The sequence below is a fragment of the Harmonia axyridis genome, chromosome 5 (genome assembly GCF_914767665.1).
Source record: "Harmonia axyridis chromosome 5, icHarAxyr1.1, whole genome shotgun sequence".
Classification (NCBI taxonomy): domain Eukaryota; kingdom Metazoa; phylum Arthropoda; class Insecta; order Coleoptera; family Coccinellidae; genus Harmonia; species Harmonia axyridis.
The window spans coordinates 20,044,168-20,166,063 of NC_059505.1; the positions used below are offsets into that span (position 1 = coordinate 20,044,168).

Below are 121,896 nucleotides of genomic sequence, written 5' to 3' on the forward strand. Positions count from 1 at the left end.
TATATTGGTGGCTGATATGTCCTCATCGTTCTCGATAAGGTCAATTAATTCATGAAGAAGTAATCCAGTGCCTGATCTTCCACGAGTATACCTGTCGAAATCATTCAGTAAGAAATGTAAATATTGCAGAAACCGTTGTCACGTGTTCCCGTTGGCCACTTTAGTTGCCATCAAACTTTGCCCGTATGGCAAAAGCAAAATATTGCATGAAAATATTACTGTGAAGAAGAAATATACTGCTGAATTCATATTGAATAAAACTGGTACAAAAATACAAATGTGCATGCATTATTGAAATAGAATACTTACAATCTCTCATCGACGGCCATTATGGTGAATGAAAAAGTTCAAGAGCTCTGAATAAATCGTTATACACTAACTCACTGTTTGACAATATCTGACTGACGTTTGTGCTATTCGAGACAGGACATATCACATGACCGGAATTTACCAATGGAACTTCAATATCTATGCGCGTGCGCATAGAATGTAGTCGAATGCGCCGTGGCAACTTAAGTTGCCACGGGGCTGTAATGGGTTAATGGCAGAGTCGGCATCAAAGTTTATGGAATGCTGATGTTGGTGGTCTAAAGGAACACGCGAAAGTAATTCATGGCTATTGCTACACCACTTACGAAGCTCAAACCCACCACATTCCAACAATGATCAACTCATCCACCAAAACTTTGGCCTGTTCGAGATCATCACAGCCAGTGACAATATCGTCCACGTAAATATCTCTGAGCAGGATTTTGGAAGCATTTGGGAAAGAGGCTCCTTCGTCCTCAGCTAGTTGAGACAAAGTTCTAAGAGCAAGAAAAGGAGCAGGCGCAACTCCGTAGGTGACAGTGTTTAATCGATATGCACCGATAGGCTCTGACGGAGAAAACCTCCAAAGAATTCTTTGGTAATCACGATGTGAGGGCTGAATCAAGATTTGACGATACATCTGTTTTATATCGGCAGTGAAAACGAAAGTGTGGACACGAAAATTCAACAGAATTACAAAAATATCCTTCTGTAATTTAGGACCAATCAAGAGAGCATCATTCAAGGACAATTTACCTGGAAGGTGAGCTGATGCGTCGAACACTACTCGTAACTTAGTCGACGCACTATCAGGCTTGATGATACAATGATGAGGGATATAGAAATTATTTTCAGTTTCGACATCGGTGATTACTGACGACATATGATTACTACTCAAATAATCTTTCATAAAATGACAATACTCCTGGTAAACTTCTGGAGTTCTTATAAGTCTACGTTCGAGCGACAGAAAACGACGCAGAGCTAAAGAATATGTATCCCCAAAACAAACGCATTTGCCACTTTCAAATGGCAATGCAACCGTGTATCGTCCCGAAGCATCTCTCGAATGACCTTCAACAAAGAGTTGTTCACAACGTTGATCCTCTGGTGAAGAGGATGTTGTTGTTGGCACCTCTTCGAGTTCCCAGAACCTCTTTAATGTGGAATTCAATGAAGAATCACATAAAGACAAATGAAATGAATTCAAAATAAATCAAATAATTTGACAACTTTGTGTCTAATCCTTCACAATAATATATCTGTATGATATATTGTGAAGGATTAGACACAAAGTTGTCAAATTATTTGATTTATATTAAATATCCTTCATCAAGAAGACTCATTAAACTTTTATAATGAAATGAATTCATTGAGCGACTAGGAGACTGAATTTGTCCCATGAAAACCCAACCGAAAACAGTTTCTAGGGCTGTAGGTTCCGAACCGTTGCCTTTGATTCGACCGTCTTTGAGTACAAGTGGGAAAATATCTGCACCAAGAAGAATGTCCACAGAATGTGGAGTAGAAAATTCAGGATCTGCAAATTTTTTGTTGGAGATGCACTCCAATTGGAAAATTGGACTAAAGAGGTCGGCATTTGTGTACAAATTTTTGGGAGAACTACAGCGTCAAAGGTGAAAGATGGATTGATCTGACCTGTAGGGCGAATAGAGCAGACAGTGCTACCAGAAGCAGTAGATGAACTTTCCCCTATGCCAGTAATTGAATGTGCAGTCTTTGAAATTTGCAATCCTAACTTATTAACACAAGATTGGGATATGATATTAATTTGAGAACCGGCGTCTAATAAAACTCGAACTTTCTGAAAGTTACCCCAAGCGTCTTGGATGTCTACTTGAGCAGTAGCCAATAAAACTGTGGAGTTGGCAGGCAAAAGATTCACTGAGTTGGAATGCGAAAAATAAGAGGTTTGACTCTGCGATTGGCATGATTCGTTCTGAGGTACATCGTCTGATGGACTGCGCATGTGCAATAAAGAATGATGTTTTTTATTACAGGTTCGACATGTTGATTTCGAGGAACAGTTATTTAATTGATGCCCAGAATGAAGGCAATTGATGCACCAATTCTTATCTTTGACAATTTTGAAACGATCTGAGGCAGTTTTTCCCAAAAACGAAAGACAGTTGTAAATATTATGAGATGACTTGCAATAATTACAGCTAATGCCTTTTTTATCTGAATTATTTTTCGACTGAACTAAAAGAGCGGAATTTCGTTTACTTGAAGTATTATTGAATTTTGAAGTTCGAGAATCAGAAAACTGTTGAGATTTTGAAGGAACAGAAAGAGCCACTGATTCTAGAGCTACACATTGATTAGTTAAGAAAGTTTGCAAATTGATAAATGAAGGAATGTCTGTTGAGCATTCCTGTAATTCGAATCGTTTAATGGTGGCTGTGTCTAATTTTTGAATGAGCAGATGAAATAAAACAAAGTCCCACTGATCAGTAGGCAGACCTAAGTTTTTCAACACAGCTAAATTTCCCGAAAATACCTCCAGAATCCGTCTAAGTCCGGATGCCGACTCACTGTGAAGTTTTGAAATATTATAAATTTCATTCCAACATGTATTAGCTAAGAGGCGTCTATTTTGATATCTATCAGTTAGAGTTTGAAAGGCGTTTTCATAATTTTGAGCGGTCAAAGGAAAACCTTTGAGCAAATTAAGAGCTTGAGAAGAAAGTGAACTTAATAGATATTGAAATTTTTCGATTTGACTCAAATTAGAATTCTCGTGAACTAAGCTTTTGAATAAGTCATAAAACGTTGGCCATTCCTTATAATTACCATCAAAAATAGGTAAAACGATTTTAGGAAGTTTAACACTTGGCGATTTTGATATACGATTGGTCTCAGGTATAACGACAGGAAACAAATTCACGTAGATCGTTTTGATTGTGAAATAATTATCGGTAAACGCAGCTCTAACTGATTTTTCGGCGTTGTAATCTGGTTCGTCTGAATTTGCTAAAAGTACTATGATAGCACTGTGCAGAGTTTGAAATTCGCTGTGAATTTCTTCCAGATTTTCGTATCTTAAACGAAATCGTACGTGAAGACTTTGATCAGTTACCGCAGCCTGAGCTAAAACCAAAATTTCCTCGATGTCATCAATGAGAATTTGACGTCGTGCTTTATTCTGTTTCACTTTAGAATTCATTGTGAGTGGAATGAGCTGTTCTACGATTCAAAGTATACTGCAGTTATAATGTTAGGTCGAAATTTTAATTTGAAAAGTTTTTCAAATTGAACGAAAATGAAAATATCAATAACAAAGTATGGACACTATAGATCGATAAATGTTCAAACAAGAACAATACCTGACAGAAAGAGCGAGAATATAGAAATAGAGAAACGAAATAATCGAAAGTAAACAATCATGAAATTGTTTACGAAAAGTCAGGTTATTGTTATTGTTCGACAATGAGAGGTTATCCACTGAAAATACGTCGTCTGTGGTTGAGAAGACGCTGAATGTCAACACACTGCGCTTATCAGTTTTTTATGAGCAGAACAATATGGAAATGAAATGAATTAAATTCAGAGTTTCCCAATCAAAAGAATTTAGAAATAAGGTTCAAATATTCGGCTCGATTGGACCAATATGGCACGACAAGGGCCTTAATATGAAAAAAGTAGCGAAGGACCGAAAATTGAAATTCGTGGAGAAATTATTTCTGCCTACCTTGGTAAAGGAAAGTCCATGAAATGTCCTTGGCTGATAGATCTTCGCCGTCGAACGGGTGGTAGACGGAACACTCAATCTCGCACAACCGAAGAAACGGTATTGTTCTTGAAAATAGAGTCGACTCGAAAATGTTTATGGAAAGAAAATATTGCGTTTAACACAACGAAAGAGCGAGTGGAAATCTGTATGAAATGTCCATATGCACGGACGGGTCTTGAATGAATCCTCGCGTATCTGGCATCTATCAAATCTCCAGCATATGTTTTCCCGCGGTACATTTAAATGAATGATATTCTCTGAATTAGGAAAACAATGAATTTATCAATAATAAAAGGAAAACAAAGAAAATAAGATGAGTTGACTAATTGCAGTAACACTTAAGGTGTCTCTTTTCTATTGAACCACTACAGCGAGAAACTGACAGTGGTTTGCGGTATATTATTGATGCATTAAATAAAAATTTGAGTGCTTTGAAGTCTTTGGGAGAACCTACTGATCAGTGGGATACTATCATAATTTATTTTGCATCTTCAAGGTTAGACACCGTAACCTCCAGAAAATAGGAGGAGTTTAGAAGTGATATAGACTCAGTTACTTTAGAAGAATTTTATTAATTTCTTCGTCAGAGATCTGTTGTCTTGGAAACTATGAATGCTTGTAAATCTCAGTTATAATAATGTATTATAGTGGATATATATACTATTTTTAATAAGTATATATTACGATGAACAGCATTTGAAGCAATGACAAAACATTTTTTTTATTTATTTGACATTCAATACAAAACAACTGACATTAGATTAAAACCTACTAGAAATGAACGGATTTCTAACACCCTCACTTAATCTAATGGCAAAAATGAATCAGAATATTATTATATCATTATGGAAATAAACTTCATTTTATTAGTTTCAATCCTAATTCATGAACACAAAATGAATGTTTTGGCTTGAATAGGGATTTAGTCAAGATATCTGCTGGCATTTCTTCTGTCTGTAGATAATGAACAGAAATTTCATTATCCTTGGAAAGTTCTCTCCCATAATGATATCTGATAGATATATGCTTCGTGCAGTTGTGGAATACTGGATTGTAAACTAACTTGTTTGCTCCTTGATTATCATTGTAGATATTAATGGTCTCACACTCTTGATACAACTCTGTTAACAATCCCTTGAGATATACTGCTTCCTTTGCTCCCTCACACAAAGCCATATATTCAGCTTCTGTAGTACTTAGTGCAACACTTTTTTGCTTTCTGGACTGCCAACTAATAGCTGCGTTGGCGAAAATCATTACCGAACCGGTGTACGATCGACGATCCTCAATACATCCACCCCAATCGGCATCGACAAATCCTTGAATTGATTTTCCCGTCTTTTGAAAACATAGGCAGTAGTCCATAGTTCCTTTAAGATACCTCAAAACTCTTTTTGCTGCACTCCAGTGCTCCTTTTTGTGACAATTATTGAATTGAGTCAAAAAACTTGTAGCAAATGATATATCAGGGCGAGTGCAAACTGATAGATACATCAAAGCACCAATCAACTCTTGGTATGGATACAGGGTATCATTTTCATCAGCCTTTTCCAATTTCAAATTTGCTTCCAGTGGAGTACTTATCGGTTTTGAGTCTTCCATTCCAAATCTCTTCAAAATTTGTTCTATGTACTTCTTTTGGTCAAGACAAATATTTGTTTTTGTTCGCGTGATCTTCATTCCCAAGCATTCTTTTATTTCACCAAGATCCTTCATCTTGAAGTTGCTTCCAATTTTTTCTTTCAACTTTTGAGTCTTGCTCTTGTCTTCCGAAAAAATATAAAAATCGTCTACATGAAGAGCAATTATAACTGTTTTGCCTTCATCATTCTTTATATAAACAAAGGAATCATAGAAGCATCTCTTGAAACCAATACTCAGCAAAAGATCATTAATTTTATCATTCCAAGATCTAGCTGATTGTTTCAAACCATAAATAGCTTTCTTAAGTTTACATACTTTATTAGCCTTTTTCGCCTCAATGAATCCAGGAGGTTGCTCCATATATATTTCTTCCTGCAAACTTCCATTTAAAAATGCAGTAGTGATGTCAATGTGATCAATCTTCCAATTATTTTCTACAGCTAGCCCGAACAATAGTCTTATAGTTGAAAGTCTAACCACTGGTGCAAATGTTTCTTCATAGTCTTCTCCCCATTTTTGAGAAAATCCTTTTGCTACCAGTCTAGCTTTATGACGCTGTGTTTTGCCATTTGCAGATTTCATCAACTTGAAAATCCACTTACATTTCACCACATTTTTTCCTTCAGGACGATCAACAAGCTTCCATGTCCCATTATCAGCTAAAGCCGTCAGTTCCTCCTCTATTGCTTGCTCCCACAGTATTTTATCAGACCTTGAAAGAGCATCTGCAATATCGACAGGATCGAAAGGGTTATTTTCCGCAAAAAATGAATATTCCATATCATCATATCTTTTTGGTCTTCTTTCTCTCTCTGGATACCGTCTTTCTTTTTGTGATTCAACACTGATTTTATTCTGATGAATTTCCCTCTCATTGCTAAAATTTTCTTCAGATATGCATTCATCATTCCTTATGTTATTAAGGTTTCCTTCCACAATTCTATCCTCATTTAGATTTGAAAGAATCTGAATTTCCCTCGTTTCACATTCTTCACTCAAAATACTATTTTGTTGAGTATCTTGAAAATGTATTCTTTCTGACTCAATGAAAACTACATCGCGTGCTTTAATAATTTTCTTAGGATTTTTTATGTCAAGCAACCGATAATCTTTTGAATTTTCACAGTATCCTACCATCATATATTGACATGATTTAGGATCCATCTTCTTTCTAAGATGTTTTTTCACATGAACTTGAGCTCTGCAGCCGAATATCCTCAAGTGAGATAAATCTATATTTCGATTTGACCAAACTCCCTCAGGAACCGCATTTTTTACTGCTGCAGTTGGAGATCTATTCTTCAAGTAAATTGCAGTGTTCATAGCTTCGGCCCAATATTTCTTGGAGAGATTAGCATCAAACAGCATGCATCTAGTTTTTTCAATCAATGTCCTGTTTGTTCGTTCAGCCACCCCATTTTGTTGTGGGTGTATACGGAATTGTTGTTTGATGTATGATGCCATGAGTTTTTAAAAATTTCTTAAAATCGGAATTAATATACTCAGTTCCATTATCACTGCGAATGCACTTAATCTTTTTATGGGTCTGGTTTTCTACTAAGCTTTTGAAAATTTTAAATTTGGATAAAACTTCATTTTTATGCTTCAGCATGTACCCAAAAACCTTTCTGCTAAAATCATCTACGAAAATCAGGCAATATCTAGCACCACCCCAGGATGAAACTTCCATAGGTCCTGATATATCTGTGTGGATAAGCTCTAATAAATCACGAGCTCTTTTAGATTTCTTTGTAGGAAATTTCTGTACCGTCTGTTTCCCTTCAAGACATTTAATACATACATTGTCTTTTTCTTCTACATAATTTACTCCTGTAACCAAACCTTCTTTGAGCATTTTCATTCCTCTCCAATTCAGATGACCTAAACGTTTATGCCATCTCTCATGATCTGAAGTTACTGCTGATAGTGCCCTCACTGAATCAATATATTGATCAGCAACGTATAATCCATTTTTCAAACTGGCAGTAAACTCAACAGTTCCTGTTACATCACAATCGGATTCATCGAAAATTTTACAGCCCACCTTATCAAATAAAACTTTCCTGCCTTTTTCGGTAATTTTACTAACCGATAAAAGATTTGTAGAAAGATTTGGTACATACAATACATTGGAAATATTTTTCGTAGCCTTTTCTCCATATTAATCAAAGTCCATGGTTACGTTTCCTTTTCCATTAGATTGAATTCGATCATTATTTGCAATGAAAATATAATTTTTTGATTCCTCAATGGAGTCAGACATCCATTCTTGATTCATCGACATATGAGATGTAGCACCTGAATCAATTACCCAATCTGAAGTTGAATTCTTTGTCATCATTGCAGTTACTAACAATGTGCTATTAGTAGTTTTCCTTTCTTTTCTGGAATTGTTTTCCACCTTTGTATCACACCTTGCTTTAGGGCAATCCGGCTTTTTATGTCCCTCTTCTCCACAAGAATAACATTTGATTTTGAATTTCTTTGTGATTTTCCTTTGGACATTTCTGGAATGTAAAGCTGCTCCTCCTATATCTCTTTCTTCTTGAGATGATTTTCTCTTCCTCTATTAGCTTTGTTTTTACTTCATCTGATGAGAGCTTTAAATTGTTATATGTTAGAGCCATAACTAAAGGTTCATATTCCGAACTTAGTCCGTTCAGCATAACAAAAGCAACAAAATCGTCTTCAATGGTAACACCAATATCAGCAAGTTTGTACACTGTTGACATTATATCCCCAATATATTCTTCCATTGAATTGAAGTCAGTATGTTTCGTTCTGAACAGATGTCTTTGCAAATCAAACTTTCTGTTCATATCTTTTGATTCGAAAGCTTTCTGCAGATTGTCCCATGCTTCTTTGGATGTGGTAGCCTTACATATATGTACGTAACAAGTAGGTTTCACACATAAACCTATTTTCGCTAAAGCCTTATTATCAAGGTCTTTGTTTAAGGTATTTGTATTGTTCATTGGTCCATTGGTAACTATTTCCCATAAACCTTCTAGCATCAGACTCATTTTCATGGCAAATTTCCATGATGCGTAGTTGCTATGTCCCTCTAATTTGTCTATATTTGGAACATACGAAGAGACTACTGGAGCAGTAGTGAATGTCGGAAAAGAACTTGTATTCTCCACAGGTTGTGTCATTATATAGAATTGTTTGCACAAAATTCAAAAAATTCCAAAACAACATCTTCAAATACTGTTAAACATCGGCCCTGGGCCCATAACCAGTTATAATAATGTATTATAGTGGATATATATATATATATATATATATATACTATTTTTAATAAGTATATATTACGATGAACAGCGTTTGAAGCAATGACAAAACATTTTTTTTATTTATTTGACATTCAATACAAAACAACTGACATTAGATTAAAACCTACTAGAAATGAACGGATTTCTAACATCTTTTAAGAACAATGACAAACGCCATAGCTTACCAAAAATTAATAACAAGTCTTTCATTGCATCCTCACATGATCTCTCACCGACTAAAGGGTATCTTATATGTAAACTAGAACATAAAATTCACGAGTGCTCTAAATTTAAATCATTGCCCATAGAAGAGCGAATCGCTAAAATTTCTTCATTAAAACTATGCAGTAACTGTCTTCGAGGCGGCCACCAATCCTATCAATGTAAGTTAGGCGATTGTAGAATATGTCATCGAAGACATCATACATTGTTACATAAACAATTACCTTTACAACAATCAATACAACATATAAAAAATGAACAGTCTACAGTTAATACTAATAACAATAATTTAAATACATATACAAGTGAAAATTCGAACTTTTCGAATCCTGCAGTCGAGTCCACGGTAGCAAGCCCATCTGGCACTTTTATTGCTATGTCTGCTGTTTCCACCAATCAAGCTCTTCTTTCCACGGCGTTGGTCAAGGTAACAAACAATGACAAAACATTTATTCTCAGGGCTTTGCTAGACTGCGGCAGTCAATCATGTTTTATGAGCCATAAGGCTCAACAAAATTCAGGTATCTACAAAATAAAAAATATCATCAATATATTTCCGGTTTGGGAAATATGCTACTAAATGTAAATGAACATTGTCACATAAATATACAGTCGCTTCACAACAACTTTAATATGAACATAAATTGCTTCATTCTACCTAAAATTACTGATAATGTACCCCATTGTACATTGCGTATTGAGAATCTGGGAGTTCCTAGCTCTTTGCAACTAGCCGATCCAGGGTTTTATCAGCCTTCTCTAATAGATTTGCTGTTGGGTGCTTAAGCCAAATAGGCTAAACCTGGGACATCAAGATCCTATATTACAAGAAACCTACCTGGGTTGGATAGTAGCTGGCCCCATGGGGGGGAATATTCACGACAGAGACAAAAATACGAAAATATATTGCCACTTCTCAAAGGACATAAGTAAACAATTAGCAAGATTTTGGGAAATGGAGGAAATTCCTACAGATAATAAAAATTACAAAAACAACTACTGCGAGAACCTATTCAATCAAACTACTCATCGTGAAGATGATGGTAGATTTTGTGTTCGAATACCACTAAAGGAGAGCTCATCAGTTCTAGGTGACTCATATATAATTGCCGAAAAAAGGTTTATACAATTGGAAGAAAAATTTAAGCGCAAACCTGCTTTCAAAGACGAGTATCGTAAATTTATTAGAGAATATGAACAATTGGGACACATGACTGAAATTCCAAAACCTATATGTGGTTACTACCTTCCACATCATGCAGTATTGAAGGAAACTAGTGAAAAAACAAAACTACGAGTTGTTTTTGATGCTTCTGCAAAAACCTCTACAGGTATATCGTTGAACGATATACAATATATCGGACCAGTGGTACAAGACGACTTGTTCTCGATTTTATTGAGGTATAGATGTAGGATCCGGTTTATTGTTCCCTGTAAATAATTGAGATGGTCAACCGGATGCGTGGAGCCCTATTAGTCTCTTCAAGTGCCAAGGGCATGACAAATTCAATGAATTTACAGGGAACGAATGGTTATTGTACATAATGCACAAAGGATGTCTTATTCTTTCGGGGTGTCGAAGAATGTCATATGTCGATTGTAAAACTTAAGAGTTATGGGGTTGGGAAAAGTTTCAGAACAAGACGATTAGGCCAGATGTGTTTCACATGTTTTTTCTCAGGTTCTAGTTCTTCTAGAATATTCGGTGTCCAGGAATCCGCGAAGATCTTTGGGGGCGGTACGACAAAAGATTTCATTGGACTAGGGGATGGTACCTTCCCCTAAAGGTGTGGCCAAAACGAAAAGAAGGGATATTCGAGACAGGGTGGTTCCAATCGACAGAGAGCACAGAAGATTAAGCCGAAGACGGGAACAGGGAAGATTCAACCGAAGACGGGTACAGACGGTACAGTTTAACTCAAATCAAAGACGAGACAAGTTCGGTCGGTCAACTTAAGATAAGACGAAAAGACGGTTCGCGGACTAGATTAAGACGAGTCGCGAACAAGTTAAAGACGAGACGACCGAAAACTTGAAGTACGACGAAGACGTTTCGAGTAATCAATTAAACGAGAGTTAAAGACGAAATTCAGTACCGTATACCGTATAGTAGTGAGAAACTTGTTATTAGGACGTTATTGGGATCTTCTCAATACTGAGTTTTCACTGTATAATTGTGGCTTTGTAAATAGATGTGAATAATTCAAAAGAGTTTCATTATTACAAATCCAACAAAGTCACGGAGAAAAGACGAAAGGCCAGGTAATCGAATCATACCTCTAGACGATCGATTAACCAAGCCTACATTTTGGGGGCTCAACCGGGATCGAAGTTGATTTTCAAGGAGAAAATCAACCGGGATCTGTGAAGTATTTGCTGAAAGAAAATCGTCAGGGATTGAAGAGGATTTTCAAGGAGAAAATCAACCGGGATTAAAGTGAAAAGCCTACATTAAGGAGAAAATCGTCCAGGACCTGAGAGGAATTTTCGAATATTCGACGTAGACGAGAATATTCTACAAAAAGAAGGAAGATCAACCGAGAGACGAGGAGAAGACCATCTACGAAAAGTGTCAAAAGTGTGTGAAGTGATAAAAGGTCATTTTGTGTAACAGTGTGAATAAAGGATTACGTTCAACAAGACGAGGAATTGTACAAGGTAGAAATTTTTCTTTTAAGACGAGGCTAGGAAAAATTCATAAGCTGTTGGTTCTGTAATTCCATTTGACTTAATTTGATTATTCACTGTTTTTTGACTTTTATTCACTTGAGAATCTTTTCCTGTATCTGTTTTTCTCTTGTATATTTTAATCAGGATTGAAGACGAATATTTTGTTCTCCGATTCTCAAATCTGACGATTTATTTTCTGTAGATTTAGTGTGTTGATTTTGTTCTTATTTCCATTCATTTTTGTGTGTGTCCATTTTAATTTGTGTGACTGTTGCTTTTATTAGTGAGCGGTTACTGAATTTCTGTCAACGGGTAAAGTAAGACGATTCAATTTAATTTCATTCCGTTTCGACGTATATACCTAAATTGAAAATGTACTCGTTCGGCGAAATAAAACGTATTGAAGACGGTATTTCAAAAGCCAAAATTCCGGCTATAAGAGCGCTGCACATAGCTTGTTTCGGGACCGAAGGTGACAAATACAAAAGACGTAGGACAATACGAAACTTTGACGGATTTGATTGGGACGAAGACGATAACGAACATCAAGACAAAATCAAAGACGTTGAACAAAAATTGACGGAGACTGAATTATTAGCGGTATGCCAAATATTGAATTTGCCGTACGAGGGTTCTACGGAAGAAATCGCCAAAAGGGTGTGCGATTTCTTGTGTGGTCCCCTTTTAGAGAAAGACGACGACGAAGACGATGACGACGATGACGATGATTTAGTTAGCTCTGTTTCTGTATCGGTGTCGAAAATGAAGCTCGAAGAGGAAAACCGTAATTGTCGAAGTAGTTTCTCTTTGACGTTTAGGGACGTAGAAGATTCCATTCGACAATTCACGGGGGCCGATAATTATCCGGTCGGGAGATGGATAGAGGATTTTGAAGAAATGGCTGCGATGACGGGTTGGTCAGATCTTCAAAAATCTCTGTCGGGTTTAGCGAGATTGTTCATTCAATCTCAAAAGGGGATAAAGACGTGGGCATCATTAAAAGAACGGCTGTGCGAGGAATTTGAAGTCCGTGTAAGTTCGGCGCAAATTCATAAACTCCTGGATAGCAGGAGAAAGAAATCTAGTGAGAGTGTACAAGAGTACATTCTCGCTATGAGAGAGATCGGTAGTAGAGCCAATATTGAAGAAGAAGCGGTAATACAATATATTATAGACGGTATTGCGGACACTTCCGCGAATAAAATAATATTGTATGGCTCGAAAAATTTTGGTGATTTCAAACAGAAAGCTAAGATATATGAGGAGATCACCAAAAGGGGGGATTCTCACTTCCAAAGAAAGGATGTGATATCAACCGGTTATGTCAAGCGAAACGAGACTAATGAGAAACATTTGATCAGAGACAGGAAAAACGGTACGCAGGCAAGCAGCGAATCTTGCTTTAGTTGCGGTAAAAGAGGGCATAAGTCGAGGGAATGTCCAGATAAAAGCAAACAAAATGCTTCCGATGCAATAAACATGGACATCTGGCCACGAGTTGTAGGGAAAAGGTTGAAACCACAAAAGTGGCCGTGGTAGAATAGGTTCCTAAGAATGCAATCAAGCTTGTTTTTGGGGCAATGGCGGTTGATGCTCTCTTTGATACCGGCAGCGATATCAGTATTATTCGCGACGATATTTATGATTTGTATCTGCATCACTTACCTTTAGATAACGACGTCATGGTAATCAAGGGTTTAGGCCATTTCAAAGTGAAGACGATGGGTTCTTTGCAATTAGTCGTAGAAATCGATGGACAGTTGTTCAACCTAAAATTTCATATCATCCCCAAAGGATCACTGGGATTCCAAGCGATTCTCGGTAGTAATATCTTTAAACAGGCTACTGTTCAAATAGGGGAAGATGGGATTATTGTGAAATCAAAGAGAAAAGCTGACGTGGATAGTTGGTTGATGAATATCGCCATCGAAGACGACGAAGATCGAATTGACGTAGAACACATCGAAAATGCACTTGTGAAAAATGAAGTCCGTGAACTAATCCGGAATTATACACCGAATAGGACGGAGGATGTAGATATCAAAATGAAAATCATACTTAGAAACGACGAACCCGTCTACCAAAGGGCTAGACGGCTGTCAGAGCCTCAGCGCCTAGAAGTCGACAAACAAATAGCGGAATGGTTAAAAAAGGGTATTGTAAGGGAAAGTTGATCGGATTTCGCGAGTCCTATCGTTTTGGTTAGTAAGAAGGACGGAACCAAAAGATTGTGTTGTGACTATCGAAAACTAAATGAGAACATCGTTAAGGACCGGTTCCCCTTACCCCTAATCGAGGACGTAATGGATCGTTTAGAGGGAGCTGAGTATTTCACAACGATCCACTTAAAAAATGGTTTTTTTCATGTAGATGTTGAAGAAGAAAGCGTTAAGTATACAGCGTTCATAACCCCAACTGGTCAATACGAATTTCTAAAATGTCCTTTCGGGTTATGTAACAGTTCAGCCGTATTTCAGCGATATATTAGCTATATTTTCAGGCCACTTATAAGAGAAAACGTAGTAATTCATTACATGGATGATCTCATTATACCCAGCGGAGGAGAGATAGAGGGATTAGAAAAACTTAAGAAAGTATTAGAGGTCGCGGCGGAATATGGTCTAGAAATAAAGAGAAAGAAATGCCAAGTTCTAAAAAAACGAGTTCAGTTCTTGGGATACATCGTAGAAAACGGGAAAATACAGCCTTCAGAAGAGAAAACGAAAGCGATAAGGCAATTTCCGGAACCAAGAACTATTAAGCAGGTTCAGTCGTTTCTTGGACTAACGGGTTATTTCCGAAAATTCATAGAATCGTATTCCCTCATCGCTATGGCATTGAGTGACTTGCTTAAAGGGGATAGGAAGTTCGAGTTTGGAAATAAGGAAAAGGTAGCCTTTCAGAAGCTGAAGGAACTCCTAACGGATTATCCGGTTCTACATATTTTCCAGAGAGGAGTGAATACCGAGGTAAATACAGATGCCAGCATGCATGGCTATGGTGCGTGCCTGATGCAGGTGTCTAACCTGGATGGAAAGTTACATCCAGTCTATTACCTAAGTAAAAAGACGACGCCAGCCGAGGAAAAATATACATCGTATGAACTCGAGGTACTTGCTATTATAACGGCCGTGAAAAAGTTTAGGGTATATTTGCTAGGATCGCCGTTTAAAATAATAACAGACTGTTCAGCTTTTCAAAAGACGTTAGAGAAAAAGGAATTGTCAACGCGCGTAGCAAGGTGGGCGTTACTGCTCGAGGAGTACGAGTACGAGGTGGTACACCGAAAAGGTACCAGTATGAGACATGTCGATGCTCTCAGCCGAAATCCCGCCGTAATGACGATACTCGAGGAAAATGGCTGTCTTGAAAAAATCAAACTTGCTCAAGAGAAAGACGAGAAAGTGGAGGTTATCAAAGAACTGTTGAAGACTAAGGGGCAGTATGACGGGTATATGATGAAGCACCAGCTTCTTTACAAATACGATCAGGGAAGGGAGTTGCTCGTAGTGCCAACGTCCATGCAATCTGATGTCATCAGAAGAGTGCACGAAGATGGTCACTTTGGAACGAAGAAAACGGAAGAGATAGTAAAGCGGGAATTTTTCATTCCGAAGTTGAAGGATAAGACGCAAAAAGTAATCACGCACTGTGTGAGGTGCATTTTAGTTAATAGGAAAGAGGGTAAACAAGAGGGCATGCTTCACCCTATACCAAAGTTGGCGGGACCACTACACACCTATCATGTAGATCACTTGGGACCCATTCCATCTACCAGCAAAAACTATAAACACCTTTTCGTTGTAGTGGACGAATTTACCAAGTTCACTTGGTTGTATCCTGTGCAGTCGACTTCTTCCAAAGAGACCATAAATTGTTTAGTGAAACAACAGAAAATATTCGGGAACCCTAAGCGAATCATTTCTGATAAAGGTGCAGCTTTCACCTAGTCAGAATTTAAGGAATACTGCGATGAGGAAAAAATAAACCCTGTCACGATCAAGACTGATGTACCCAGAGGCAATGGGCAGGTGGAAAGGGTGAATAGGACCATAATATCGGTTTTCGCCAAACTCAGCATCGCGGATCTGACTAAATGGTTCAAATTTACCGAGAGGGTACAAAGAGCGCTGAACTCCACGTATCAAAGGAGTGTTGATTGCACACCATTCGAATTATTGACAGGGGTAAAAATGCGAAAAAAAGAAGACTTGCTAGTGGTTGAAGCAATTGAGGAGGAAATAAGAAAAGAGTTCCAAGATGATAGGGAGGAAATGAGAAGAAACAGCAAAAACAGATACTCAAGGTGCAAGAAGAAAACAAACGCAAATACGATCTAAGGAGAAAGAAAGCCGAGACGTATAAAATAGGAGACCTTGTAGCAATTAAGCGAACGCAATTCGGTGCGGGCCTGAAATTTAATCGGAAGTTTCTAGGCCCATATGAGGTATCCCGATCGAAGGGAAAGGAGAGGTACGAAGTGACAAAAGTCGGGGTTCATGAAGGTCCTATGAGGACATCTACATGTGCGGAATTCATGAAACCGTGGATACCTCACGAAGACGAGGACGATGATGAGTTCGGGTCGAACTCTAATTTTTAGGGGGGTCGAATGTAGGATCCGGTTTATTGTTCCCTGTAAATAATTGAGATGGTCAACCGGATGCGTGGAGCCCTATTAGTCTCTTCAAGTGCCAAGGGCATGACAAATTCAATGAATTTACAGGGAACGAATGGTTATTGTACATAATGCACAAAGGATGTCTTATTCTTTCGGGGTGTCGAAGAATGTCATATGTCGATTGTAAAACTTAAGAGTTATGGGGTTGGGAAAAGTTTCAGAACAAGACGATTAGGCCAGATGAGTTTCACATATTTTTTCTCAGGTTCTAGTTCTTCTAGAATATTCGGTTTCCAGGAATCCGCGAAGATCTTTGGGGGCGGTACGACAAAAGATTTCATTGGACTAGGGGATGGTACCTTCCCCTAAAGGTGTGGACAAAACGAAAAGAAGGGATATTCGAGACGGGAACAGGGAAGATTAAACCGAAGACGGGTACAGACGGTACAGTTTAACTCAAATCAAAGACGAGACAAGATCGGTCGGTCAACTTAAGATGAGACGAAAAGACGGTTCGCGGACTAGATTAAGACGAGTCGCGAACAAGTTAAAGACGAGACGACCGAAAACTTGAAGTACGACGAAGACGTTTCGAGTAATCAATTAAACGAGAGTTAAAGACGAAATTCAGTACCGTATACCGTATAGTAGTGAGAAACTTGTTATTAGGACGTTATTGGGATCTTCTCAATACTGAGTTTTTACTGTATAATTGTGGCTTTGTAAATAGATGTGAATAATTCAAAAGAGTTTCATTATTACAAATCCAACAAAGTCACGGAGAAAAGACGAAAGGCCTGGTAATCGAATCATACCTCTAGACGATCGATTAACCAAGCCTACATAGACAACACAGGTTTGTAGTGTCAGCTGATGTGGAAAAAATGTACCGTCAGATCCTCGTTGAGCCCGAGCAACGAATACTACAATTAATTTTGTGGCGCGATGATCCGACTCAGACAATTAGGATATTTCGTCTGAATAGTGTAACCTATGGTACTGCATCAGCACCATTTTTGAGTACGAGATGTCTTTACCAACTTGGATTGGATTGTAGTGATAAAGTAGTCTCAAAATCGATAAAGGACGATTTCTACATCGATGACTTACTTTCTGGGACTGATGACCCAACTGAGTTGATCCATATAGTTCAACCAGTCACTGACATTTTAAAATCGGCTGGTCTTCCGTTACGAAGGTGGCGTACAAATTGTCCATCTATTTTTTAATTCGAATCAAATACCTCTACACCTAAGGGCTTAGATGTTTCTTCACCAACCGGTGTCTTGGGATTGAAATGGGATCCATTAAATGATATTCTGCAATTTTCAGTTGAAAACATTAACTTAAACAAAATTGTAACTAAACGTACTATTTTGTCCAATTCTGCTAAACATCCATTGGGTTTGATAAGCCCTTGTACTATCGTGCCAAAGATAATACTACAAAAATTATGGCTATCCAAGCTAAGATGGGACGACCCAGTAGATGCTAAATTAGAATCAGAGTGGCAGCTATTTACCTCAGGTCGATAGATAGCTCAGGCAACATTTTCGTCAAACTAGTCTGCGCCAAAACCAGAGTCGCTCCAGTGAAACCTACGACAATACCACGCCTTGAGCTGTGCGGGACATTACTGTCAGCACGACTGAGCTCAAAGGTTGCTAAAGCACTCCGTTGTGATATAACTTCTTCCTTTCATTGGACTGATTCAACGGTTGTTTTAGGTTGGTTGTCATCTGAAGCTTGTGACTTGCAACCCTTTGTCGCCAATCGTGTCATTGAGGTACAAGAATTGACTGCATCTGGCACTTGGAGGCATGTGCCAGGCGATAAAAATCCAGCGGATATGGCCTCTAGAGGTGTGAATCCTAGGCGTATGCAGTCAGCTACACTTTGGTGGGAAGGTCCATCATTTTTATTTGAGGATCCTTGTGAATGGCCTCAAACAATGAACAAAAATTTCTTCGATTTACCCGAGAAGAAAACTAAAGCTAAATGTTCACATACTACGACTACACTAAATTCTACTATTCATGTTAACTCTCTGATAAAGAAATGATTCTAGGGGGCTTTGGCGGACTGTGAATGAAATATTGACTAAAGATGAACCTTCACCAATAAAATTGATAACGACAAAGAATAATGAACAGATCAATGAGAGTGTCGAAATAGCTAACGAATTTAATGAATACTTTGTATCGGTGGGTGGAAGGCTGGCTGAGGATATTGATAGAAATTCAGATTACCAAGAAAGAAGAAGTTTGTGTGACCACTCAATTTTCCTATATCCTGCAACTGAAAGTGAATTGATAGAAATAATATCACAACTTAAAAATAAAAAAGCCCCTGGCATCGATAACATCAAAGCAGAAACCCTCAAACTTATTTCCAACTATATATCGAAACCACTCAATTACATAGTTAATAAATCGCTGGAAAAGGGGTATTTCCCCTCAGCATTTAAAACGGCTATGGTGATACCTATCCATAAAAGTGGAATGAAGACTGATGTCTCAAATTATAGGCCTATCGCCTTGATAACATGTCTGGCCAAAATATTGGAGAAGGTTATACAAAGGAGGTTGAATAAATTCCTGCAAAAGTACAATCTGATGTCAGAATCGCAGTATGGATTTAGAGAGAACATGTCGACTCAGGACCCGATAAGGATTTTGACGCAACATATATATCGATGCTTGGATGGGTCCAAGCCGTCGATTGGTGTTTTTATAGATCTGAGAAAGGCCTTTGATACCGTAGACCACGCTATATTATTGAAAACTCTAGAGGATGTGGGGATAAGAGGTATAGCACAAGATCTTTTCAAAAGCTATCTACTAAATAGGCGGCAAAGAGTGAAAATTGGTGACGGTGTGAGTGATGAAAAAACTATTGAATGTGGTGTACCTCAGGGAACGGTCCTAGGACCAATACTGTTTAATATTTACCTCAATAATCTCTTTTTATTAAATACCCACTCAAAAGTTATTAGTTTTGCCGATGATACAGTCATATTCTGCGAAGACGACGACTGGTTCCATTTAAAAAATAAGCTAGAGAACGACCTAAGCAAAATAAAGGAGTGGTTTGACTATAGATTGCTATCAATAAATTTTGAGAAAACCTCCTATTTACCATTCAGTAGTTATGATATATCCCTGCCAGATTATGACATAGAAATATCCGGAAATGCCGTCATCAAGCCTGTAAAAAAAGTAAAATACCTCGGCATTATTCTAGACAACCACTTAAGATGGGACCAACAAGTATTACATCTTGTAAAAAAGCTACGATGTATTCTGTACGGGTTCAAGACAGTGATCAGTATATTAAATAATGAACAGAAAATAATTTTGTACAAAAGTTTGGTAGAGTCTCACTTGAATTACGGCATAATTGGTTGGGGAGGAGTCTCTAAAACGCATCTGCGTTCCCTTGAGGTAATTCAAAGACGTTTTTTGAGGTGTATTCTGCAGAGGAGATACGACTATCCTAGCAACCTGCTATACTCGGAGACTAAAATATTTGACCCAAGACAACTATTCTTCATAAGTGTTGCTACAGTTCAATACAAGTACAAAAATGAATTAATCACCTACGATCACAACTATAAGACCCGCCATAAAGAAAGTATTGTGATACCAGTCATGCACAAGTCGGTCGGCCAAAGGAACTATAATTATTTGGGTCCCAAACTTTTTAGCAGTCTACCAGAAGAACTAAAATGTGAGCTCAACCTTAGAAAATACAAGAATAAACTTAAATGTTATGTTCGACATGCTTCCCGTTCTGAAATGCACGAGATGATCGAGAACTGAAAGTGACTTGTTGTCACAAATGGGTTAAACAGTAGTTTTGTGTTTTGTCGTCTTTTGTCTGCTTCGGCATATTTGTTTTTATCATGTGACAATTGTATGCTCGATCTATTTTAATGCTTTTATATTTATATTTTTTTACTTTTGAAATTTTTGTTCATGTGGATCCTTTTGGATTTTTATATATTTGATCACACTATATGCTATATATTCTTACACACAAGCAGACGTGCTCTGCTTCGTAAGTATGCTCATTTATTCACCATTCCAAAAATGTAATTAATTCTAAATGTATACTTTAATTGAATAAATGATATTATTATTATTATTATTATTATAAACTTCGATAAATGTTCAAGACTTTCAACTTTACAGAGGTCTATAGCTTACGTTTTACGTTTAATCTCAAATTCGCGCAATAAAGTTGATAAACGTTCAAGTTCATTGTCTACTGTTGAAATAAGTTCTTCACTTCAATTGTTGATAAAACTGCACCAGAGGGATTGCTTCTCAAATGAAATAAGAATTCTAAATAATAAGCAGAACTTACCCTCTAATTCTCGTATGTTGTCGCTCAGTCCGTTCCTTGATGAGAATGGCATTCTTCGTGTTGGTGGCCGCATACAAAGGTCGAAGGTTAGCTATGAAAGAAAACATGCTTTATTAGACATAAATCATAACTTCACAAAATTGCTATTTTCCTATCATCACTGTAACGTTACAATTGCCCATGAGACTCTAAGGACTAATTTCTAGGGGTGGTTTGGCTTATTTGGCAACAAAACTCCTACCCAGGTTTTTACAAATTTAATAAAATCAAAATATACAATGATCGATCCTTTTCACTCCAAACAAATAATAAAATAGAAACTTAACTTAAAACGATTTTAAATGAGCCAGTCTGCCACCAGGATGGAACCTCTTCTGTATATTATCTTCAGCCTTCTGAACACCAATTCTTATCAGGAAGCTATAGTACTCCAGTCCTCATTCAACGAAGTTGGTGTGATAATGCCAGGTATTTCGCAGGAATTCTTTCAGATTCAGAGAGCAAGGTGGTCTAACATACGTACTATCCTAAATTCTGTATCTCAAGGAAGTAGTTCTTGATATCTATCAATCCCAAGAAAGGTTTTCTTTGTTTCAATCCCACAGGAGGTTTCTTCGTTCTAATCCCACGGGAGGTTTTCTTCGTTCTAATCCCACGGGAGGTTTTCTTCGTTCTAATCCCACGGGAGGTGCGAGAATCCCGACACAATTCTCGCCGATAAATAAGATTCCGAGTCTCAAATTAAACTAATAATGACTGAAATCTAAATCTACCACTAAATCTACTTATTCTTGCTGGAGTCTCAATCATCATTGAAAATCCTTCAGAAAATTCTCTCCAGGAACGCGCATCTGCGATCCCACCGATAGTACCCGATTTGATACGATTAATTGACAAATTACCGCGTCTTCAAAAATTCCAGTAGCGTAACATGGAATGAAGCGTGCAAAATCGTTGCACACACCTCTCACCAGGAAAAAGAAAAAAAAAAATTTTTTTTTTTTCTTTATGTATGAATATCTCAAAAACAAAAATACTCGATGGCATCAGATCAAGCACAGCACGTCAAAAGAAAACATACTCCGACTTGTCAACTGGAGCAAATGATAAAAGTTATAATTAGTGTGATATATTACAAGGGAGAATTCCGCAAACGTACCATGTCTTACCCAAAACCTATCGAATGTAACCAATTTGAAATATGAAATGCCAAATATTATGACCAATTGCTGAAGGCAAGTTGAAAAAATATATATCGAACAAATAGTCAACCAAATTTAGAAACGACCTGAGCACTAAGGAAAAAGGAAATGAGGGAAAAAGTGAAACAGACTTCAGTTGCCTAAGGCTTCTCTCTAAAAAACGAAAGAGAGATGAGTGTAAAGGAGCTCAATGAGAACTTCTTTACACCCTAAATATTTAAATTACTCAGAGTTGAGTGAAAAGGTGAAACAGAAGTCGGTTGCTGAAGGCCTCTCTCTAAAAAACGAAAGAGGGATGAGGATACTTCACACTGATGTGAAATACCATCATCCTACCGATTCTGGAAAGTCATGCCCAAACGACCTATCGTCAAAAATCTCAATATTAATTTCAGCCACTGCTACTAGGAAGTAAACAGTGCTGCAGTTATATAAATGAAAACTAAAAAAACCGTCTCAACTAAACAAAAGTGAATGAATTTAAAAGGTGCCGTCGCACAACAAGAAAAATCTTCCTGGCACCCGAGACGAAGGTGGACCAGAAGGGGGGGGGCATGGAAGATTTTTAGTTTGAGTCCAAAATTTTCAAAAATGACTCCATCATTCTATGTTTCTTGCATAGAACGATGTCAAATCCGATAATGAAACTAAATTGAGGTAAATCCAAAATTAGTAAATATAACGTCAAATCCGGTAATGAAACTGAATTGAGGTAAATCCAAAATTAGCAAATATAACGTCAAATCCGGTAATGAAAAGGTAAGGTAAAATCGATATTTATCGACCACGAAAAAATGCGATAACATTCGACAAAGTAGGTAAAAGATAATTAACGCCGTCTGTGAAAAATCAGCCATAAATGGCTCAAAATAGTCAAATAATGTGTACAAAGATGTTCTGAACTGACGTGTATATGAATCAACTGAGCTCAAGGATTCACTTCCCTACCTCCCTCTCCATTGAAGTGATATAACTGAAAGTTCACAGCAACGTTATGTTGGGCGCCAGCAAGTATATAACTTGCAACGATAACGATAAGATAAAATGGAAATTGAAGGAAAAATGAGGAAACGGGATATTGCAACAGTACACAGAAAATAAGAAAAAAAAACTGAATCTTTACAGACCCAAAATAATAAATTACTCCAAAGTATGCTCTCAGTTACGCCAAAATTAATTTGCTCTGCATATCTAAAAGACACTTCAGTCAGATTAACAACAACTTTAAAGGTAAATATAAGTAGTATCCATACTACAACGATAAGATAAATAGTAGCCACCACTAACTAATAGTAGTGCTACAACGATAAGCGATAAAAGTAGCTATGCTACAAAGATACGATAATAGTAGCCACGCTACAAAAATACGATAATAGTAGCCACGCTACAAAGATACGAAAATAGTAGCTATGCTACAACGATAAGATAATAATTGTCAAAAAATAAATGAAATAAATAAATAATGAATCTAAAAAGAAAAATATATAATCTGTGCATCTGGAGCAAATTAAGGAAGTAAAGGTTAAAGGCAAAAAGGAATTATTCATCATCGTCATCAGTTTTGTCAAAATCGGTAGAAACATAACCACGGGTCAGATCTAGTTTTATGTATTTGACATGGGAATTGCCAAGGTCAGTCCCGTTCAAGAAATCTGGATTATTCATTTTATCAGACAAAATAAACAAGAAAAACAATTATATGTAAATATACAGCTACGAAAAAATATATCACGACACGTGTGGTCAATCCGATACCAACGAAGAATATCAAAGACGAGACAAAAGAAAGAGAAAAAGTTAAACAAAGATAAATTATTACTTTAGAACTGAAAAGGTCGAAATGATAGGAGCAGTTGCCAAAATTTTCGGGCCCCACGTTGGGCGCCAAAATGTGTAACGTTACAATTGCCCATGAGACTCTAAGGACTAATTTCTAGGGGTGGTTTGGCTTATTTGGCAACAAAACTCCTACCCAGGTTTTTACAAATTTAATAAAATCAAAATATACAATGATCGATCCTTTTCACTCCAAACAAATAATAAAATAGAAACTTAACTTAAAACGATTTTAAATGAGCCAGTCTGCCACCAGGATGGAACCTCTTCTGTATATTATCTTCAGCCTTCTGAACACCAATTCTTATCAGGAAGCTATAGTACTCCAGTCCTCATTCAACGAAGTTGGTGTGATAATGCCAGGTATTTCGCAGGAATTCTTTCAGATTCAGAGAGCAAGGTGGTCTAACATACGTACTATCCTAAATTCTGTATCTCAAGGAAGTAGTTCTTGATATCTATCAATCCCAAGAAAGGTTTTCTTTGTTTCAATCCCACAGGAGGTTTCTTCGTTCTAATCCCACGGGAGGTTTTCTTCGTTCTAATCCCACGGGAGGTTTTCTTCGTTCTAATCCCACGGGAGGTGCGAGAATCCCGACACAATTCTCGCCGATAAATAAGATTCCGAGTCTCAAATTAAACTAATAATGACTGAAATCTAAATCTACCACTAAATCTACTTATTCTTGCTGGAGTCTCAATCATCATTGAAAATCCTTCAGAAAATTCTCTCCAGGAACGCGCATCTGCGATCCCACCGATAGTACCCGATTTGATACGATTAATTGACAAATTACCGCGTCTTCAAAAATTCCAGTAGCGTAACATGGAATGAAGCGTGCAAAATCGTTGCATCACATAAAACTTTTGCATTGTGGACCTCAGCTTTTGTTGAGTGATATAAGAAATGAATTTTGGCCTTTAAGAGGTAGAATCTTAGCAAGAAGCACTATAAATAATTGCAAGGTATGTAGAATATATATATATTTTTTTTTAATAATTCACACAGTGTAAACTGTGGGTTGTTTCCTCAGAACATGCCCGGGCGTAAAGCCAAGAGCATTTCTGCCTTCCCTACGTCAATGGGGGTATATAACCTGTTCACTGTTCCCAAGATGACAGCTTTTTGCATCCATGTAATGGTGCCTTCCGGTAGTTTCAGTTCTCGCAGATGTTTGACCGTATTTTTGTGGACTAATCCGTTCGTACTTATTATTAGGGGTTTTATGTCCACCCTGTTCAGCTTCCATATATCTCTCATCTGCCGGGACAGTGCCTCGTACTTATTGATTTTTTTCTCCATACGACTTTTTCAAGTTGCAATCCAGAGGCACCACGAAGTCCAGTATTACGACGGTATTTTCCATTTTATTCCACACCACTATATCCGGTCGATTATGTTCCAGTCCTATATCTGTTATGACCGTCATATCCCAGTATAATTTGAAGTTTTCATTCTCCATTAGAGTTTGTGGTGAGTATAGGTGATGTGGTGTGAAATGTGGAAGAAGTTGGAATTGAAGACCCAGCAGCTGGTGTACCACCTTGCCCATGTTATTGTGTCGGGCTAAATATTTAGTGGCCGCAATCGTCGAACAAGCCGAAGAGATGTGCTGCACCGTTTCCTCAGCAATGCTGCATAACCTGCACTTGGTATTCTCTACAGGAAGTTTCATTATGTACTTGCTATAGTTACGGGTTGGCACCACCTGGTCCTGTATAGCGAAGAGTGTTCCCTCTGTCTGCGGATAGAGGTATCCCAGTGTGAGGTAAGTATTGGATTGTGCCAGGTCCACTTCTGGCTGGTGTAGGCTAGCATTAAACCTCCCGTGGAGAGCTTTGGCCCGCCAGCTCAGTTCTAACCTCTCTATCCGATTTTCTGTTTCAGGCTCCCCGGCTCCTTCCTCTCGGTCCAAGATGTGGATGTCCCTTTGCGTGGCTACCCATCGGTGTACAGGTAAGTGCGCTCCACGAAAATATGCCCTTATGTGTGTTTCTTCTTGCAGGCAAGCCTGTTCGATGCTGGTTAAACCTCGACCTCCCTGTTTCCGTGGTAAGTATAGCCTTTCAGTAGCTGAGTTGGGGTGAAGCATACCGTGCTCTGTCAATGTTGTTCGAATACCTCTGTCCATTTGTTGTAGATCTGTTTTGGACCAGGTTAGCACTCCTGCAGTATAGGTGAAGGAAGGTATGGCCCAGATATTAAGTGCTTCGATTTTGTTTTTGGCTCAGAGTTGTGTTTTAAGGATCTTCCGCACTCTTCTCATCAGCTCATTTTTCGCTCCCTCTTTGTTTTCTCTTTGTTTTATCTCATAAGTCTGCTGTATGCCAAGATATTTGTATCTTTCCCCAAAACTCAGCTCTGCTATCTCCCTTCCATCAGATATTCTGATGTTACCTCCTTCCACCATTTTTCCTCGCTTGACCTCAATCACGGCACACTTCTGCAGCCCGAACGACATACCGATGTCTTCACTAAATTTCCTGACGAGCTCCAGCTCGCCCTCCAATTGTTTGCGCCCTCTGGCATATAGCTTTAGATCGTCCATGTAAAATAAGTGGCTGAGGTTGGTGATGTCATTGATGGAATAGCCATATGCGGATCTATTAAGGATCCTACTGAGAATGTTCACGGCCAGACAGAACCAACGCAAGCTTAGGCTATCCCCCTGAAAAATTCCTCTCCTTAGAATATATATATATATATATATATATATATATATATATATATATATATATATATATATATATATATATATATATATATATATAGCTTGGCACAGAATAAAGAGTTCGTCTTTTTATTTATTCCTCCAAACATTGAGTCGATAAACCCTTATCTCATTGATCTATATATATATATATATATATATATATATATATATATATATATATATATATATATATATATATATATATATATATATATATATATATATATATATAGATCAATGAGATAAGGGTTTATCGACTCAATGTTTGGAGGAATAAATAAAAAGACGAACTCTTTATTCTGTGCCAAGCTATGTCAGAAAGCATGGAATTCAAAGGAAATACCACAAGATTGGAAAATGGCGATGATAGTACCAGCCTACAAGAATGGGGATAGAAAGAAAGGTGATAACTATAGAGGTATAAACTTGCTAAGTACAGCTTTCAAAGTATACGAAGCGATATTGGAGAGTAGACTAAGAATAAGCACAGAGGACACTCTAGATAAAGCTCAGAGTGGGTTTATGAGAGGGGGAAGTGTACAAGACCACATTTTCACTCTGAAACAGATCATTCATAAGATGAAAAGAAGTGGAAGAAAGGCTTATTTTGTATTTATAGATCTGGTGAAGGCTTTTGACAGAGTTAGTAGATCTAAAATGTGGGATATATTGAAAACAAGAGGGGTAAATAAAAATTTGGTGGAGTCTATTAAAAGTGTTTATTGTGAAAGCTTGAACTGTGTTATTGTCAGAAATATGAAGTCGGAATTATTTGAGACAAAGGAGGGACTGAGGCAGGGTGGAGTGCTGAGTCCGACATTGTTTATAGTGTTTTTGGATGAGATAATCAGAGAGGCAAAGGAAAGAACACAGAAGCTTACAATTGGTTTTAAGAACTTAAGAAGAGTTGTAATATCATAATGTGCCTTTGCGGATGACATCGTATTGATGGCGGGAACAAGGAGGAGTATACAGGAAAATTTGGATATATGGAATGGAATACTGAGAAAATATGAGATGGAAATAAATAGAAGAAAGACAAAAGTGATGGAAGTGAACGATGAACGGGAGGATGATTGGAGATTGGAAATTGAGGGAGAGGAAGTTGAAAAGGTGGAATGTTTCAGATATTTAGGAGTGAACATAGAAAATACGGGAAGCCAAGAAAGGGAGATTAACGAGAGAATTGAAAAAGCCGGCAGATTATACCACGCAATTAATAAGAAATTCCTAAGAAGAACTGAAGTCGAAGAGAAAACTAAAATGTGTGTTTAAGTCGATATTCAGACCTGTTCTGTCGTACGGATGTGAAACTTGGAACACAACAAAGAGAATGAGGAGTAAACTACAGGCAGTGAAAGGGGTTACAAGGATGGACAGAAGGAGAAATGAGGACATAAGAGGTGAATTGGGGATAAAATCATTGGAAAGGTTTGTGGGTGAGAGGCAGTTGGGATGGTGGGGACACTTACATCGTATGGAGGAGGAGAGACCAATCAAACAAATATGGGAGGCAAAAGTCGAGAAAAAGGCAAAAAGGGGAAGACCGCAACAAACATGGGAGGATGTGGTAGAAGAGGAAATAAAAAAGAGAGGGAAAAGCGTCAGGGAAGCTGAGATGATGACATCAAATAGGACAGAATGGAAGAAATTTATTGAGTCAAATTAGAATTATTCTTAAGTTATTGTTAAGTTAGAAAATGTAGATAATGAAACCCATACACCGAAAGGTAACAAATGGGATACAGATTATATATATATATATATATATATATATATATATATATATATATATATATATATATATATATATATATATATATATATATATATATATATATATATATATATATATATATATATATATATATATGCAGGGGGGCATAATGCCTTCGGGGAATGACGACCCCGCATACCCGAGTCACCCGGATATTCAGGCCAGCAACCCGAAGATCTGAAGAAATTAGTGCTCCTATTACTAGAAGTCGAAATCAGGGCGGTAGGGGACAGCGGGCTGGTCCTTTTCGGAGCCGTCCGGAGGAAGAGCCTGATGGGGGAAGCTGTGGTGCAAGCGGCGCAGCCCCCCGAGATGGCACCGTAAGCCAGGATCGCGTACCACGGAATGAGGATAGAAACCCCAGTTTGGAGGAGATAGTGTCTCGTCCCACAGGAGTTTCAAATACGCGAGAATGCGATGGACGGAGGAAGATAATGTCCTCATATTACGCGTTCACTACATAGCAACAGATATGCAGCAGAGAACTGGAAGGAGATATAGGGAACTGTTGACTGAAGTGTGGAATGACATCAATCCACGAAGACAATCTTATGCTAACCTTCTTGCCAACAGAGTGAGATGGCTCCTGGAAAAAGAGAAATTTTCGACAACTGAACTCAACTCAATAAAACAAAGCTACTTACCACGAATTGATTCAGAGATTAGGGTTGAAGATGAAGAGGTTCCCCTAGAGAGCAGAACTATCATTCGAATGAGCATCCTACCATCAAGGATAGAGCGCATCTTCAACAAAAACCTCCACAACTACACCGGGATTTCTCCACAATATAGACCTAAGATTCCAAGGATGTACGGATCTAAAAGAATGCTGGAATGTATTCGGAGGGTGGACAGGTTGATGGAGAGATATTTAGATGTAAACATCACACTTAGGGGGATAGTGGACTGCGTTTATGCTGGAGCGGTTACAGTCGCAGAAGAACTCGGAATGAAGATCGGTGAAATATACTCAGAGCTGCGTCAGGAATCTACACCACCATGGAAGTTGAGGCTGGAAAAGAAAGTTAAGAATATTAGAAAAAAAATCGGTATATTGCATAGTTACCTCAATACAGAGTCGCATACCAAGAAGATCCTTGAGGGCATACGGCAAATCGCATCAGAATCTCGCATTAGAACCAGCAGATCAAATGAACAACTCAAAGAAAAACTGATGGCAGTATGTGATAGGCTGAAACAAAAAGTTAAAGCTTTGGGTAACCGTATCAAGCGCTACAACGAGAGAGTCAAAAGGTATAAAAACAACCACCTATACTACAAAAACCAGAGTAAATTCTTTCGCAATCTTGAGGCCACAGAAACTGCAAAGGGAGTGTATCCAGATGAAAAAGATATGCATAAAGCATGGAGCGAAATATGGGAACGTAAGAAGATGCACGATGACAGAGCCTTCTGGATAAAGGATGCTGAGAAGGAGAAGAACACCTACAGCATGGATAATATAGAGATTACGAAGGAGGATATTAAATCAGTCCTGAAGAAGGCTAACAACTGGGCTGCTCCAGGAGCTGACAAACTGCAAAACTATTGGTGGAAGAACTTCACATCAACACACCAACGGCTGGTTGTTTTGTTCCAGGGAGCACTCTCTGACCCTTCCACCATACCAGAATTTTTCACCCTGGGGCTCACATACATGCTACCGAAGGGGAACATCACTCCGGACCCAAAACAGTACAGACCGATAACATGCCTGCCAACTGTCTACAAAATCTTGACAGGAATACTTACCAAACACCTGTGGAAACATGTTAACAAGTTCAATATACTAGCGAGTGAACAGAATGGATGCCGAATAGACGCACAAGGATGTAAGGAACTGCTCACTATTGACTACCTTATAACGAAGCAGGCAAAGAAGAAACTGAGGAACTTATCAATTGCCTGGATAGACTATAAAAAGGCATTTGATTCGGTACCGCACTCCTGGCTCTTGAAAGTCCTGAGACTGTATGGTGTATCTGAGCAGTTTGTTGGACTCTTAGAACACATGATGACAACCTGGAGGACGAAATTAGTATTCGGTACAAAGACAACATCCGAAATAAAGATCTTGACAGGTATTTTCCAAGGCGACAAGCTAAGCGCACTGTGGTTTTGTTTGGCTTTGAACTTCTTAAGCAAATTACTGAACAACAACAGCTACGGATACATCATTGATAATGGAGCGAACATAAAAATTACTCACCAACTGTATGTAGATGATCTTAAACTGTATGCCACAAATGAAGAACAATTGAGAAGGCTACTAAGAACTGTAACCGCCTTCTCGCAAACAATTGGTATGGAGATGGGTCTTGATAAATGTGCTGTGGTGCATGTTAAAAGGGGAAAGTTAACACATGGGGTGTCCAGGACGAATTAGCGATTCAACGGTTGGGACCAGAAGAATCATATAGATACCTAGGATTGCAACAAGCACTGGAAATCAGAACAGCCGATGAAAAAATATCATTCAAAAAGAAGTTCTTTGACAGAGTGAAGAAGGTCCTGCGAAGTAAATTAAACGCGAAAGCTTTGTTCACGGCTATAAATACATGGGCAGTTCCCAGTATTGCCTACTCTTTCGGAGTGATAAGATGGTCGAACACTGACCTGAAGGCCATTGACAAACAGGTTCGCGTACTTCTCTCTAAACACGGCATGCATCACCCCCACGCATCAGTGATTAGGTTGTACATGTCTAGACACCGCGGGGGCAGAGGATTACAAAATATTGAGATGGTTCACAACAAGGCGATCATAGACTTGAGAAGGTACTTCCATTCTCAGAACTCACCTTTTTTCCAAGCAATCTGCCGAGAGGACCAGAACATCACGGCTCTCAACCTGGCATGCCAAATAAACCAACCCCAAATAATAACGGACGATGAGCTATTGGAGGAGTGGCACAGTAAACCTCTTCATGGCAGGTATCCAGAAGCGCTGAAAGACAAAAGAGTGAACCAACAATTGTCTCTTACTTACCTGAAATCAGGATATCTGTTCCCGGAAACCGAAGGAAGAATAACTGCCATTCAGGATCAGGTTGTACCAACCAGAGCCTACCTGAAACATATCGCAAAAAAGAACTTACCTACGGACAGATGCAGGAAGTGTTCACAACATCTTGAAACCATCCAACATATAACTTCCTCGTGCTCCATTCTGGCTCCCAAGGAATACACCGCTCGACATAATGCTATGGCAAAAGTATTTCATCAGGCAATTGCCATTAAAGCTGGCCTCATACTTACCTTCAAAAAAGCCTATGAATACTTACCGAAGGCTGTACTTGAAAATGACCAGTTCAAGTTATACTGGGACAATCTGATCGTAACAGATAGATCGATACAACATAACAGACCAGACAAAGTGCTTTTTGATAAAGAAGAGGGTAAAGTTACCATCATAGATGTTACTGTTCCGGCCGATGATAACATCAGTAAGGCATACACTGAGAAGCTCACAAAATACCATGATTTGGCTTTTGAAATGAAGGAAATGTATAGATTGAACACAGTTCTTATTCTCCCACTGATCATTACCACCAACGGATTGGTGGAAAGTCACCTTCCAGACAATATAAAACTCCTTGATCTAGACCTTGAGTTGATCAGCACAGCTCAGAACGAGGTAATACTGTGGACAACAAGGATTGTCAGGATGGTTTTGACAACAACCTAGGAGAGCCTTGGCTATATACAGGGTGTTTCCTAAACATGCGGCAAAAATTCAGGGGGTTGTTCCTTGGACTATTTTGAGCATGTTTTGTCCTTGGATGATTTTTGAAAAACCTCTTTGTTTCGAAGATACAGGGCGAACAACATTTTTCATATTTTTAAAATTAATAATAGTTTAAATAAAAATGCGTACCGCACGGTGTTTACTAAGTAGGTACAATTTATTTTTAAATTTGTTTAACAACATTCCAATTACTAAAAACGGCCAGTTATTTCCTATGGGGCCATCTAAAATCATTAGTTTATACCACTCCAGTAGAAAATGTGGAAGACTTGCGAAATCGGATCATTGCTGGGTGTAACTTAATAAGAAATGATCCTGGTGTTTTTGAAAGGGTTCGGCAGTCAATGAGGAGAAGATTGGATGCTTGTATGCTGGCTAGAGGTGGTCATTTTAAACAGTTTTTGTAGGTTGAGTTGAATTTTCATGTAATTTTTCATAATAAAATGTTATTATCTGAAATTTTGTTTCCCCCATATCTTCGAAACAAATAGGTTTTTCAAAAATCATCAAGGGACAAAATATTCTTAGAATAGTCCAAGGAATAACCCCCTGAATTTTTGCCGCATGTTTAGGAAACACCCTGTATATATATATATATATATATATATATATATATATATATATATATATATATATATTCTATCTATTATATATATATATATATATATATATATATATATATATATATATATATATATATATATATATATATATATATATATATATATATATATATATATATATATATATATATATATATATATATATATATATATATATATATATATATATATATATATATATATATATATATATATATATATATATATATATATATATATATATATATATATATATACAGGGTGTTTCCTAAACATGCGGCAAAAATTCAGGGGGTTATTCCTTGGACTATTCTAAGAATATTTTGTTTTGATGATTTTTGAAAAACCTATTTGTTTCGAAGATATGGGGGAAACAAAATTTCAGATAATAACATTTTATTATGAAAAATTACATGAAAATTCAACTCAACCTACAAAAACTGTTGAAAATGACCACCTCTAGCCAGCATACAAGCATCCAATCTTCTCCTCATTGACTGCCGAACCCTTTCAAAAACACCAGGATCATTTCTTATTAAGTTACACCCAGCAATGATCCGATTTCGCAAGTCTTCCACATTTTCTACTGGAGTGGTATAAACTAATGATTTTAGATGGCCCCATAGGAAATAACTGGCCGTTTTTAGTAATTGGAATGTTGTTAAACAAATTTAAAAATAAATTGTACCTACTTAGTAAACACCGTGCGGTACGCATTTTTATTTAAACTATTATTAATTTTAAAAATATGAAAAATGTTGTTCGCCCTGTATCTTCGAAACAAAGAGGTTTTTCAAAAATCATCCAAGGACAAAACATGCTCAAAATAGTCCAAGGAACAACCCCCTGAATTTTTGCCGCATGTTTAGGAAACACCCTGTATATAGCCAAGGCTCTCCTAGGTTGTTGTCAAAACCATCCTGACAATCCTTGTTGTCCACAGTATTACCTCGTTCTGAGCTGTGCTGATCAACTCAAGGTCTAGATCAAGGAGTTTTATATTGTCTGGAAGGTGACTTTCCACCAATCCGTTGGTGGTAATGATCAGTGGGAGAATAAGAACTGTGTTCAATCTATACATTTCCTTCATTTCAAAAGCCAAATCATGGTATTTTGTGAGCTTCTCAGTGTATGCCTTACTGATGTTATCATCGGCCGGAACAGTAACATCTATGATGGTAACTTTACCCTCTTCTTTATCAAAAAGCACTTTGTCTGGTCTGTTATGTTGTATCGATCTATCTGTTACGATCAGATTGTCCCAGTATAACTTGAACTGGTCATTTTCAAGTACAGCCTTCGGTAAGTATTCATAGGCTTTTTTGAAGGTAAGTATGAGGCCAGCTTTAATGGCAATTGCCTGATGAAATACTTTTGCCATAGCATTATGTCGAGCGGTGTATTCCTTGGGAGCCAGAATGGAGCACGAGGAAGTTATATGTTGGATGGTTTCAAGATGTTGTGAACACTTCCTGTATCTGTCCGTAGGTAAGTTCTTTTTTGCGATATGTTTCAGGTAGGCTCTGGTTGGTACAACCTGATCCTGAATGGCAGTTATTCTTCCTTCGGTTTCCGGGAACAGATATCCTGATTTCAGGTAAGTAAGAGACAATTGTTGGTTCACTCTTTTGTCTTTCAGCGCTTCTGGATACCTGCCATGAAGAGGTTTACTGTGCCACTCCTCCAATAGCTCATCGTCCGTTATTATTTGGGGTTGGTTTATTTGGCATGCCAGGTTGAGAGCCGTGATGTTCTGGTCCTCTCGGCAGATTGCTTGGAAAAAAGAGTGAGTTCTGAGAATGGAAGTACCTTCTCAAGTCTATGATCGCCTTGTTGTGAACCATCTCAATATTTTGTAATCCTCTGCCCCCGCGGTGTCTAGACATGTACAACCTAATCACTGATGCGTGGGGATGATGCATGCCGTGTTTAGAGAGAAGTACGCGAACCTGTTTGTCAATGGCCTTCAGGTCAGTGTTCGACCATCTTATCACTCCGAAAGAGTAGGCAATACTGGGAACTGCCCATGTATTTATAGCCGTGAACAAAGCTTTCGCGTTTAATTTACTTCGCAGGACCTTCTTCACTCTGTCAAAGAACTTCTTTTTGAATGATATTTTTTCATCGGCTGTTCTGATTTCCAGTGCTTGTTGCAATCCTAGGTATCTATATGATTCTTCTGGTCCCAACCGTTGAATCGCTAATTCGTTCTGGACAAGCATTTCACCCCCATGTGTTAACTTTCCCCTTTTAACATGCACCACAGCACATTTATCAAGACCCATCTCCATACCAATTGTTTGCGAGAAGGCGGTTACAGTTCTTAGTAGCCTTCTCAATTGTTCTTCATTTGTGGCATACAGTTTAAGATCATCTACATACAGTTGGTGAGTAATTTTTATGTTCGCTCCATTATCAATGATGTATCCGTAGCTGTTGTTGTTCAGTAATTTGCTTAAGAAGTTCAAAGCCAAACAAAACCACAGTGCGCTTAGCTTGTCGCCTTGGAAAATACCTGTCAAGATCTTTATTTCGGATGTTGTCTTTGTACCGAATACTAATTTCGTCCTCCAGGTTGTCATCATGTGTTCTAAGAGTCCAACAAACTGCTCAGATACACCATACAGTCTCAGGACTTTCAAGAGCCAGGAGTGCGGTACCGAATCAAATGCCTTTTTATAGTCTATCCAGGCAATTGATAAGTTCCTCAGTTTCTTCTTTGCCTGCTTCGTTATAAGGTAGTCAATAGTGAGCAGTTCCTTACATCCTTGTGCGTCTATTCGGCATCCATTCTGTTCACTCGCTAGTATATTGAACTTGTTAACATGTTTCCACAGGTGTTTGGTAAGTATTCCTGTCAAGATTTTGTAGACAGTTGGCAGGCATGTTATCGGTCTGTACTGTTTTGGGTCCGGAGTGATGTTCCCCTTCGGTAGCATGTATGTGAGCCCCAGGGTGAAAAATTCTGGTATGGTGGAAGGGTCAGAGAGTGCTCCCTGGAACAAAACAACCAGCCGTTGGTGTGTTGATGTGAAGTTCTTCCACCAATAGTTTTGCAGTTTGTCAGCTCCTGGAGCAGCCCAGTTGTTAGCCTTCTTCAGGACTGATTTAATATCCTCCTTCGTAATCTCTATATTATCCATGCTGTAGGTGTTCTTCTCCTTCTCAGCATCCTTTATCCAGAAGGCTCTGTCATCGTGCATCTTCTTACGTTCCCATATTTCGCTCCATGCTTTATGCATATCTTTTTCATCTGGATACACTCCCTTTGCAGTTTCTGTGGCCTCAAGATTGCGAAAGAATTTACTCTGGTTTTTGTAGTATAGGTGGTTGTTTTTATACCTTTTGACTCTCTCGTTGTAGCGCTTGATACGGTTACCCAAAGCTTTAACTTTTTGTTTCAGCCTATCACATACTGCCATCAGTTTTTCTTTGAGTTGTTCATTTGATCTGCTGGTTCTAATGCGAGATTCTGATGCGATTTGCCGTATGCCCTCAAGGATCTTCTTGGTATGCGACTCTGTATTGAGGTAACTATGCAATATACCGATTTTTTTTCTAATATTCTTAACTTTCTTTTCCAGCCTCAACTTCCATGGTGGTGTAGATTCCTGACGCAGCTCTGAGTATATTTCACCGATCTTCATTCCGAGTTCTTCTGCGACTGTAACCGCTCCAGCATAAACGCAGTCCACTATCCCCCTAAGTGTGATGTTTACATCTAAATATCTCTCCATCAACCTGTCCACCCTCCGAATACATTCCAGCATTCTTTTAGATCCGTACATCCTTGGAATCTTAGGTCTATATTGTGGAGAAATCCCGGTGTAGTTGTGGAGGTTTTTGTTGAAGATGCGCTCTATCCTTGATGGTAGGATGCTCATTCGAATGATAGTTCTGCTCTCTAGGGGAACCTCTTCATCTTCAACCCTAATCTCTGAATCAATTCGTGGTAAGTAGCTTTGTTTTATTGAGTTGAGTTCAGTTGTCGAAAATTTCTCTTTTTCCAGGAGCCATCTCACTCTGTTGGCAAGAAGGTTAGCATAAGATTGTCTTCGTGGATTGATGTCATTCCACACTTCAGTCAACAGTTCCCTATATCTCCTTCCAGTTCTCTGCTGCATATCTGTTGCTATGTAGTGAACGCGTAATATGAGGACATTATCTTCCTCCGTCCATCGCATTCTCGCGTATTTGAAACTCCTGTGGGACGAGACACTATCTCCTCCAAACTGGGGTTTCTATCCTCATTCCGTGGTACGCGATCCTGGCTTACGGTGCCATCTCGGGGGGCTGCGCCGCTTGCACCACAGCTTCCCCCATCAGGCTCTTCCTCCGGACGGCTCCGAAAAGGACCAGCCCGCTGTCCCCTACCGCCCTGATTTCGACTTCTAGTAATAGGAGCACTAATTTCTTCAGATCTTCGGGTTGCTGGCCTGAATATCCGGGTGACTCGGGTATGCGGGGTCGTCATTCCCCGAAGGCATTATGCCCCCCTGCATATATATATATATATATAATGGATAAGAATGTTGGGATGTTTTCTTATCCATTAGATATATTGCGATCAATAATTTTCTTACGAATTATATATATATATATATATATATATATATATATATATATATATATATATATATATATATATATATAATCTGTATCCCATTTTTTACCTTTCGGTGTATGGGTTTCATTATCTACATTTTCTAACTTAACAATAACTTAAGAATAATTCTAATTTGACTCAATAAATTTCTTCCATTCTATCCTATTTGATGTCATCATCTCAGCTTCCCTGACGCTTTTCCCTCTCTTTTTTATTTCCTCTTCTACCACATCCTCCCATGTTTGTTGCGGTCTTCCCCTTTTTGCCTTTTTCTCGACTTTTGCCTCCCATATTTGTTTGATTGGTCTCTCCTCCTCCATACGATGTAAGTGTCCCCACCATCCCAACTGCCTCTCACCCACAAACCTTTCCAATGATTTTATCCCCAATTCACCTCTTATGTCCTCATTTCTCCTTCTGTCCATCCTTGTAACCCCTTTCACTGCCTGTAGTTTACTCCTCATTCTCTTTGTTGTGTTCCAAGTTTCACATCCGTACGACAGAACAGGTCTGAATATCGACTTAAACACACATTTTAGTTTTCTCTTCGACTTCAGTTCTTCTTAGGAATTTCTTATTAATTGCGTGGTATAATCTGCCGGCTTTTTCAATTCTCTCGTTAATCTCCCTTTCTTGGCTTCCCGTATTTTCTATGTTCACTCCTAAATATCTGAAACATTCCACCTTTTCAACTTCCTCTCCCTCAATTTCCAATCTCCAATCATCCTCCCGTTCATCGTTCACTTCCATCACTTTTGTCTTTCTTCTATTTATTTCCATCTCATATTTTCTCAGTATTCCATTCCATATATCCAAATTTTCCTGTATACTCCTCCTTGTTCCCGCCATCAATACGATGTCATCCGCAAAGGCACATTATGATATTACAACTCTTCTTAAGTTCTTAAAACCAATTGTAAGCTTCTGTGTTCTTTCCTTTGCCTCTCTGATTATCTCATCCAAAAACACTATAAACAATGTCGGACTCAGCACTCCACCCTGCCTCAGTCCCTCCTTTGTCTCAAATAATTCCGACTTCATATTTCTGACAATAACACAGTTCAAGCTTTCACAATAAACACTTTTAATAGACTCCACCAAATTTTTATTTACCCCTCTTGTTTTCAATATATCCCACATTTTAGATCTACTAACTCTGTCAAAAGCCTTCACCAGATCTATAAATACAAAATAAGCCTTTCTTCCACTTCTTTTCATCTTATGAATGATCTGTTTCAGAGTGAAAATGTGGTCTTGTACACTTCTCCCTCTCATAAACCCACTCTGAGCTTTATCTAGAGTGTCCTCTGTGCTTATTCTTAGTCTACTCTCCAATATCGCTTCGTATACTTTGAAAGCTGTACTTAGCAAGTTTATACCTCTATAGTTATCACCTTTCTTTCTATCCCCATTCTTGTAGGCTGGTACTATCATCGCCATTTTCCAATCTTGTGGTATTTCCTTTGAATTCCATGCTTTCTGACATATTTCCCTGAATACATTTATACCCTTTTCTCCCATGTTCTTCATCATTTCCGGTGTAATTCTATCGTATCCCGCAGCTTTTCCATTCTTGACTCTTCTGAGAGCTACCTTAACCTCTTCAATGCTTATCAAGTCTTCCCCGTCGTCCTCCCATCGCTTATCTGTTTTTTGTGTATCTTCTTTTTTGACTTCATTTCCCTTCAGTAATTCAATGAAGTGTTCCTTCCATCTCTCCATTATTTCCTTCTCTCCCACAAGCAATCTGTTTCTTTTACACTTGATCGATGTATTGTCAACCTTCTCCCCCTTCCTCATATTTTTCATGACTCTGTAAAAAAGCTTTCTATTTTCCGTGTAATTTTTCTCCATTCTCTCTCCAAAATCTCTCCAACTTTTCTCCTTTTCTTCCAATGTTACTTGCTTAACTCTCTTCCTTTGTTCCTTATATTTCCGATAATTACATGCATTTCTATCCTTCAGATATTCCTTCCATAATATTTTCTTCATTTTAATTTGTCTCTTCAAGTTGTCACTCCACCAGGCTGTGCCCTTTCTGTTTCTCCCAATTTTAACACTACCACACACTCTTTTTGCTGATTCCATCAGTATATTCTTGAACCTTCCCCATACTTCCTCCACTCCCTCCTCAACTCCTATTTCCACCGTAGTCATATTCTCTTCTACATCTTTCCTGTATTCTTCTGCTACACTCATTTCTCTCAGTTTATAACTTTTATATTTTCATATCCTTCATTAAGTTGCCTATGTTCGACCTTCTCTTTTACTTCACCCATTATCTTTGCTACAAGCATATAATGGTCACTTCCTATTTCCGCTCCCCTGTGCACTCTTACATCTGCGATGTCCCTTCTATTATCTCTTTCTACTAAGAAGTAATCTATTATTGATCTATCGTCAACGTTATGTCCATGCCTTGTGTACCTATGTACATCTTTATGCTCAAAGAATGTATTCGAAACTATCATATTATTCATCCTGCAGTACTCTATAAGTCTTTCTCCGTTGTTTGTTTTCTTTGTTTCTCCAGGCTAAATGTTTAAACCCACTAATGAGCAACTTACCTGCTCTAGAGTCATCCCAAGTTCTCCATTTCAGGTTAGCGGTGTCGAATTTGGCGGTCCATTTTACATCACTGACCGAAAGGGTCGCGGTTGCAAAATAACAAAATGTTATACAAATAACATAAATAAACAGACACAAGTCTGTTTATATGTTTTGCCACTAAGGCCTTACACTTAGAGGTAGCAAGCGACCTTACCTCTGATGTTTTCATTCTATGCTTGCGACGGTTTATATCTCGAAGAGGAAAGCCTCTTCAATTGTTATGTGATAATGGCACAAATTTTGTCGGCGCGGACAACGAAATCGCGAGATTCTTAAAAACAAACAACGAAGAAATCTCAGGTTTTGCAGCGAATGAGGGCATTAATTTCAAGTTTTCACCAGCCTACTCCCCTCACTTCGGTGGGCTTTGGGAAGCGGGCATAAAATCCGCCAAATACCATATCACTAGAATATTAGGAGACAAACATTTAACATTTGAAGAACTAACAACTTTATTTAGGCAAATTGAAGCAATCCTTTCCACTTTCTTCTGATCCTGCAGACCTTAATCCTTTAACTCCAGCACATTTCCTCATAGGCAGGCCACTCACTTCATTGCCAGCAGAAAATCTATTACAATCAAATCCTAACAGGCTCAGCAGATTTCAGAACCTCGAAAGCATGCGTCAACATTTTTGGCAGCGTTAGAAGAATGAATATCTCAGTGAATTGCAGCAAAGGTCCAAATGGCGCATCAAGCAAGAAGGGCTTAAGGAAGGCGACCTGGTTGTCATCAAGGAAGCCAACGTTCCTCCTTTGAAATGGCGTATAGCCCGAGTATCCAAATTATTTCCCGAATCGGATGGAGTTTCAAGAGTGGCTGAGCTGTACACATCTAAGGATATCATCCGAAGAGCTGTGCACAATCTTTGCTCCCTGCCGGTCCCACCAACAGCGGAAGTTCCTCGAAATCCTAGGGGATTCGAGGGGGGGGGGAAGATGTTTAGTTATGACACCCTATATGCGGTTTGCACACTGCAAGTGACCGCCTTTATAAGACAGACAAATGTGAGATGACTGCTGTGCGGAAGAGTAGATAAATTGTATTCAATTGCGCTGTACGAGATCGATTGTAACACATGAGATTAAGCCAAGAGAATAAATATTATAATTACGAAATAAATATTTCAAAACCAAGTATATTTCAATTATTAGTATATCCAACGGCGCAAACACATAGCAAATGTCTCCCATCTAAAACTTATTGTAGCGTTGATCATACTTTGAGAGAAATGGCAACCTGAATTTGGACCGAATTCCTGAATAAATTCGTTTTATTATTATTATTAGTTCAAATTATGTTACGTTTATCAAATCTCATTCTACTTATTTCAGAAGTATAAAAAAACGGATACCTAATTCCTCTACAAAAATGAAAAGATATAAAAGAAAAATGGTCTGATCTAGTAGAAAGTATATTTCCAAGGAGGAATCACTTCTAAGATCTCCATTCGTTTTATGAAGACAAAAATGTTTCAATGGAAGTTCAAGAAGGAAAAAAGGAATTTTCATGTCAAATTGATCCAAGTGATTTGGAAGATGATATCTTTTTATTTTCATCAGTAATTTAATGGACTATGGTGCCAAGGGAATGTGTGATGTGATAACTTACTGCCATAGGATAAATAAATGATATGTAAAATCAATGCAGTATTTGATAATAATAATAATTTATTTGCACACAAGAAATTCATAAAAACATACGCCATCAAAAGTTTACATGGCTTATTGTTAATCAAAAAATCTTAAACTATAAATGAGTTGTATTAATAGTACATAAATATGTATGTAGTTATAGTTACAAATTATCAAATAATATTTACAAAAATGATTCCTAAATAAATCACTCAACCTGTATATTGTATGATCCAATAGCAAATCCTTTATTCTCTTACTAATAACAACTGGACTCAAATTTTTCAATAGTCTGGAAGTTATAACATGTATAACTTCAGACATGTATGATTCGGAACTTTTCTTATTCTGGATGGTCTTATTACAGCATAATTAATGCTTGGAAAAATATCTTTCTAATTGAAAAATTTAAACTTTCATGCTACACAATGTGTAAAGCATATTTTTAAAATAAATTATTTCAAGTTTTAAGAATTATTTTTTGTGAATTCTTCATCAAATGGCTCACTAACAGTTTTGAACGTCTTATCACCAGATGAGGACACTATAGAGTCGCAATTTTTCAAATTCATAATTGCCATACTTAATCAGACTCTAGCATAATGTTTATTCATTCTTTCAAATTAGCTGGCTTTTCCTCTTCTCAAATATTGGCAATGGTGCTCAGTATTTTCAGCAGAAATAATTCGACCTGAAATTATAAACAATTATAAAAATAATCTCTATAACTTACTAGAAACTTACCAATAAATAGACATTTGATTTCCAATAATTTCACTGACTCCCCATTCTTGAAAATAACACCATTCAGAAAAGCAACAAGCCTCGGGTCCAACTGAAAAACTTCAAGTCCTTTTCCTGAATATGGTATTTTTTTCTCTGAAACTTTCGTATGATAATAAACTATTAGCTGACACAAATATAGATATAGTACCATAAATACACTGATCTGGCTTTATATTCCCAATTGATTCCATGCTGGGTATATTTATTGCCGAACAGGACATTTATAAAATACTTCTGGCACACTGATGTCCCAGTCGATACCCTTGAAGGAGTAAATTTCTTCTGCTTCATCCATTACATAATTTCGATATAATAAGGTGGAAAATTCACTGAAGTCTGTCTCATTTATTTAGAAGTAATGAAACCAGTCCACTTCATATATTGTAAACATGGTCAGCTTTTTTAAAAGCTTGGCCTTTTTCTTCATATCCCTAGCTTATATCGCTCTTCTGAATAAACTGAACATGCACAACGCTTTATATAATTACACGAAAAAATTATCTGTCCCCAAAGTCTTACTAATGATATTGTCCAAAGTCACCACCAGATATCTCATTCCAAAAATATACACACTGCCTATTCATTTGTTATCTGCATTCCATACCCATAATTTTATTTAAAATCCAATTATAGAAGTATAACAAGTTAGGTATTGAAATTTTTCAATACAAACTACGACGAAATGTTAATTTTTATAAACAAACCAGCATTAAGCGCGTTCGGTTATTACCTCGGACCGCTCGGACTTGTCTGAACCGTTCGTTTATTACATCCAGATTGAGGGGAACACACATCTGGAGCAAAGATCCTTAATCTTTGATCTGGAGCGTTCGACAAAGATATCTGAGCAATCGGATGTAAATCTTTTTCGTCGGACGTTTTCGACCGAGCAAAGGGATTTTATCCACAGAGTTTCCTATATTTACATTTTACCTGTGCTGCAAGCTCTCTAGTCACCAGTTTCGTTTAAAATTGTTTTTAAGAGCGTTAGATAGATTTAGTTTATACTTGTTTTATATTTTTTTTATTATTATTAATATATCATTAAAATGTCGTTGGGTGCTAATAATATCATTAAGAATGCAGAAAAATCAAATCAAAATATAAGATATTCCAGAATTAGGATAGTACCTAGAGTACCTTTGAAGGTAGAAAGTGGAATGTCGTCGAGCAACACCTCAGGTATATCATTTTTTTAAATCTGTTTAAATGAGTTAATTCATGTATATTACAGTGCAATTTACAGTGTTAGGATCATTGAAATCAGGCGACAAGTTCGTTCCTATAGACGAAACGTATATGTATAGACATATACAGGGTGGCCATTTGAAAACGAAACAGACGAGATTACAGACGAAATAAAGTTTTTCGATAGAAATGCTCGGACAGGTCGATTTCTGTTTCGAGGGGGACAACTTAAGATGTAGGTTACGGACGCATAGCGCTTCAACCCTTGCTGCTACAACCCCCATCCCCAATTTTTGAATAGGGAAGATGGGGTGAGTGATACCTCAATTTAAAGGTATTTTTATACTGATTTCAGCACAGTAATTGTTTTTTCATTTTATGCATTAGTTCTCGAAATATTCATGCGTCAGTTAGTTAGGAAGGAAGCCACAGTCATGATTGTTTTGAAGCTCAAAATGTCGATTTTTCACAAAACACTACAAGTGCCATGAAAACACCACTTCATTTTCAAATACTTAGTTAAGAATATTTCGAGAACTAATGCATAAAATGAAAAAACAATTACTGTGCTGAAATCAGTATAAAAATACCTTTCAAATGAGGTATCACTCACCCCATCTTCCCTATTCAAAATTTGGGGGTGAGGGTTGTAGTAGCAAGGGTTGAAGCGCTATGCGTCCGTAACCTACATCTTAAGTTGTCCCCCTCGAAACAGAAATCGACCTGTCCGAGCATTTCTATCGAAAAACTTTATTTCGTCTGTAATCTCGTCTGTTTCGTTTTCAAATGGCCACCCTGTATATTTTCAAGGGCAAGTTAATTTAGTCGATTGAAGATGATTAGTTTGTGTGGAGAGATTATTGTAAATTAACAATTAACACTTTGTTAAATGTATAAAAATTTATAAAGAACAACATAAACACTTAAAAATCGGTATATTAGGTATTAGATTGTAATCCCTTTCGGAACAAAATTGTATTGAACAGTGATTGCAATTTTATAATGTTATGTGTACTTTATTAGTTTTTATACATTTAACCAAGTGAACTGTTACTTTTCAATAGTCTCTGTACTCAAACTAATCATCCTTTTCGACTTAGTGAACTTGCCGTGATAAACTCTAAATATAAGTATAGATGTTACGTTGGCTTAGACTGAATTCAATGGTGCTAACCAAAGATGTTTCACTGTAGTTAAAACCTCTTTGGTGCTTACCTTGTTCTGTAAGCATTTACCTTTCTAATAAACATTTATTTCCAAATTCATTAGAAAATATATCAATTGGGACTTCTCAAGTGGTCCTGCATCCAACCTCTGTCAGATTGACACCAGAAATTAATAATAGCTGCTCACCATCATTTACAGGTAAGAGGTTCTAAAAGTAAACTTATGAATAAAAGTTTTAGCAAGAGCAATCTCCGTTTTGAAATTTGATGCTGATTAAAAAAAAAATTTGGTTTCTTATTGAGTTTTTTGTTTCAGATAATACTAAGCTGTGGAGTGATATGAGCACAAAACAGCTTATTGATTTATGCAAGAAATATGACAAAGAATTTTCGACAGGAATAAAAAAAATTGTTTGGGACAAAATCTCAAAAGAAATGTCTACAATGTTTGGCTGGCAATTTACCTCACAACAATGTGATACAAAATGGAAGGGTCTTAAAAACACCTACAAAACAGTTAGAAGACATAACGAGCAATCAGGTAATGCCCATAAGTACTGGAAACATTATGATGCAATGAATGATATTCTCTTCAGTAAACCAGAGATAAATGCAGTTGCCACCTGCTCCAGTGCTAATGGGCTCGTTATAAGACCCATAAGTAGAGAAGACAATTTTAGTAGTATGTTTCTTTTCCTTACGTTTTTTTTATTTGTAATTTATAAAAAAATACTTTTTACTATCCAATAGATACTTCTATATAATTACCGGTAATTTTGATATTTTCAGATGATTCCATAAATGAGGACAAAGATACCATTGAAGCTCCTCAGATATATTCGTACTCATTTATGAGGAAATGCAAATGCATAGATAATGCAATGGAACGGAGACACAAGGACAAAATGGCAAGGCAGGATAGATTCTTAGACCTGTTTGAACGTTTGACAAAGGCAATCGAAAAAGGCAGCGGACAAAGTGAAAGTTCTGGTATCTAATATATTTTCAGATTATGTTTAGTTTTTTTATTTTTTTATATTTAGTTTTACTTGTTTAGATTTAGTTTTATATGTTTATATTAAGTTTTTTGTATATATTTAGTTTTACTTGTTTAGATTTAGTTTTATATGTTCATATTAAGTTTTTTGTACATATTTAGTTTTATATGTTTCATTTGTTCATGTTTAGTTTTATTTGTTTCATTTGTTCATGTTTATTTTTTTTGTTTCATTTGTTCATGTTTTGTTTGTTAAGGTAATGTGATAAAAGTAACGATTGTGATAAAAATTATATTTATTTATATAGCTTAAAGAATATATTGAAATAACTAATAACAATTGTCTTCATTAGAAAAAACAACAGTAACCATTCACAAATAGGCAACATTTAACTTAAAGCTATTCTTACATATAACTTACGTCATTGGCCCAAATTTATTTATTTATATCAATAATCAACAATAAGTTGTTATCACAGATATTATTTCCTTGATGATGAACAACTTTTATTAATCTATTTGCAATTCACTCATAATTCGCAATCTTTTGGCAATAGCTGGCTGATTTTGCCTTGTGTTCACAAAGATTAATTCATTTTCTTCATTTTGATCTCTCTCCTCTTCCACTTCCTGATTGACGTCTATTAAATCATCAATTCCATCACCATTGAGTACACAAATATTGTGCAAAAGACAGGCAGAAAAAACAAGCAAACAAATTAAGTCCATCCCTACTGTTTCTAGAAATAAATGATGGTGAATATTATTTATTTACAAACAAACTATTTCATGTATTAATATATAATAATTAAAAACATTATCAAAAATGAAAAAAAAAACAGTGGATATATCAAAGCACTTTGAAATCTTTTAAATTGAAACATGAAAACGATCTATCTCCAGTCTCCACCGAACCTGCAGCAATGCTTTTTTGAGAATATTGTTCATTGAGCAGTTGGATCTGACAAGTTTTATATTGAATTGTTCTCAAGTTATGTAGATTCCTTTGAGGAATATTCAATTATGTTGGTGTTATCATACCTTCAAATCCATTGATCTCTTTAAAGGCTTCCATAATAACATGAGCTCTTTGTCTGGATGGCCAGCTTATAATGTTATGTATTGAATTAATTTTTGAGAATTTTTTACATATGTAAAATAATTTGTCATTATTTTCTATGTTTATGTGTTTTGTTTTATTGATATTCTATGGTCGAAGATTATGGTTATGCATGTTAGGTTATACCATAGACATAGACCTAATATCCATGGACGTCGCGTTAGAGAGAGAAGTCGGGAGAACGAATAAGATGGAACATCGGAGGGCAGTCTGTCAACTCTCTTGATTTATTGCCCTAGAGAAAGAGAACAATATACATCTCTTTCAACTCGAAGAGTTGAACGTATTCCAAATTTGAATTTCGATAATCATGGATGAATGAATGTTCTCTTTTATCTAATGAAAATTTTCTGTAGCATAATCCTTTTCGAAATAAAAATATTATTCCGAATTTGCTTCTATTTAGTCTCATGAAAAATATTGAGAATTTTTCTACCTGAAGTAAAAGAAATATTACCGATTCAAAAGATGATTGAATCGAATATTACTTATCTTCACCTATAGCCAATAAGAGCATTGCTGATTCCTATAAGCAATTATTTATATGTTATATTTCCTTGAGATATTAACAACTCCAACTCATTGTTACATTAAATCCTGTTCTGTCCCCACAATGTCAGAAAGAAGTATGGTCTAAAATTTCTCAATTTTCCTGATTCACATGGTAGAAGTTCATCCAAATATATGCCATATTTTATTCCATCATTGAATTAGGCAAATCGAAATGATAAATATAAAAAAGTATGTAAATTTCATTCTATTCAGTTCATAAAACGTATATAGTATATAACATTACTAGCAAGGTAAGAGGGTTTTTACTGGCGAACGGAGGATATAATTGACGAGCCGCAGGCGAGTCAGTTACCTCCTTGAGCCAGTAAAACCCGTTACCTTGCGTGTATTGTTTTATATTTTATTTGTTTCTCATTTGTAAAAAGGTTAGATAAATTCCAAAAAAATCTCAATAATTTGTCTCAAATGTCGTAAGCTATCATAGACATATATTTATATAAGTCTATGTAAGCTATGGAAGCGTTGTCATGAACATGTCTGTTTATTTTTCTTTACATTTGTTTTGGCGAAAGCGAGAATGAATGTATCAAAAGAAATTATTGAGGCAGCCAGTAGTGTAGCTTCAAGTTCATTACCTGCAAAATCAGCTTCAAGGTACGAGCGAGAATACGACGACTTCAAAAAGTGGCAAAACAAAAATAGTGTGATTGGGGTAACTGAAGATGTTTTGTTGGTCTACTTGAATCAACTATCAGCTAGATTCAGCCCTAATACTTTATGGGCAAAATGGTCTATGCTGAAAAGCTGCTTGGAAATGAAAGAAAATGCCCCTGTTCGCAGGTTTGTTTTCCTTAAAAAATTCATTGAAAAATATGACGTTTAGTTGTCATTTGCAGATTTCAAAAGATAATAGCGTTTCTGAAACGAAAAAATGAGCGTTATACGGCAAAAAAGGCCAAGGTATGTTGTCGATGTGACGAAATTCTCTCCTTAAACATGAATGATGTAGAAGATATGGAAAAATACGTTATATGACGATAAAACAAAATTTTCTAATGTAAATAATACTACTAACTTGTAAAAATTTTGCAAGTTAACTGTCAGTTTTACAAGTTAGTGACTTGATAAAATAAACTTTCTTGATTAATATTGTGTTTTTGGAAACTGACGTTTACAAATGAGAAACAAATAAAATAAATATCATGTCTTTATATCTTTCAATCAGATGATTTTGACATTTGACCATCTCAGAGTAATAAATCACCTATTTTATTGCTTTTAGGTTCTTCACATATTGCCCTCAGTAGCATCTCTGTTCGAATCAAGAGAAATCATATATTCTTCTCTCTCTAGGTCTTTCTCCTCTACGAGCTTCTGAAAAATCACGTGACACTCGGTCCATGGATATTAGGTCTATGGGTTATACTGAAGTTCTTTTATGATTGTGTTGTACAGCTGATAAGATATTATTTAGAAGAGATTATCGGCTTGTTGTTTCGATTCTTTTAGGTAATTATTACTGTTTTATTTATGTATATTTTTATGAAATCAATAAATATTCTTTTAGAGCATCGATCCGAGCCTTTATTTAATAGAAAGAAGATTATAAATCGAAACAATCGTCACGATGGAAACACCTGTGCAGGTTAAACTTCACCTCGTGTTGAGAACAGAACCAGATGGGAAAACGATGAAAATTAGAATATTATCGATAGCGGAGATAAACGATCCTATAACTTATGCATTTCCGTATGAGTATCAAGAAATAGAGCAACATCCAGAACTTGGCAAACTGCAAACAGTGAAAAGAAAGTGTTCATCTCTGAAGAAAAGAAATCAATTCAGAAATATAAAGATTTCTTTGCCTCCTGGCATAGTACCTTTGTATATGGATAGTGACCGTAATTTTATATTCAGTGATTACACACTGGAAGAGGTACAAATGGATAAAAGTGAAGAACTAGGGAATGAGTCTATGAGCGAATTCAAACAATTTATTACCGGCTTGCAGCAGAAGACAATTGATTCAGGTTCTATGACTAGATCTTTTGTTTTAGAAGTTTTCAAGGGAAAGTCACAGAATGCAGAATATTGGATGCGGAACTTTGAAAGTGAATGTGATCGCCATGGGATTTTGTCAGACGAAAAGAAGATAGAAGCACTCCGCTTATTTCTAGCAGAAAATGGAGAAGAGTGGTTTTCAGCAGCCCATGTGAAATTATCCTCAGTTGGAACCTGGTTATCTTACCGTGAGTCATTTTTACAAACCTTTTCAGACGAAGGTTGGATTAACGTCAGAATGGCATTTGGTTATAAATTTTTAGGGGGTTCCTTGTTAGAATACGCATTAAGGAAGGAAAAACTTCTTTTAGAAGTTGATCCAGAAATGTCTATTAAGACTAGGATTTATTTGATAGTAGTAGGATTACCCATATACGTTCAAGACAGAATTGATAAAGGGGAAATAAATTCCACAGAGAACTTAATGAGTCACTTAAGGAAATTAGAGTCATTAGTTAATAAAAAAAACCAAAAAGCCACTGTTAAAACTGTTACTTCAAATCCAATAGTTAGTAGTGTAGAAAAAAACCTTGTTTTATATGTGAACGATTAGGGAAACCGGGACGATATCATCCAACTGAACTTTGTCGTAACAAAATAAGACATAATCAAATTAAATTGGTAAATAACTTGGAAATGGAAGAAAGGCTCAATTTAGCTATTCCTGAACAAAAAAACTAAACCTCACACTGCTGATAAAACTGAATGTACTAGTAGAACATAAGAAAACTGTTTCAGCCATTTATGATACAGGTTCTAATATTACTCTCATAAATTTTTAAAAATTGTTGATGAAATTAATCAACCGACTAATAAAAGTATAATAAAAGTATTTTCAGAACTATCAGTGGTGTACAATTAATTAATAGTACCGTGAATATAAAATCAAAAATTGGTAACATAGAGGATACTATCCAAGCTTTTGTAGTAGATAATAAGAATTTTTGTTATGATATATTGTTAGGGTTAGATTCCATAAAGAAATTCAGACTTATACAGGGAGAAAATTTGGAAATATTCCAAAAAACTGAAAAACAGATGAAGAGAATTCAAAAGATTTCGATTGTATGGTAAATTTCAATGAAAATGTAGATGTTTCAAAATTTTTGGCAAATCTAGATCATTTAGAGGAGGAAAAGCAAATATTAATTCTTGAATTGATGAAAAAATATGACTCCATTTTCGCAAGAAATAAATATGATATCGGCAGAGTTCAGAATCATGAAGCGCAAATAAAATTATTAGAAAATAAATATATATCTAAAAAACCTTACAGGTGCTCCGGCCCAGATCAGTTAGAAATTGAACATCAGATAGCTGAATTGTTGAAAGCAGATTTGATTGAAGAATCTAGTTCGCCATTTGCGGCTCCAGTAACTTTAGCGTTTAAGAGAGAAGACGGGAAAAAGACACGTCTATGTGTAGATTTTAGAGAACTAAATAAGCTAGTAGTACCTGAGGCTCAACCATTTCCTCTTAGAGCCCGTTCACATGACGAGCGGTTTCCGCGCGGTTTGAAACCGCGCGTTTACAAGTACATGAATTTTCTTCGAAGCGTACACATGCCTCCGCGCGGTTTTATGGACCGCGCGTAGAGCGCGGTTCTAGAGCTTGCCCGTAGTAACCGCGCGTTGGCGCGCGGTTTGAGATCATAGGTTTCTAATGTAACCGTTCAGATGACCGCGCGGGCACGAGCTGATAGATGCCAGAGACGTATTTACGTATTTTCCTTCGATCCGTTCGGTCAGAAATATTTCAAAATGGAACCGGACGCTCCTAAATTATTCATAGATGAAATTGAGAATTTTACTGTAATATGCGACATAACAAGTAGTGTTTATTCGGATAAAAACTCAAGGAGACGGGCTTGGGAAGAACTCGTCATCATATCCTGTGAAGGAGATGCTAATGAAGAAAAAAAATTTATTATGTGACCATATAAAAATGATAATAGCTCTTTATTTAGAAATCATGAGATACACGTAGAACAAATACAAATGAAGAGAAATAGTATCAAAATAACATTCACCTACCACTTAACAGCAGAAATCGACTATACTAAGTATATGGTTCTAATTATAATTATTCAACAATAAACTAAAAATTATATTCTTAAATGGTTTATAATTATTTATTTCTTTGATTTCATTAGGCAGTCTATTGAAAAACTTTAAACAACTGTATTCTAGCTGCTATTTGTCTTGAATTTAGTTTACTTTTTTTTTTCTGTCGAGCCACGTGTCCTGCCCACTGCCACTTCAATTCTGCAACACGCGCTATAATATCTACGACTCTAGTTCTTTGTCGGATTTCTTCATTCCTTTTTCTGTCTCTGAGACTGACATTGAGCATAGTTCTTTCCATCGCTCTCTGCATCACCCTCAGCTGGTTTGCGGTCTTCTTAGTTATTGCCATAGTTTCCAGGCCATATGTCGCTACCGGTAATATGCAGGCATCGAAAACTTTCCTTTTAAGGTTTATGGGATGTCGTTATTCCTGAATATATATTTCATCTTTCCAAAAGTCATCCAAGTTAGCCTGATTCTTCTTTTTATCTCTGCTGTTTGATTTTCTTTGCCGATTCTTATTGAGTGTCTTGAATATTAAATATTCTTCTACATTTTCAAATTGTGTGCCGTCAATGTTTATGTGTTCTGTGGTGTTGTTGATAAGTTTGGTCTTCGAAACATTAATTTTCAAACCTACTTTTTCCAGAGCATCACTAAGTTGTTTTAACATCTCGCTCAATTCCTGCATGTTGCTACTTATTATGACGATGTCATCGGCAAAACGAAGATGATTTAAGTAGGATCAGTTTTAATTGATGAATAATAGAAACTATTTGATCTATAATTACCTATCAAAACTCAAAAAAGTTTAATTTTCACCTAAATCTGATACTGAACCCAGATTCAAACCAAAATGTAGAATTCAAACTGAATACGGGCCGTTACGGCAACGCGCGGTCACCGCTTGGCAACCGCGTTCCATGTGAACGGTATCCAATTATCAACCACTCATTCAACCGCGCGTAGACCGCTTGTCATGTGAACGTGCTCTTATAGATGATATAATTCTAAAAACAAGAAACTGTCATTGGTTCACAGCATTAGATATTAACTCCGCATTCTGGTCAATTCCTGTCAGAGAGAAAGATAGGAGTAAGACTGCTTTTGTCACTCAACAAGGACATTGGCAGTGGAAGTGTTTACCTTTTGGGCTAAAAATTTCTCCTGCCATTTTCCAACGTATTTTAAACAATATCGTACGAAAAAATAATTTAAATTCATTTTGTATAAATTATATAGATGATATTTTGATTTTCTCCGAAACATTTGAGGAACATTTGATTCATTTAGGAAAGCTATTACAAGCAATTAATGATGAAGGCTTTCGACTTAAACTTTTAAAATGCGATTTTGCTAAAAACTCGATCAAATATTTGGGTCATTTAATCAAGAACAACCAGGTAATGCCTATGAAAGATAATTTAGTCTCTATTCGAGAATTTCCAATACCTAAAACGAAAAAAAACGTACGCCCATTTTTAGGAAAAATTAATTTTTACCATAAATATATAAAGAATAGTGCTAGAATATTAGAGCCTCTCCATAGTTTGTTGAGAAAGGATTCGGTTTTTATATGGAACGATCATTGCGAAAAAGCCTTTCAAGAAATAAAAAATTATTTATGTTCTGCGCCAATCTTAACAATTTTCGATAAAAATTTACCCATATTTATTTACACAGATGCTAGTATAGAAGGAATTGGTGCGGTATTGAAACAAAGACAAGAAAATGGGGAAATTCTGCCAGTGGCTTATTTCTCGAAAAAGTTGAATATAAGTCAAAAAAGAAAAAAACGCCATCTATTTAGAATATCTGGCAATAAAAGAGGCTATTCGATACTGGCAATATTGGCTGATTGGTTCCAAATTTACGGTTTTCTCGGATCATAAACCTCTTGAAAACTTGAATATTAGATCACGCACTGATGAGGAGTTAGGGGATATGGTATACTATCTGTCGCAATACGATTTTGATATTAAATATTCTCCGGGATCGGAAAACTTGGAAGCAGATTGTCTTTCTAGAAATGCGGTACTTAGCTCTTCTGATGAATTTGATGAGATTTTAAAGGTTGTCAATATGATTGAGAAAAAAGATATTGAGAAAGATCAAAAAAATATTGAAGATGTCATAAAGATAGAAAAAAAAATTATAAAAAGAAAAGATATATTTTATAAACAATTAAGAGGAGTAGAAAGAATTTTTGTATCTGAGGAATTAGGAAAGTTATTAGTAGATAAAATTCACAGATTCTATGGTCATATTGGAGGTCACCAAATAGCTTTGAAAATTCGCCCATTTTATTATTTTAAGAATATGGATCAAATAATTAAGAATTATTGCAGAATTTGTGATACTTGTTTGAGAAATAAATCTCGAAGGGAACAGAAATATGGAGTCTTATCTCAGTTAGGACCTGCTACAAAACCTTTTCAGATTGTATCCTAAGACACAATAGGAGGTTTTGGTGGTAGAAGGTCTACAAAGAAATATTTACATTTATTGGTAGATCATTTCACTAGATTTGCTTTCATACACACTTCAAAAAATCAGACTAGCTTGGATTTTATTCGTTTGTTGGAAAAAGTGTCAGATCATAAAATTGATTTATTGCTTACCGATCAATACAGTGGTATTAATTCAACTGAATTCAAGAATTATCTCACGCAGAGGCATATTGAAATCGTGTTCACAGCAGTTAATTGTCCTTTCTCTAATGGTTTGAACGAAAGATTAAATCAAACCCTGGTAAATCGCATTCGATTTAAAATTAACGAGGAAAGCAAAAGGAGAGCCTGGTCAACCATTGCTAGAGAATGTGTAGATGAATATAATAAAACTGTACATACAGTGAACAAATTTTTTCCTGAGTATTTGTTATTTGGAATAGATAGTCCCATAATACCTGAAGAGTTACGAGAAGAAAAAAACTTAGAAACTGATAGATCCATAGCTTCACAGAATTCTAATAAATACCATAAGAAAAACAAATTAAGAATCGACAAAAATAGGAAAGTGGCTAACTTCAAAGAGGGAGATTTTGTGTATATTGAAAATAGCAATAAACTAAATAGGAAAAAGTTGGATGAGATTCGTTGTGGTCCCTATCGTATTAAAAAAATAATCTCTGATTCTATTGTGGAAATAAATTGTGATCATAAAAAACAAGAATCAAATTTGTACCATGTCACCAAATTATTACCATGTAGCAATGATGTTTTTTCTTGAACAATTTAATTTTCAAATTGTTACTTCAGGGGGGGAGATGTAAAATAATTTGTCATTATTTTCTATGTTTATGTGTTTTGTTTTATTGATATTCTATGGTCGAAGATTATGGTTATGCATGTTAGGTTATACTGAAGTTCTTTTATGATTGTGTTGTACAGCTGATAAGATATTATTTAGAAGAGAGAATCGGCTTGTTGTTTCGATTCTTTTAGGTAATTATTACTGTTTTATTTATGTATATTTTTATGAAATCAATAAATATTCTTTTAGAGCATCGATCCGAGCCTTTATTTAATAGAAAGAAGATTATACATATTCTGTACAGAACATCCCAGCATGATGACTTGGTTATTCCAAAACGATCAGCAAGAGATCTCAATGTATAATAAAGCAGTAAATATAAGATAATTCACATTACAAATTATTGTTACCGAAAACTCTCCAAATTAGATAAACACCATATGGCTATCATGGCTTGTTTTTCTAAAGTAATTTCTGGATGTTCACCAGCACCAAATCTATTAACTGAAACTCCATGTAATTTGGTGAGTAAATCTTCAAATGTGGTTGGATATATTCTGAAGTGTTGTTTGAATTGGTGATTTTCAAATCTGGGTACCGTTTCTTCAGCAAACCCTTCTATTTTTTCTCTATCTATATTCTAAGAAAATATCCGTCCGCTCTCGGATGCTATTGCCGAACGCCCTTATTTTAGACAGATAAAATCCAATAATCCATAGACAAAGGTAAACTCTGTGGATAAAATTGTTTTGCTAGGTCGAAAACGTCCGACAAAAAAGATTGACATCTGATTGCTCAGATATCTTTGCCGAACGCTCCAGATGTGTATTCCCCTCAATCTGGGTGTAATAAACGAACGGTTCAGACAAGTCCGAGCGGTCCGAGGTAATAACCGAACGCGCTTCTTGATTATTTGTAAAATCTGTGGTCAAGTGACTAAAAAATCTGTCCGCTCTCGGATGCTATTGCCGAACGCGCTATTGTTCTTTTCACAAAACACATTCAGAAATTCTTCGATATCAGCTCCGTTAGCTCCGTCATCGTTCGGCAAATCAAGAACGCACCTATTGCTCCGTGGTCACGTGACCTATCAACCGTTTATATTTAGTATTCTGTGGTTTACACCGCACGCTCCGCACCGTTGGGCATATACCGAACTAAGATGTCTAAAATTCAAGTGTATCAACTGATTAGCTTTTGTTTTGCCAGTTTTGAGAATATTAGATTTGTTTTGTTTAGTCAACTGTAGGTAGCGCTATTAACGAATTGTGACCTTAGAACATTAATATCTATCTATATTCTAAGATTGTGACAGATTCTTGTTATTTATATTAATTATATATATATATATATATATATATATATATATATATATATATATATATATATATAGATATATATATATATATATATATATATATATATAGATATATATATATATATATATATATATATATATAGATATATATATATATATATATATAGATATATATATATATATATATATATATATAGAGAGAAATCACTAGACAGGCAAAAAAGAAGAACAAGAACATAGCCCTGGCCTGGATTGATTACCAGAAAGCCTTTGACTCTGTCCCACACTCATGGCTGATCGAAGTACTGGAAATATACAAAGTAGACCGTAAAGTAATAAACATGCTCAAGTTCCTCATGACCACATGGAGGACATCCTTAACAGTCAGCCAAGGGACAGATAGTTACGAGACCCCAGAAATAAAAATCAGAAGAGGCATCTTTCAGGGAGATGGCCTGAGCCCACCATGGTTTTGCTTGGCGCTCAATATACTGAGCAAAATGCTAAATAGATCGGCATATGGATACAATGTCGATACGGAAAAGAAAATTACTCACCTTTTCTATATGGATGACTTGAAACTCTATGCGAGGGGACGAGCACAACTGGAGGGATTATTGGAGCTGGTTAGAAACTTCAGCGTGGATATAGGCATGACACTGGGATTAGAAAAGTGCGCGGCGATTATAGTTAAGAGAGGAAAAATTGTGGAAGAGGAAAACGTGAGGCTGAGAGATGGAAAAGAAATAAATACTCTAAGTACGGAAGAAAAATATAAGTATTTGGGCATACAACAAACATTTGAAATACGACAACAGGAAAATAAAGAACATGCTAAAACAGAACTACTTACAAGGGTTAAGCTTATACTAAAATCACAACTGTCATCAAAAAATAAAATAATGGCCATCAACATCTGGGCGATTCCGTCATTCACATACACTGTGGGAGCACTCACATGGTCGAGAACGGATCTACAACTAATTGATAGAAAAATTAGAACTACAATGACACAGTTCGGCCTGCTGCATCCTAACTCGGCCATTGAGAGAATTTACTTACCTAGGAAGGAGGGTGGCCGAGGCCTCAGTTCATTAGAAGATACCTCTAAAAAAGAAATAGTTAACATCAAAAAATATTTCAAAAATACCTACTTACCAATCCATCAATGGGTCACAGCACAGGAAAGTATGGCACTCGAAGACGGAGAGGACAGAGAAAACTCAGCAGAAATGCTTAGACAGAGTTGGCAAACTAAGCAATTGCACGGTAGGTTCTATGCAAGTCTGCATCTGGAAGAGGTGGATGTAGCTGCTTCCAATATCTACCTGACCCAGGGTTACCTCTTCCCACAGACAGAAGGAACGATCTTTGCCATTCAAGACCAAGTAGTGCCAACCCGAAATTACAGCAAGCATATCATGAAAAAACAGATAGAAAGCACGAAATGTCGGCTGTGCAATAATGCTGAGGAAACCACACAACATCTAGTATCGGGATGCTCAGTTATAGCCAGCACAAAATATCTGTCGCGACACGATAACATGGGGAAGGTGGTACATCAACTTCTGTGCCTGAATAAGAACCTCATACAGCATTTCACACCCCACCACTTGTACGTCCCAGCAGCAGTGATGGAAAATAACGAAACGAAGATATACTGGGACCTCACGATACTTACCGACATAGGAACAGAACACAATAGACCGGACATGGTGGTATGGGACAAAAAGAATAGAACGGCAGTAATTATCGACTTTGCCGTTCCGCAAGATCAAAATATGATGAAAACCTATGCAAAGAAGATAAGGAAGTACGAACCACTGTCAAGGCAGATGAGAGACATGTGGAAGTTGAGAAGGGTGGAAATAATCCCACTTATAATCCGTGTCAATGGACTAGTACTAAAGAAAACTGTCCAGCATATCAAAGATCTAGAAATGCAAAATAATACCATTACATGGATGCAAAAAGCCGTTTTGCTTGGCACTGTGAATATCATCAGACAGGTCATCTATCCACACTGAGGAGCAGATCTTCTCTTGGTAGAAATACCCGGGAAGCCCTGTAAGAAGTACCACTAAAGTGTGAAATTGGAAAAAAAAAAATATATATATATATATAATATATATATATATATATATATATATTTATATATATATATATATATATATATATATATATATATATAATATATATATATATATATATATATATATATATATATATAATTATAAGTTAGATAAGGGGTGTGGGAAAATTGATAAGTGTTATAATGTCACTCTTCTTTATTTCATTTAGTCGACGTTTCGATCCCGATGGGGACCTTCTTCAGGACTCTACAATAGCAATAGAAAACAGTCAAAATAAGGCAATCACAAATCATGTAAAAATAGTACATACCGAAATACAGAGTTGTAAAGATCTTATTTGAACACAAATCAATAGCTCTCAAGAAAGCAACTAACAAGAACATCAACAACTTCAGCGAAAAAAGATCTGATACTTCGTTAGTGAAGGAGTAGAAATCAATTATAATAAGTAAATAGGTAAACAGAATAATCAACAAAATGAGAGGTTGTCAAAAATGTTATCAATTTTTCCACACCCCTTATCTAACTTATAATTATTGTTGTATATTGGGAATTAAAATTGTTGATATATATATATATATATATATATATATATATATATATATATATATATATATTTTTTTTTTGCTTCACACTTTCGTGGGGTTATTTCCCAGTTTACCCGGGCCAGTAGGCCAAGGGTAAGCTGTGCTACTAGGAATTGTTAGTAGGGATATATGATTTGCCGGATTATGCCCACTGTTCCCAGTATTACGGCTTTTTGCATCCACGTTAAGGTGTTTGATGGCAGCTTCAGTTCTTCGATGTGTGCAGCAGTCTTCCGGTGAACCAGTCCATTGGCGGTTATGATTAGTGGTATTATTCTGACAGATCTTAGTTTCCACATGTCTCTCATTTGCCGTGCAAGGCTTTCGTATTTCGTCATTTTTTCGCCATATGCTTTCGCTATGTTAATGTCTAGAGGCACGGCAAAATCAATTATCAGAGCAGTTGTTTCGGTTTTGTTCCACACCACCATATCAGGCCTATTGTGCTCCACTCCTCGGTCAGTGACTATAGTTAGGTCCCAGTAAATCTTGATGTTATCATTTTCTAGTAGCGCTTGTGGAGTATACAAATGATGTGGGGTGAAGCATCGGAGGAGTCCTTCTTGAAGGCATATCAGCTGGTGGACTACTTTCCCCATCTCGTTATGCCGGGCCAGGTATTTCGTTCCAGCGATCTGAGAGCACCCTGACGATAGGTGCTGGATTGTCTCTTCAGCATTGTTGCACAGTCGGCATTTAGTGGACTCTATCTGCTGTTGCATGATGTGCTTAACGTATGTCCTAGTTGGTATAACCTGGTCCTGTATAGCCATTAGTGTTCCCTCAGTTTGAGGGTACAGGTATCCTTGCATGAGGTAAGTATGAGTTTTTGTTTTGTCCATTTCTTCTTGTTGTAGGCTAGCATAGAATCTACCGTGTAATGATTTAGATTTCCAGCTCTGTTTCAGTTCTTCTAACTTGTTTTGTCTTTCAGGTTCTTCTATGAGTGATCTTTCAGCAGTGTTGGATGTTCGGAGGTGAGTAGCGACCCATTGGTGTATTGGGTGATTTTTTTTTAGAAAGAAGTCTCTAATATTTTCCTCTTCTTTTCGGCAGGCTTCCTTCAGATTACTTAGACCTCGTCCTCCTTCTCTTCGTGGTAAGTATATTCTCTCTACAGCAGAGTTCGGGTGAAGTAGGCCGTGTTGGGTCAAAGTTGTCCGAATTTTTCTGTCTATTTTTTCTAGGTCCGTTTTTGACCATGTCAAGACACCTGCAGAGTAAGTGAACGCTGGTATTGCCCACATGTTGATTGCTGTTATTATGTTTTTCGCTGACAGCTCCGTTCCAAGCAACTTTCGCATCCTTCTGGTGAGTTCATTTTCAGCGTTCCGTTTGTTCTCTTGCTGCTTTATTTCGTAGGTTTGATGGATGCCTAGATATTTGTAGCTTTCTTCAATTGCCAGGCTTTTTATTTCTCGACCATCTACTAGTTGGATGTTTTGCTGTCGTGCCAGTTTCCCTCTTTTTATTTCAACGGTTGCACATTTCTCTAGCCCCAATGACATTCCAACATCTCCACTGAACTTCCTTACCAGTTCAAATTGTCCTTCTAATTGCTTGCGACCTCTAGCGTAGAGCTTCAAGTCATCCACATAAAACAGATGTGAGAGTGTGGTGTGTTGGTCTATCGCGTATCCGTACGCTGATCTATTGATCATACTGCTTAGTGGGTTCAAGGCCACACAGAACCACGGGCTGCTGAAGCCGTCACCCTGGAAAATTCCTCTGGTTATCTTGATCATCTTTGTTTGATAGGATATTGTTTTGTGTCTGACTGTCAGCGTTGTGCGCCAGGTTGACATTAGACATTTCAGGAGTTGAATCACTTGTTGGTTAACTTTGTATATATGGAGCACCTCTAACAGCCAGGAATGTGGGATGGAGTCAAACGCCTTTTGGTAGTCTATCCAAGCCATGGATACGTTTTTCAGTTTTTTCTTTGCTTGTTTAGTGATCGTGTTATCAATCACCAGAAGTTCTTTAGCTCCTCTACCTTTTTTGTTGCAGCCATTTTGTTCCCAAGCTAGTAGTTTTTTGTCTTTTAGATGTGTCATTACTTTGAATCCTATTGTTGACGTCAGAATTTTGTATGCAGATGGGAGGCATGTGATAGGTCTGTAGTTCTTCGGATCAGACAATTCTTCGTTTTTGGGAAGCATGCTAGTAGTTCCGTGCGTGAAGTATTTGGGTATTTTGCTTGGATTTTTTAGTGATTCCTGGAAGAGGCGAGCCAGTACTCTGTGCGTTGATTTGAGAGTCTTCCACCAATAATTATGTATGTGGTCGATACCCGGGATGGTCCAATTCTTCATTCTCCGGATAGTGTTACTCACGTTATCAGCAGTGATTGTTATTGGGGCCATTTCATCCAGACCGGCTTGTTCTTCAGTTATGGCTTTGATCCACGAGGCTTCCTTGTTGTGTACCTCGTTTTTGGACCAGATGTTCGACCAGTACTTCTGCATCTCGGCAGGGTTTGGGGGTGCCTCTCTCTGATTTTTGTGACCCTCTTCTAACCTCTTGAAGAACTCTTTTTGGTTGTTCGAGAAAAGGTTATTTTCTCGGTGTTTCCGTGTTCTCTTATGGTATCTTCGCATTCTGCTCCCCAGTGCCGCAATTTTCTGTTTCATGGTTTCCATGTGCATTCTCAGGTGTTCTTTGTAATCCTTTTTCAGTTTCTTTCTTCTTGCGTAGCTCTGGGCTTTCTTTGCTAGTTTCTTGGATGGTTTGTCGGTGTTCAAGTAACTGTGTATGACTCCTATTACTTGTCTGTGTTTTGCGATTTTCCTCTCAATCCTTTCTTCCCAAGGTGGTCTTTTTTGTTGTTGATGGTTTGGATTTGTGGTCTTGGTGTGTTGAATTGTATTTGCCATGATGGCGGCACAGTATACCTTGTGGCACAGTTCTTCTAGGCTTGTTGAGTTGTTAAACGTTTCATCAAGGGTCTCATCAATGGTTTTCATCATTGCAGAGGTCTCTTTATTGGTATTCAGTTTAGAGATTTTCGGTTTGCTGGTTATCTCTACTCCTTCCCATTGAATGTTGATTTCCTGAAACAGCGCATGTATTCCTAAAGTTGCCTCGTTATCCTTAGTTACTTCTTGTTGTGGCTGTGAGATTATCTCGTGTTGTGATTGTGGACTTCTTTCTCGTTGTGGTTGTGGACTTCTTTCCTGTTATGGTTGTAAACTTCTTCGTTGGATGCTTCTCCGTATGTTGTTAATTGTTTGAGTTGGGGATTTTCTCACTGAGTCTGCCTTCATCGCCTCGAGTTCATCTGGAGAGAGTAGTTTTCTCGATTTAATATTCTTTATCTGCGCGATTAGGTGCTTTCCGATGAACTGCTTGTCTGGGTAGGTTTTCGTCCAGAGTTCCACTAATTTTGCTGCGTATTTCTTTGTTTGAGTCCCTCCCTCTGTAGCTTCGTAATATGCATTTATTAGACTTGTATTCATTGCTCTTGTCCAATGCTGCCTTCGTGCTTGAGGTGGAGCGGGATTGTCTTGTGCGAGTTCTGATGAACCTTGACTTAACACATCCAAGCTGTTTCCTCTTGTAATCCTAGTTGAGACGCCTGGCCTTGTGGTTCCGTTTCGCAGAGGAGCGCCACTTGCTCCGCTTGCCTCTGCTAGGGGTTGTGTCAGTCTTCCCCCAAGCGCAACCTCATCGCTGGGGGCGGTATCCGAGGCTTCATCATTCATGTCGAAAGCGAAAAGGATTCACGGTGGGAGGGCTGCTGACCCTCAACACCGGGTGACTCAGGTACGTGGGGACGTCACTCCCCGAAGGCCGAAGCCTCCCTGCGTATATATATATATATATATATATATATATATATATATATATATATATATATATATATATATATATTTCAAGTTGTTCTTCATTGGACGCATATAATTTGAGATCATCAATATATAGTTGATGGGTTATTTTGATCTTTCTGTTTTTGTCTAGGATGTATCCATATTTCTGTTCATTGATGAGCTTGCTGAGGCAAAACCATAAGGGGCTAAGTGGGTCCCCTTGAAATAGACCCCGTCTGATTGCGATGTGAGCTGTTTTAATTATAGTAGCCCCAGTTTTCAGAATCAGCGAGGTTCGCCATTCGCTCATTAGGTGTTTTAGGAGATTTATTACTGATCCACATACTCCGTACATACTCAGAACCTTGAGCAGCCAAGTGTGGGGTACCGAGTCAAACGCTTTTTTATAGTCCACCCACGCTACCGAGATGTTACGTAGCTTTTTTCTTGCGTGTTTCGTGATGATAACATCCGTTATCAACAGTTCTTTGGCACCCATTGCTTTGGATTTGCATCCGTTTTGTTCAGTTGCCAAGATGTTGTGGCTTCTCACGTGGTTGTTGATGTGCCGGGTGAGTACTCCTGTGAGGAGTTTGTAAATGGTCGGCAAGCATGTAACCGGTCTGTAGTTTTTTGGATCTTTTGATTCGGCTCCTTTGGTCAACATATATGTCAGTCCAGCTGTCATAAAGCCTGGGACCAGCTCAGGTTTCTCTAGAAGTTGTTGGAATAGGCGAGCTAGGCTAGAGTGGACAGACCTGAAGTGTTTCCACCAGAAATTGTGGATGTTGTCAACAACATATATATATATATATATATATATATATATATATATATATATATATATATATATATATATATATATATATATATATATATGATTTATATATATATATATATATATATATATATATATATATATATATATATATATATATATATATATATATATATATAGTTATAAGTATGATAAGGGGTGTGGGAAAATTGATAAGTGTTATAATTTCACTCTTCTTTATTTCATTTAGTCGACGTTTCGATCCCGATGGGGACCTTCTTCAGGACTCTACAATTAAACGCCACACTTGTTCTATGAATTACAGAAGGGATGTAAACAATATTGGCTCCATCTATACTTATTTGATTCATTATGACCAGTTTGGTGGCAGTGAATTGGATGGATCAAATAATAATATAATAATAATAATAATAAGTTTATTCACCAAAAAAAATGTTTTACATAGATAATAAAAGAATAGTTGAGATGTAAATAAACATTGAAATCCCACTAAAACTAAAGTTGCGCGTGGGTTTTGCACAGTTAAATTTACAGTATTTCTTATATATTATGTATATGATATCTACAATACTTGACATTTAACCTATTTTAGATACAACTACGAGAAAAAAAAAAATCTAACAACAAACAAAATGGAATGAATATTTTCACAAGTTCTACAGTCGGGATAACGTAATAATGAAATCTGTGTTCCGGACTATTTCTGTGAGAGGGGATTGGATTCGGTTCATGGAGTCTTTCAATAATCGCATTTGTTCTGAGTTCGGTGAGAGTGAATTACTGCGACCAAGTGTGATTTAATGCTATTCTATGTTTCATTTGTCATGTGCGTGTATTCTGTGGCAAGTCTGGTTGACAACATTTTTGACAACCTCTCATTTTGTTGATTATTCTGTTTACCTTATTTACATATGATAATTGATTTCTACTCTTGTGCTAACGAAATATCAGATCTTTTTTCGCTAAATTTGTTGATGTTCTTGTTCATTGCTTTCTTGAGAGCTATTGATTTGTGTTCAAATAAGATCTTTACAACTCTGTATTTCGGTATGTACTATTTTTACATGTTTTGTGATTGCCATGTTTTTTACTGTTTTCTATTGCTATTGTAGAGTCCTGAAGAAGGTCCCCATCGGGATCGAAACGTCGACTAAATGAAATAAAGAAGAGTGAAATTATAACACTCATCAATTTTCCCACACCCCTTATCATACTTATATAACTATTGTTGTATATTGGGAATTAAAATTGTTGATATATATATATATATAGCGAACATGGCGAAAGCATATGGCGAAAAAATGACGAAATACGAAGCCCTTGCACGGCAAATGAGAGACATGTGGAAACTAAGATCTGTCAGAATGATACCACTAATCATAACCGCCAATGGACTGGTTCACCGGAAGACTGCTGCACACATCGAAGAACTGAAGCTGCCATCAAACACCTTAACGTGGATGCAAAAAGCCGTAATACTGGGAACAGTGGGCATAATCCGGAAAATCATATATCCCTACTAGCAATTCCTACTAGCACAGCCTACCCTTGGCCTACTGGCCCGGGTAAACTGGGAAATAACCCCACGAAAGTGTGAAGCAAATATATATATATATATATATATATATATATATATATATATATATATATATATATATATATATATATATATATATATATATATATATATATTTTTTTTTTTGCTTCACACTTTCGTGGGGTTATTTCCCAGTTTACCCGGGCCAGTAGGCCAAGGGTAGGCTGTGCTAGTAGGAATTGCTAGTAGGGATATATGATTTTCCGGATTATGCCCACTGTTCCCAGTATTAGGGCTTTTTGCATCCACGTTAAGGTGTTTGATGGCAGCTTCAGTTCTTCGATGTGTGCAGCAGTCTTCCGGTGAACCAGTCCATTGGCGGTTATGATTAGTGGTATCATTCTGACAGATCTTAGTTTCCACATGTCTCTCATTTGCCGTGCAAGGGCTTCGTATTTCGTCATTTTTTCGCCATATGCTTTCGCCATGTTCGCTATATATATATGTTCGCTATATATATATATATATATCAACAATTTTAATTCCCAATATACAACAATAGATATATAAGTATGATAAGGGGTGTGGGAAAATTGATGAGTGTTATAATTTCACTCTTCTTTATTTCATTTAGTCGACGTTTCGATCCCGATGGGGACCTTCTTCAGGACTCTACAATAGCAATAGAAAACAGTAAAAAACATGGCAATTACAAAACATGTGAAAATAGTACATACCGAAATACAGAGTTGTAAAGATCTTATTTGAACACAAATCAATAGCTCTCAAGAAAGCAATGAACAAGAACATCAACAAATTTAGCGAAAAAAGATCTGATATTTCGTTAGCACAAGAGTAGAAATCAATTATCATATGTAAATAAGGTAAACAGAATAATCAACAAAATGAGAGGTTGTCAAAAATGTTGTCAACCAGACTTGCCACAGAATACACGCACATGACAAATGAAACATAGAATAGCATTAAATCACACTTGGTCGCAGTAATTCACTCTCACCGAACTCAGAACAAATGCGATTATTGAAAGACTCCATGAACCGAATCCAATCCCCTCTCACAGAAATAGTCCGGAAAACAGATTTCATTATTACGTTATCCCGACTGTAGAACTTGTGAAAATATTCATTCCATTTGATCCATCCAATTCACTGCCACCAAACTGGTCATAATGAATCAAATAAGTATAGATGGATCCAATATTGTTTACATCCCTTCTGTAATTCATAGAACAAGTGTGGCGTTTAATTGTAGAGTCCTGAAGAAGGTCCCCATCGGGATCGAAACGTCGACTAAATGAAATAAAGAAGAGTGAAATTATAACACTTATCAATTTTCCCACACCCCTTATCATACTTATAACTATATATATATATATATATATATATATATATATATATATATATATGTATATATATATATATATATATATATATATATGTTGTTGACAACATCCACAATTTCTGGTGGAAACACTTCAGGTCTGTCCACTCTAGCCTAGCTCGCCTATTCCAACAACTTCTAGAGAAACCTGAGCTGGTCCCAGGCTTTATGACTGCTGGACTGACATATATGTTGACCAAAGGAGCCGAATCAAAAGATCCAAAAAACTACAGACCGGTTACATGCTTGCCGACCATTTACAAACTCCTCACAGGAGTACTCACCCGGCACATCAACAACCACGTGAGAAGCCACAACATCTTGGCAACTGAACAAAACGGATGCAAATCCAAAGCAATGGGTGCCAAAGAACTGTTGATAACGGATGTTATCTTCACGAAACACGCAAGAAAAAAGCTACGTAACATCTCGGTAGCGTGGGTGGACTATAAAAAAGCGTTTGACTCGGTACCCCACACTTGGCTGCTCAAGGTTCTGAGTATGTACGGAGTATGTGGATCAGTAATAAATCTCCTAAAACACCTAATGAGCGAATGGCGAACCTCGCTGATTCTGAAAACTGGGGCTACTATAATTAAAACAGCTCACATCGCAATCAGACGGGGTCTATTTCAAGGGGACCCACTTAGCCCCTTATGGTTTTGCCTCAGCAAGCTCATCAATGAACAGAAATATGGATACATCCTAGACAAAAACAGAAAGATCAAAATAACCCATCAACTATATATTGATGATCTCAAATTATATGCGTCCAATGAAGAACAACTTGAAATATATATATATATATATATATATATATATATATATATATATATATATACGCAGGGAGGCTTCGGCCTTCGGGGAGTGACGTCCCCGCGTACCTGAGTCACCCGGTGTTGAGGGTCAGCAGCCCTCCCACCGTGAATCCTTTTCGCTTTCGACATGAATGATGAAGCCTCGGATACCGCCCCCAGCGATGAGGTTGCGCTTGGGGGAAGACTGACACAACCCCTAGCAGAGGCAAGCGGAGCAAGTGGCGCTCCTCTGCGAAACGGAACCACAAGGCCAGGCGTCTCAACTAGGATTAAAAGAGGAAACAGCTTGGATGTGTTAAGTCAAGGTTCATCAGAACTCGCACAAGACAATCCCGCTCCACCTCAAGCACGAAGGCAGCATTGGACAAGAGCAATGAATACAAGTCTAATAAATGCATATTACGAAGCTACAGAGGGAGGGACTCAAACAAAGAAATACGCAGCAAAATTAGTGGAACTCTGGACGAAAACCTACCCAGACAAGCAGTTCACCGGAAAGCACCTAATCGCGCAGATAAAGAATATTAAATCGAGAAAACTACTCTCTCCAGATGAACTCGAGGCGATGAAGGCAGACTCAGTGAGAAAATCCCCAACTCAAACAATTAACAACATACGGAGAAGCATCCAACGAAGAAGTTTACAACCACAACAGGAAAGAAGTCCACAACCACAACGAGAAAGAAGTCCACAATCACAACACGAGATAATCTCACAGCCACAACAAGAAGTAACTAAGGATAACGAGGCAACTTTAGGAATACATGCGCTGTTTCAGGAAATCAACATTCAATGGGAAGGAGTAGAGATAACCAGCAAACCGAAAATCTCTAAACTGAATACCAATAAAGAGACCTCTGCAATGATGAAAACCATTGATGAGACCCTTGATGAAACGTTTAACAACTCAACAAGCCTAGAAGAACTGTGCCACAAGGTATACTGTGCCGCCATCATGGCAAATACAATTCAACACACCAAGACCACAAATCCAAACCATCAACAACAAAAAAGACCACCTTATATATATATATATATATATATATATAAATATATATATACATATATATATATATATATATGTATATATGTATATATATATATATATATATATATATATATATATATATATATATATATATATTTTTGCTTCACACTTTCGTGGGGTTATTTCCCAGTTTACCCGGGCCAGTAGGCCAAGGGTAGGCTGTGCTAGTAGGAATTGCTAGTAGGGATATATGATTTTCCGGATTATGCCCACTGTTCCCAGTATTACGGCTTTTTGCATCCACGTTAAGGTGTTTGATGGCAGCTTCAGTTCTTCGATGTGTGCAGCAGTCTTCCGGTGAACCAGTCCATTGGCGGTTATGATTAGTGGTATCATTCTGACAGATCTTAGTTTCCACATGTCTCTCATTTGCCGTGCAAGGGCTTCGTATTTCGTCATTTTTTCGCCATATGCTTTCGCCATGTTCGCTATATATATATGTTCGCTATATATATATATATATATATATATATATATATATATATATATATATATATATATATATATATATATATATATATATATATATTTATATATATATATATATATATATATCAACAATTTTAATTCCCAATATACAACAATAGTTATATAAGTATGATAAGGGGTGTGGGAAAATTGATAAGTGTTATAATTTCACTCTTCTTTATTTCATTTAGTCGACGTTTCGATCCCGATGGGGACCTTCTTCAGGACTCTACAATAGCAATAGAAAACAGTAAAAACATGGCAATCACAAAACATGTAAAAATAGTACATACCGAAATACAGAGTTGTAAAGATCTTATTTGAACACAAATAAATAGCTCTCAAGAAAGCAATGAACAAGAACATCAACAAATTTAGCGAAAAAAGATCTGATATTTCGTTAGCACAAGAGTAGAAATCAATTATCATATGTAAATAAGGTAAACAGAATAATCAACAAAATGAGAGGTTGTCAAAAATGTTGTCAACCAGACTTGCCACAGAATACACGCACATGACAAATGAAACATAGAATAGCATTAAATCACACTTGGTCGCAGTAATTCACTCTCACCGAACTCAGAACAAATGCGATTATTGAAAGACTCCATGAACCGAATCCAATCCCCTCTCACAGAAATAGTCCGGAACACAGATTTCATTATTACGTTATCCCGACTGTAGAACTTGTGAAAATATTCATTCCATTTGATCCATCCAATTCACTGCCACCAAACTGGTCATAATGAATCAAATAAGTATAGATGGAGCCAATATTGTTTACATCCCTTCTGTAATTCATAGAACAAGTGTGGCGTTTAATTGTAGAGTCCTGAAGAAGGTCCCCATCGGGATCGAAACGTCGACTAAATGAAATAAAGAAGAGTGAAATTATAACACTTATCAATTTTCCCACACCCCTTATCATACTTATAACTATATATATATATATATATATATGTATATTGAAAGTGTAATTTTCTTGGGTTTAGAGCACATTAAAATTCAAATATTTATATTTTATTCAGTGAAATCGACATATGTTTCGGCGTAAATAAGCCTTTTTCAAGATTGTATAATAACAGTTGGACATCAACATCTAAAATTAATTAAAATTGATTATTATTCATTTTTTTTTCCCTTATGTCTATGCTAACTTACTAGTCTAGCAATATTCCTATAATAAAAGTTGTACAAGTCAAATCAATAAAATTTAATCTTTACGAGGGTACTGTCAAATAAAATTTGATTTGTTTAATTCTTGACAATGCAGTTTCCCAGTTTATCACTTGAATTGCCATCTGTGTTTATCTATCTATATTAATAAATATGTTATTGAAGTTTTCATTTCATTTTGATTTTGTTTTACAATTGTAGTCACAGATGCCTCCTCTAGATAGGTTTTATATTATTGCAGGATGTTATGGTAAATTTTTGCTAAATTTTTCAGGTCGGTTCTGTCGTTTATAGAGTTTTTTTCCTTTTGAATGTAAATCATTTCCAGAAAAGTCCTAATTTTGCTGTTGGTTTCTTTGTGTAAGATTTCACAGTTGTCGAAGTCGAACCCATGGTTAGTTGTTAATTCATGTTTTTTTAAGGCTGTAGAATTTTTTGCATATTTGTGGCCGTTGATTCTTTCTTTTATATATTGGGTTGTTTGGCCTATGTAAACTCCTGAACATTCTTTGCATTTTAGTTTGTAAACACAATTGGATATTTTATCTTTTGGAATTTTGGATTTTAGCTTGGTGTAGAGATGTTTCAAATTGTTTTTGGATTTATGTGCAATTTTTATGTCTGTGTCTTTGAATATGTAATTAATTTTTTCTGATAAATTTTTCACGTATGGAATTGCTACATATTTTTTGTTTCCTTTTGTGGCTTCGTTTTCGATGGTATTATAAGCTGAATGAATTCTGTTTTTAAATATTTTTTCTATTAGATTTGATGGATAGTTATTTTGATTTAGGATTTTCTTTGCTTTTTTTATTGTCTCGATACGATATTTTGGTGATGTCAGCTTTATCGATCTATCGGCAATCCCTGAAATTACACTTTTTTTATATTGAATTGGTGCTATTGATTTATAATTTAGGTATCTGCCTGACCATGTTTCTTTTGTGTGCCAAATTGTTTCTATTTTTGAGTTCATAATATTATGTATGAGTGTCATATCTAAAAAGTTTATTCTGTTGTCTTTTTCAATTTCTGTTGTAAATTTAATTTTTGGATGATAGTTGTTTAATTCGTTTAAAATTAATAATATATCTGCTTCGGAAACTGCAGTCAGGCAGTCATCTACATATCTTTTGAAAAAAGATATTTTGTGTTTTATTTTATTTATTATGGTTTCTTCAAGATCTTCCATTACCAATTGGGCTAATAGTGCTGATAGAGGGGCTCCCATGCTGCATCCGTCTATTTGGCTGTAAAAAGAATCCTCAAACTGAAAATAAGAGTTTGATATGCAGAAATCAGTGGCCTTCAGAAATTCAACTTTCGTGAGATCTGTGTGATGTTTTATTTCATCCCATCGTTTTGCAATTATGCTTTTGGCTTTTTCCATCGGAGTGTTGGTATATAGGCTGACAACATCAAATGATACCAATTTTTCATTGTCTTTCAAGCTCACTGTATTTATGAATTGTTTGAATGTCCAAGAATCTTTTATGTGGTATGCATTCTGGCCAATAATGGGTGAAATACACTTGGATAAATATTTTGATAAATTATAGGTAGGACTTTGAATACAGCTGACAATTGGTCTTAATGGAATATTGTTTTTGTGGAGCTTAGGTAAACCGTAGAATTGGGGAGGTACAGCGTTGTGTATTTTGAGACTGGAACATAGTTTTTTAGGTAGAAGATTTTTCATTTCCCAATTTTTTATTAATTCGTTATTTTTCTTTTGAATTATTTGTGTAGGATTTCTATTCAATCTTTTGTAAGTTTGTTCGTCATTAAGATGTTCCATTATTTTATTTTTATATTCACTTTTGTTCATAATAACGGTTTTATTCGATTTATCTGGTTTCAGGATGGTGAGTTGAGGATTGTTCTTCAGAAATACTGTCGTTTCTTTGATTTTTTTATTCAATATTACTTGTTCTCTATTCTTCTTAGAATTTTTGTGTTTGAAATTAGTGATGGTATTTGTAATATCTGTTCTTATTTTTTTCTGTGTTTCTGGTTCCAGATTCATAATTGCAGTTTCCAAACTCGCAACAATGTCCGTTATAGGTATGTCTTTTGTTTTATATTCTTTGCTGTAGTTTGGGCCCAAGCTTAAAACTTCCATGACTGTTTTAGGTATAGTAGTGTTAGTGAGGTTAGTGACCCACTCTGTATGTGTGATATCGGTATTATCATTTTTGTTGTTCAATTCCTGTATTTTTTTTATTTGTTTGCTTTGGATTTTTTTGAATGTTTCCTCTATTTTCATATTCTGGATGTTAAGATATTGTCTAATATAGTTAGATGGTTGTACATTATTTAACTCCGACTCTGTATGTTTAATTTCCCTTTCTAGTTTTCTCAGGTGTTTCGTTGTGTCTGTTAGAAGTAGATTGAGTGTTTTCAATTGGAAACAACGTACTGCACTGTCAAATTTTACCCCCATTGAGTTGTCTAGGAATTTGATGTGGGGAAGACTAAATTTCAGAAATGTTGGACATAATTGTGCATTTTTGCATTGTAAAAGAAATAGTCTCCTGTTTTTCTGCTTCGCATTCTTCTTTTTGATGTTCCAAAGTTTTTTCAAAGCTTGTGATATGTCCTCAGGATAGTTGTCACGAATAAATCTCATGTTGATGTTGTTTGTCTCCATTTTTTCACCCAGGAGCTTATGAATAGGAAAAGTAATATTTCTTGTGCTATATTTGATGTATTGAAAGTGTAATTTTCTTGGGTTTAGAGCACATTAAAATTCAAATATTTATATTTTATTCAGTGAAATCGACATATGTTTCGGCGTAAATAAGCCTTTTTCAAGATTGTATAATAACAGTTGGACATCAACATCTAAAATTAATTAAAATTGATTATTATTCATTTTTTTTTCCCTTATGTCTATGCTAACTTACTAGTCTAGCAATATTCCTATAATAAAAGTTGTACAAGTCAAATCAATAAAATTTAATCTTTACGAGGGTACTGTCAAATAAAATTTGATTTGTTTAATTCTTGACAATGCAGTTTCCCAGTTTATCACTTGAATTGCCATCTGTGTTTATCTATCTATATTAATAAATATGTTATTGAAGTTTTCATTTCATTTTGATTTTGTTTTACAATTGTAGTCACAGATGCCTCCTCTAGATAGGTTTTATATTATTGCAGGATGTTATGGTAAATTTTTGCTAAATTTTTCAGGTCGGTTCTGTCGTTTATAGAGTTTTTTTTCCTTTTGAATGTAAATCATTTCCAGAAAAGTCCTAATTTTGCTGTTGGTTTCTTTGTGTAAGATTTCACAGTTGTCGAAGTCGAACCCATGGTTAGTTGTTAATTCATGTTTCTTTAAGGCTGTAGAATTTTTTGCATATTTGTGGCCGTTGATTCTTTCTTTTATATATTGGGTTGTTTGGCCTATGTAAACTCCTGAACATTCTTTGCATTTTAGTTTGTAAACACAATTGGATATTTTATCTTTTGGAATTTTGGATTTTAGCTTGGTGTAGAGATGTTTCAAATTGTTTTTGGATTTATGTGCAATTTTTATGTCTGTGTCTTTGAATATGTAATTAATTTTTTCTGATAAATTTTTCACGTATGGAATTGCTACATATTTTTTGTTTCCTTTTGTGGCTTCGTTTTCGATGGTATTATAAGCTGAATGAATTCTGTTTTTAAATATTTTTTCTATTAGATTTGATGGATAGTTATTTTGATTTAGGATTTTCTTTGCTTTTTTTATTGTCTCGATACGATATTTTGGTGATGTCAGCTTTATCGATCTATCGGCAATCCCTGAAATTACACTTTTTTTATATTGAATTGGTGCTATTGATTTATAATTTAGGTATCTGCCTGACCATGTTTCTTTTGTGTGCCAAATTGTTTCTATTTTTGAGTTCATAATATTATGTATGAGTGTCATATCTAAAAAGTTTATTCTGTTGTCTTTTTCAATTTCTGTTGTAAATTTAATTTTTGGATGATAGTTGTTTAATTCGTTTAAAATTAATAATATATCTGCTTCGGAAACTGCAGTCAGGCAGTCATCTACATATCTTTTGAAAAAAGATATTTTGTGTTTTATTTTATTTATTATGGTTTCTTCAAGATCTTCCATTACCAATTGGGCTAATAGTGCTGATAGAGGGGCTCCCATGCTGCATCCGTCTATTTGGCTGTAAAAAGAATCCTCAAACTGAAAATAAGAGTTTGATATGCAGAAATCAGTGGCCTTCAGAAATTCAACTTTCGTGAGATCTGTGTGATGTTTTATTTCATCCCATCGTTTTGCAATTATGCTTTTGGCTTTTTCCATCGGAGTGTTGGTATATAGGCTGACAACATCAAATGATACCAATTTTTCATTGTCTTTCAAGCTCACTGTATTTATGAATTGTTTGAATGTCCAAGAATCTTTTATGTGGTATGCATTCTGGCCAATAATGGGTGAAATACACTTGGATAAATATTTTGATAAATTATAGGTAGGACTTTGAATACAGCTGACAATTGGTCTTAATGGAATATTGTTTTTGTGGAGCTTAGGTAAACCGTAGAATTGGGGAGGTACAGCGTTGTGTATTTTGAGACTGGAACATAGTTTTTTAGGTAGAAGATTTTTCATTTCCCAATTTTTTATTAATTCGTTATTTTTCTTTTGAATTATTTGTGTAGGATTTCTATTCAATCTTTTGTAAGTTTGTTCGTCATTAAGATGTTCCATTATTTTATTTTTATATTCACTTTTGTTCATAATAACGGTTTTATTCGATTTATCTGGTTTCAGGATGGTGAGTTGAGGATTGTTCTTCAGAAATACTGTCGTTTCTTTGATTTTTTTATTCAATATTACTTGTTCTCTATTCTTCTTAGAATTTTTGTGTTTGAAATTAGTGATGGTATTTGTAATATCTGTTCTTATTTTTTTCTGTGTTTCTGGTTCCAGATTCATAATTGCAGTTTCCAAACTCGCAACAATGTCCGTTATAGGTATGTCTTTTGTTTTATATTCTTTGCTGTAGTTTGGGCCCAAGCTTAAAACTTCCATGACTGTTTTAGGTATAGTAGTGTTAGTGAGGTTAGTGACCCACTCTGTATGTGTGATATCGGTATTATCATTTTTGTTGTTCAATTCCTGTATTTTTTTTTATTTGTTTGCTTTGGATTTTTTTGAATGTTTCCTCTATTTTCATATTCTGGATGTTAAGATATTGTCTAATATAGTTAGATGGTTGTACATTATTTAACTCCGACTCTGTATGTTTAATTTCCCTTTCTAGTTTTCTCAGGTGTTTCGTTGTGTCTGTTAGAAGTAGATTGAGTGTTTTCAATTGGAAACAACGTACTGCACTGTCAAATTTTACCCCCATTGAGTTGTCTAGGAATTTGATGTGGGGAAGACTAAATTTCAGAAATGTTGGACATAATTGTGCATTTTTGCATTGTAAAAGAAATAGTCTCCTGTTTTTCTGCTTCGCATTCTTCTTTTTGATGTTCCAAAGTTTTTTCAAAGCTTGTGATATGTCCTCAGGATAGTTGTCACGAATAAATCTCATGTTGATGTTGTTTGTCTCCATTTTTTCACCCAGGAGCTTATGAATAGGAAAAGTAATATTTCTTGTGCTATATTTGATGTATTGAAAGTGTAATTTTCTTGGGTTTAGAGCACATTAAAATTCAAATATTTATATTTTATTCAGTGAAATCGACATATGTTTCGGCGTAAATAAGCCTTTTTCAAGATTGTAACTAACTATCCATCAAATCTAATAGAGAAAATATTTAAAAACAGAATTCATTCAGCTTATAATACCATCGAAAACGAAGCCACAAAAGGAAACAAAAAATATGTAGCAATTCCATACGTGAAAAATTTATCAGAAAAAATTAATTACATATTCAAAGACACAGACATAAAAATTGCACATAAATCCAAAAACAATTTGAAACATCTCTACACCAAGCTAAAATCCAAAATTCCAAAGGATAAAATATCCAATTGTGTTTACAAACTAAAATGCAAAGAATGTTCAGGAGTTTACATAGGCCAAACAACCCAATATATAAAAGAAAGAATCAACGGCCACAAATATGCAAAAAATTCTACAGCCTTAAAGAAACATGAATTAACAACTAACCATGGGTTCGACTTCGACAACTGTGAAATCTTACACAAAGAAACCAACAGCAAAATTAGGACTTTTCTGGAAATGATTTACATTCAAAAGGAAAAAAACTCTATAAACGACAGAACCGACCTGAAAAATTTAGCAAAAATTTACCATAACATCCTGCAATAATATAAAACCTATCTAGAGGAGGCATCTGTGACTACAATTGTAAAACAAAATCAAAATGAAATGAAAACTTCAATAACATATTTATTAATATAGATAGATAAACACAGATGGCAATTCAAGTGATAAACTGGGAAACTGCATTGTCAAGAATTAAACAAATCAAATTTTATTTGACAGTACCCTCGTAAAGATTAAATTTTATTGATTTGACTTGTACAACTTTTATTATAGGAATATTGCTAGACTAGTAAGTTAGCATAGACATAAGGGAAAAAAAAAATGAATAATAATCAATTTTAATTAATTTTAGATGTTGATGTCCAACTGTTATTATACAATCTTGAAAAAGGCTTATTTACGCCGAAACATATGTCGATTTCACTGAATAAAATATAAATATTTGAATTTTAATGTGCTCTAAACCCAAGAAAATTACACTTTCAATACATCAAATATAGCACAAGAAATATTACTTTTCCTATTCATAAGCTCCTGGGTGAAAAAATGGAGACAAACAACATCAACATGAGATTTATTCGTGACAACTATCCTGAGGACATATCACAAGCTTTGAAAAAACTTTGGAACATCAAAAAGAAGAATGCGAAGCAGAAAAACAGGAGACTATTTCTTTTACAATGCAAAAATGCACAATTATGTCCAACATTTCTGAAATTTAGTCTTCCCCACATCAAATTCCTAGACAACTCAATGGGGGTAAAATTTGACAGTGCAGTACGTTGTTTCCAATTGAAAACACTCAATCTACTTCTAACAGACACAACGAAACACCTGAGAAAACTAGAAAGGGAAATTAAACATACAGAGTCGGAGTTAAATAATGTACAACCATCTAACTATATTAGACAATATCTTAACATCCAGAATATGAAAATAGAGGAAACATTCAAAAAAATCCAAAGCAAACAAATAAAAAAAATACAGGAATTGAACAACAAAAATGATAATACCGATATCACACATACAGAGTGGGTCACTAACCTCACTAACACTACTATACCTAAAACAGTCATGGAAGTTTTAAGCTTGGGCCCAAACTACAGCAAAGAATATAAAACAAAAGACATACCTATAACGGACATTGTTGCGAGTTTGGAAACTGCAATTATGAATCTGGAACCAGAAACACAGAAAAAAATAAGAACAGATATTACAAATACCATCACTAATTTCAAACACAAAAATTCTAAGAAGAATAGAGAACAAGTAATATTGAATAAAAAAATCAAAGAAACGACAGTATTTCTGAAGAACAATCCTCAACTCACCATCCTGAAACCAGATAAATCGAATAAAACCGTTATTATGAACAAAAGTGAATATAAAAATAAAATAATGGAACATCTTAATGACGAACAAACTTACAAAAGATTGAATAGAAATCCTACACAAATAATTCAAAAGAAAAATAACGAATTAATAAAAAATTGGGAAATGAAAAATCTTCTACCTAAAAAACTATGTTCCAGTCTCAAAATACACAACGCTGTACCTCCCCAATTCTACGGTTTACCTAAGCTCCACAAAAACAATATTCCATTAAGACCAATTGTCAGCTGTATTCAAAGTCCTACCTATAATTTATCAAAATATTTATCCAAGTGTATTTCACCCATTATTGGCCAGAATGCATACCACATAAAAGATTCTTGGACATTCAAACAATTCATAAATACAGTGAGCTTGAAAGACAATGAAAAATTGGTATCATTTGATGTTGTCAGCCTATATACCAACACTCCGATGGAAAAAGCCAAAAGCATAATTGCAAAACGATGGGATGAAATAAAACATCACACAGATCTCACGAAAGTTGAATTTCTGAAGGCCACTGATTTCTGCATATCAAACTCTTATTTTCAGTTTGAGGATTCTTTTTACAGCCAAATAGACGGATGCAGCATGGGAGCCCCTCTATCAGCACTATTAGCCCAATTGGTAATGGAAGATCTTGAAGAAACCATAATAAATAAAATAAAACACAAAATATCTTTTTTCAAAAGATATGTAGATGACTGCCTGACTGCAGTTTCCGAAGCAGATATATTATTAATTTTAAACGAATTAAACAACTATCATCCAAAAATTAAATTTACAACAGAAATTGAAAAAGACAACAGAATAAACTTTTTAGATATGACACTCATACATAATATTATGAACTCAAAAATAGAAACAATTTGGCACACAAAAGAAACATGGTCAGGCAGATACCTAAATTATAAATCAATAGCACCAATTCAATATAAAAAAAGTGTAATTTCAGGGATTGCCGATAGATCGATAAAGCTGACATCACCAAAATATCGTATCGAGACAATAAAAAAAGCAAAGAAAATCCTAAATCAAAATAACTATCCATCAAATCTAATAGAAAAAATATTTAAAAACAGAATTCATTCAGCTTATAATACCATCGAAAACGAAGCCACAAAAGGAAACAAAAAATATGTAGCAATTCCATACGTGAAAAATTTATCAGAAAAAATTAATTACATATTCAAAGACACAGACATAAAAATTGCACATAAATCCAAAAACAATTTGAAACATCTCTACACCAAGCTAAAATCCAAAATTCCAAAAGATAAAATATCCAATTGTGTTTACAAACTAAAATGCAAAGAATGTTCAGGAGTTTACATAGGCCAAACAACCCAATATATAAAAGAAAGAATCAACGGCCACAAATATGCAAAAAATTCTACAGCCTTAAAGAAACATGAATTAACAACTAACCATGGGTTCGACTTCGACAACTGTGAAATCTTACACAAAGAAACCAACAGCAAAATTAGGACTTTTCTGGAAATGATTTACATTCAAAAGGAAAAAAACTCTATAAACGACAGAACCGACCTGAAAAATTTAGCAAAAATTTACCATAACATCCTGCAATAATATAAAACCTATCTAGAGGAGGCATCTGTGACTACAATTGTAAAACAAAATCAAAATGAAATGAAAACTTCAATAACATATTTATTAATATAGATAGATAAACACAGATGGCAATTCAAGTGATAAACTGGGAAACTGCATTGTCAAGAATTAAACAAATCAAATTTTATTTGACAGTACCCTCGTAAAGATTAAATTTTATTGATTTGACTTGTACAACTTTTATTATAGGAATATTGCTAGACTAGTAAGTTAGCATAGACATAAGGGAAAAAAAAAATGAATAATAATCAATTTTAATTAATTTTAGATGTTGATGTCCAACTGTTATTATACAATCTTGAAAAAGGCTTATTTACGCCGAAACATATGTCGATTTCACTGAATAAAATATAAATATTTGAATTTTAATGTGCTCTAAACCCAAGAAAATTACACTTTCAATACATCAAATATAGCACAAGAAATATTACTTTTCCTATTCATAAGCTCCTGGGTGAAAAAATGGAGACAAACAACATCAACATGAGATTTATTCGTGACAACTATCCTGAGGACATATCACAAGCTTTGAAAAAACTTTGGAACATCAAAAAGAAGAATGCGAAGCAGAAAAACAGGAGACTATTTCTTTTACAATGCAAAAATGCACAATTATGTCCAACATTTCTGAAATTTAGTCTTCCCCACATCAAATTCCTAGACAACTCAATGGGGGTAAAATTTGACAGTGCAGTACGTTGTTTCCAATTGAAAACACTCAATCTACTTCTAACAGACACAACGAAACACCTGAGAAAACTAGAAAGGGAAATTAAACATACAGAGTCGGAGTTAAATAATGTACAACCATCTAACTATATTAGACAATATCTTAACATCCAGAATATGAAAATAGAGGAAACATTCAAAAAAATCCAAAGCAAACAAATAAAAAAAATACAGGAATTGAACAACAAAAATGATAATACCGATATCACACATACAGAGTGGGTCACTAACCTCACTAACACTACTATACCTAAAACAGTCATGGAAGTTTTAAGCTTGGGCCCAAACTACAGCAAAGAATATAAAACAAAAGACATACCTATAACGGACATTGTTGCGAGTTTGGAAACTGCAATTATGAATCTGGAACCAGAAACACAGAAAAAAATAAGAACAGATATTACAAATACCATCACTAATTTCAAACACAAAAATTCTAAGAAGAATAGAGAACAATTAATATTGAATAAAAAAATCAAAGAAACGACAGTATTTCTGAAGAACAATCCTCAACTCACCATCCTGAAACCAGATAAATCGAATAAAACCGTTATTATGAACAAAAGTGAATATAAAAATAAAATAATGGAACATCTTAATGACGAACAAACTTACAAAAGATTGAATAGAAATCCTACACAAATAATTCAAAAGAAAAATAACGAATTAATAAAAAATTGGGAAATGAAAAATCTTCTACCTAAAAAACTATGTTCCAGTCTCAAAATACACAACGCTGTACCTCCCCAATTCTACGGTTTACCTAAGCTCCACAAAAACAATATTCCATTAAGACCAATTGTCAGCTGTATTCAAAGTCCTACCTATAATTTATCAAAATATTTATCCAAGTGTATTTCACCCATTCTTGGCCAGAATGCATACCACATAAAAGATTCTTGGACATTCAAACAATTCATAAATACAGTGAGCTTGAAAGACAATGAAAAATTGGTATCATTTGATGTTGTCAGCCTATATACCAACACTCCGATGGAAAAAGCCAAAAGCATAATTGCAAAACGATGGGATGAAATAAAACATCACACAGATCTCACGAAAGTTGAATTTCTGAAGGCCACTGATTTCTGCATATCAAACTCTTATTTTCAGTTTGAGGATTCTTTTTACAGCCAAATAGACGGATGCAGCATGGGAGCCCCTCTATCAGCACTATTAGCCCAATTGGTAATGGAAGATCTTGAAGAAACCATAATAAATAAAATAAAACACAAAATATCTTTTTTCAAAAGATATGTAGATGACTGCCTGACTGCAGTTTCCGAAGCAGATATATTATTAATTTTAAACGAATTAAACAACTATCATCCAAAAATTAAATTTACAACAGAAATTGAAAAAGACAACAGAATAAACTTTTTAGATATGACACTCATACATAATATTATGAACTCAAAAATAGAAACAATTTGGCACACAAAAGAAACATGGTCAGGCAGATACCTAAATTATAAATCAATAGCACCAATTCAATATAAAAAAAGTGTAATTTCAGGGATTGCCGATAGATCGATAAAGCTGACATCACCAAAATATCGTATCGAGACAATAAAAAAAGCAAAGAAAATCCTAAATCAAAATAACTATCCATCAAATCTAATAGAAAAAATATTTAAAAACAGAATTCATTCAGCTTATAATACCATCGAAAACGAAGCCACAAAAGGAAACAAAAAATATGTAGCAATTCCATACGTGAAAAATTTATCAGAAAAAATTAATTACATATTCAAAGACACAGACATAAAAATTGCACATAAATCCAAAAACAATTTGAAACATCTCTACACCAAGCTAAAATCCAAAATTCCAAAAGATAAAATATCCAATTGTGTTTACAAACTAAAATGCAAAGAATGTTCAGGAGTTTACATAGGCCAAACAACCCAATATATAAAAGAAAGAATCAACGGCCACAAATATGCAAAAAATTCTACAGCCTTAAAGAAACATGAATTAACAACTAACCATGGGTTCGACTTCGACAACTGTGAAATCTTACACAAAGAAACCAACAGCAAAATTAGGACTTTTCTGGAAATGATTTACATTCAAAAGGAAAAAAACTCTATAAACGACAGAACCGACCTGAAAAATTTAGCAAAAATTTACCATAACATCCTGCAATAATATAAAACCTATCTAGAGGAGGCATCTGTGACTACAATTGTAAAACAAAATCAAAATGAAATGAAAACTTCAATAACATATTTATTAATATAGATAGATAAACACAGATGGCAATTCAAGTGATAAACTGGGAAACTGCATTGTCAAGAATTAAACAAATCAAATTTTATTTGAAAGTACCCTCGTAAAGATTAAATTTTATTGATTTGACTTGTACAACTTTTATTATAGGAATATTGCTAGACTAGTAAGTTAGCATAGACATAAGGGAAAAAAAAAATGAATAATAATCAATTTTAATTAATTTTAGATGTTGATGTCCAACTGTTATTATACAATCTTGAAAAAGGCTTATTTACGCCGAAACATATGTCGATTTCACTGAATAAAATATAAATATTTGAATTTTAATGTGCTCTAAACCCAAGAAAATTACACTTTCAATACATCAAATATAGCACAAGAAATATTACTTTTCCTATTCATAAGCTCCTGGGTGAAAAAATGGAGACAAACAACATCAACATGAGATTTATTCGTGACAACTATCCTGAGGACATATCACAAGCTTTGAAAAAACTTTGGAACATCAAAAAGAAGAATGCGAAGCAGAAAAACAGGAGACTATTTCTTTTACAATGCAAAAATGCACAATTATGTCCAACATTTCTGAAATTTAGTCTTCCCCACATCAAATTCCTAGACAACTCAATGGGGGTAAAATTTGACAGTGCAGTACGTTGTTTCCAATTGAAAACACTCAATCTACTTCTAACAGACACAACGAAACACCTGAGAAAACTAGAAAGGGAAATTAAACATACAGAGTCGGAGTTAAATAATGTACAACCATCTAACTATATTAGACAATATCTTAACATCCAGAATATGAAAATAGAGGAAACATTCAAAAAAATCCAAAGCAAACAAATAAAAAAAATACAGGAATTGAACAACAAAAATGATAATACCGATATCACACATACAGAGTGGGTCACTAACCTCACTAACACTACTATACCTAAAACAGTCATGGAAGTTTTAAGCTTGGGCCCAAACTACAGCAAAGAATATAAAACAAAAGACATACCTATAACGGACATTGTTGCGAGTTTGGAAACTGCAATTATGAATCTGGAACCAGAAACACAGAAAAAAATAAGAACAGATATTACAAATACCATCACTAATTTCAAACACAAAAATTCTAAGAAGAATAGAGAACAAGTAATATTGAATAAAAAAATCAAAGAAACGACAGTATTTCTGAAGAACAATCCTCAACTCACCATCCTGAAACCAGATAAATCGAATAAAACCGTTATTATGAACAAAAGTGAATATAAAAATAAAATAATGGAACATCCTAATGACGAACAAACTTACAAAAGATTGAATAGAAATCCTACACAAATAATTCAAAAGAAAAATAACGAATTAATAAAAAATTGGGAAATGAAAAATCTTCTACCTAAAAAACTATGTTCCAGTCTCAAAATACACAACGCTGTACCTCCCCAATTCTACGGTTTACCTAAGCTCCACAAAAACAATATTCCATTAAGACCAATTGTCAGCTGTATTCAAAGTCCTACCTATAATTTATCAAAATATTTATCCAAGTGTATTTCACCCATTATTGGCCAGAATGCATACCACATAAAAGATTCTTGGACATTCAAACAATTCATAAATACAGTGAGCTTGAAAGACAATGAAAAATTGGTATCATTTGATGTTGTCAGCCTATATACCAACACTCCGATGGAAAAAGCCAAAAGCATAATTGCAAAACGATGGGATGAAATAAAACATCACACAGATCTCACGAAAGTTGAATTTCTGAAGGCCACTGATTTCTGCATATCAAACTCTTATTTTCAGTTTGAGGATTCTTTTTACAGCCAAATAGACGGATGCAGCATGGGAGCCCCTCTATCAGCACTATTAGCCCAATTGGTAATGGAAGATCTTGAAGAAACCATAATAAATAAAATAAAACACAAAATATCTTTTTTCAAAAGATATGTAGATGACTGCCTGACTGCAGTTTCCGAAGCAGATATATTATTAATTTTAAACGAATTAAACAACTATCATCCAAAAATTAAATTTACAACAGAAATTGAAAAAGACAACAGAATAAACTTTTTAGATATGACACTCATACATAATATTATGAACTCAAAAATAGAAACAATTTGGCACACAAAAGAAACATGGTCAGGCAGATACCTAAATTATAAATCAATAGCACCAATTCAATATAAAAAAAGTGTAATTTCAGGGATTGCCGATAGATCGATAAAGCTGACATCACCAAAATATCGTATCGAGACAATAAAAAAAGCAAAGAAAATCCTAAATCAAAATAACTATCCATCAAATCTAATAGAAAAAATATTTAAAAACAGAATTCATTCAGCTTATAATACCATCGAAAACGAAGCCACAAAAGGAAACAAAAAATATGTAGCAATTCCATACGTGAAAAATTTATCAGAAAAAATTAATTACATATTCAAAGACACAGACATAAAAATTGCACATAAATCCAAAAACAATTTGAAACATCTCTACACCAAGCTAAAATCCAAAATTCCAAAAGATAAAATATCCAATTGTGTTTACAAACTAAAATGCAAAGAATGTTCAGGAGTTTACATAGGCCAAACAACCCAATATATAAAAGAAAGAATCAACGGCCACAAATATGCAAAAAATTCTACAGCCTTAAAGAAACATGAATTAACAACTAACCATGGGTTCGACTTCGACAACTGTGAAATCTTACACAAAGAAACCAACAGCAAAATTAGGACTTTTCTGGAAATGATTTACATTCAAAAGGAAAAAAACTCTATAAACGACAGAACCGACCTGAAAAATTTAGCAAAAATTTACCATAACATCCTGCAATAATATAAAACCTATCTAGAGGAGGCATCTGTGACTACAATTGTAAAACAAAATCAAAATGAAATGAAAACTTCAATAACATATTTATTAATATAGATAGATAAACACAGATGGCAATTCAAGTGATAAACTGGGAAACTGCATTGTCAAGAATTAAACAAATCAAATTTTATTTGAAAGTACCCTCGTAAAGATTAAATTTTATTGATTTGACTTGTACAACTTTTATTATAGGAATATTGCTAGACTAGTAAGTTAGCATAGACATAAGGGAAAAAAAAAATGAATAATAATCAATTTTAATTAATTTTAGATGTTGATGTCCAACTGTTATTATACAATCTTGAAAAAGGCTTATTTACGCCGAAACATATGTCGATTTCACTGAATAAAATATAAATATTTGAATTTTAATGTGCTCTAAACCCAAGAAAATTACACTTTCAATACATCAAATATAGCACAAGAAATATTACTTTTCCTATTCATAAGCTCCTGGGTGAAAAAATGGAGACAAACAACATCAACATGAGATTTATTCGTGACAACTATCCTGAGGACATATCACAAGCTTTGAAAAAACTTTGGAACATCAAAAAGAAGAATGCGAAGCAGAAAAACAGGAGACTATTTCTTTTACAATGCAAAAATGCACAATTATGTCCAACATTTCTGAAATTTAGTCTTCCCCACATCAAATTCCTAGACAACTCAATGGGGGTAAAATTTGACAGTGCAGTACGTTGTTTCCAATTGAAAACACTCAATCTACTTCTAACAGACACAACGAAACACCTGAGAAAACTAGAAAGGGAAATTAAACATACAGAGTCGGAGTTAAATAATGTACAACCATCTAACTATATTAGACAATATCTTAACATCCAGAATATGAAAATAGAGGAAACATTCAAAAAAATCCAAAGCAAACAAATAAAAAAAATACAGGAATTGAACAACAAAAATGATAATACCGATATCACACATACAGAGTGGGTCACTAACCTCACTAACACTACTATACCTAAAACAGTCATGGAAGTTTTAAGCTTGGGCCCAAACTACAGCAAAGAATATAAAACAAAAGACATACCTATAACGGACATTGTTGCGAGTTTGGAAACTGCAATTATGAATCTGGAACCAGAAACACAGAAAAAAATAAGAACAGATATTACAAATACCATCACTAATTTCAAACACAAAAATTCTAAGAAGAATAGAGAACAAGTAATATTGAATAAAAAAATCAAAGAAACGACAGTATTTCTGAAGAACAATCCTCAACTCACCATCCTGAAACCAGATAAATCGAATAAAACCGTTATTATGAACAAAAGTGAATATAAAAATAAAATAATGGAACATCCTAATGACGAACAAACTTACAAAAGATTGAATAGAAATCCTACACAAATAATTCAAAAGAAAAATAACGAATTAATAAAAAATTGGGAAATGAAAAATCTTCTACCTAAAAAACTATGTTCCAGTCTCAAAATACACAACGCTGTACCTCCCCAATTCTACGGTTTACCTAAGCTCCACAAAAACAATATTCCATTAAGACCAATTGTCAGCTGTATTCAAAGTCCTACCTATAATTTATCAAAATATTTATCCAAGTGTATTTCACCCATTATTGGCCAGAATGCATACCACATAAAAGATTCTTGGACATTCAAACAATTCATAAATACAGTGAGCTTGAAAGACAATGAAAAATTGGTATCATTTGATGTTGTCAGCCTATATACCAACACTCCGATGGAAAAAGCCAAAAGCATAATTGCAAAACGATGGGATGAAATAAAACATCACACAGATCTCACGAAAGTTGAATTTCTGAAGGCCACTGATTTCTGCATATCAAACTCTTATTTTCAGTTTGAGGATTCTTTTTACAGCCAAATAGACGGATGCAGCATGGGAGCCCCTCTATCAGCACTATTAGCCCAATTGGTAATGGAAGATCTTGAAGAAACCATAATAAATAAAATAAAACACAAAATATCTTTTTTCAAAAGATATGTAGATGACTGCCTGACTGCAGTTTCCGAAGCAGATATATTATTAATTTTAAACGAATTAAACAACTATCATCCAAAAATTAAATTTACAACAGAAATTGAAAAAGACAACAGAATAAACTTTTTAGATATGACACTCATACATAATATTATGAACTCAAAAATAGAAACAATTTGGCACACAAAAGAAACATGGTCAGGCAGATACCTAAATTATAAATCAATAGCACCAATTCAATATAAAAAAAGTGTAATTTCAGGGATTGCCGATAGATCGATAAAGCTGACATCACCAAAATATCGTATCGAGACAATAAAAAAAGCAAAGAAAATCCTAAATCAAAATAACTATCCATCAAATCTAATAGAAAAAATATTTAAAAACAGAATTCATTCAGCTTATAATACCATCGAAAACGAAGCCACAAAAGGAAACAAAAAATATGTAGCAATTCCATACGTGAAAAATTTATCAGAAAAAATTAATTACATATTCAAAGACACAGACATAAAAATTGCACATAAATCCAAAAACAATTTGAAACATCTCTACACCAAGCTAAAATCCAAAATTCCAAAAGATAAAATATCCAATTGTGTTTACAAACTAAAATGCAAAGAATGTTCAGGAGTTTACATAGGCCAAACAACCCAATATACAGGGTGAGTCTTTGACTTGTACATATATTTTAACCCAAGATTCATGAGGTCAAAAGAAACACTTTTTTCCTTTACCATTTTTTCCGATTCGGCCCGGTTAAAAAGATACAGGCTGTTGAAAATCGTTAAAAAAATGTGATTTTCGGCTATATCTCGTAAATGGTTGTATCGAAGGAAATGATTTTTGAAATATAGCTTTTTTTTGATGTGATACATCTTCTCCGAACACCAGATTCCATACACATTCTTCTGTTTCTTTGTTATGAACATAACATACCATAAAAATACCAGAAATTCGAAGAAACCAACTCTTAATAGTAATTTGAACGTTCATTGAAGAATATTTGGCTAATTTGAAAAATAAAAGTATTCTTCATATTTTCTCGTACAAAGCGCCGTTTTCGAATAACTTGATCTTAAAAAAAAAAAATTATCTGTGAAATTCAAAAAATTGGGTACTTTGGCTGAATGCAACTCTGTTCTATTGTGGAAAAAAAACCACAGAAATGAATATTTACTATGAAGTCATGTCTCAGATTTAAGAATTGAAGTACTAGCCAACTTAGTTTGAAAATGAAGTTATTTGAATAAGCTCACCTCAACTCCTCGATTTGATTAAAAATCACTGAGCTTTGGCACAGCTCTGATAATAAGAAGATACTTCACTAAAATCAACATTCTTTTTGAAAAGTCCAGATTATTCATAAAACCCATGTTTAAAAACTTTTCACAAAATAGTCCCATTATAATGACAACAATCAATATCCCACTAAAGACTGCTGCTATCGAACAATACTGTATTCTTCTTCGGCTCATTCAAACTCACATCGAAACATATCACTAGGACTAGGTACATACTAGACAAATTTTCATGTGATTGAGATTGAATACTTTTATTCTTTTGCTATTCCATAAATTCATCCTAAGAGCTTATGATTGACATACTTCCAAGAGGGCCATAATTGTTTTAATGTGAAAACAAATTAGGTGAGTTGAAAGAAACCAAATATTCTATTGTGGATATTTACATTGAATACTTCTCATTTATTTTCAATGCCAAAATCAAGATGAATTAAGTAGTAAAGTTGGCTATAATGTAGGTACACATTAACAACAAATTTGATTACAAGTGGAGTCTAACATTTTCCATTGATTACAGAGCCAGAATATTTTACATATTTCCATATTTTCATACTGATGGTTTCAAAAATATTGATGCATTTCAATATTTTTATGAGATAGTTGGAACAAATCAAATGCTTCATTTCATAACAAATATCTTATAACAATAACAGTGTAAACTGTAAATGAAAATTTTAGGTTAGAACTTAGAACATAGATTATTCGAACCGAACTGCTGTGTTTATATTTGGCATCACTCGAAATTTGAAATTCAAACTTAAAACCACAGATTACTATAGTCTGTGTTAGATCTTTCATAGATGAATATTATTTATTTGAGATTTTAAGGTTAATTCTTGCACGAAAAATAAACAACGATATCATATAAATGAAATATAATGAATGAATGGATATGAGTATCAGAGCTAATATGGGTGGTAGCGAGCTCAATTCGTTATAATTATCGAAAATGAAATAGAAATCAAGAGAAGAATATTTAATCTTTAGCGTCAACGAAATTGGAATAACTCAATTATTTGATTATAAACACTACTTTGTTCAACAAATGGAATGTTAAACGTGAGTTTATGATGGTTTTTCTAATTTAGTAGCTTATTTCCAAGGTTCAAGAGGTATATCTTATGCTTGAGAAAACTTCAGTGTTCCGGTTTTCAGGGGTGAATTAGCTCATTTTGAAAATTTAAAATGGCTATATCTTTTTAACAGGGCCGAATCGGAAAAAATGGTAAATGAAAAAAGTGTTTCTTTTGACCTCAAGAACCTTCGGTTAAAATATATGTACAAGTCAAAGACTCACCCTGTATAAAAGAAAGAATCAACGGCCACAAATATGCAAAAAATTCTACAGCCTTAAAGAAACATGAATTAACAACTAACCATGGGTTCGACTTCGACAACTGTGAAATCTTACACAAAGAAACCAACAGCAAAATTAGGACTTTTCTGGAAATGATTTACATTCAAAAGGAAAAAAACTCTATAAACGACAGAACCGACCTGAAAAATTCAGCAAAAATTTACCATAACATCCTGCAATAATATAAAACCTATCTAGAGGAGGCATCTGTGACTACAATTGTAAAACAAAATCAAAATGAAATGAAAACTTCAATAACATATTTATTAATATAGATAGATAAACACAGATGGCAATTCAAGTGATAAACTGGGAAACTGCATTGTCAAGAATTAAACAAATCAAATTTTATTTGACAGTACCCTCGTAAAGATTAAATTTTATTGATTTGACTTGTACAACTTTTATTATAGGAATATTGCTAGACTAGTAAGTTAGCATAGACATAAGGGAAAAAAAAAATGAATAATAATCAATTTTAATTAATTTTAGATGTTGATGTCCAACTGTTATTATACAATCTTGAAAAAGGCTTATTTACGCCGAAACATATGTCGATTTCACTGAATAAAATATAAATATTTGAATTTTAATGTGCTCTAAACCCAAGAAAATTACACTTTCAATACATCAAATATAGCACAAGAAATATTACTTTTCCTATTCATAAGCTCCTGGGTGAAAAAATGGAGACAAACAACATCAACATGAGATTTATTCGTGACAACTATCCTGAGGACATATCACAAGCTTTGAAAAAACTTTGGAACATCAAAAAGAAGAATGCGAAGCAGAAAAACAGGAGACTATTTCTTTTACAATGCAAAAATGCACAATTATGTCCAACATTTCTGAAATTTAGTCTTCCCCACATCAAATTCCTAGACAACTCAATGGGGGTAAAATTTGACAGTGCAGTACGTTGTTTCCAATTGAAAACACTCAATCTACTTCTAACAGACACAACGAAACACCTGAGAAAACTAGAAAGGGAAATTAAACATACAGAGTCGGAGTTAAATAATGTACAACCATCTAACTATATTAGACAATATCTTAACATCCAGAATATGAAAATAGAGGAAACATTCAAAAAAATCCAAAGCAAACAAATAAAAAAAAATACAGGAATTGAACAACAAAAATGATAATACCGATATCACACATACAGAGTGGGTCACTAACCTCACTAACACTACTATACCTAAAACAGTCATGGAAGTTTTAAGCTTGGGCCCAAACTACAGCAAAGAATATAAAACAAAAGACATACCTATAACGGACATTGTTGCGAGTTTGGAAACTGCAATTATGAATCTGGAACCAGAAACACAGAAAAAAATAAGAACAGATATTACAAATACCATCACTAATTTCAAACACAAAAATTCTAAGAAGAATAGAGAACAAGTAATATTGAATAAAAAAATCAAAGAAACGACAGTATTTCTGAAGAACAATCCTCAACTCACCATCCTGAAACCAGATAAATCGAATAAAACCGTTATTATGAACAAAAGTGAATATAAAAATAAAATAATGGAACATCTTAATGACGAACAAACTTACAAAAGATTGAATAGAAATCCTACACAAATAATTCAAAAGAAAAATAACGAATTAATAAAAAATTGGGAAATGAAAAATCTTCTACCTAAAAAACTATGTTCCAGTCTCAAAATACACAACGCTGTACCTCCCCAATTCTACGGTTTACCTAAGCTCCACAAAAACAATATTCCATTAAGACCAATTGTCAGCTGTATTCAAAGTCCTACCTATAATTTATCAAAATATTTATCCAAGTGTATTTCACCCATTATTGGCCAGAATGCATACCACATAAAAGATTCTTGGACATTCAAACAATTCATAAATACAGTGAGCTTGAAAGACAATGAAAAATTGGTATCATTTGATGTTGTCAGCCTATATACCAACACTCCGATGGAAAAAGCCAAAAGCATAATTGCAAAACGATGGGATGAAATAAAACATCACACAGATCTCACGAAAGTTGAATTTCTGAAGGCCACTGATTTCTGCATATCAAACTCTTATTTTCAGTTTGAGGATTCTTTTTACAGCCAAATAGACGGATGCAGCATGGGAGCCCCTCTATCAGCACTATTAGCCCAATTGGTAATGGAAGATCTTGAAGAAACCATAATAAATAAAATAAAACACAAAATATCTTTTTTCAAAAGATATGTAGATGACTGCCTGACTGCAGTTTCCGAAGCAGATATATTATTAATTTTAAACGAATTAAACAACTATCATCCAAAAATTAAATTTACAACAGAAATTGAAAAAGACAACAGAATAAACTTTTTAGATATGACACTCATACATAATATTATGAACTCAAAAATAGAAACAATTTGGCACACAAAAGAAACATGGTCAGGCAGATACCTAAATTATAAATCAATAGCACCAATTCAATATAAAAAAAGTGTAATTTCAGGGATTGCCGATAGATCGATAAAGCTGACATCACCAAAATATCGTATCGAGACAATAAAAAAAGCAAAGAAAATCCTAAATCAAAATAACTATCCATCAAATCTAATAGAAAAAATATTTAAAAACAGAATTCATTCAGCTTATAATACCATCGAAAACGAAGCCACAAAAGGAAACAAAAAATATGTAGCAATTCCATACGTGAAAAATTTATCAGAAAAAATTAATTACATATTCAAAGACACAGACATAAAAATTGCACATAAATCCAAAAACAATTTGAAACATCTCTACACCAAGCTAAAATCCAAAATTCCAAAAGATAAAATATCCAATTGTGTTTACAAACTAAAATGCAAAGAATGTTCAGGAGTTTACATAGGCCAAACAACCCAATATATAAAAGAAAGAATCAACGGCCACAAATATGCAAAAAATTCTACAGCCTTAAAGAAACATGAATTAACAACTAACCATGGGTTCGACTTCGACAACTGTGAAATCTTACACAAAGAAACCAACAGCAAAATTAGGACTTTTCTGGAAATGATTTACATTCAAAAGGAAAAAAACTCTATAAACGACAGAACCGACCTGAAAAATTTAGCAAAAATTTACCATAACATCCTGCAATAATATAAAACCTATCTAGAGGAGGCATCTGTGACTACAATTGTAAAACAAAATCAAAATGAAATGAAAACTTCAATAACATATTTATTAATATAGATAGATAAACACAGATGGCAATTCAAGTGATAAACTGGGAAACTGCATTGTCAAGAATTAAACAAATCAAATTTTATTTGACAGTACCCTCGTAAAGATTAAATTTTATTGATTTGACTTGTACAACTTTTATTATAGGAATATTGCTAGACTAGTAAGTTAGCATAGACATAAGGGAAAAAAAAAATGAATAATAATCAATTTTAATTAATTTTAGATGTTGATGTCCAACTGTTATTATACAATCTTGAAAAAGGCTTATTTACGCCGAAACATATGTCGATTTCACTGAATAAAATATAAATATTTGAATTTTAATGTGCTCTAAACCCAAGAAAATTACACTTTCAATACATCAAATATAGCACAAGAAATATTACTTTTCCTATTCATAAGCTCCTGGGTGAAAAAATGGAGACAAACAACATCAACATGAGATTTATTCGTGACAACTATCCTGAGGACATATCACAAGCTTTGAAAAAACTTTGGAACATCAAAAAGAAGAATGCGAAGCAGAAAAACAGGAGACTATTTCTTTTACAATGCAAAAATGCACAATTATGTCCAACATTTCTGAAATTTAGTCTTCCCCACATCAAATTCCTAGACAACTCAATGGGGGTAAAATTTGACAGTGCAGTACGTTGTTTCCAATTGAAAACACTCAATCTACTTCTAACAGACACAACGAAACACCTGAGAAAACTAGAAAGGGAAATTAAACATACAGAGTCGGAGTTAAATAATGTACAACCATCTAACTATATTAGACAATATCTTAACATCCAGAATATGAAAATAGAGGAAACATTCAAAAAAATCCAAAGCAAACAAATAAAAAAAATACAGGAATTGAACAACAAAAATGATAATACCGATATCACACATACAGAGTGGGTCACTAACCTCACTAACACTACTATACCTAAAACAGTCATGGAAGTTTTAAGCTTGGGCCCAAACTACAGCAAAGAATATAAAACAAAAGACATACCTATAACGGACATTGTTGCGAGTTTGGAAACTGCAATTATGAATCTGGAACCAGAAACACAGAAAAAAATAAGAACAGATATTACAAATACCATCACTAATTTCAAACACAAAAATTCTAAGAAGAATAGAGAACAAGTAATATTGAATAAAAAAATCAAAGAAACGACAGTATTTCTGAAGAACAATCCTCAACTCACCATCCTGAAACCAGATAAATCGAATAAAACCGTTATTATGAACAAAAGTAAATATAAAAATAAAATAATGGAACATCTTAATGACGAACAAACTTACAAAAGATTGAATAGAAATCCTACACAAATAATTCAAAAGAAAAATAACGAATTAATAAAAAATTGGGAAATGAAAAATCTTCTACCTAAAAAACTATGTTCCAGTCTCAAAATACACAACGCTGTACCTCCCCAATTCTACGGTTTACCTAAGCTCCACAAAAACAATATTCCATTAAGACCAATTGTCAGCTGTATTCAAAGTCCTACCTATAATTTATCAAAATATTTATCCAAGTGTATTTCACCCATTATTGGCCAGAATGCATACCACATAAAAGATTCTTGGACATTCAAACAATTCATAAATACAGTGAGCTTGAAAGACAATGAAAAATTGGTATCATTTGATGTTGTCAGCCTATATACCAACACTCCGATGGAAAAAGCCAAAAGCATAATTGCAAAACGATGGGATGAAATAAAACATCACACAGATCTCACGAAAGTTGAATTTCTGAAGGCCACTGATTTCTGCATATCAAACTCTTATTTTCAGTTTGAGGATTCTTTTTACAGCCAAATAGACGGATGCAGCATGGGAGCCCCTCTATCAGCACTATTAGCCCAATTGGTAATGGAAGATCTTGAAGAAACCATAATAAATAAAATAAAACACAAAATATCTTTTTTCAAAAGATATGTAGATGACTGCCTGACTGCAGTTTCCGAAGCAGATATATTATTAATTTTAAACGAATTAAACAACTATCATCCAAAAATTAAATTTACAACAGAAATTGAAAAAGACAACAGAATAAACTTTTTAGATATGACACTCATACATAATATTATGAACTCAAAAATAGAAACAATTTGGCACACAAAAGAAACATGGTCAGGCAGATACCTAAATTATAAATCAATAGCACCAATTCAATATAAAAAAAGTGTAATTTCAGGGATTGCCGATAGATCGATAAAGCTGACATCACCAAAATATCGTATCGAGACAATAAAAAAAGCAAAGAAAATCCTAAATCAAAATAACTATCCATCAAATCTAATAGAAAAAATATTTAAAAACAGAATTCATTCAGCTTATAATACCATCGAAAACGAAGCCACAAAAGGAAACAAAAAATATGTAGCAATTCCATACGTGAAAAATTTATCAGAAAAAATTAATTACATATTCAAAGACACAGACATAAAAATTGCACATAAATCCAAAAACAATTTGAAACATCTCTACACCAAGCTAAAATCCAAAATTCCAAAAGATAAAATATCCAATTGTGTTTACAAACTAAAATGCAAAGAATGTTCAGGAGTTTACATAGGCCAAACAACCCAATATATAAAAGAAAGAATCAACGGCCACAAATATGCAAAAAATTCTACAGCCTTAAAGAAACATGAATTAACAACTAACCATGGGTTCGACTTCGATAACTGTGAAATCTTACACAAAGAAACCAACAGCAAAATTAGGACTTTTCTGGAAATGATTTACATTCAAAAGGAAAAAAACTCTATAAACGACAGAACCGACCTGAAAAATTTAGCAAAAATTTACCATAACATCCTGCAATAATATAAAACCTATCTAGAGGAGGCATCTGTGACTACAATTGTAAAACAAAATCAAAATGAAATGAAAACTTCAATAACATATTTATTAATATAGATAGATAAACACAGATGGCAATTCAAGTGATAAACTGGGAAACTGCATTGTCAAGAATTAAACAAATCAAATTTTATTTGACAGTACCCTCGTAAAGATTAAATTTTATTGATTTGACTTGTACAACTTTTATTATAGGAATATTGCTAGACTAGTAAGTTAGCATAGACATAAGGGAAAAAAAAAATGAATAATAATCAATTTTAATTAATTTTAGATGTTGATGTCCAACTGTTATTATACAATCTTGAAAAAGGCTTATTTACGCCGAAACATATGTCGATTTCACTGAATAAAATATAAATATTTGAATTTTAATGTGCTCTAAACCCAAGAAAATTACACTTTCAATACATCAAATATAGCACAAGAAATATTACTTTTCCTATATATATATATATATATATGTTGTTGACAACATCCACAATTTCTGGTGGAAACACTTCAGGTCTGTCCACTCTAGCCTAGCTCGCCTATTCCAACAACTTCTAGAGAAACCTGAGCTGGTCCCAGGCTTTATGACTGCTGGACTGACATATATGTTGACCAAAGGAGCCGAATCAAAAGATCCAAAAAACTACAGACCGGTTACATGCTTGCCGACCATTTACAAACTCCTCACAGGAGTACTCACCCGGCACATCAACAACCACGTGAGAAGCCACAACATCTTGGCAACTGAACAAAACGGATGCAAATCCAAAGCAATGGGTGCCAAAGAACTGTTGATAACGGATGTTATCATCACGAAACACGCAAGAAAAAAGCTACGTAACATCTCGGTAGCGTGGGTGGACTATAAAAAAGCGTTTGACTCGGTACCCCACACTTGGCTGCTCAAGGTTCTGAGTATGTACGGAGTATGTGGATCAGTAATAAATCTCCTAAAACACCTAATGAGCGAATGGCGAACCTCGCTGATTCTGAAAACTGGGGCTACTATAATTAAAACAGCTCACATCGCAATCAGACGGGGTCTATTTCAAGGGGACCCACTTAGCCCCTTATGGTTTTGCCTCAGCAAGCTCATCAATGAACAGAAATATGGATACATCCTAGACAAAAACAGAAAGATCAAAATAACCCATCAACTATATATTGATGATCTCAAATTATATGCGTCCAATGAAGAACAACTTGAAAAAATGTTAGAGATCGTGGCAACATTTAGTGAGACCATAAGAATGGAGATGGGGCTAGACAAGTGCGCAAGGCTAAAGGTCAAAAGGGGAAAAATATCTGAAAATGATTCCAACATCTTGAATCCAAATGCCATTCAGAACCTCGGCATGGATGAAACCTATAAGTATCTAGGTATACAGCAAGCTCTAGAAATTAAAAACGCTGAAATGAAGGAAGCCTTTAGTAAGAAACTATTTCATCGGGTGAACCAAGTGCTCCAGTCCAAACTGAATTCGAAATCATTGTTTCTAGCCTTGAACACATGGGCATTGCCCATAATGACGTACACCTTCGGGGTACTTACATGGTCGACTACAGAACTGCAGGCTTTGGACACGAAGATCCGCACCATTTTGACGAAATACGGAGTACATCACCCTCACTCATCCGTGGCAAGACTCTATCTCCAAAGACATCTAGGGGGAAGAGGGATGCTTAACCTAGAAACATCACATAACAAATCCGTAATAAAACTAAGGGAATACTTCATGAAGCAGAACTTACCCTTTGTCAGAGCCCTTCGTTCGGTAGATGTAGGATGCTCCCCATTACGGCTATCGGATTCCGACTTCGCGCTGCCGATTCGCACTCAGCAAAACCTGCAGGAGGAATGGAAAGCTAAGGTATTACATGGTAGATACCCTAATAATTTAGACAACAGCAATGTGAATAAAAAAGAATCCTTAACTTACCTTAAGGCGGGCTACCTGTTTCCTGAAACTGAGGGCAGGCTGCTTGCAATACAGGATCAGGTGATTCCTACCAGGTCTTACCTCAAAAACATAGCGGGGCAACAACTTACCTCTGATCTATGTAGAAAATGCAAGCTGAGGCGTGAACACATCCAACATGTTACGTCTGGTTGCTCCATCCTCGCTCCGAGAGAATACACGGATAGACACAACCAAATGGCAAAAGTTTACCATCAGGCCATGGCACTGAAATTAAAACTAGTCAAAACTAAGAGGAAAGATCATCTATACTCACCTGAGAATGTCCTCGAGAACGAAGAATTTAAATTATATTGGGACACCACGATAGTGACGGACAGGCCAGTGGCAAATAATCGACCGGATATCGTCTTACTGAACAAAACTGAAAAAAGCTGTGAGATCATCGATATTACGGTTCCTTCAGACGACAGTATTTCAAGGGCATACACTGAAAAAATTACAAAATACTTCGATCTGTCGTTCGAACTAAAGGAAATGTATAAGCTCAAGAAAATATCTATTATCCCACTGGTGATGTCGGTCAACGGACTCGTAGAAGAACATCTTGTTGATAACACAAAGATGTTGGAACTTGACATCTATGTTGTTTCGAGTGCCCAGAAGGAAGTCATACTGGGCAATACACGTATCGTAAGGCGCTTCTTTCATAGCTCTTGATTCCACTTTGGCTCTGAGAGTTCGGTGGTATCTCGTAATTCCCGGAAAGGTGATTGAAAAAAAAAAAAAAAAAAAAAAATATATATATATATATATATATATATATATATATATATATATATATATATATATATATATATGTTACGTCGTGTAGAATTTTTCCTGCAGAAAATTTGTTGTTTGTTGGCGCCACCTGCGGCCGCGGTATTACCCGGTCGGTAAATCCGGTCGGTAAACAAACATCGTCATAATTAATAATGATAATTTTCTCAAGTGTCAAACTGTGCTTATCGATTCTAAAATTTATCAAACTAAGTTATTTGATTACTTAAAATTCATCTAATCATCTATCATCTTTATACATTTTCAATTTCTTCTGTTAAAAACTGATTGAGCAATTTCGAGTGAATTGTGTGTTACTCAAATTGAGTGATAACCACGAAGCCGGTGCAGAAGAGGTTAATCATCCCTTTTACCCATCCACCTGACCATCTTCTGCCACCAGATTAGGGGGTAAATTCAAAGACATCATCTCTCTTAACTCACGAGGTAAGTGCACACAAATTCTTTCAACAAGTTGCTTAATCTCTTAATAGTTATCGTCATCTGAAATTGGTTGCAATAATTTGCGATCATTTATTGGTGCCGACACCCGGGAATTGTTCAAATTAATTCCATAATTTCAATCTAATTTCAATTTCCGTTCATCTGATTATTCATTTAAATTCGCCGTTTAATTTTCTTTCCAATAAATCAAGTGGAAAATTAATTGAACGGCTTATCGCGCGTCATCTGTTTATTATCTCCTTTGGCAAGATAAGCATCGTCTGTTCACTTTTCGAACTATAAATTCCGAATCAATTTATTTCTTTATACCGGGGTCGTTCGAAAGTTAAAATGCCGTCGATGGATAAATTGAAGGCCTCTATCTCTGAGGCGGTTGTCAAGCGCGAAAATGCATTCGCAGCGGCTTCCACTCTTCTCAAACTAATCAAAAGTTTGACCACCGAAGCAGATGTTGCCAACATGTGCTTGGCCGAGTTGTTTAAGGTGGAGAAGACCTTCAAAGAGGCTGACGAGTTGATCGTAAAGCTCAACTCTCAGTTAGAAGAAGGACGGGACGAGGCACCCTCAAAGTTTTCTGCCTTTTTTGAGATTTGCCTGCATGTCCGTGCTGCCCATAGCAATCTGACTGCATCTCCTTTGGCTGCGAAGCCTTCCTCTGTTGATCTCCCTATTCCTCGTGTCGAATTGCCCTCTTTTCATAGAGAAATCGAGGAATGGCCTGGCTTCATCGCGCTATTTGATGCCCTAGTGCATCAAAATAACTCCCTGGCGCCAGTCCAGAAGTTCCATCTTCTGGCATTTTCTCTTGCTGGTGAGGCGGCTTCTGTCATCTCCGGCTTCGAGATGAATTCGGTGAATTACGCTCTCGCCTATCAAGCCCTGTCCTCCTGTTATCAAAATCCTCGTCGGCTTGCTGACCTGTATGTGAGCCAGATACTGGATTCACGGCCTGCGTCTGTTTCTTCCTTGTCCCAGCTGAAACAGTTCGCCACCACGCATCAAAACGCGATCAATGCCATCAAGGCGCTGCCCATACCAGATTTAGCGGACTATCTTCTGTTCTCTCTGGTTTTGCGCAACCTGGACGTACCATCTCGTCAGTTGTTCGAGGGGCAGCTATCCTCGGATGACTTTCCCAATCTCTCGCAACTGCTCGAATTCACCAATCGACAGCTGCGAGTGTTGGAAAGCACTTCTATCACGTCATCCCGTTCGTCTGTGCCGAAGAGGTCGTCAAGACCACCATCACCGGTAGCCTCAGCTTCTGTTTCTCCATCGGCTGTGCCTTCATCCTCTGGCCAGTCCTATCGCCGTCCGGCATACACTGGTTCGCGCTCATCTCCATCGCCCGCATGTGTTTTCTGCTCTGCAAATCACTCCATTCGCCAGTGTCGTGAATTCAAGGCCATGACTATTCATAAGCGAAGAGCTTTCGTGACTGAGCAACGATTGTGCAGAAATTGCATGTCGTCGTTCCACTCCACTGCCACTACGTCGTCTTCCGTTTCCCACACGAGGGAGCAGTCGACAGACCAACTCCCCTCTCCACCTTCTGTATCCCGCACGGAGGAGCCATTGACAGAACTATCCCCTTCTCCACCTATTTCTTCAAAGCAGTCAGCTCGTACTCCCACCTCTCGAGTTGGAGTACGAGGTCGATTGATGAATGTCGCGCACGTTTTCTAGGGGGACAGGTTCAGCATCGTCTGGCCGTGGTTCGGAATGACTACGAGTGTGGTCAGCTTGCGGCCGACTCATCCCGTCGGTCCAACATCCGTCCACGGCGTCTCCTCTGTTCTCTCCTTGTCATCTGCTTTCATCTGCGCGCTCTGCCTGGCGTCAGACAAATAATCCGGACTACCTTATGCCTACCGCCTGGATCCGTCTAGACAACCGGCGGAATGTCGTTTTTGGCCGAGCTCTTCTTGATTCAGGTTGCCAACACACCCTCATCACCCGAGATTGGGCCACCAAGCTTCGTCTGCGCATTCACCCCGAAGCTATTCAACTTTGCACCTTGAGTAACGCGGATCAGTTTCGCATCCAAGGGTACGCATACGTCACTCTCTGTCACCAAGGGGATCCCCCAAATCTAATCATTAAAGCCTACGTTCTTGACGGCCACCTAGATCCTCTTCCTGTCCAAGCGTTCAATGGCCGATGGTCTGAGTTTCGGCAATTCAACCTAGCTGATCCACTCTTCTATCTTCCTCGCATCATAGGGATGTTGATTGGTTCGGATGTGCTCCCTCATCTAATTCTTCCTGGCACGTTGCGCCCATCGACTGAACTTCCAGGGGCATTATCTACCACCTTAGGTTGGGTGCTCTATGGGCCCTATGCTCGTTATCGCAAGAGAACAAAACATGTTTCCTTCTCACCTGACATTGTCAATGGTTCCACTCGACATCCTCAAAGTACCCATCAGGCCTCCCAACAGCACACCTCTTCATCATCTTCTGCAGGGTTATCACCTGCTGTTCCTTCTTCGTCACTTACGCAGCCTGATTCTCCTCTATCAGTGATCACCTGCCATTCCTCTTCTGACAAACCTAAGTCTTCTGATGCATCTCCCCAACTCTTACCATCTGACGTGATAAAATCTCATGTCGTTACCGATCTTCAAACCATGAACATGAGCCCCTCGCATCATTCAGACCAGGAGCTTGTCCACCTCGTTCGTCGCTTTTGGGAACTCGACAAGGTACCTGAAGTGCTTCCTTTAACTCCTGCAGAGAAAGAACGTGAAATGCTGTATCGCGCTGATGTAACTCGTGACTCCAATGGAAGATACACCGTTGGTTTACCCTTGTCATCTTCTCGGCTGGGTACCTCTGTCAACGTGGCGACTAGGCAGTTTATTCGTTTGGAACATCGTCTAGACAATAACCCTGCTCTTCGTGTCGCCTATCATGAGTTCATGCGTGATTATCTCGAAAGTGGACTCATGGAATTGGTTCCTGAATCTTCTGATTGTCCGCGATATGAACCCTATTACATCCCTCATCATCCTGTACATCGCCCTGACGATCCTCCTACTAAAATTCGAGTGGTTTTCAACGCCTCTTGCGCATCTGCTAATGGCAAATCCCTCAACGATCTTCTCCTTACTGGCCTGAAACTGCAAGCGGATATTTTCACTCTTCTGCTTCGCTTTCGTCTACATCGATATGTCTTCACTGCCGATATCAGACAGATGTATCGACAGATCTTGATAAGCCCTGCCGCGCTTGGAACTGTGCGGTGCCCATCTTCTCGCCAAACTCATGCATCACCTGTCCGCTCGTGTTTTGCAGCATCTCACTACTGAATACATCGCCTTCTGCGATTCTTCAGTAGCCTTGTCGTGGATTTGTGGTGAGAGTCACAGGTGGAAGACATTTGTTGGCAATCGAGTCGCTGAGATCCATGATCTGATTCCCTCAAATCACTGGAGGCATGTGGTGTCTGAAGACAACCCAGCTGATTGTGCCTTTCGAGGATTGATGCCTGCAGACATTCATCATCACCCATTGTGGTGGCGTGGTCCTCACTGGTTGTCTCTCGATTCCTCTCTATGGCCCCTGTCCTCTGTTGATTCATCTCAAATTGATCAAGTGGACGAAGAAGCCAAGCCGCTCTCCGCTTTAGTGTTGACGGTTGTCTCCGGTGAACCCACCATGATTGACCGTTTTTCTTCGTATCTTCGAACAAGCGCGTCATTGCCTTTTGTCGACGTTTCATACTGAATGCTCGTGGTTCAGCTTTACCTCGCACAGGTTTTCTCACCTCTGTTGAGCTTCAGGAAGCAGAGATCTGCTTAATACGTCTGGTTCAATCTGTTCATTTTGCTGAGGAGCTGGCTGAGCTGCAGAAACCATCTTCTCGTCATCGACTCATCATGAAACTTCACCTTTTTTGCGATGAGCATGGACTTGTTCGAGTTGGAGGTCGCCTTTCAGCCTCTTTATTACCATATCGACACAAACATCCTGTTCTTCTACCGAAGAACAATCATCTCACTCATCTGATAATCGATGATGCCCATTATCGTCTTCTGCACGCCGGTGCTTTAGCTACTCATTCGTACATTCGTCGACGGTACTGGATATTGGACGGACGTAATGTAGTACGCAATCGTCTGCGCAAGTGCAACCGATGCTTTTCTTGCAAGCCCCGTCCTCTAATACAGCCAATGGGCAATCTTCCACCAGAGCGGCTATCATCTGCTATGGCTTTTCTAACTACTGGTGTCGACTACGCCGGCCCATTTTATGTGACGAGTGCACGACTACGCGGAGCCGTTAGCACGAGGGCTTATCTGGTTGTCTCCATCTGCTTCTCTACTAAAGCAGTTCATCTAGAATTGGCATCTGAGCTGTCAACCCCAGCGTTCATCGCTGCTTATCGGCGCTTTGTTGCACGCCGAGGTCATCCTTCCGTCATCTTTTCGGATAACGGGACCAACTTTGTTGGTGCTCATAACTACCTTCGTGACCTTGGCCGCTTACTGTCTGCTCCACAACATCAGCAGAGTCTCTGTGATGCCGCCTCGTCGTCCGGAACTGACTGGCGATTCATACCCCTTCCAGTCCTCACTTTGGCGGCCTGTGGGAGGCCGCTGTAAAATCTGCTAAACATCATCTTACTCGCGTTATTGGCGAGCAGAAACTCACTTACGAGGAGTTTCTCACCGTCTGCACTCAGATTGAAGCCATCCTCAACTCTCGTCCTCTGTATCTTCCATCATCTGATCCTTCTGATTTTGAGGCCCTTACACCAGGGCATTTCTTGGTTTTCCGGTCCCTAACAGCTCCTCCTGACAACGATGTCAGTTCTGTGTCTGTGAACCGGTTATCTCGTTGGCAACTAGTCCAGCGATTTCAGCAGGACTTCTGGAAGCGTTGGCGTCAGGAATACTTGCATACCTTGCAGCAACGTCACAAGTGGTTGCAGCCATCTACACCCATTCTTCCAGGTACTGTAGTCGTCATTCGAGATGATAATCTTCCTCCTCTGAAATGGAGTATCGGTCGTATATTATCTGTTTTTCCTGGAACTGACTCCACCACTCGTGTAGCTGATGTTACTACTTCCTCTGGGATAATTCGACGACCAGTCGTCAAGCTGTGTCCTCTTCCAAGTCAATAGATGACCCTTTTTCGTCTGTTCACTCCTTGCAATTGATATTACTGAAGGGACTCTTCAGGGCGGGCGGCATGTTACGTCGTGTAGAATTTTTCCTGCAGAAAATTTGTTGTTTGTTGGCGCCACCTGCGGCCGCGGTATTACCCGGTCGGTAAACAAACATCGTCATAATTAATAATAATAATTTTCTCAAGTGTCAAACTGTGCTTATCGATTCTAAAATTTATCAAACTAAGTTATTTGATTACTTAAAATTCATCTAATCATCTATCATCTTTATACATTTTCAATTTCTTCTGTTAAAAACTGATTGAGCAATTTCGAGTGAATTGTGTGTTACTCAAATTGAGTGATAACCACGAAGCCGGTGCAGAAGAGGTTAATCATCCCTTTTACCCATCCACCTGACCATCTTCTGCCACCAGATTAGGGGGTAAATTCAAAGACATCATCTCTCTTAACTCACGAGGTAAGTGCACACAAATTCTTTCAACAAGTTGCTTAATCTCTTAATAGTTATCGTCATCTGAAATTGGTTGCAATAATTTGCGATCATTTAATATATATATATATATATATATATATATATATATATATATATATATATATATATATATATATATATATATATACACATATATATAGTCGATAGAATTTTCTTTATTTGGACAAAATGGACAAAAACAGAGACACAACAAACATTTGACTAACTTTACCAAAACAAAAAAATTTTTCAAAGAACACAACGAATTACTGATTACAAGAGCAGACAAAGGAAACAAGACGGTAATCATGACAAACACGGAATACGAGGAAAAAATGAGCATTTTGTTGAAAGATAATACTACATACATAAAAACTAAACGAGACATGACGCTAACATTAGAAAAAGAAAACAACAAAATAATAAAGAATTGGAAAGAGAAAGGATTCATATCAGAAATTGATTACAAAACATTAACCATACACAACAGTAAAACACCAAAAATATACGGATTACCTAAAATCCACAAAGAAGGAAATCCTTTACGTCCAATAGTATCTTGTGTCCAATCACCTTTATACCATCTGTCAAAATACCTAGCGGAAATACTAACACGCACAACCGGTAAAAATGAATACTACATAAAAACTCAATACAGCTAAAAGAACAACTGAATAAATTAAAAATAAACAAAAATGATAAATTATATTCACTTGATGTAGTATCTCTATATACAAATATCCCTATTGAGCTAGTGAAAAAAACGATAAAAGAAAGATGGCACCAAATAACATCACAAACGGAAATACCTGAAAATGAATTCACAGAAACAACTCAACTTATAATCAATAACAGCTATTTTCAATATAAAGATGAATTCTACAAACAAATTAAGGGAGTAGCCATGGGAACCCCAATATCAAGTGTGATTGCCCAAAGTGTAATGGAACACATAGAACAAAAAATCATGAAAAAGTACAACAACAAAGCCTTTTTCAGGAGATATGTTGATGATTGTCTCTTAATAACCACACCAACAATAATGAAACACATTTTACGAGACTTCAACAGTGCTCATACACTATTACAATTTACGATCGAACAGGAAAAAGACAAAACATTAGACTTCTTGGACATGACACTCATCAACAAAGACAACAAAATATTAACAAAATGGAAAAATACAAAACAAAACTCCGACCGCATCTTGGACTATAATTCCAACCATCACACCGGACAAATACGAGGCACAATAATTGGATACATTGACAGAGCCCTTAAACTTACATCACCGGAATTGAGACCAAAAATTATAAAAGAACTGAAAGACCGACTTATTAAGAACAACTACCCTACAAAGATGACTACACCATTAATAAACCAAAGAATACATAGACTGTACAACACGATAACAACTGAGGAAAAGAAAGAATAAAAAACACGAATACCAATTCCCTACACAAAAAACTTATCACATAAAATAACAAAGATATTAAAACCCCACAACATCGAATTAGTCCATAAACCTCAAAATCAAATAAAGGAGATTTTCACTAAATTAAAAACTTCAACACCTAAATCTAAGAAGTCTAATCTAGTTTACAGTATTCCGTGCAAAAACTGTGACAAGCAATACATTGGACAAACATCACAGAGATTACACGACAGACTCAACGCTCATAAATACACAAAAAACGCAACAACGGCACTAAACAAACATAAAAAGACAAAAAAACATGAATTCGACTATGACGAGACAAAAATACTAACAATAGAGCCAAGACGAAGACAGAGAGAAATATGGGAGATGATACACATACAATCAAACTTGGAAAAAACAGTAAATGATAGACAAGACGTAAAACAACTCAGTCAATTTTATGTACCACTCCTTAAAAAACCGACACAACAAAAAGAAGAAGACAAGACCTAAAACGTGACACATACCAAAGAAGACTGACTTTGACATTCACGTTCCAATATTGTAAATTGACGAGAAATTGAAGGTGAGATACATTTATTTTAATTAACTTATTTTGTGAAGTAAATTATTGTAAAGAGTACTTGCCGAATAATGGCCACCGTTCCCAACACCACAGCCTTCTGCATCCATTGTAAAGTGTTGTCTGGAAGTTGGAGCTCGGCCAGGTGTTTCGTGGTGTTAACGTGCACGAGTCCATTACTGCTGATGACTAGAGGAAATATTCTCACCTGTCTCTCAAGTTTCCACAATGTTTTGAGTTCTCTTGCTAATTCTGAGTATTTGACGATTTTGCTGTCATAAGCTTGTGCCAAGTTGTGATCAAGTGGCACCGAGAAGTCTACTATAACAGCCATCCTCTCCCTTTTCATCCACAGTACAAGATCTGGACGGTTGTGCTCCAGAGGCCTATCTGCCACAAAGGGAAAATCCCAGAAGATTTTAGCCTGTTCATTTTCTGCTAGCGCTGCCGGTGTGTATTGATAGTGTGGTGTGAAGTTTCCAAATATTCCCCATCGTAATCCGAGCATCTGATGGACCACTTTGCCCATATCGTTGTGCCTTCCCAAGTATTTGGTGGATGCAAGTGGTGTACAACCCCCTGACAAGTGCTGTACGGTTTCCTCCACTTGGTTGCAGATCCTACATTTCGTGTTTTCGACTTGTTGTTTCATGATATATTTTGAGTAGTTCCTAGTTGGAACTACTTGATCTTGAATGGCATGTAGTGCTGCTTTAGTGCTTGCGTATAGGTAACCAGCAACGAGGTAAGTATGAGATCGTGTTTTATCTACTTCTGGCTGATTAATTCTAGCGTGAAATCTCCCGTGAAGTACTTTGCTACGCCATCTTTCTCTCATATTTTCGAGTTGATTTACATCTGTTTCAGGTCCTGCCGGGCTAGCTAAATTGAGGGCGGTATATTTTGTGTCCCATACCACCACTCTTTTGTGAAGCGGTAAGTTGCTCGAGAGGAAGTAGTTTTTCAGGGATTTAATTTCTTTTTCAGTTGCAGACTCCATGCTGGATAACCCGCGACCTCCCTCCGTTCGTGGAAGGTATAGACGCTCAATTGCTGAATTGGGATGCAATATGCCATGCTTCGTGAAACTGACTCGGACCCATTGATCCAATGTATATATATATATATATATATATATATATATATATATATATATATATATATATATATATATATATATATATATATATATATATATATATATATATATATATATATATATATATATATATATATATATATATATATATATATATATATATATATATATATAATATATATATAAAAAAAAATATATATATATATATATATATAATATATTAACATCATCCGCCAGGTGCTTTACTCCTATTGAAGGTGAGGATTTTTACCTTGGTGCTCACCACGAAAGTGTGAAGGAAAAAAAAAAAAAATATATATATATATATATATATATTTTTTCACCTTATAGGGTTGGTATCTCTTAGTGCCGGGCAGAATTTGCCAAGGCATTTCAGATAGATGTAAGGAACTTCCGTACTATTCTAACATTTGCTAGTATGACCTCTTTCTGTGCTGTACTAATGAGGTCCACATCTAGTTTTAGTTTGACAGTATTCTCAACCAGATGTTTTTCTACTAATCCGTTCGTCGAAATTATCAGCGGTAGTATGGCTGTTGACTTTAGGTTGTATATAGTCTTAACTTCGAAGGCCAGGTCATGGTACTTGGTTGTCTTCTCAACATATATATATATATATATATATATATATATATATATATATATATATATATATATATATATAACTGGGAACACAGCCAAACTTGAACTTCACGAAGACCTAATAGAGAAGGCGCAGAAGGAGGTGATCTTGTGGACCACGAGAATTGTGAGAAGTTTCCTCACTAGCAATTGAGTGTTGCCTTGTTCTGTGAGGAACCGGCAACCTCGAAGCCTTACCCTACAACGGAGATTAAAAAAAAAATATATATATATATATATATATATTGTCTCCAGATAACAGTCGTACTATAAATATCGTGAATCTATTAAGGGAATTCGACTGATAAGAAGGATTTCAGTTTTACTCTTTATTCATACCAAGCTTTCGGAACTGGTTGGTTCCTTCCTCAGGGTTACTACAATTTTAACAACCAGTTCCGAAAGCTTGGTATGAATAAAGAGTAAAACTGAAATCCTTCTTATCAGTCGAATTCCCTTAATAGATTCACGATATATATATATATATATATATATATATATATATATATATATATATATATATATATATATATATATATATATATGTACTGGACTGGACAACTCTTGGTGTTCTGACACCCGAGTTGTACGGATAACCACCATGAAAGTGTGAAGGCAAAAAAAATATATATATATATAATATTTGAATTTACATAGTGAACGTTTTGTGTTGATGAGTTTTTGTTATAATTAGTGTTTGTGTTGTTTTAATAGTTTTTGCTTTTAATAATTTGTGTTTTTATTCTTAATATTTCGATTCGTATTATTTTTGAGGCAAGGTATAAGAATTTCATTCCATCAAAATGCCATTTTGTTTTTTGTGTGGAAAACCCAGAGATACAGACGAAAATATCCGTATTTTTCGGGTACCAAAGGTAAGTTATAGTAGATGTTTTCGACATAGGACTGAATGAAATTTCTACATATATGTTGAAACTGAAACTATTATTTCATCGAAATAATATATATATCAAATAAACTGCTATTTCTTTTTCATCTTTTATTGGAACCACTCTTCAAATTCTGCATTCACTAATAAATCTACATGTACAAGAGCAATTATATGAATAAAATAAATGAAAGTATTTGAAGGCAATTGACCTAAGACATTAAATATCCTAGTTTTCCAGGCAACAGTATTATCTAGCTAAGCGAGATCTCATGACTGAGATTTCATTTGTTTGTGCCTGCATATCTTACAAATGATAATAAAAGTTCATTTGTTTTTAGGACGATAAGCTACGTGAACAGTGGATTGATGCTGTCGGAAAATATCTTCCTCCTTCATCTTTCATTTGTTCCGCTCATTTTCATTCTGAGAGCATGGGCATGAGAAAGCTGCTCAAAAGCGCAGTACCATTATGCATGTGAGAATTTTTCACTAACTATTTTAATATCATCAAAAATTTTTAGCAATATTAATGGAAGTCAACATATCTTCAGCAGATTTTTAAATATTATTTTTTGAAATGACAACAGATTGCCTCAAATTCGATGCCCTTTGAAAAAATTTCAAAGCTCTTTCCCTGAGAAACAATTGAATAATTGTGAAAACTATTTTCCTACAATTCCCAAGTTGTTAACAAAAATTTATTTTCTTGATGGGACACAGGGCCGTCGCTAGGGGGTAGGCAGGAGAGGCGACCGCCTAGGGCGGCAAAATTCTGGGGCGGCATTTCAATCTTGATCAACAAAAATCATATGTGTAAAAATTCAAAGTAAGAAATGAGATTCAAATCGGTTAGAAACAACACGAAAATATACAGACAATTTAATCAACAATTTAAACCATCAAAGGTGCCGCATTATACACAACAACTCATAAATATCCAGATGTCGTCTAAACCCCCTGAAAAAAAACAAAATGTTCAAACGTTTTATAAAGTGGAACTCAGCAGAAGAACCTGAAATCGCAGAGCCTATTCTAGAGGGGCGGCAAAGATTGAAGGAAGGTATTTTCTACTTTTTCCGAGAAATCTAGGTACTAAATTACTAGAAGAATGTATTGAATAGATTTCTTTTTACTTTCACCGTGATTTTTTTTTCGGATTAATAACTTGATTTTTCAATGCTAATTGGAAATTGGAATATTATCTCAAATTTTATAAATCAATTACCTATCTTTTAAAATGAAGCTGACAAAGCCGTCAAATTTACTTTATAAGAGTATCTAGATACAAAATAAGATACTTTTTTGCAAAGGTATCTTAAGATACTTAAAAAAAAAAAGAATTCAAATAACTATCTGAAGATTCTTTTTCAGATACTTGATAAGGTACTTTGTCAGGTGTTAAAATGCTAGGTACAATTCTGAAATTCGGAGGGTCTTGCAATTTTGTTTTCGGTAGTAGGCATAAGAGCGATATTAACGGAACTGAAATAGTTATCATTCGAACATTTGTAATAGATTCCATTTCCACATTTTAAACATCTTGAAAACATTACGGACCGTGACGTGCCTTTATGAGAAATCGTCCTTGCTTCCTTTCATAACTAGCAATTGGTTTCTAGCACAGTTTTATCACTTTATTGCCTCTGTCGAAGATCGGTTTTGTTTACGTTATACCAGCTGCTGAAATCGAGGGTAGATTTTTGTGACCTAATACGGGTTTACGAACAATTCATGGAAAAAACCAAATATATTCAAGAAATGGAATTTTTATCTGTTTCGTCCAACAATTTTTATTGATTTCTTTAGTAGTTTATCAATTAATAATAATCTTTCCTGATTAAATTTGAATTCATAAGAAATAATTACACTCAATACATATTACGTCCATAAAACCTTTTTAACTTTTTATAGAAAAATCTTATCACGAATTTGCAAAGGCGTCGACTTGTATTTTTGCCGGGGCGGCAGAAACGCTAGAGCGGGTCCTTATTGAATATTATTATGAAAGGACGAAAGGTATTGGTAGCGAACTCCATCTTTTTGATTCTTTACAATTTACGGCATAATTTGATGAAAACTTAGAAATGTCGGCAAAAAAACGTACCGAATTCGTTATATTTAATTCGTTTTCTTTTCTCTTTGGTTCAAAAAATGGAAATAATGTATAACTTCGATCATTTTTTCCAATGATCGAAAAGTTAATTTCTAAATAATTCGTTGAATATTTTTTCCGTACAGATACTTTCATTTTTTGTTCTAGTCATTCATGTGTTCCTATTATTATTGTTACTTACCAATCCTAAAATGAATTTTATTTTTTGTATAAGTTTGAACTTGTTGGTTTTGTTTATGTTTTTTCTATGTTATTATTATTAAAATTTCCCAAACAGTCACCTACAATTTTTCCATATTTCCGTAGAAGACCCCGATAAGCCAAAATATTTTTTTTGCATTTTGCAGAGTAGACTGTTAGGGCGGCAAATTGGGAATTTGCCTAGGGCGGCAATTTGGCTAGCGACGGCCCTGATGGGACATTGGATTTTAGACAATCTGAACAATTAACCACAGTATTCATTGAATAGTATTATTTTCAAACAACATGAATTTTTATTAGACTACCCAAAGACATTCTATTTCCGGCAATTATCCATGATTACATAGTGCTGCAGATGGATAAAAGAATTGCAGTTCACCAAGTGAACAGATTTTCAAAAATCTCTATATAAAATATAATTTTTTTCCATATGTTATAGTAATAGTCCCATTTTCCTGAGAAAGCAGCAATCACAGCAGCAACACCAGTTCAACTCAAAACATGTAACAGGATATACCTCTCAATTGTAATGAAATAGTGACTGCCTCGTAGATAAACATTTATTAAATCAAACATACATAGCACCTATCGATCAGAAGAGATTTTGGCAACGGGATGTAAAACAAATAATATTCATAATTACACAAAATATCTACATGAAAATAACAAAGGCTACAAACATCTTTCGAATGGGGAGCCTACGTACTGGCCAACGGACCCAAGAAGATTACCAGATCTGCTAGACTTCTTTGTAGTTAATGGCATCGCTAGACAAAATTGCCTTCTGGAGACCAGCTAGGACTGGGTTCTGACCATTCACCTGTTGTTCTCAATTTAAACAGTCAGCCTATAAAAACAAATTCCCCACCCAAATTGGTTACGAAGTTCACTAGATGGAATAACTTCAAAGACTATATCACAGAAAAACTGGATAAAAACCTCTCGATGAAAGAACCCCTATGGGTTCTATAGATTGATATAGCCGTACAGCACTTTACAGAAACCGTACAACAAGCAGCATGGCAAGCTACCCCCTGGGTCGAAAGAGAAATCTCCAATGATAGCAGTACTCCTCTATACATACGGCAATTAATATCAGAAAAAAGAAGAGCAAGAGGCGTATGGCAGCGGTCACGCAATATTACTGATCTCCATCACTACAGAAGAATGTCACGAAACTTATCCAAAGCACTAAGAGATGTACAAAACTCCTGTTTTGAACACCATACAGAAGAATTGACTACCACAGATCACAGCCTGTGGAGAGCCACGAAAAAATTCAGTAGACCAACACCTTCCAGTGCACCAATACGAAGAGAGAACGGCTGGGCACGATCCCATCAGGAGAAAGCAAACGCCTTTGCATTGCACCTATCAACAGTATTTGAAGAGCCAAAGCCAATACTAGGATTCGAAATGGAAGTCGAAGAACTCCTTGATACGCCATGCCAGTTATCACTTCCCATAAGACCTATAAGTCCTTAGGAAGTCAAATACGAAATACGTAAACTCAAAAATAAGAAGGCTCCAGGTCATGACCTAATAACTGCACAAATCCTGAAAAACTTACCGAAAAAAGCAATAGTATTCTTAACCACCATATATAACCGCATGCTGAATTTGGGTTACTTCCCCATCACTTGGAAATACGCCCATGTGATGATGATTCACAAAAATGGCAAACCTGCGCACTCTCCAGCATCATACAGGCCCATAAGTCTTCTCCCAATCCCTGGAAAACTATTCGAGAGAATACTTCTGGATACATCAAGACCATGAGACAACAGATCTTCTTCCTGACTACCAATTTGGTTTCCGTCAAAGGATGTCAACGTCACACCAAGCACACAGGATAGTCAACGTCATCTCAAATTCTTTAGAGAGTAAACAATATTGCAACGGCGTATTCCTGGATGTCTCCCAGGCGTGTGACAAAGTGTGGCATGCAGGCCTATTATACAAGATCAAAAAGAACTTAAATCACAATTACTATCCCATTCTGAAATCTTACATATTTGACAGATACTACTCTGTTAAGTTCAGTAGCGAACTATCTGGGTATTTTCCAATCAAATCTGGTGTACCCCAAGGAAGTGTACTGGGACCGTTTTTGTATCTTCTCTATACTGCTGATTTACCGGAAACTCCCGTCACAACTATCGCCGCATTTGCTGATGACGTTGCAATACTTTCATCCAATGACGATCCCATTCTGTCCTCCACAAATATCCAACTACACCTGGACCAACTCAGCAACTGGTACAAAACATGGAGGATAACTTTGAACCAGAGCAAATCAGTAAATGTAGTTTTCACCCTAAGAGACAACGCCTGTCCCAGAACAACCCTGAATGGAGTCTCCTTGCCGAAAAAGACTGAGGTCAAATACCTGGGTATGCATCTGGACCAACGGCTCACATGGGAGAAGCACGTGCAAGCAAAACGGAAACAACTAGACATGAAGCTCCGACAGATGTATTGGCTTTTGGGAAGAAAATCGAAGATGACCATGCAGAACAAAGTGACAGTGTACAAGGCAACTCTCAAACCAATATGGTCTTACGGAATTCAACTGTGGGGTTGCGCGAAGCCATCCAGAAGGAAAATTATCCAAAGGTTCCAGTCAAAAACTCTCCGCTTAATAGCAAATGCACCATGGTACGTCACTAACCAACGACTGCACGAAGACTTACAGATCCCTTCCATCAACGACGTTATAGAATCTACTTCATCCAGATATCAAAATCGAATACAAGGTCACTCAAACGACCTAATACAAAACCTCTACATGGAAGGACCCCAAAACAGAAGACTGAAGAAGACATGGCCCGAAGATCTTCCACAACACTAAAATAGTGCAAGTCGAGTAGAAATGTCACTGGACTTTTCACTCTGATGTTGTCTCTCTTATCACAATTACTTAATACCTGTAATGAGTAGATTGTATATTAAGCAATAAATGACAAAAAAAAAACATAAAAATAATGAAAAGAAATGATTAAAAAAATCACGCACGTTAACATTATGTTCAAAATAAAATTAAATGTCGTTTTCGGAAACCTACCCGGGTTAATACCTTGTTCATTCATTTTATTTTATTGTGAAACATTATTTTTTTTATTTGTTGAATAAAGGTCCCCGACTTTTGCCTATACGCGGCGTAGGATTTCTCCTCGCCGTCGGCTTCTCACTCCGCGCTAAGAGGAACATTCACTCAATCCCAGATATTTAAAATATCAGAAGGGCAGAGCTCGGTCGTGTCCGGTCCTTGTCGTCCCCCTGGTTCTCGTCGAACTTCTGGTCCTCTTACACGTGATCCTTGGACCTGTCCTTCGCTTCCTAGGAATTTTCTCACCGTCCTTGCAGTACCTAAAAGAACAGCTTTTTGCATTATATTACATATGTACTCACTAAGTCCTAGTTGCTTGATATTTCTCTTGAGATTTTTGTAAAGGTGTTGATTCGTCTGCTTCACATAGTATTTTGTAGAACTCTGATGTACTTGCTTGATCTCTGAAGTATTCCCGTAGGCTTTCTATCTGTCCACTAGCAAGTTCCATGATGTCCGTAAGACCTCTGCCTCCTTTATTTCTTGGCAGTGTAGTCCTCTCAGTGCTGCTTTTCGGATGGTGCTTGTTTGCTTTTGTCATCAACGTTCTCATTTTACGTTGCAAGTTTTCGATGTCTGTTTTGCTCCATGGGACTATACCGAATGAGTATGTTAGAATTGAACATGCATATGTGTTCATGGCTCTCGTCAAGTTCCTGCTGTTGAGGTTTGTTTTTAAGATTTTTTTGATTCTCCTAATGAACTCAGTCGTTAAGTCTTGCTTCATTCTTTGGTGGTTGATTCGTCGGTTCTGTTTCATTCCAAGATTTTTATAAAGATCATCCGACTTCATTGCTTCTATTTGCTGTCCATTTGCGAGAGTGATTGGTTCATCTTGTATTCTTCCTCTCACTACGCTGAGAGTACGACATTTGTTCAATCCGAATTCCATACCTACATCTTTCGAAAAATGTTCCACTAGTTTGACCATAATTTCTAGGTGGTTCTTATTGCCTGTTATCAGTTTCAAATCATCCATGTACAGCAAATGATTGAAGGTGGTAGTATTATTATTTCCTTTAATGTTGAAACCCTTTTCAGTAGCGTTTAGCTGTTTAGAGAGTGGGTTCAGCGCCAAGCAGAACCATAAAGGGCTCAAAGAGTCTCCTTGGAAAATTCCCTTCTTAATTGGAATCAGTTTGGTTTTTATGTTTGCCGTGGAAAGCTCGATGTTCGTTTTCCAATTGTCCATTGCAAGCTTTAGAAAATTGGTTATAATTGGATCGATCTTGTATATCTCCAAAATTTTCTTCAGCCAGCCATGTGGAAGTGAGTCGAAAGCCTTTTTATAATCAAAATAAGTCATGAAAAGATTTCTACGTTTCTTGAAGGCTTGGTTGCAAATGATGGAATCTATTACCAGCTGTTCCTTCGATCCTTGTGCATTCTTGGAACATCCTTTCTGCTGTGTTGTAATTGTTTTATTTTTCTCGCAATGTTTGTCGATACGAGATGCTAAACATGATGTGATGATTTTGTATATTGTTGGTAGGCATGTTATAGGTCTGTATTTTGATGGATCCATAGTGTTTTGAAAATCCTTCGGTATTAGGTAAGTGATACCTGTTGTTAAAAATGTTGGCATTTCTGTTGGATTATTTATTATGTTATTTATGTATTCGACTAGCCTGCCGTGCAGACACCAAAACTTCTTCAACCAGAAGTTGTGAATTCCATCTGGGCCTGGAGATTTCCAATTGTGAGTGTTCTTCAATATTTCCTGTAGTTCTTTAGACGTTATTACACTATGTGGCATACTTTCTATGGTCTCACATGATTTCTCCTCTCTTCTTATCCAACGCGCTTTGGAGTTAAAGGGAGTTGGTGTTGACAGTTGATCGGTCCAAAAACTCTCCATATCTTCGGCGCTTGGAGGACTCCCTAATTTTGTTGACGTTTGTTCATTAAGCATTCTATAAAATTTCTTTTCGGAGTTTTCAAAAATCATATTGTCGAATAAAGGTTATTATTATTATTATTAATAACTCGATCCAAGGAAGATCCAAAAATGTTGTTCAAAAACGTATTCCTTCGTAAACAACACATCCTTAGATCATTCTTGGATCCTGTTATTAACCCGGGCAGGTTTCCGATAACGCCAATAGAAAACAATATCATAGAATGGTAATTGTTATAAAGGTATTATATTTGAAGGATAATTCAACTGTATCAGTCCATATTTCAATTCTTACATTAATGAACTTGAACCTAAATGATGCTTTTCATTCAATTATTTATATATATATATATATATATTTTTTTTTTTTTTTTAATTCACCGATAGACATCCGAGTCCCGGGATAATCACATGTGTTAAGGATAACGAGGGTTTTTGTTCATAAAACAAAGCACAAAAGGATAAGGACAGTCCCTCACAGAGAAATGCTAACCGTAGACACGTGTTTCGGGCTTTAGGCCCTCATCATTACGGTGCAAAATTGTTAGGATGAGCAACACCTGAAACAAACAACAAACAAACAGAGTCAACAACAGGTGTTTGTTTCAGGTGTTGCTCATCCTAACACTTTTGCACCGTACTGATGAGGGCCTAAAGCCCGAAACACGTGTCTACGGTTAGCATTTCTCTGTGAGGGACTGTCCTTATCCTTTTGTGCTTTGTTTTATGAACGAAAACCCTCGTTATCCTTAACACATGTGATTATCCCGGGACTCGGATGTCACGCAGGTAGCTTTAGCTTCCTACGTGGTGATGTTGGTTGTTTCCCGAAAACCCATTGGGTCTTCCTGCTGAAACCACAAATGGACGGCTGGCTTCTGTTGTTGACTCTGTTTGTTTGTTGTTTGTTTCAGGTGTTGCTCATCCTAACACTTTTGCACCGTACTGATGAGGACCTAAAGCCCGAAACACGTGTCTACGGTTAGCATTTCTCTGTGAGGGACTGTCCTTATCCTTTTGTGCTTTGTTTTATGAACAAAAACCCTCGTTATCCTTAACACACATATATATATATATATATATATATATATATATATATATATATATATATATATATATATATATATATATATATATATATATATATATATACAGGGTGTTTCCTAAACATGCGGCAAAAATTCAGGGGGTTGTTCCTTGGACTATTTTAAGCATGTTTTGTCCTTGGATGATTTTTGAAAAACCTCTTTGTTTCGAAGATACAGGGCGAACAACATTTTTCATATTTTTAAAATTAATAATAGTTTAAATAAAAATGCGTACCGCACTGTGTTTACTAAGTAGGTACAATTTATTTTTAAATTTGTTTAACAACATTCCAATTACTAAAAACGGCCAGTTTTTTGACTAAAAATTGATAAGTGCAGATGGTAAAGGAATACAGATTAAACACGGTTTTCATTGCTGGGTGTAACTTAATAAGAAATGATCCTGGTGTTTTTGAAAGGGTTCGGCAGTCAATGAGGAGAAGATTGGATGCTTGTATGCTGGCTAGAGGTGGTCATTTTCAACAGTTTTTGTAGGTTGAGTTGAATTTTCATGTAATTTTTCATAATAAAATGTTATTATCTGAAATTTTGTTTCCCTTATATCTTCGAAACAAATAGGTTTTTCAAAAATCATCAAAGGACAAAATATTCTTAGAATAGTCCAAGGAACAACCCCCTGAATTTTTGCCGCATGTTTAGGAAACACCCTGTATATATACAGGGTGAGTCTTTGACTTGTACATATATTTCAACCGAAGATTCCTGAGGTCAATAGAAACCCTTTTTTCATTTACCATTTTTTCCGATTCAGCCCGGTTAAAAAGATACAGGCTGTTGAAAATCGATAAAAAAATGTAATTTTCCGTTATATCTCGGAAATGGTTGTATAGAAAAAAATGAATTTCGGGATATAGTTTTTCATGTATGTGATAAATCTTCTCCGTACACAAAATTTTATCCACTTCTCCCCATTTCTTCATTATGAACACTTCATCCTATAAAAATACCAGAAATTCAAAGAACCGAACTCTTAAAAGTAACTAGGACGTTCATTGAAGGATATTTAGCTAATTTGAAAAATAAAAGTATTCTTCATATTTTCTCGTATATTGAGCCGTTTTCGAGTAATATGTGTTTAAAAAAAAAAAAAAAATCTGTGAAATTCAAAAAATTGGGTACTTTGGCTAATTGCAACTCTGATAGAAAAAACTCACAGAAATGAATATTTGCTACGTTGTCAGGTCAAAAATCATGGATTCAAACACTAAATTTGCATTGACAAGTGAGGGAACCAGCCGACTTAGTTTGAAAATAAAGTGATTTGAATAAGCTCACCCATTGAGAAAATTCAATTCCATGATCACGCAATCTTTGAACAATCCTTACGAAAGTTCTCTCATTTGGCTGTCTCCTATTTGGAAACAGCCTTTCATAAGCTTCTTTAGCTCTTCTCGCTATTTTTCCATTTGTGAAATAGCATTCCAACATATCTACCATCTCCTGGTTAGAATACATTCTGCTAATTTCCACTTAACACACTTCACAAACAAACACTTTACACTAAAAAAACACCTTACACTAAACACACTTAACACTTAACAAGTTGAACGCACTTAGGTAACACTTAACAAACTAAATACACTTAATACTTATCATTTACATTAAACAAAGCAACAGAAATCATGATACCATAAATTCGAATTTCAATTGTTTTCGGATCATTCTATGCGCATGACCGATCAACATAGAAGAATCTCGAATAATTTTTTAAACAAACCATCAAATTTATGAATTAATAAATTTATTTTATTATGAATTTCATTAAATGTAATAATTAGTATCATCCGAAATGTTAAATCGAATTTTGTATAATAAAATAAGTCATAATATGCTAGATTACCGTATGTTATGAACGATTTGAACTATTGCGCATGGCCTCAGAGATTATTACTCTATGCGCATGGCCAAACTGAAAATTTGAGAAATCTCGAAGAATTGTGGTTATGTTTGGCAAACAAATGGAATAATTCGATATTTGATTCGAAAATATTTTATGTTTCAATAAGAAACAACATAGTTCGGCGTAAGTTAGTTACTAAGTTATATAATATAAATAATATATTGAATAATTATTGTATTTTTTCAGATCTCCTAATAATTCATCGAATCATTCAGAAAAACACCATAATGAATTTAATTGGACGACGATTTTCCTTCGTGATTTATTTCGTGAAGATGATTGCCCACTAGATACAGAGAAGTTTCAGATGACCTGTATTTAAAGAGAATCTGGAACCCCTTCAAATTAAATCCAACCGAAAACAGTTTGCTGTGAGGTGTTCATGATTTCCATTTAATGAATGGAAAAGTAAATTGATTAATTGAAATAACCAAAAATCTACAATACAATGATTCTGTTGATAAATTCAACTACTTGAATAAGTGAAGCACTAGTTCTGTAATGAATATTTATTCAAACTTCATACTCATCGATGTACTGAAAAATAATTTCAAAGTCACTGATTTCACCATTAACGCAGATCCTATCCTATTATCTAGTATAGTATATCCAAAGTCACTTGAACTAGTCCATAAAAACGCTTGGCCAGATGTCCCTTTGAAGTGGATACCGCGATTCGCTAAACAATGGGGTTTATTCGAAAGTATTGCTAGGCAATAAATTCACTGTTCCCAAAGGAATTTTGGGAAACTTGGACAACCCTTGTATAATAGAGATATTCTGGCTTCCTCCAAGTGACTTTGGATATACTATACATGTACTGATCCAATCCATATGTTTCAGAATCAATAGCTATTGATATTTTAAGGCATATACATAGTTTGTAGTTACTGTCCTTGGTTTATAGATATTATAATAATATAATGAATACATCTGAGATCAGGAATCATTGAGAATTAATTCGAATAATGGCAGGCCTAATTTAATAATTATTGGCTAAATATTGAATGTTTTTTATTTCGCACAATCCATCTGAGGCTAAATGAACCTACGTAAGAAGTATAAGAGTAAAATATGTTAAACCTGGTTATTTATAAATTAAATGAAAATAAAGACAATTTATTATTATGGTAGTTTGTACTTCAATTCCTGTTTTCTGATATGCATTTTTTTGTTTCAGTAATGAAAAATCTTTATTTCAAATTGCTTTGAATGTTGTATACCTACTGTCGAGCCTACTGTGGGGCACAAGATAAATATTTTTCTATTTTGATTTGAATACTGGATTTATAGTAAAAAAGTGGATTTGGCAATAATACATGATTTCAAGTAACTGTTAACCTTTCGATAAGTTTATCAAAAGCTTCAGTTTATTGAGTACTTTTGAAAAAAAGGTATACCTTACAAGAATTCAAAATTTATTTTACATGTAGTTGATATGTGAAAACAAAAAAAAAAGATTACATAATTGTTGGGAAGTTTCATAATATTTTCAGTTTATCTGTTCGATAACAAACAAGTAAATTAACTTGTACGTTGTACTTCTTTTTTTCTAGGCGAATACCATTTTACCATCTTCAGGAAAATAAAATTTTCGAAGATGTTGATTATAAGATTGATAATATTAAGGAAAGAGTAATTGCTTCTTTATCATCGAAAGTACTCGTGAGCATTTTTTGGAGTTACCTATTGGGTATCAAATTTTCAGACAGAATATTGGCATTAGTGAACACTAAGAAGAGAAGGATTTCAAATATTTTCATGATAACAAATTACTGAGCTTTGGCACAGCCCTATAATATGAAGATATTTCATTAAAGCTAATATTCTATTTTGAATTATTCTGATGGAAACTCATTTTCAAATGAATTTTCACAAACTAGGCTCCTTATAAAATAACACCAATCAAGATCTGAAATCCCATTAAAAACTGCTGCTACCAAACATTACTATAATCTTCTTCCAGTCTTCTGAGCTTTCATCGATACATAACAATACATCCTAAAATTTCATTTTTACGTGATTGAATACTTCTATCCATTTGCTATTCGATAATTTCATCTTTGAACATTTGATTGACATACTTTTAAGAGGACCAAAATTGTTTTAACGTGAAAATAAATAAAAAACTTCAGTGAGTTGAAAGAAGCAGAATATTCAATAGTGGATATTCATATTGAATACCACCATTTCATTTTTAATACAAAAATCAAGATCAATAATGGAATATTGAAGATTCATGGAACTTATAAGCTTCTAGGATGAAAATTGAAAAAAATTCAATTCCTTCTGGAATTTATTTATTCCTCCTCATACTACTATTATTTTTAACAAGATAAAATCGGAATTTTTCCATCACAAAATTACCTCTGTGTGATACAGAGGTGATTCCATCTTCCACATAAATCCATTCATGAAACTGCCTTTTCATTTTCGAGCTAAGTTATTGTGTAGGTACTTATATAAAGTATTCTGGGTTCATTCAATCCAAAATGCAAGCGTTCTTACACTTCT

General features: G+C 35.6%; 9 protein-coding genes across 9 annotated transcripts in view; 6 read left to right on the forward strand and 3 right to left on the reverse strand.

Moving 5' to 3' along the window:
• The window catches only part of LOC123680339 (piggyBac transposable element-derived protein 3-like), a 2,335-nt gene extending 1,793 nt beyond the window's left edge, over window positions 1-542 (reverse strand). The window contains exons 1-2 of the mRNA XM_045618184.1: window positions 310-542; window positions 1-91 (exon numbers count right to left, since the gene is read on the reverse strand). The exon at window positions 1-91 is cut by the window's left edge and continues 1,793 nt beyond it. Coding sequence (XP_045474140.1) covers window positions 1-91; window positions 310-329 — 111 coding nt within the window. The 5' untranslated portion in view covers window positions 330-542. The remainder of the gene's footprint in view (window positions 92-309) is intronic.
• A 7,603-nt stretch (window positions 543-8,145) lies between these two features.
• On the reverse strand, window positions 8,146-8,862 carry LOC123680859. Its single transcript, XM_045618974.1, has one exon. The coding sequence runs from the start codon at window positions 8,860-8,862 to the stop codon at window positions 8,146-8,148; it is 717 nt and encodes a 238-aa protein (XP_045474930.1).
• A 19,942-nt stretch (window positions 8,863-28,804) lies between these two features.
• On the forward strand, window positions 28,805-30,778 carry LOC123680860. The gene has a single exon (XM_045618977.1). It carries the CDS (start codon window positions 28,805-28,807, stop codon window positions 30,776-30,778), a length of 1,974 nt encoding a protein of 657 aa, XP_045474933.1.
• Window positions 30,779-44,502: 13,724 nt separating this feature from the next.
• LOC123680719 lies at window positions 44,503-45,801 on the forward strand. Its single transcript, XM_045618756.1, has 3 exons — window positions 44,503-44,931; window positions 45,049-45,414; window positions 45,522-45,801. Exons 2-3 carry the CDS (start codon window positions 45,072-45,074, stop codon window positions 45,728-45,730), a joined length of 552 nt encoding a protein of 183 aa, XP_045474712.1. The 5' UTR covers window positions 44,503-44,931; window positions 45,049-45,071; the 3' UTR covers window positions 45,731-45,801.
• Window positions 45,802-56,403: 10,602 nt separating this feature from the next.
• LOC123680861 lies at window positions 56,404-58,089 on the forward strand. The gene has a single exon (XM_045618978.1). The coding sequence runs from the start codon at window positions 56,404-56,406 to the stop codon at window positions 58,087-58,089; it is 1,686 nt and encodes a 561-aa protein (XP_045474934.1).
• A 769-nt stretch (window positions 58,090-58,858) lies between these two features.
• On the reverse strand, window positions 58,859-62,446 carry LOC123680862. Its single transcript, XM_045618979.1, has 2 exons — window positions 61,994-62,446; window positions 58,859-61,918 (listed from the first exon to the last, which is right to left on the reverse strand). Exons 1-2 carry the CDS (start codon window positions 62,444-62,446, stop codon window positions 58,859-58,861), a joined length of 3,513 nt encoding a protein of 1,170 aa, XP_045474935.1.
• Window positions 62,447-67,233: 4,787 nt separating this feature from the next.
• Window positions 67,234-98,239, forward strand: LOC123680863. The gene is made up of 3 exons (XM_045618980.1): window positions 67,234-68,043; window positions 93,597-93,987; window positions 96,159-98,239. Exons 1-3 carry the CDS (start codon window positions 67,234-67,236, stop codon window positions 98,237-98,239), a joined length of 3,282 nt encoding a protein of 1,093 aa, XP_045474936.1.
• Window positions 98,240-99,136: 897 nt separating this feature from the next.
• LOC123680864 lies at window positions 99,137-100,492 on the forward strand. Its single transcript, XM_045618981.1, has one exon. It carries the CDS (start codon window positions 99,137-99,139, stop codon window positions 100,490-100,492), a length of 1,356 nt encoding a protein of 451 aa, XP_045474937.1.
• Window positions 100,493-105,321: 4,829 nt separating this feature from the next.
• Window positions 105,322-105,852, forward strand: LOC123680865. The gene has a single exon (XM_045618982.1). It carries the CDS (start codon window positions 105,322-105,324, stop codon window positions 105,850-105,852), a length of 531 nt encoding a protein of 176 aa, XP_045474938.1.
• The last annotated feature ends 16,044 nt before the right edge of the window (window positions 105,853-121,896 follow it).

What these genes read in the sequence shown, in the direction of transcription:
- LOC123680859 (XM_045618974.1), bottom strand. Translation starts at nt 8,862, where the DNA reads ATGACACAACCTGTGGAGAATACAAGTTCTTTTCCGACATTCACTACT.
- LOC123680860 (XM_045618977.1), top strand. Translation starts at nt 28,805, where the DNA reads ATGCGATGGACGGAGGAAGATAATGTCCTCATATTACGCGTTCACTAC.
- LOC123680719 (XM_045618756.1), top strand. Translation starts at nt 45,072, where the DNA reads ATGAGCACAAAACAGCTTATTGATTTATGCAAGAAATATGACAAAGAA. An exon ending in TAGAGAAGACAATTTTAGTA is followed by an intron (nt 45,415 to 45,521) that starts GTATGTTTCTTT and finishes TGATATTTTCAG; the next exon opens with ATGATTCCATAAATGAGGAC.
- LOC123680861 (XM_045618978.1), top strand. Translation starts at nt 56,404, where the DNA reads ATGCTCAAGTTCCTCATGACCACATGGAGGACATCCTTAACAGTCAGC.
- LOC123680862 (XM_045618979.1), bottom strand. Translation starts at nt 62,446, where the DNA reads ATGAATGATGAAGCCTCGGATACCGCCCCCAGCGATGAGGTTGCGCTT. An exon ending in AGGCGATGAAGGCAGACTCA is followed by an intron (nt 61,919 to 61,993) that starts GTGAGAAAATCC and finishes CAACCATAACAG; the next exon opens with GAAAGAAGTCCACAACCACA.
- LOC123680863 (XM_045618980.1), top strand. Translation starts at nt 67,234, where the DNA reads ATGAATGATGAAGCCTCGGATACCGCCCCCAGCGATGAGGTTGCGCTT. An exon ending in TAGAAGAACTGTGCCACAAG is followed by an intron (nt 68,044 to 93,596) that starts GTATACTGTGCC and finishes AAAAAAATACAG; the next exon opens with GAATTGAACAACAAAAATGA. An exon ending in AACCGTTATTATGAACAAAA is followed by an intron (nt 93,988 to 96,158) that starts GTAAATATAAAA and finishes AACAACTTCTAG; the next exon opens with AGAAACCTGAGCTGGTCCCA.
- LOC123680864 (XM_045618981.1), top strand. Translation starts at nt 99,137, where the DNA reads ATGCCGTCGATGGATAAATTGAAGGCCTCTATCTCTGAGGCGGTTGTC.
- LOC123680865 (XM_045618982.1), top strand. Translation starts at nt 105,322, where the DNA reads ATGGGAACCCCAATATCAAGTGTGATTGCCCAAAGTGTAATGGAACAC.